The 136,197-nt window shown below is 46.0% G+C and overlaps 1 protein-coding gene across 1 annotated transcript; it reads right to left on the bottom strand.

The window, feature by feature from the left end:
- Positions 1–16,197: 16,197 nt before the first annotated feature.
- On the bottom strand, positions 16,198–84,049 carry LOC142564737 (neuropeptides capa receptor-like). The gene is made up of 6 exons (XM_075675878.1): positions 83,713–84,049; positions 43,223–45,339; positions 22,529–22,749; positions 20,347–20,635; positions 18,726–18,857; positions 16,198–18,322 (listed from the first exon to the last, which is right to left on the bottom strand). Exons 2-6 carry the CDS (start codon positions 43,485–43,487, stop codon positions 17,889–17,891), a joined length of 1,341 nt encoding a protein of 446 aa, XP_075531993.1. The 5' UTR covers positions 43,488–45,339; positions 83,713–84,049; the 3' UTR covers positions 16,198–17,888.
- Positions 84,050–136,197: the final 52,148 nt, after the last annotated feature.

The following is a 136,197-nucleotide window of genomic DNA, read 5'->3' as shown; positions in this document are numbered from 1 at the left end:
GGTAATCTCTCAAAACTGCAGCTTTTGAGACTTGTTCTGTGGCACTTGTCACTGGCTTCATGGGACTAGTCACAAGTACTTTCATGTTTTGACCTAACACTTTAATTACCTGCGTTGAGATTTCATCCAGTCCAGCTGCTGTGCTATTAGGGTATTTGTGCTTTTCTTCCGCAAAAGTATTGCACAGTAAATTTTAATTTCTGAGGCTTCTCTGCCGTTGCTGGATCTGTTTCTGTCTGAACAACGCTTCCTTTCGGGCAGAAGTTATCTCCAATAACGTCTTCGAAGGGGCGCATCGTCTTCTTCAAAAATGTTAACATCCTCATCGCTTATAGCCGTTTGTGACCTTTTAGTTGGAGCTCCGAGTGCTGTTAGGTGGTTCCGGAATCCTTTCGGTACGCCTTTGTCTCTCTTGCGAAATCTCATGCACCCAACGTTCACTTGTACATTTAGTTTTCTTTTGCTCGCGAGCCCGCTCGCCAGCCTTGTCGTTTCTCGGTAATTGTTCCATCGAAGGAGGACCTCTTCTTCCTGTAGTCCCAACTTCTTGGCTTCTCGATGATCCCTAGACGCATGCTTAACGCTCTTTGGTAGCCTGCTTTATTTACCTGTTCCGCTACTTACCTGGTTTGTTCTTTCCAATCTAAAAATTCTTTTGGTCGTGTTTGGCTGAATAACGTCTACGAGCTCTTTATATTCCCAGCTCTGCTTACTTCTCTGTTGGTTTGGCAATCTCCTCTATTTTCCATTAATTTAAAGCATTCTGCTGTTATTGGTGCCTGTCCTGCGTCGATATTTCTCCCAAGTTCTAAGGCCTCATATTTACAATCGCTAGCCAGGATATATGTTCCCCGCTCATCTGTCGACATTTAGCCTAATCGTTCGAAAACCATTTCTGAGACTAAGGCACAGTTAAAGCTTGACTGCCCATTTCCGCAGTGCCGGGTTAGCTCTCAGTGGCACTTATTGTCCCTATTGACTACTGTAGGGTTCTCTGCATCGCACAGATCCAGCACTGGAGAACCGTTCTGATCAGTGTATCCGTGTTTGGAAATCAGGTGGCGTTGATTTGCCCCGCGCAAATCCCGAAGCGAGATCCGGAAGCCTTAGAACACCCACCCATAAAGCGAAATATATGAAGGAAGAAGAAGCACGTGCTTGCTGCGGTAAAGCTAGGGAAACGATGGAGCATGTTTTATTAGAATGTGAAGACGTCTGCCCAGCAGTCGATTTAGGCACCACTGGCCTCCTTGAAGCCCTTGGATTCAGCGCGAGCAGTAGGAAAGTAAACATGTCCTCAATAGGGATTAGTAAGAGGCGGTTGGAGCATTGGTGGAAGAAATGTAGGGAAACGACAAAAGACGCGGAGACGTACAAAAACGAAGTTCGCAATAGGGGATCAGAAAATGTGGGAGTTAATAGCGTTTTTTTTCTTTTTTTCTTCTTTAATCTGGGTAGGACATCAGGCAGTATAATAGCAATAGCTTGGTGGCGCAACCCACCGCCCCGTTTCAAAGGGGACGCTCATACCATCCATCCATCCATCCATCCATCCATCCATCCATCCATCCATCCATCCATCCATCCATCCATCCATCCATCCATCCATCCATCCATCCATCCATCCATCCATCCATCCATCCATCCATCCATCCATCCATCCATCCATCCATCCATCCTCCTCCTCCGTATTTTCCCCTGGCTTTACATTTCGTGGTTTCACGCTACTCGCCGACGGCCTTCGTACTCCTTGTCATTTACGCTTGCGCGTAAAACTGCAGATACAGCCTTCTGTTGCTCAATACGTCATCGTCATCTGTGGCCTCGTGCTCGGGAATATCGCAAAGCGATTCATTGTTCACGTTGTCCTAAGCTCATCTCCGAAACTCTATTCATAAATGCCTATTCTCAGCTATAGGAATCCCTATGCACTGAGTTGGCGCGTGCCCTTTTATCGGGGCCAGCGCCGCGGTGCGTCCACTGCAGGAGTGACTTGAAACGCTCTCATGATGTTAGGCGGGAGTTTCATGACGTGGATAAATGCGTTGAAAGGTTGTAGCAGTCAGTGAATCTCTTCATAAATGTTGTCATGCATGTTTTGTCCTGGAGCCACAGATTTTAAAGCAACGCAGAATAACCGCCACTTCTTTTTTATTGTGACAAGGAAAATACGGCTCGCGCCTCGAACGTCCGTATTTTGTAGCGTTTGTCTGCAATGACGTCGAAGTGAAGTTGACGATTCGTCCACGCTCCACTTCCGCCCGCGCTCAGTCCACGCTCCACAGGCAGCGTTCCGCCTTGCGGAAGCTGGTGGCATGACCGTCGTGCGCGACGCGTACTATAAGCACTCTATAGCATTCCTTGCTGAGCTACTGTGTATGTGCACCGGTGTGAGCGGAACAGGGCACTAAATGGGAATTTAACGCTATCTGGCATTTCACTAGGCGCGGACTAGCGCTCCGGCGGTTTTCCGTCAGCTCTTATCTCGTACGGCATCGAGGTGCGACTATCGCACCTCCGCTGCCGGCGCTCTTCATCAGGGCTAATTCATCAGGGTTAATTTAGTTAAAACACGTTGACGGGCTAGTTGGTCTGAATCTACGATAGAATGTGTAAGCGCGACTGAACAAGGACGTTGAAAGAAGCAGACGCACAAAGACATCGCTGTCTCTGTGTGTCTGTTTCTTTCTGCACCCTCGTTGACGCGCGCTTGCTCATTCTATCATTGTTAATTTAGTTAGTAAGCGAATGTACACAAGTCTATACGGCCGGTAAGACTACCATCTTTACTTTGTACAACTATCTACTAATTTGCTATCGCAATCGGTGCATCACTTTTCCGGCGGAACTGCGATTTTTTTTTTAATCTTTTATCATCGACGGAGCACGGGACCCTGCCACCTGCCATAGCTTCAGGACAGCTTTTGAATAAATTACGTCACGCTGTTTGTGACCCTCCGCAATTGGCACGTAAAAATAACACATCTGGGTTGGAGGAAATTCCTTGGAAATACTGCCCCCGCTATATTGATATCTGCAGCTTTCGGAGATACACATTCACAAGAGTGATGAAGCTCACCGGCATAACTAAGCGGGTTTGAAGAAGTAGTGTATAGGCCTCAAAGTTATGCACCATGTCGCTGACATAAGAGTTGGTTTCACTGTGTCATAAGTTTCAAAAATGTTGAGGTAGCGCAAGTTCAAACGGCTCAGCGCAGGTGTGCCATTACAGCGACCTAGTTGTGTTGCTGTTTCGAAATATTTCGCGCCTTACAGGGTCCATGTGCGACACGTCATTGTACATCCTTTATCAATGTTATTTACTGTGTAGTTCTATGGTTACGTTATTTTTGTGGAACTATAGTGCATCGGAGTAGCATCTTGCAGATCATCTATATAGTCTACAGCGCATTGTACTATTACTAGATAGCCAACAGGGCTTAGTCTCCCTGCTGTCTATTTCTCATTTGCTCTCTCTCTCTTTCTAACTCGTCACTGCAGGAATGAACTCTTTCTGAACACAATAATTTTGGTGGAGAAATTCAAACTGTTGGTTCACGTAACTGAGTGTTCTGTTTTCGTTATAGCAAAACATTTCGACCTTTCTAACCTTTACACAGTGTTTATTAACCGTATCGGAAGCTGAATGTCATTGTATTTGATAAGACTGCCGATTGTGCTGCGCTGTTCAGGTACTGCTTCAATTACTGGGCTGCTCAAGGTGACAGCGGATCAATGCATGGTTTTAAACTAGGATATTTTGATAACACATGAAACATTGTTTTCCTGTGGAAACGTTGCGTGATAAGTTCTGGCGCTTGTGTGAAAAGACTATTTGATATGTAACCTTGAACCCTGTACGATGTATGACGGAACCACTCAAGAGATGAGGAGTAGCCGGCGCCTTAAATTGTGCGCCAACATCTCCTTATATCATATCAATAAAAAAAACGATGTTTTTATACCTTTCCGCTTTATGGATTACTTACCAATTATCTTCTCATTGGCACGAATAATGGCGGATATGTATACATGAAGTGCATTATTGTGAAGGTAAGAGAAACACGTTATTCGGTGAAAGAAACGCAACAATACTCAAAGCACCAAACGTCTCTGTGGAGAACGAAACACAGCTTAGGATTTCACAATCGCTAAACCTGCTTAATTGTTTTGTAGGGGATACGTGGCTTAACATCGCTCATTAATGCGATCGATCTTCATCATTGTCCGCTTCCGCGTAGGCGACGGTGTAGGCTCAAATTGCGGCTTAAGTTTCGTGGTTCTGCTGCACACCAGTGCCATCGGCGAGCAGTACACGCTTCATTAGCGACTAATCGCCCAGAGTCATTAGGGCATGTTTTTGCCATTTGTGCACTGCACAGGTCCTTTAGTCAACGCACGTGGTTCATGACTCACCCGCAGGGCAATCGCTATGCGTCGATCAATGCAGTCGGCCCGCCCGCATGCTACATCAGTTCGTGCTCCAAAACTCCGTGATTATAGTCGCGGACAACTTTCTTCGGCAATAAGGGAATTAAAGCTAATGGGGCGGAGCTTCCACACGTGTGTTACTGCGCCAAGTAGTTCGGCGCAGTTTGCAGCGCCATTGGTGTCTTGAAACAGATACTGAATCACCTTAGCTTGCACTTGATGTGGTTTCGCATTTGCCCAAACGCGGAACAGAAAAGCTCTAAAGTAAGTCAGCTTTAATCCGCAGTGGCGTACTTCAGCTTATGCATATTGCTGTTCTAAAAAAAATATGTTTTAGAACGTTAGGTTTTCTTAGCTGATTCCTCAGTTTCCTGCCGTTCGCAGCGCATTTGTTGACGAAAGCGCGCGTGATGCCGCAATGCGCTTCAGCCAATGAGACAGGAGAGTTCAGTCACGTGAGGCAAAATTTGTTTCTCTGCAGCACGACCAGACGGCGCTGCCCTCCACGCATCACCAGTGTGCCCCGATAGTACCTACACACCACTCTTTTCTATCCCTTCCCCCTGTGCAGCCCGGTTGAGGTGTCCTCATCTGAGAGACAGTTACCGCGCTGCACTTTACCCCAATTCTTCCTTCCATAAATAAGAATCTCTCTCTCTCTCTCTCTCTACGCATCCCCTGTGGCGGAATCCACCTATTGCGCCCGACCCAGTACCGGGGAAGTTTTGCCGCGCCCAGGTCACGCCTCGCATTTCCCTTCGCGAGTCGGTAGTAGGGAGGCCGCTCGCCGCCAGGTCGCGTCAGCATCGCGGCATGTTCATCTTCGGGCGTGTTTATCATCAGCCGGGCGCGCTGATGTGCGCCCGACTGCGCCAGTGTAGGCCCAGAAATCCGGCGTGCACTCGAGCATCGGAAAGGAGCGTAGTAGCACCTCCTTCGGCCAGGCTCCTCCGGTAACTATTCTATGTTTTTGCCTCTGTGCGATCCTTTCGGCGCGCCTCTCACCAACCTATGGGACGGCTTATGCCCGTGTTCGTCGGCACGATCCGATGTCTGAATGCGCGCTCGGAACAGCCAACTGCCAGAACTGACCTGGCTTCCGACGAAGATACAGTAAACCTTGGTCGTCTGTTGCTGTCGATGCACGGCGACGGTATGTGAGGTTCTGGATACTTAAGAGCCCTGTATCCCAGACCGCAGCCAAAAATACAAGAAAAATCAGTGCAATAGGAAGAAATGTCAATTGAAAAAGGATAGAAATAAGAATGCACAGTCTGCCTATCATCGTGCGGACTTTCTTGACAGCCACGGCTGTATCCGGGAACCCACGACATCACATCCCTTGCACTTAGTTCTGGAAGTATTTTCAGATCTCAGTTTTAAGAAGCTGAAAGCTTTGTTTGCTGCTGCTTAACCTCATTTCCTTATGTCCCGAGCCACCTCTTTATTCTCAACTTCACATTCTAAGAATGACAAAACTTACGATTGCCTTTCGCATCGCACTTTGCGTACACCTGTCCATGTCGTTCTTTCCTCAATTCATCAAACACCGCCTTGCACTTTCCATCTACAGTTTCCATCTGCAGTTTCCATTTGGGCATAGATTGTGAACAATGTAATGCGCAAACACGAACACTGCATGATTATAAAGCTGGGACCTGTGCGCTGCACAAAAGTTTGACCAGATTACACGTTGCACGTGGTAGTAACAATGAAAACAATTCTAAGCATCGCATTTTATTATTATAGTGGTCAGGTAACCGCTTTAAGAAGGCTTTGCTTCACGTACGGATTGCAACAACTGTGTTTGATCTCATTTCGTATTTTCCACTTTCGCAGACAAACAAAACAAAACGGAGATATCACCCCTGATCATTCGCGGAAAATTCAAAGCCGTTGTCACACGTACCACCTCCTCTTATCAGCGCTCCCCTTGAGTGCGCGTGCATCAAAGCAAGATGCTGTCTTTTTTTTTTCCAGCCTCTCCATCTGGAAACCTTGCGTGACGGCTCCTCAGATCTCGTGTCATACCCAACCAAATTTGCCTGTCTATTAAAGATGAAGCGCGCCCCTTAAGGAGAATCTCTCTCGTGTAAGAACTGTCAAAGTGAGCTATATAACCAAAAAAAGAAGAGGTAGCATCCAACGTAACCTGTATAGCGGCAGTCTTCTATCGGCGCTTCAGGCGCGTCGAAGGCGCCCGCTATTCCTCGCTGCCGATAATCAGTTCGCAGTTTGCGTCTTTGCGACAACGTCGTTCGAACAAACAACGGTACCAGCGAATGCAACACCACGTATATAAACAACAACAACAACAACAACAACAACAACAACAAAAACTGCTCCTAGTTTGCATTATCTATTGATGGCACGCTGCCTCGGGTTTTTTATGATTAGGGGGCAACGACAATAGGACAAAAGAAAGAAGCGCCGTTGTCGTGCAATCGTAGCTGGTTCTGGCGTGCTCGTTAGTATCCTCGTGTGTTAGTATCCTCGAACGTTCGATGTTTACTCGTTTATTTTAGCGCAAGGGAAAGCCTGGCGCACGCGAATGACGAAAAGCGTGGCAGATATCGTCTCGTGGATGCGCCGTTCTGCGCGCGCGTTTTCCTTCACGTTCCGATAACGCAGGTCCGTTAGCCGAAGTCTCGGACGTGAAATCGCGAATACTGATGTGTACACAATGGAAATGCATTTCTTGTGCGCCTCTTCTGCCCTGCGTAACTTCGACGTGAAGGAAAACGAGCTTTTCTGCGTTCCATTAGATCTCTTTGCTTCTTTCGCTTCTTTGATTACTCCTTTCCTCCTTCGTTTCGGTGCACATTTTCAGTTTCTTGCATGCGCATGTTCCCATTGCTTCCGATACAATATTTTCTTCCTGTTCCTGTTGTTTAGGACGTTATTGTTCTTTAAGCAGTCTGTCTTTCTAGCGTCATAGATGATGATGATGGCGGCGATGCTGGTCATCATTATTATTGTAAATTAATTTTCTTGCTGCCGCAGTTGTGTTCGCCTCCATTTTATACAGTCCTCATTTGTTACTTCACTCACGTCCTCGGGACTCCCTACGTTCCTTTGTGCTTGCCACTTGCTTCTTCTTTGTTTGCTACGTTAACTTATTCATTCCTGTCTTCCTTATTCTCATACTCTCTCTTTCTTTTCTGGATTGATTTATTTCGTCATCCTTTCCTTCATTTTTCGTTTCCGCGATGCAGCACTAATTTATTTAGCCCCGGTCACCAACAGCAATACTCGTTGGACAAATAAAGTTTATTCCTACACTATCATATATTTCGTTCTTATCTATCCATCCCTAAGTGTTCCTTATGTCTGCCTCATCTCTTTTTCCTATCCAACCTTAATTTGATCTTTTCCTATTTATTTTCTTTAACACGTTCTGAGTTCATGCCTATTTCCTACTTTTTGTATTTATTTATACCCATACAATCTTAATTTCTTTCTTGTTTCCATCTATCACTTTCTTCAGTCAACAATTCTCTCCCCTTTAATTCCTTCCCTTTCTCTTGCTTGCAACACCCCGCTTTCCTTTATTCCTTAATTCCTTCATTACCCCCTACCTTGCTTCACTCATACCCTTCTTGCATCTATTCCTCAATCACTGCATCGCCATTTACCTCCTTGACCCGTCCATTCACTTTATATTAATTCATTTTTACAATATTTCCCTTGTTTCTTTTTCTTCTCTAAGCTATTTGATCTATCTCCCATTTCCTTCTTTCGCTTTCTAACTTACTTGTCTTATAACCGCGTCGCATGTTTTCTTTTCCTTGTGAGACGTTTTAAATGGAGCAATGCAGCGTGCGGGCAAACGTCTGCTATCGTATTACGACTGCAGCACTGAAATGGAGGCACTGCGAAACAACGTATGCATACGCAGCGGACCCACACGGGGTCGTAAAGCTCGCTGAAGCACTGCGAGACACACACACACAAAGCGTAAATTTTTCTTAATGTCCGGCATTTGCGCAGCGTATCTGCTCATTTTTCGCGAGTGCAGATCTGTGCTCTTGCATGTGAACTGTCCCGGGAAGCAGTGTCCCATCGCGGCAATAAAGCGCCGGCGCCGCTTCGTACGACTCGCCGTAAAGCCTTCTAGGGACAAAAGCCGACTGCAAAGTGCTTTGAAAGCACGTCGCGAGTCTCTGGGTTAGAGCTTCGTTGCAAAGATGGGACCATTTACACGCTTGCTCGGTGCTCTTAAAGCCAGAAGGAAAAATAATGTATAAGAAGGGCAAAAGAGACCGGTGGTCAGTATCTGAAATGTAAACACTGTTTCCATAAGCCATGAGAAAGGGAAACAGAGTACTGCACAGCAGAAGTAGATGGCTTTGAGAAATAACAGCTAGAAGTATGCCGACAGAACGAAATTCACGCCGCATGTTGTGGCGCATTGTTGTCGTCGATGCAGAAGGTCCTTGTTGTCGCTAACTATTGTATCATTAGCGTGGAACGTGACGTCCTTTATGCGCCTCGACAAGGTCATTTTATGGCAGCAACAGCCATCTTTGTCGTAATTAAGCCTGACGTCCTGCAGCTGCGACAAGACTATAGCCCTGACGCTGCGTCAGAAAGCACGCTGCATTCGCTATAGGAGACGTCGAGTTCGAAACACGAATTCTTGTCTCCCTTTCTGGATTCGCTTGTGACGTTCTTCAGCAGGTGGCGCTCTATGCGAGGTTTTATCAGGCGCACGAGGACTCAAACCACACTTCAGTGGCGTTTCCCTCCCTCCACCCTCCTCCTCCCCAGCAGTGCTGCGTTGTACAAAGGAACACCAGATAATCACAAAGCCTCATTGACGCGGGAAGCGAGGCGTGTGCGTGCGCGCGCGCGCGCGCGCGCGCGCGCGCGTGTGTGTGTGTGTGTGTGTGTGTGTGTGTGTGTGTGCGTGCGTGCGTGCACACACACACACACACACACACACACACACACACACGCACACGCACACGCACACACACACGCACACGCACACACAGGCACACGCACACACGAAGGCGCGGGTTCGTAACCCTTAAAACAGCTTGATGCACAAAGGTAAAAGAAAAAAGACACAGGCGACATAAACATGTACGATCACAATCAAGATACTTTGTCTTAAGTACGCTATACGTGCTGGTGCGTTTCTTCTTCGCAGCTGTCTCTGGAAGACAAGGCAGCACTCGGCCCTAAAAGCAAGTGATGCAAGATTTATAAATGCGTTCACCGAGCCAGCCACGTGCATGTCAACATTTCGTCCAAGGCGCGTCGCCGAGAAGCAATTCAGAACTTGTCAAGGAAGCGCCCTGTCAGTTCTGCTCATGTTTTCATGTTCACTTACGTTCTTTTTTCTTTTTCGATCGGCATTTGTCCTGCATCTTCTCCTCGCTTCATTTTTTTTCTTTCTGTCAAACGTATTCATCCATCCTTCTACTTGGCACGCTACGCTGCGCCCTATATGATATGAGAGCTTTTTTTTCTGCCTCACGGATAGGAAACGAAGACCAAAGCAGCGTCCTACAGTTTAATGACCCCTTCCTCGTTTCCGAGACTTAGAGAGGTTTCGCGCAATCCGCTCGACATGTTTTGTGAGCAGCGAAGGGAGCAAGTTTAATGGTAGCACTTCGCCATTCCTTGCCCCGGTTGTCTCCCACACGTACTCAGTACTTACTCTCTCCCTTTCTTCCTCTTTCTATTACCCTTTCCCCCACCCCCAGTGTAGGGTAGCAAACCGGATGCTGTTCTGGCTGACCTCCCTGCCTTTGCTACCCTTGTTTTCTCTGTCTCTCTCTTCGCCATTCCTTGCCCCGGTTGTCTCCCACACGTACTCAGTACTTCCTCTCTCCCTTTCTTCCTCTTTCTATTTCCCTTTCCCCCACCCCCAGTGTAGGGTAGCAAACCGGATGCTGTTCTGGCTGACCTCCCTGCCTTTCCTACCCTTGTTTTCTCTGTCTCTCTCTTCGCCATTCCTTGCCCCGGGAGATTTTGGTCGGCTCGCATCCGCAAACCCGCTGCCTTGGCTCTCGGGCTATGGTGCTGCGCTGCAGGGCACGATGTCGGAGGTTCGAGTTCCGTCCTTATTTTGGCGTTTGCGCCATGCGGAAACGCCTGCGTACCGGGCTTTCAGCGTGCGCGAGAGAACCCCAGGTGGTCAAGCTTAACCTGTAGCCCACGCCTATGGCTATCCTCGTAACTCACTGCGTAGTTTGGGCGTGGTAAACCCAGTATTTTACTTTATTTTATTCTTTATAAAGTTTTTTGTGACTACGAACGTATCAGAATTAGTGTGTAGCTTCCCAAAAAATTCTATTGTACAATCTCTTATACGTCATCTTCACAATCCTACCTTATGGCCACTGCAGGACGAAGTATTCGAGTGTTGCTGATCAGTGAGTGTTTTGTTTGTTGTAATTAATGTCCAACAACCATTTCTTGTACTCTACTGACACCACTTCTGTGTGATTGTATTCTTCTTGTGTCCGATTTTATTGGTTGACTTATTGCATTTATTCTAAATATTGAATTTGCTGCTGGTAAAGCGCACATCTTGTTTACGGTGTTCCCCCTGGCTTCTGCTATTGGCCCAACGACTGTGCGCAGAAAGCTATGCGCAAGCTTTGCAAGAAGTAAAATGTTCCAATTGGTTTAAACAGTTTAGCCGTTTTCTGCCAGTAATCACCGGTAGCCTTGTCTTGCGTCAATTGACCTCATATTCCTAAAAGTTTCGCAATGTCGTATCACCATTACTTCTAAGGAGTTCTCGATTGCAGTTGCCTTCAGTTGGCACCCCATTCTGTGACATTATGTTGCGTGCCTAGCGGGGCGACAGCGTCTTCACCTATTGTCCGCGTCTTTTAAGCGCATTTTTCATCATCATTTATGTTGTACCCTCTACTAGCAACGTCACCTTTGCAACTCTGTTTATTCTCGCTAACATTACCTATAACAGACGCCACGCCTGTTGGATTCCTAGTCAATGCCGCCTTGTTACCGTCTGTTAACGTTACTCCTATCAATTTTACATTTTATCGCTCGTTGCGTGGCACCCTTTTTCAGGTTTCTTAGTCGTCCTTCAAATGTTCGCCTCGCAGACTTGTTCTGTTCAAATATAAGTCAGAGATGCTACACCTAATGTTATGGGTTATTGACGGTGCCGAAGCTGCAGAGATGGCAGGATTGATGAATGGGGAGTTTCGGACTGCTCATTGGCTGAAATTGTGGCCAAGAAGACTGGGGGAGCATCACTTTTTTTTTAAAATCGACTGAGGCGACAGTGGTGCCCGAGAGTAAAGGAACAGAACGCCATGTCAGCTGCCATGAAGAGTAGCTGAAAAGTGAAGAAGACACAGATGGAGACGTAAACCACCTTTATTACACTTTTTTACATAAATACAAGCACCTTTTCGTGTTGAGGAACTGAGAACAGAATGACAATTTAAAGCGAGTCAGGTATAACGTGCGAGATAACGCACTGAGCATCTTTAACGTTCCACAACATTGAGAGCGTGCTTCTTCAACTTTAGCGTCCTTTTTGCCAGGAATGACTTTTCGTTAGTGCCCTTTGCCGTTAAAACGCTTAAATTGTCACACCAGGACAGAATGAACGCAGCCTGGAACGAGCGTTTTTTTTTTGCCCTCATAATTGCTTTGACGACATGTTTCTTTTCCATAAAAACTGCCCCGTAAGCACAGATGTACTCGGCTAGATTTTGAGCACTTCCGTATACTACTACCACTATACAGTAATCAATACTTTTGAAGAGTGGGATGATTTGTACAAAAGCACCCACGCCTTCCTCCATTTCTTTATAGAAGTATTGGGCTTCTACTATCTTTTTCTTGGAACATATCGCACGTGGATTTTCAGCGCGCTCATTGATTGACACCCAGTGTGAAGTGCTAAGTCAGGCACTGCTTCTCAAAAGAAAAATGCCCGCCTTTAAGTTATGTGGCTACCATCTAAATACGATTGTTAATTTTCCACTGCAATATTCATATACAATAGTTCGTCGTAAAAGTTAGAATATACCCGAAGAGAAACGTACGTTTTAGTGAATGGCCTCTTGAGAACATGTGTCATTATGATTACCTGAGTAAGATAGGCGCAATATTCTGCACACTGAAGTTAGCATCCTCAAAATTAAGCAGGTATCATGCACATTATGACACCATAAAACTCCCTACTTGCAGACTCTGATTCTTCAGCCTATACCCATGTGGAGTGTTGCTAATGCGTTGTGACTATTACTGTCATCGGTGTCAAGGATCAAAATGCTCTCATCGTTTCATTGTCATTCTAACTTATGGGGCGAACAATCATGCACTAGATGGTTCAGAAACGAATGACAGATTTAAAAGCATAGTTGTTGTTGGCCAAGGCTTGCAATCTTCAACAAGCTCAGGTGCTTGAAACTGCGTATGGTTCAAATGGCAGTATTCCATTTTAACCATGCTCATGACACTTCAAAATGAAAAAAAAGACAGGCGGTGCTGTGACACACGTTCCTTATGGCATGTTTATCGGTGGACAATCACGGAGCTCTCACACACACACTTTCCGAAACATTCCTGTCATGGAGACATAAACCGTGCAGTAAAGATTAGAGATGCAAGAGAAGCGAACAACAAACACCGCCGCTCTAACAATTAGGGAGCCACGTACCGTGAGTGTCACGCTTAGATAAAATAATTGATGTCTATAAAAGCAAAATTATATATCACATTACAGCTCTTTCAATCGGATAGACGTGGTTGCCTAGCTTGTTACGAGAAAATAAAAACACCTACGGATTTCATAATTAATTTTCACATAGCATTATAATATGAATGTCACACAGAGGCTACCTCTAAGCGTGACACGCAGTGTACATTATTGGGTACAGCAAGGGCAAGCTCATAAGGCAACTGGCGTTACGACGAAAGCGTAAATGCACTGAACTGATGTCACAGGCTCGCGCACTGTACACGATGTTGTTACAGCTTATGTACAAACATCTGAGCCGTTATACACAAAATTTATCTCAGGTATGTGAGGTACGCGATTGGCCACTCCAGAAGAGATCGTCCTGTTATCGCACTGATGATTACGAGCAGTGAATGACACCCAAACAACGGCAGGCGACCAAGCATTGTTTCGTAAGGGTGGTTTTATGAACACGAAATGAGGAATGGAGTCGGAAGCAGGTTAAATGATGTAATAAATAAGTAAATAAGCGAGGGGCATTAGCACACCGGTTCTATGGAGGTCACATTCTTGGATTGTGAAACTGGTCTGCCACTTTGTGCACACTGAAAAACGAGACAATGGAGTTTGCGATTTGGTATAAAACAAAAAGGATGAACTTGAGCGTGCTGATTGTTTTTGTGCTAGATGTATTAGTTGTCTGGGAAACAGAGGAAGCTATATTAAGCATCAAAAATGTTTTTTTTTGTACGTGTGGAGAGGGTTCACAACGGATGGTTGGTTCTTTAGTCAAGGAAGTTCTCAACTCAAGCATGAAAAGCCATCGGACAATTTTTGAGTGTGCGAGTAGGTAATATTTAAAAATTTGATGGTGCTAAATTGAACCGGCAACAACACAGCTTTCTTTAGGCATTTGGTCTATGATATTAAAGTATTGAAGTGTGATAACAAAGCATTAGTATAGTCTTCACTTCTATCCTTTTTGTCTAGCCAGAAGGTGTCGTCCTCTTAAGAAAAGGGCCTGTCTCTGACAGCTCAAAACGCTCCAATTTGCCTAAAGGAGTGCTTGAGTCCAAATCGGGAAAAATCTGTTACGAAGCTCAAAACTAGAAAAGACTTGAAGTTTTATGCAAACATCGTGAATAGGAACATACGAGGACACAGTAAGATAGACAGGGCTGCCGTGCGGTTAAGGGGTATAGGTTCTTCCGCATTTGTTCGCTTCTCTATTCTATACAGGACCCTAGATTAAACACGAAAAAAAAGTAAGAGCGATTTCATCAATGTTCGTTTACACGGCTTATGAAAAACAAGTATTTGTAATCTAGGGCTCTGGCGCCGAGTTTGTTTCGACGATCTGTGTGTGTTATGAGTGTGTGTGTGTGTGTGCGTAAGATAGTTTCGCGCAATTAGAATCTGGCAGCCGGCTTGGGTTACTTGCATCTTTTGCTGGTCTTTTCCATTAGAGCGAAATTAACCAAGCAGACACAAAAGCAACAAACAGCAATATAAGCCAAGACTGCTGTCTCAAGTAGACAGTGCTTGTTTTCGCTCTACGATATCGTCGTCCGATCAGATTTCCTGGAAGTTACGAGTAGTTAGAAAACTAATCTGAGTAGAAGCGATTAAAAACGAGTTGTCGTCCTGGACATGAACGTTGTAAAATGAAGTAAAATCTATGAATCTATGAACTACAACGCTGGTTTTGTTGAGATATATTAAATATATAAAGCTATCCTCCGTTCTGAAAAGGCTAAATAAGAGTTCGTGCACATTATGAATTACGTTGTTCACTTTATAACCAGATGAAAAGATTTGGAAACAGTAGTTGATGGAGGTCACGGTGCGACGACTAACATATCAGGGGGCTTAACTGCCTAAGAATAACAAAGTTTAAAAAATATTGTGCAAGCCGTCACACTGACATAAGCATACGGCAGAGGTACGCGGTTATGATCCCAGTCAGGCCTATGTGGCGGCTTATTGACCACGGCCTTCAGCATCCCGGATGTACAAATAAAATTTGATTCGATACAAATTATGCACGTGTAGCTAACAAATTGCGCAATGACAAGGCACTAGTAGATACATTGTTTGTATTTGCTTTCAATAAGACAAAGTGGCCAAGAAAACTATCAAAACTTGGCATTAACTTTCACGTGATAAGATATCAATGCTCTGATTGGTCTTAGCTGGAACTACATGTACGCACATTTTGCTGTACGTTAAGTGTGCATTATAGAAGAAAAATAAGCATTTTGCTGTGGGCGTAAAATGAACGTCACGTGACAGCAAAGCTAAGGCTTTTATCGCCTCGATGCTGATAGCAAAGCAGTAAAAGATGCAAGCGACCCAGACGTGACTTTAGGCATCGTTATGCGCACGTAAAGGACTGGAGCAGCCGCTCGCTATACACTAATGTACAATATGTTATGTTAGTAAAGAGAGTCTGCAGATATGGCTGGTCTATAGGGAATGTGTTCGTGAGCAGTGGGACACGATCGCCACAAATTTTCTTTCGCGTCGAGTTTTAAGTCTACGTCGTGCCGCGTTTCAACATTTGGCAGTGCGCACATTTAGCAGTCCTTATCGGCTGCCGACGTCTTTCGAGCAATATAGACTTTTTTCTGGAATTATGTACATTGACGCAATGCTTGACGCCGACCCTGAGCGTGCGTGATTAGCGCCACTGGTGTGGTGGTACAGATGTGTGAAGTCTGAACACAAAAAATAAGCTCGACATCTCCTTTGACAGTTAGCCATTAGGTGACGTAACACAATTAGCAAGACGTATCTGGCTTAAACGTTCACGCCCATAGCACGCACAGAGTACACAGTAGCCACGCCCAACAAGGGCCGAACCTCTTCCGCCAAGCATATAAACGTCACCATGGATGTCACCACCATCAACAATCGTCACTATCCAACCGCACACACTTCAAACAGGGTTAACATTTTTTTCAGATTAAACATAGAACAAACAATGTTCTGAAATACACACGCCTTAATTCAGTGCAGAGAGAAGGACACAGTCTTTCGGGTCAATGTAACCACAAGCGTCACTAAGGTCACGTTGAGGAGCGGTTGCCGCTGCGTAACGACATCCTTTTCGGTATATTTAAGCGATGCCATTGTAGCGCTTTCAGTGCAGTCTTGACTAACGCACTCGCAGTGCACATACACCAACTATACCAATCAATGCATGTGGCCCTCATTGTTCGAACTCATCCACCGAATGTTCGGTAGCATCAACATCACGAGGCCGAAATAATCTCGATCAATATGGTTCACACATGTTGACATTCCGCAAACTTTGACAGTCACAGGGTTTCCTCTTGAAGTTACCTAGTGATTCGAGGCCAGTGGGTCCTGCATACGCAGAGAGTACCATTTAAACTTCCTTGACTCTGTGCTTTCACCAGGGCAAAGGGTAAGGTGATTATGTCACTCGAGTCGCTCACGGATACAAGCCATTGAACAGTTCACACAGCATGAATCCTGTCGATGTTCATCAAGGACGCACTTGGTCACATTTTCACTGCCGCGCTATACTGAAGGTTTTGGCACTGTGAAGTCCGCTTCGACTTCGCTTTCAAGACGCTGTGAGCGTCTTAACTGAAAGCGAAGTTTTGAGCATTGAACTGAGCATTGAAAAGTTGTCCACAAGCTACAGCTCTCACGTGCCCTTTTTCGTAGTGGCTCGGTAGTGGGCAAGCTGTGCTGGGTTCGGGATGCCCAGCAGCATAGCGCACATTGGGCCGTAGCACGGTTTCTAGATAGATTGAGTAATAGTTGCTCAGCCAAGATTTGGTACAAGGTCGCTGGCGTTCGTCGGTGGCATGCTTTGTTTCTGACCAGAGTGCCGCAGCTAAGCTTTCAAAATACACAAAATGGGTTGTCAGATTTGTTCGATCTCGTGAGATTTCTGGTCGGTGGCTGCTTTTGTTTTCAATAAGGGAGTATCTAGCAGCAATGATAGCTGAGTTATCATTCGTAGACGCGGATTGTAGAAGATGAGTCTGTTGCCAAGCAATGCTAAACACTCTCGGAGCACGCAACCAACCATGGAAGTCACATGACAACTTCGCCACACACAGTGGGCCTGAAGGAGCACCTTCGTAGAAGCACTGTCTTCACGCCTGCTGAATCGATTGCTGCACCACAGACAAGAGAGTCAATGTGAAGCTGCTCACTTTGCTGCGACTGCTTGGACATGGCTGAAGATCTCTGCTGGTGCCACAACCCTCTTTCGAGAAGTCAGCGACTTCTCAGAGATTTACTTTACTGCTGCATGCGGCTCCATGATGCTACAGAGATGGCGCGCTAGGTGATTTGCGCTTGGCAGGGAGGAGGTCAGTCTGCCTTTGGTCCCAATCAGCCTGAACATATTTGCTGCATTCTGTTCCGCATCTCCCATAGCTGATTCTGAGTCTGAGGATGTGTATTTTACAAAGCGTTAGCACCTGCTGAAAGTTAAAGTTCTGTGAGGGCCTTTCATGAGAAAGTGGAAATTTCAGGATCGTCACTACAGCAGAAAGTCTGGTTAGAAACCACCGTGAATACACTTGGATTTCCTCTAGCAGACTCGGAAATCATCGTAATGTGCAATCACTACACTCCAGAGTGTGCAATTGTGGATCTCGGTTCCCCAATTGTGAACACATTTGGTCGTCATGGACGGTGGAAAAACTAACACCATTTGCTGAGCTAAAGTACATGAACATCGTCCTCGACGATGTCTAGGTTTTCTCACCCCTGAGGATGACCCACGCGAAATTCAGACCACCGTCTCTGACGGCTCGGGGCTTTTTTCACTGGAGCCGATGTCCTTGGTGGGAGTCTCGTCCTTGTCGCCTGCTTTACTCTTCGTTGGTGTCAACGGCGGTTCCTGGTTAGGCCTAACGCGGAGCACCGCCTGTATGATGAGCGCCCGCATAGCGATGTCCGCGCCGTCGTCCACGTTGGCCTCGTCGGTGTCGACACGCTGGACGATGGAGTACGGCTTCAGAGTGCTCAGTCTTGTGTTGTCCAGGATGGAGTGGCCGGCGCCAACGATGACGACTGTTGCTCCCGCTTCAAACTCGCCAGCCGAGAGCCGCTGCTTGTTCTTGGAGAGGGTGCAGAGGGCGTCCCGAAATGCCTCTCTGTACTTGACGGACATCAGTGAGTAGAGTATCGGGTTGATGGTGGCACTGAAGTAGTAGAGGCACCCTGAAAGTGAGGAACACAACATTGCTGATCAGAGTAGGGAACAATTTTGCTTCCAGGCGTTCTATCAACCACGAGATAATACGCGGGTCTGCAAATTACTAGATTCTGTCAGTGTAGTTGAATCCCCAGTTTTCAGAGTTGTTAGCGAGCCGAAAATGTGTTCGGAAAACCGAGAAATTCGCAAAGCCGAGAAACACAAAAATTTGCCATGGAGGAAAAAAGATATCCCTCATTATGAAGTGCGCTATTTTTTTTTATCCGTGAGTGCTGCTTGTTCATAGTGATATTACGCACTTTTTTCCACTGCATCAGAGCGCACACTCAGTGGTTCTCTTTTCTTTTTCGGCAGCAAATGCATCACGACGCCTGAAAGCTCTTGACAGTACGGTACTGGAGTACCTACCCGCGGTGTAGTAGAGCACCTCGTTGAGTGTGCGTAGACCCGTGGTCCACTGGCTAGGGCTGACATACACCACCAGAAGGCGCTGGGTGTGGAACGGCGCCCAACATACGAAGAAGGCGATCACCACCGCCACTGCGCGAAACGGAGGTGAGCACGCCGATGTGAGTAACCACGCAATGAGTCATTCCAATTGGGGATGCCAAGCGTACATTACTAATTTACACCGTCGTCCTAATTTATATTCACTTCAGGGTCTTTATACGGTGTTATATGTGTTCATGTATGTGTGAGGTTCTTGTAAGAACACCTCTGCCCACAGCACCACCTGTTTGCACTACGGTGTGTTTGCACGTATAGGGGTGGTTTGAAATGTAATGTGGATTGGCCCGAAGGGACGCTGCACAAAAATAACCCCTTTTTTTGCGCTGTGTGCTTAGAAGAGTGGTGGGATATAAGGCTGTTTACACGATTTCCACCTTTTCAACTGTAAGAACTGAACTAAAGAATTGTAGTGGCTTAACGTCGCTACCCCATACCATGGCCATAGCGCCGCATTGTTTTGCACAGGTAGACTTCTGTTGTAGGTCTGACGTCTTCTCGTAAAGGCATACTATTTGGTCGTTGTTCTTTTTGCTTATACTCTTGTTACTGTGCGGTAAACGACATAAGCCTGCGCAAATAGACCGGTGGACCACTGGCTAAGACAAAAACACAAAAACGAAACCCCAGCGACTAAGAAATCTGAAACAAGCACTTCGCCTCATATCAATCAAGAATGGAGACAAACACTTCGATCTATTTTTTTTCTACAAGTCTTTGTGAAGTAGACAATGTCATCACCTAAACAAGAGGAAGGACCACAGCTAAGAACATAAGACTTTGTGTCAACAGTGGTAAAAGAAATGTCTCTGGAGCCAGCGTATCGCCAAGGGGACTTGCCTTTGTCAGGACGCGGACAAATTATTGCTCTGACGAAGTCAAGTTGTTGACCTAATGAGGACAACTCCCCGTGTCGAAACGTTCGCTCCACAGATGTGTTTTCTTCGACCGCTGATGACCAGGTTGGCATCACGAGGGTGACGAAGGCTGCTCGTTTTCATTCAGTCATGCGAGAGACGGCAAACATATAGACCCGCTCAAAAAAAAGCTATTTAATGGAGGACAAGAATAAGAAGTCCGAGTTTGTCGATGTTTCATGATCATGCAGCACTTCATAAATGGTGGTGGTTATGCATTTAGCGCAGTTAACAGAAAGTTTGCGAAAGCGCACGTTCTACTGTGCAAAGCGTTTACAATATATTTAAGCCTAATATTGGGGCACGTATCCTCCGCAACTTCCGATTGGCTAAGGCACTGCAAAGGAATATAGCTTTTTTTTTGGCTGTGAGGCAGCGAAACATATTTAGTCTCACAGTCGTCTCGCAGTTTAGGCATGGCGGGAAAAGAGCTCAAATATACGCGGACGAAGAAGGGATGGACAAGACACAGGCAGTGTTCTTTCTCGGTTCGTGCAAAGTGGCGCCGCTTTCTTTTTTTTTGCCACGGATCTACACCTATTCGGCCAAATGCCACCTGTCGCAAACGTCACAGTGCGCGTTCTGTCGTCGGTGGTGATCCTCACCGAGCATCCTGTGCACGGGTCTCCGCTGCTGCCTCCCTTGCTGGCCGGGTCCCGGCTGGCTCCGTAGTCGCATGCCTATCTTGAGGTACAGCACTGCTATCAGTGTCATGGGAAGGCAGAAGAAGGCGAACGTCGAGCACTGGAGCAGGGGAAGGCTGACCGCCGTCGTGTCCATCGGCAGGGCGCAGAAGGCCGACTCCGGTACCACGCGTCCCGAGCCCAGCGGAAAGTCGACGAAGTTGATTCGGGTGTAGACGGCGAACGGTACGGCGCTCACCAGCGACACCACCTGGTTCATTTGTGCAAAAAGCGTGTATGACAATCCATATCCTCCTGAGATCTGTGCGGCGATGGATCTATCTATCTATCTATCTATCTATCTATCTATCTATCTATCTATCTATCTATCTATCTATCTATCTATCTATCTATCTATCTATCTATCTATCTATCTATCTATCTATCTATCTATCTATCTATCTATCTGTATGTATGTATGTATGTATGTATGTATGTATGTATGTATGTATGTATGTATGTATGTATGTATGTATGTATGTATGTATGTATGTATGTATGTATGTATGTATGTATGTATGTATGTATGTATGTATGTATGTATGTATGTATGTATGTCTGTCTGTCTGTCTGTCTGTCTGTCTGTCTGTCTGTCTGTCTGTCTGTCTGTCTGTCTGTCTGTCTGTCTGTCTGTCTGTATGTATGTATGTATGTATGTATGTATGTATGTATGTATGTATGTATGTATGTATGTATGTATGTATGTATGTATGTATGTATGTATGTATGTATGTATGTATGTATGTATGTATGTATGTATGTATGTATGTATGTATGTATGTATGTATGTATGTATGTATGTATGTATGTATGTATGTATGTATGTATGTATGTATGTGTACGCTTTGGAAGTTGGTTCGTATTACCGACTGGCAAGTTTGAGAACTGAAAAACCACCTTTTTCTTTAAATTCCACGGTTACTTGCCAGAAGTGGCCCCTCCACACACACGTGGACAGAGTAAGCATCTCCCCACGTCTGACATGCTGAAAACTGATTTTATTTGCGTGAACACAGCGATGAATATGCAAGATCGTATGGTGGTTTGCCCTTTTGACTCAGTAGCCTCGGTTTTGATGTTATTTCCCCATGTTCGAAGAGCGCTTCGTAGTTGCTTTTTGTCGTTTCAGGCTGCCCAACAGTATATATTTCAATTAGTGTCCATTTTCTCTAAAACTGGGCGCAAAAATATGAGTTAACAACTTTGATATTGTCCGACATGCATTTGGCGCCATATCAAGTTTGACTATGTTATGCAATCTTCAATATATCGTCATCTGCAGCGAGAAGAGAGCTGTTGCACGAGAGAAAATTACAGTAATCGAAAATCGAAGTGCTACCAGCTATTGTGGACCATGATACTTCCCATATGACATCAGCGCTGGCTGAATGACAGAAAGCGGCAGAGAAGGAGGTCACATGGCATTACGTCAACCACGCAGTTGTGGCGCAGGCAGTTAAAATTTAGAAACATTAGCGGGACCTTTGACGGTAATTGTCTACATACCAAAGTCATACAGTGGCACGCATAAAATGATTATAGTAGATATTTCAGACGAATAATCTGTCGATATAAGTTGCGTAATTTTTTTTTCCTTTAGCGTCCCTTTAAATGGGCACCTTTGCAGATATTCAGTATAGCAACTGATGTGCTGTGTTTTGTGCTACTTTGCTTCAACAGGTCGAGTAAATCAGCCTGGTGCTGCCATCTGCTAAACACCTGGTTAGCGTAGAGAAGGGAGTGAGTGACCGCTCAGGAAGAATATTGGTTGCAGCTATTATCCCTAGGCAATAAAGGACTATTTTTTTCACACTGTAGAGATTCCTTCTGAGAAACGTGTTTGTAGCTTTGTGCAGCTCTAGGATGGACGACAATCTTTCTCAAAGACTTAGGATGTTGTCTCGGTTTTCTGTGCGGATGCTCGCAAACTAGCTGTGGTCACCGCCCATGCCTGCTCTTAAGTGGCCTCCAGTTGAACGGGTAGTTGAAGGGGGTAAGTTGGACTTGTGATCTCGTACGTACTTGTACTACTCATAATCAGCTATAAGCAACCCGGAACCAAGATTGAAGACGCGGGGGCTGCAAGCAACAACACGTGACTCACCCAGATGATGGCGATGATGCGCACGGCACGCGTCAAACTTGAGGTGGTCTGCAGGAATAGCGGGTGATAGATGGCCACGTAACGCTCTGCAGTGAACGCCACGATGGTCAGAACGGAGGCGTAGGAAGTAGCCTCGGCCACCAGGGCCCGGAAACGGCACAGGGCTTCGCCCAAGCGCCATGGGTACTGCTGCCAGTACAGCTTCAGGTCGTTGGGCAGCCCTGCGCGAGGGATAGAGTGGACACAGAGGCGTCATTTCTCACACGTGACCTGAAAAGTAATTGCCGCGCTATTTATTAATCGCGACAAATATTACTTGCGATTGCAAGTTACAACTAGCGTTCGCACTGATTCGTAAGGTCTCTTGTCTGAAGCTTCTAGTGTGTCATATGTGCCTCTGATATGTGTGATCACACATGGCCTTTCTTGGGACAGCGAGTTTTACTTGGCGTTAGCGTCGAATCGCGCCACCGCATTCAAAGCATCACGTGCCGCTACCAGTAGGAGCCGCAGCAACAGACATGGCTCCGAGGTGAATGAAACAGTCGAGGCAATACTCGGATGACATGCGCCGATTTCCTTGCCTGATTGCGATTAGTAGTAATGCTGTGGTCGTGCCCAAACGAGCTTGTGATCGTTAATAATATCTGCAGTTTATTTGTTCTGGTAGGTGCACCTAAATGTATTTGCCCGAGCGTATTCGCACTGGAAAACAGCCGTTCCTGCGTTCGAAAACAGCTTTACGCCTTTGCAAGATATTAGCAAGAGAGAAAGCTTCGATCAACGAGCTAATTAGGTTAGGAGAGCAGACAGTTGGGTTAGTTGGTTGAAATGCACACTGAAATGGTTCGCGCGGAGACACGAGGACAAGTCGAGAAAGAACGACGACGAACGCTATAGTTTTCATTTTCATTTTCATTTTATTACCTTAAAGACCCCTTGCGGGGTATTACATAAGGGGTGGGTGGTACAAAAATACAGTTTTTCAGTATGCATTTCAATAGCGCTCGCCCTTGTTTCTGTCTCGGCTTGCCCTCGTGTCTCCGCGAAAACTTTTGCAATATGTAATTAGTTTTGACAGGTGGTACAGAAGCCGGTTGCGAGCTGTGCCACGATATTGTCGAACAGCAACAAGCTTGCTCCGAGAGAATATTTAGCGCCACAGGCATGGAAGACGGAAAATGGCTACCATGAAACGTTGGGTCAGAACAGGCGACAGGGCGTCTCGCTGCACCTGGATGGCTCTAACGTGATAGCATTATCAGGACCGGGCCACCCGTGCCTTTATGACACCACTTCCAGGTCCGACACGTGTTTTGAAATGAATTAGATAACTTTCGCGAGCACCGACAAAAGAGGAAAAGAAAAGTTAACCATGGTCGTACCTGGTTGGCCACCCTGCACGTTGGAAAGGGGGACGAAAAATAAAGGAAGGAAGGAAGGGAGGAAGGTGTGCACGCACCAATGAAGGTCAAAGCTCGCTTCACAAATTACCAGAGGGAACTCTCTGGCACAACCGTCGTACCGCGACCATGAGAATTCTGGGTAGTACATGGTTTTGTGTAATCTTCGTGTTCAGTTTCAAACATTCTTGAGGAGTTATTTATAACGCCTGTTTTTTCTAAATTTCCCATATACTGAAAAAAACAGGACTGCACTAACCATTACTAACATGCACAGTAATTGTGCATTGTTGCGTTTATACCCCAATGCCTCGTTGAAAACGACCAAGTTGCAAAGTTTCACGGCCGTTTTAAGCCATACGGATGAAGTTTGGGAAAATAATTGTTCTGTCCTTCCATGTTGAACTCCCGTAGACCCTATCGCTCGAGTCCTTTGTAGCAAATTTTTGAATAAAAGTGAATGTCTGCGAGGGCGTGTGGTGAGTGCTGTTGTCAGTATCGTCTCAACCACGCCTTTTATTACGCTGTCCTCGGGACAGGCCCACTTTCTTTCACGCCCATACCTACAACAAGAGCCGCTGAGTGTTCAGAGTATTGCTAGTGACAATTGCTATACAATGTTATAAAATTACAAGACACGTGCTAGGCAATAATGCTAGATAATGAAACCAGAAAAAGCGCACGGGAAGTTAATTGTTCTGCTCAATTGAAAGGCAGAAGTGCTCCCGCGAAGCAATATGCAAGTGGACAAAAAAGAGGACCTGCCACAGCTGAGCACCAGCTGCCATATCACATTATAACGCGCCACGGGTACAACGTGATGGCGGCATTCACACCGGCGACTGACGAAGATCACGTGTCCGGCCGAGCCGCTACACACGGCAATCGATGTTCACACCGGCGTGGACGACCGGCCAGTCGTCATGCCGGAACGTGTCGCCATTGCTGCTACTGCGGCGGTTGACTCGTCTGCTCGAGCAACCGTGGCCACGTAAAATAGACATCACCGTATTCCGACGTCCTACTCCAGCCCCGCTGATAGGTCCAGGAGCTTTGAGACTCCAGCCACGGAGCTGAAGAATCAGTCAGCAAGCGACTTCACGAAATCGACCATCGGCGACTAACTCGGTCGCGCGACCTCCGTCAGTCGCCGGTGTGAATGCCGCCATAGCCCCTAAGCGTGTAGAGATGTCGCGGACAGTCACGACTGCTGCTTGCAGTAATCGAGTTAGGCGATATCAAATATTTACTAGATGTTGTAGTTCTATTTTTTTTTTCGCAGCAGCTTAATTTTTCTCTCTGTGTTTATCTGCGATACCAGTACTATAGGTTACAAGACGCGCGCTGATGCCGAAATGGTTTTCAAATTACTACACTTTCCCGCGGTAGGATGGATTGGTGCACAAGTACCTATTAAAAAGTGCCAAGTGTTGCCAGAGCTTCAAAAAGCTTACTGTGCACTTCATTCACGTGACATTCACATTCACGTGACATTCAAAGTATGTGCTGTTATACGTAGGAACGTTCTTGTGATTTAAGTAGAAGTATGCCTATTATTTTATGGTCATGGAACGTAGAAATGTTTGAATAACTAGCCAAGTGGACTTACACCAAGAACGCGTTTATTACGATTGAGGTTTGTCGTTCCTAAACGTAAAAAAAAATTATGCGTGGATATGCTATCGCAAACACCAGAGACCACCGGAGCGGGGGGAAGTTAAGGCTTCACAAAAATCCATGCCGTCTTCCTCTGTAGAGGGTCTCGATTGGAACGGCGCGCCATTTGAGGCGCCCGCCGCAACAGAAGTGATTTATTAAGACGCCATTATGCATCGGTGTCGTGTGCCAGACGCTGCACCGACGCGACGCGGTGGCAACCGCCGCGCCTTAGCTTTGATACATACTAGCTCTGACGTCGTGTAGCTGGTAGCTTCTTGAAATCCGTCGAAGTGAGCGCGCGGGTTTTTATTCGAGAGCAATGACGTCACACCAACTGTGTCCCCGCCGCTCCTTCTCCTCCGCTAGGCTCCATCCACCCTCACCGCGTCGCTATGCTGCGCTATGCTATTCTTATACTCTGCTTTCACTCTCTCTCAGCTCTCCCCCCAGATCGGAGAAGCTGCGGACGTCAAGAGAAATCCAACGAGGTTCTAACAGCTCCCATGTAAAACGAACAAACTCACCAATAGAAATCAAACGTACACAATACATGATATTGTTGATATTTATATTTAATTTGAAATTGTCAGAACTATAAATTTGATCAATATTGGACTATCTCTACGAGTTAACCTCAAGGCGAAAGAAATAATAGCGTCTAGTATTGAGCAGTGAAGTCATCACTGCCATCCGTAATCTAATGCTCGTACAGTAAAAAAAAAAAACACAGACCAACGTATTTTCGCGGGTACTAACAAGCAATAGCAATAGCCGCGGCTTTTCACTATTCGTAAGGTGTCTTAAGCATAGCGGACGTTTCGCATACCCACGAATTTGCCGGTTCCTACATTGAACTAACGCTCCTTTCACGAAGTGTCAGAGCGCGCGACAACGTGGCCACGTATGCTTTAAATGACTGTAACATAAACGCATATACAGGGCTCACTGGAAGCTTACAAAGCGCTACTCGAAAACCCACCTTAATTTATAGAATTATATTGACATTTCTCCTCCTTTACCTTTGGCAAAGCTGCGCACAGTTATCAAAGCTAAAAGCTTTCCTTGCGAACCGAACGCGTTTCTCAGTATCTGGACGAACGCGCAGCCTGGAATTCCCATTTGTGCACGGCGGTCTGGCCGCGTGTAGCTTCCAGTTGGGCTTGCGAGGAGGCGTCGCTCGCTCACAGAGTTTTAAAGCGCAAGCTTTAAGGCTCATTGACACCGGCAACTTGAAGAGGTCGCGCGACCATTTGCGATTCGCGACCAAAAAGCTACCCAAGGTGACTGATGTTCACACCGGCAAACCCGGCTGAGCGCGACCCGCAAGTCGCAATCCCAGAGATTATCGTTCTCAGCGAGAACTCTCGGAATATATGGTGGCGCGGACTTTGTATTTGCCGCGATGCGGAAGGAGGCCGCATGTAGACACATGAAAGATCACTTACGGTGCGCCGCTGATTGGGTTATCACTTTTGCGACCACGGCCGCCCTACTGAAAAATCGAGCAGCGAGCGACTGGCCCAAAATGGGTCGCTTTTCGAGAAAAGCGACCGTTTGCGACTGGTCGCTTTGCGACCAACTTGGTCGCGCGACCACTGTAAGTAAGTCGCCGGTGTGAAGGAGCCTTTACTGGCCGCGAACTTGCAATTTCGCCGTGGCCGGGCTCAGAGGAGGCACATGACGTCACGCCGCGTTCCTCGTCACACCGCGTTCCTACGCCGCGTTCCTACGCCGCGTTCCTCGTCGTTGCCCTCGCCTCCGCTCGCTTCGCCAGCTGCGTCGCATGCCTGATAACATGTCGGAAGATTGAAAAGGAGAGCTCGCGTGCGCCGCAACCACAATTGAGGCGGCAGTATGGACGGCGACAATTTTGATAAGCAGGAGGAGGCCTGGAATCGACATCGGAACAAGGTGAGGAGGAAACGAATCGCCCAGGAAACAGACTAACAGCGCGCCGAACGACTGGCAAAACGCCGCAACATGGCTAGACAACCAGACTAACCTGGACTTGCCGTCAAGATTAACCAAGGCTAACCATGCCTTGGTTAACTTGACTAATTGCCTTGGCTAACTATGCCTTAGCTTTTTCTCCACTTGGTGCGTGCGCGTCGGATGGTTCGTAACCGGCTGACGAAAACTGCAGCGTTCCCTTTCGCGTCCGGTCTGCAACGTTGTCAGTGTTCGCCCCACATCGGGTATACAGAGCGGTGATGGGTCGTTTTCGCATTGGGCGAAAAAAAAGAGAGAGAGAGAAGGGTGCACCAGCAGTTGAAGTTCGTGCATTTTGAGAACGTATGAAGAAGAATAAAAAAATTCTAGATAAAGAAAGTGTGACTTCTTTGGTAGACCTGCTAAATATTCTTGTTTTTATCCGTCCAAAAGCATTACACTGCGCTAGTTCACGCTTCAATGGTCAAAACATCATTAAAGTCTCAAGAATGCTATATTATAATCTGTCTTGCTCGTGCGATGCATTTCTATGATACGCAAAGTGTCGCTGATAATTTAGTGGCGTGAGAAGGCTATTCACTTACTAAGGTAATCAGCTTCGATCGTTACAGCATAACTTCTTGAAATCTTCAGTACAATGCACCGAAGTTGCTGCGGACACAGTCGCTGTTTTGGCGTGAAATATAGAAAGCGTCTCGTATTTTCCTAGCTGGCTCTTCCCCGTGTTTGTGCAACAACGTATGCCCAGTCGTCAATTAACGTTTTTTCTGGGAAAACACGTTTAAACGCAAAATTATTTGCAAAATTAGCAAAATTATAAACAGGTGGAAATTCGTGAACTTTACAACGATGCGGTAAAGTTGGTAGGCATTGTTTTCATGTTTGTTTAGTATGTTTAGTATTTCCCTAGCTGGCTCTTCCCCGTGTTTGTGCAACAACGTATGCCCTGTCGTCAATTAACGTTTTTCTGGGAAAACACGTTTAAACGCGAAATTATTTGCAAAATTGGCAAAATTATGAACAGGTGGAAGTTCCTGAACTAACAACGATTCGGTAAAGCTGGTAGGTATTGTCTTCATGCTTGTTTATGTATGTTTACATTAGGAACAATAATTATTATTACCCATTCATGGACTCAACTTCAAAGCTCTCGGACCAATCCCTTTCAACAGGACAGCGCCTCAGTGAGCAGCGAATATCAACATCCAGTTCTGCACATTTGCCACTAAACCATTTAAAAACGTGGCACAAACTGGTCGTAACCGAATGAAAACGTGGAAATCCCCATAACCTTTGAAAAAAAAAACTCCTTCTGAGGTGGCGCAAACGCGAGAGGTGAAAAGTACCAGTTGGCGACTCGTTTGAGATGCCTTTGCGCCCGCTGCTATACGCTGATCGCTTTCCGTATTGCGTTGGCCAGTCTTTCTCCTCTCCTAATCAGGCACGGGACCTGGGCTATCGTTTCGAGGCCCATTCCTCTGGGGAACCATTAGCTTGGACTGTTGGCAGCCCTATCTTGGGACGAAGAGAGCGAGGCCCTGCTAGGCGATAGCGGTGATTGAGTGGGAGTGCCAGCCCGATTCCCAAGGAAGCCTCGTCCGAGTCTTCGGTTCCGCTCTGAGGGAAGGCAAAATGTACTGGGATTTTTTTTGGGTGCTTTGTGTGGAACAGGTAGCGGTATTATTTTACACTTGCTCACGGAATCTGGTTGTTGCTATTCGGGCATCTTTTCGGGCGTCAGAGTAATGGGATTGCGAAGAAAGTTTCGCTACACTGTTTCCAAACAATCAGTTCGTCCACAAACGTAGGCTTTTTTTTTCTTCCTCCGTAACTTTCTTTGTGGCCACATGTAATTAAGAACTGGAAGCATTTGTGTATACGTTGTTGTGAAAGTCTTGCCTTACATTTAAAGCTCCGTTTCGTGGTTTGCCTTTTGGGACGTCGTTGTTTTAAAGGAAGGCTTGGAAATGGGCTAGTTAGCATTCAAGAATTACTATGTGCTTGAACGTCGAGAATAATATAGGGACTTGAGGTCAGACACACATGAGCGCTGACTTGTACCGGCGTTCGAGAAGCGTCCACACGAACAGTAAAATATCGTGCAGTCGCCCTAATGCGTTGCAGAGCGATTGTCTTTGTAAATAGAATCGAAGACAGCGTCAGAAAAAGTTTACGTTCTCTTTTTCTGCACATATTTTTGGGAACATCGCAAACAAACAAACAAACAAGCAAACAAACAAAGAAACAAACAAAGAAACAAAAACAAACACACACACAAACAAGTCAAGCACATGTAGCATTGTCAGGCATCACAGTTTAACACTGCAAATCATAGCAGCAAGTTGTTCAGTGCTGCCAATCAATTAGCACTTTCCGGCTGAGCGTTTCTGCAGGGTCCGGCAACGTGATCTTTCGCTATACCACTAACGCCTGTCACTTAAATTTTGTTTTCTACTGCCGCGCGGTTTCCTGCGGACGGAGAGCGGGCACCACCTCAACAAATGCACCGCTTAATGTACCCATAAGAGCTAGCGATCGAAAGCAGCGAGTCCAAAAAGTGTCGGCTTTGTTCTCACAGGTCTACGACACGAGTTTCAACGACGCAAACTGCGTGCTTTATTAGGTTTCACTCCTGAGCAAAATCGAGTGCTTCTGCCGGGGATCTTCGTTTGCCGTATTTGCTGGTAGGTAACTGGCGGCAGCTATGGTCCCCGACATGTAAACTGATTTGGCTGAGGCTACTAGTTCCAGGAAGGTCGTTCGTGACATCCTACTTAGCTCCGATCTTACGGGGGGCGCATGTCGTCAGTGTGAAGCATAAGTATGGTAGCAACCTGTCTGCATGGCAGGTCATGCGGGTGCAGGTCAGAACTTGAAGAAATTGCCATCATCGACATGCATGCATGCCGACAAGCGGTCATGCGAGATAGTGGAGGCTTTAACAATTATCAAGCATTGGCCCTTCGTGGCAACTTGGCGTCCATTCAACTATCTGACAGAGATATCGCGTATCCACATGATCACCCCACCCGCTTCTCGCCTTCACTCAGGGCACGTATTCCGGGACTATCACTTTCGGCGATACTGTCGCCTCGGCCATTAGACGCGCGATGATTGGCTGGTTGAGCAAAACAAGATGAGCTGATTGGCTGGTTGAGCACTAGGACACGCGAAGGCGATAGTGTCGCCGAAAGTGATAGCCCGAGAATACGTCCCCAGGTTTCCCTAGTCACTGATTCAATAATGTTTAGGTCAGGTTTCTTTCTCGATAATGGGCCGTTTTCTACCTGTCTACCAATACATTTTGACACCGCACAATAACCTTTATTGTAAAACTCAGCGTCCGAGTGGTCTCTTCCCTTAACCTTTTGTCACAATTTCGCGCTGTTTCTCGTATTATGTCGTCAAACAAGCAAGTTAAGTTCACGACCAGCTTGCGGTACTCCAAGTAAATAACCAATTAATGTGCAAAAGAAAAGTAAATAGATATTGAGCACTTACTGTGACAGGTTAAAAAAATAACGTTTACGTTAGTTAACGCTTACAGCAACCGGGGCACCAACTTGGCCTTATCAGCGGCCCGATACACTGAATCTGGAACGTTTGTAGTGCAGATGACGCGTCACAATAGATTAAAAATTATTCAAGTGAAAACATTGATGAGGGAACTGTTCAGTGGGCATTTGTTGGTTCCCGTGAGTTCAGCTATTAGCAAATATAAGGTTTACCATGTGCTATTACAGTAATCTTAGTTATTTGCTGCTGTTTGATTATTTCCGCGTTTTCTTGCTTATTTCTTTATTTTTGTGTTGTCGTTTCGCTAATAATCTGACAGTCCTCTTATTGGACCCCCACACAAATACGCATTTGAACCCTTAACGTGGTAACAAATAAAATGAACTAAAGCTGTCACACATTAACACTGGAACGGAGGCTACGTGAACGATAACTACTATCGATATCGATTCATGGAGCTAACCTTGACATTCATTCACTCCCAAAACTTTATTAGTGTCCTGAAGCCCGGTATTTTCAGACCGAGGCGGGCCGCGTCCACGTCGGCGCCGCCAGGCCGAGCCTTATGGCGTCATCGTGGACCGTCTGGACAGCCCGTAGTTGATCTTGATAAGAAGAGCTTGATATCATCTTGTGCCAGTAAAGCCATCTGCAAGCAATCAGATCGAAGTTCTCCGGAAAGCGTGCGCCAAACGCGGTGAAAGCAAACGAGATGTTGCGTGATAGTCAGACAGCCGTAACTGCGCTGCGGCGCTTACGTTGTCCATAAACTTTCATCAACGTTGCGCGAAGCTTCCGGTACGTCGTGGCGAACTCTCTGCGAGCACGCGACACAGTTAGTAGTACGCATGAATATAGTCAGTGCCATTGGCCAAGGTGCTTTATGTGGCACGTCAAGGACATGGGAGAAAATGGGTTGAGTGGTCCATGGATGCACGCTCTGTTAACCATTTTACGTTTGTAGAAAACTATACGTTGAGCGCCCTGCTTTCTGCTCGGCTATGCCCTGCGTACTATAACCCTGCGGCTGTACGGCATGCTAGTGCTTCCCTGCGCACAATGATTCGATGACTGACAGCTTCAGCGCACTTTGTTTGTCGTGGTAGAAAAAAAGTAAAGGAAGTGGGGTTTTTTGGTGTTTTAGCAGCCCCGATTCCTTGTGTGCTTTGTCTAGCCAACTTGGCGAAAGTTCGCAGGAAGATGCAGCCTTAAAGGGATCAACAGTTTTAAAGCAAGGAATGTCACCCGAGGGACTGTTTCGACAAAGAAAAAAAAAAGAAAAGTTGCTGAGGAAAGCAGTTACCCTGAAGAAGGCAAGTCCCTGTGCCGAAAGCTTGGCTCCGGTGACATTACTCCTTCAACCATTAGCGATCATCAAGAAAAAAAGTTGCCGAGGAAAGCAGTTACCCTGAAGAAGGCAAGTCCCTGTGCCGAAAGCTTGGCTCCGGTGACATTACTCCTTCAACCATTAGCGATCATCAAGAAAAAAAGTTGCTGAGGAAAGCAGTTACCCTGAAGAAGGCAAGTCCCTGTGCCGAAAGCTTGGCTCCGGTGACATTACTCCTTCAATCATTAGCGATCATCTAGAAAAAAAGTTGCTGAGGAAAGCAGTTACCCTGAAGAAGGCAAGTCCCTGTGCCGAAAGCTTGGCTCCGGTGACATTACTCCTTCAACCATTAGCGATCATCTAGAAAAAAAGTTGCTGAGGAAAGCAGTTACCCTGAAGAAGGCAAGTCCCTGTGCCGAAAGCTTGGCTCCGGAGACATTACTCCTTCAACCATTAGCGATCATCTAGAAAAAAAGTTGCTGAGGAAAGCAGTTACCCTGAAGAAGGCAAGTCCCTGGGCCGAAAGCTTGGCTCCGGTGACATTACTCCTTCAACCATTAGCGATCATCTAGAAAAAAAGTTGCTGAGGAAAGCAGTTACCCTGAAGAAGGCAAGTCCCTGTGCCGAAAGCTTGGCTCCGGAGACATTACTCCTTCAACCATTAGCGATCATCTAGAAAAAAAGTTGCTGAGGAAAGCAGTTACCCTGAAGAAGGCAAGTCCCTGTGCCGAAAGCTTGGCTCCGGTGACATTACTCCTTCAACCATTAGCGATCATCTAGAAAAAAAGTTGCTGAGGAATGCAGTTACCCTGAAGAAGGCAAGTCCCTGTTCCGAAAGGTTGGCTCCGGTGACATTACACCTTCAACCATTAGCGATCATCTAGAGAAAAAGTTGCTGAGGAAAGCAGTTACCCTGAAGAAGGCAAGTCCCTGTGCCGAAAGGTTGGCTCCGGTGACATTACACCTTCAACCATTAGCGATCATCTAGAAAAAAAGTTGCTGAGGAAAGCAGTTACCCTGAAGAAGGCAAGTCCCTGTGCCGAAAGCTTGGCTCCGGTGACATTACACCTTCAACCATTAGCGATCATCTAGGAAAAAGTTGCTGAGGAAAGCAGTTACCCTGAAGAAGGCAAGTCCCTGTGCAGAAAGGTTGGCTCCGGTGACATTACACCTTCAACCATTAGCGATCATCTAGAAAAAAAGTTGCTGAGCAAAGCAGTTACCCTGAAGAAGGCAAGTCCCTGTGCCGAAAGCTTGGCTCCGGTGACATTACACCTTCAACCATTAGCGATCATCTAGGAAAAAGTTGCTGAGGAAACAGTTACCCTGAAGAAGGCAAGTCCCTGTGCCAAAAGCTTGGCTCCGGTGACATTACTCCTTCAACCATTAGCGATCATCTAGCAGAGAGGGTTGCTTTGCGCGTGCGTGCGTGGGTGGGTGCGAGTGTTTTAGCAATGGCGGTTCCAACGCTGATGAAGAATTCCAATGTTCGTATAAGCAGGTCCCCCTGTAGAAAGCCCACTGAGAACTGTGATGCTACAGAGCATAAAAAGCAGGTAACAAGTAAACCAGCAGCCTCTCTACACTGATACACCGACTAGTGTAGTGACAATGACGTCCCCCCAAGCTAATTTCTCGAATCACACTTCTGTGCGCGGCCCTTGGAGATGATATTAGGGTGCTCAAAAAGATCTGGCAGTCGTTTTTTTCCGAGTTGTACGAACTTTATTTTCGCACAAGTCACGCTCGAATAGACCGAATAGTGTTTACTTCTGGTCATGGCCAGCTTTCTTAACTGTTTCCCGCTTTCTTTTAGTCCATCTCGTGTTTCTAAAAAAAAGAAATTTAGACGCAGATGCACTGACTCAGCAAACATTAATTGGCTTATCTTTCAGCGGTTGCGTTCTGTGCGCGGCCCTTGGTGATGATATTGGGGTGCTCAGAAGGATCTGGCAGTCGTTTTTTTTTCGAGTTGTACGAACTTTATTTTCGCACAACTCACACTCGAATAGACCGAATAGTGTTTACTTCTGGTCATGGCTATCTTTCTTAACTGTTTCTCGCTTTCATTTAGTCCCACCTCGTGTTTCTAAAAAAAAAAATTAGACGCAGATGCACTGACTCAGAAAACATTAATTGGCTTATCTTTCAGCGGTTGCGTTTTCTCCCATCTTTTTATTTTGCTGAACCGCGTCTTGCTCTGCTATGTTTGCTATGCCACGCTTCCTTTCCAGACTCCTAAAAGCTCGCACTTCTTGTTAAAGCCGCGAGAGGGTGCTTTGAAATTGAGACTTTGTCGAACGCTGAAAGTGCCCGGTACCGGTTTCAATCGAGAACTTCCGCTCTTCCTGGACAGTTCCGTTTGCTCGAAGGAATCCGGGGCTTTTGTGCGAGAAAATCACTCCGGCGACTTCACTTCTGTTTACAAATAGGCTTGGCCGATCGAAACAGGTTTCTCCAGTTTGCCGAAGAAGCGAGTCAAAAATTGGTTGACAGTTTATCTGGATACCGGCGCGCCTTCACATAGCCTGGCCACTTTCTTGCAGCCTTGGAAGTTACTGCCACAGGGCACTTCGTCGGCGGCCGGCAAAGCAATTTGTAACGTGCAGCTTCTTGTAATTGCTTCACTCGGCACTGTGTGCAACAATTCACGATGTGATGAGGAAGTACACACGTGTCGGATTATAGTTCAACTGTGCTTCTGGGTGCTGGTGACTTCTTATTTGATCCAAAGAACTTTCATAATATTGTCTTTCTTTCTGTTTGTTTTTAGTCCCCTGGCGTGAGGGTACTCTATAGATTCAATCTATGTCGCCCTGGTTTAGTGGCATGTAAGCATTTTTATTTTGTTTCGAATGTTATTTTAAACATTGTGAGGGTGCAGGACGATCATTAGGGTATAAGGTGAAATTTAACGCTGTAGTCACAACTGACCTTTTATTATATGCAACTTCTCGCTTGTAGATTGACCAGTCGCATGTTATCTTTGTTAGTGTGAGAAACACTCAAGTCAAATCATTAACATGCGGTCTCTAAACACCGGCAACAACTTAACAACTTCTCCTATTGCTATCTATCGTATCTGGCCATTAATTATTTATAACTCACTTCGTTATTGTTACGATCATCGTATACACTTCTGAGTGACGTGCAGTGCAAACCCTTTTCCAGAGATATCCAATCGTTCTGTCCTGAATCGAGCTGTTATCGACTGTCGAACGTCAATACTGCATCAAAGGATGCCGCTAGTGGTGGTCCTGAGCAGACTGAAGGTAACTCCTACTGCAATAACATAGTATTTTAATTTTTGTTTCGTTAAAGACTATCGCAGTCAAACGGTAAGAAGGTGAAGGACGAAAGTTTATGTGATAAGAATTGTCCCATTTTTGTTCCCTCAACAACTAAAAAAAAATGGCAATGCGGTTAGCATTCACACACCGCTCAAGGTTACCTTGAACGTAAGTATAGAGGGAAAGCTTTGAAGACAACCGCCATCGAGCGGTGGGGTCCAGACGTGCGCATGTACTTTGCACCTGGGGATATTGGTCAATTCACGCTAGGCCTACACACAGAGACGGAATAGGTGGCTCCTTTATTGTGCTTCGTCGGACCACGTGGCGAAAGTTCTCAGATTAAGCGCTTGAACTGACCTGCAGAGCCTTCAATGGCGTGCTGGATTATTCAGTGGTGGGATAAGAGACCTCACCGTGTACAACGTTCTGTTTCCATTTTCTAATGTCTGGTAATACTTTCAATTTACATGCTTGGTTTATTAAATTTTATGGCTTGGAATATTTGCAGAGCGCTGTGTGATTCAGGAAGCTCTTCCATGCCTGTTTTCGAGAGATGGGAGCCAACTGTATAATGCTGATCTGTATCACATACTTTTTCGCTATTAATAAGGTGTTCCGTGTAGTTCCTCACTTCATATAAGGGACTAAAGAGAATGGAACGCTGCATCTCTCATTCATGAAGCCGATGTGAACCTCTTGGGAAACTCTCGCACAACTTTTCTGACGACTAATATCATTCAAGGCGGGTTCAGGGGATGTGTCGGAAACACATGCAGGATAGAATAATTACTCGTTGATCGTTCGCTAAAACAGTATGAAAGAGGCTGGCGAATGCGTTAGGCGTCGATATAAAAGAAGTACACTAATGAGCAATATGAAAGCGAACAGCGAAACGCCGAATACAAAGAAACAGCTCCCTCCCTCCGAAGCCCCCCTTTTTTAGCCAATCGAAATCCACGCAAAGTATATTTCACTTTGTCTAGAAATGAGAAAATGTACGATGTTCGATTCGGCATTGGAAGGTCATTTTTGTCAAATATTTGTTTTCGATTAGGATCGGATATAGGAATCGGAAATTGGAGATTGGATTGGAATCGGAGATTTCACTGTTGAAACACTCCTGCTAATAGGTTTACACGTAACAAGAAACTTTCCCGTTCAACAAGTAGTCACGTTTAGTCTCATTTAGTCTCTGGGACATTGTTTTCAGCCAGTATGACCATTCGATAGCAATTTAAGCGTTATCTTTCATATAACTCGTGAGCGTACTTATATGTTAATAACTTTCACATTACATGTAGCATAAAACCATAAAAGGCAGTAAAAGATGTTTCAATTTTTTTACGACCTTTTACGATGCACTGAACGGGAGAATTCTACCCCACCATATTCATTTCCGCAACCTTTTCAGAGCAGGTGAAAGTGTATCCATAAGAAACTTCCTTTTGTTAAAAACAAATGAACCGCTTCACCACCGTCTGCAATTTAACGAACTACTGGGTTGTCACGAACAGATTCAGAGCTATACATGTGACTAAACATTTTCTCCCTCGCTTCGACTACAGTTTTCGTAGTTAAAGCATGTTAATGCTCTAATTTCTAGAACTTTTCATTCGTTTTTAGTGCTTTATCGTTTTATCAACTTCATAGGTTGTTCAGGCTCGCCAATGTCCCACTGTACGTCTCCGTCAAGTCGTAGTTCTGCGTACAGCCTGGTGGCAGCGGAGAATGGGAGGAAGTTACGAACAAGCCGGCTTATTTTGACGACGTTGTCTTCCGAGCGTTCAATACACTCTAGCAAGAGTGCGACGCTTTGAGAAGAATATCGCAGACATTCTTGACAGAACATGAATATAGAAAAAGAAGAGCTTGCGGTGTGCTGTACTCCATATAATCAAATGAATAAATATAACCCAAACAACCTAAAGTTAAACAGGACTGCCGGGGGCAACTCATAACGGCGCGATCGATGCTCAAGTGCCCTCGGTAAAGCGGCCTTAGGCAACGAACCTACACGCGATAGTTATGGGAATTCTGCAGGGCTCATTTAAAAAGGGCGAACACCTCGCGGGTCTAACGACAAAGAACAAGGTCGAGGCTAACAAAGGCTGGTTGTGGCAGTTCACCACTTTTGAATCGTTGGAGCAGACCCTGAGGGACACGAACCACGGTACTCAAAAACTACGCTTGTTAGAAAGCGAGTTCTTGCTGCGCTGTAAATGTACTCATTTGCAACGAGTTAAAGCTTTTTGCTTGCTCTCACATGCTTTTGGGCTGGTTTTTCAAAGCGCAGTGCCCGAGTGGCTGGCCACCTGTGCATGCAAAATTAGAAGCGTGGCGCAATTTGATGACTAGAGAGAATGTTCAATGGCCGCCGGCGATGTCGTGCGCGATGGTCATAAAAAATAACGGTTCCTTGGCTGAAATGGTGGCGAAGACCTTATTATCCAAACAGGAAAAAATTAAGCCACAGAACGCGCCAGGGTAGCTCACTGGCACCATGGCTGTGGCTTTGCGCTGCTGAGCTCGAAGTCGCGGGTTCGATCCCAACCGCGGCGGTCGTGTTTCAGTTGGGGCGAAATGCAAAAAGTAAAGGTCGTGCACTTAGAGAAAGCAGCACGTTAAAGATATAGGTAGTTAAAATTATTTTCGAGTGCCTCACTAGGGAGTGCTTCATGTATAGAGTGCAGATTTTGCGCGTAAAATCCAAGAAGTTTGTTTTAAGATTTAAGCCAGCAGAACAAATTAAAAAAGCACTCATCCTCAAAGCACGGCTCCCTAGAGCAAGCTAGAACGAGAGAAATTTTGAGAGAAAGCTAAAAAATCAGTGAGGGCTGTGATCCGAGGTATCATGCATAGCTAGTTATTTGCAATGTGGCAACTGTTTTCTTGCTTTACAGTGCGCTATAACAACGAATAAGTGCTGGCAACTTCTTTTAAGCAGTGGTACTCCCCAAATGAGTGTTTAACTTACTTATGCATATTCACAGCGAACGAGTTGATGTGCACTCTTAAACGAAATTGGACCATTTGGGTCGTATCTTGCCACACAACACTAATCATCATGTGTCTTGTCCGCCTTTCCATTCTTTAACGCTGCGAGCCCGGTACTTTCACGTCACGAACGGCATGCGCGTTATCAGCATGACAGAGCATCCTCGACAGGAAAGTAGCGAGCACAGCGTTTTCAAAAAAGGAAATGTAAGCAAGACAGAACGATTATTGTTGCATGGCAAATATACACCCCAAAGGGTGTATATTTGTCAAGGAGTGTAGAGAAGGGTGGGCGGAAAGGTCAGAAGGGTGTTTGATACATCTCGAAAATAGAGTCAAATTGGGGACAACACCTTTTCAAGGGAGTTCATTTAAATGTACTCCCTAGGGTGCCGCAACCCTCTAAAGCAGAGTTCAATATTACATAAGAATTTAAAACATCATACAGGTCAGTCCTTGCACTCCACTGTTTTCAGAGAAGTGCCTCAAGCCAGTTTAGGACAGCACAGGGCTCGAACAGCTGTCTCCGGGGAAAAAAAAGGAAGTACCGGTAAACCTGACGCAACTTGATCACCGCCATGAAGAGCGAGACTTCTTTGTTGAAGCGATCGAACCAATTGCCAAGTGTGTAGCTGTCTGCAGGAGCGAAATCCCATTCGATTCACGGTTGGATAAAGCGATGTTGATGATAGTGATAATGGCGTAAGTCGGCCGTACAAGCTTACGGACGCAGAGGGGATTACGTGCCCAGCCAGATTCATTCAGGCATTAAAAGAACATTAAAAATAGACCTAATCTCTTTGTGTGCGCGTGTGCCATTCGTCTTTCTAATCGGCTGAGCTACTAAAAAAAAAAGAAGACAGGACAACTGCAACAGTATCTGCTTATATTTTGTTCAGTAACAAGTGACAGTCGCAAGGGAGGGAAGGACTCATAGTTTAGTGACCTGTACGAAACGCCCACGCGGATTATATAGTACATCATTCAACGAATAAGGTAGGTCAAAACAAGGAAAAAAAAGAAAACCAGGCTGCTCACTGTCGTAAATCTCGTTGCGCGCTTACGAGCACGAGCTGGGGAATGAAAACCACCCATGATCCCGGCGAATGGAGAGCTACGGCGATCGCATATGTAAACTTCTTTTTTTTTTCGCTCTCTTGCAGATCATTTCGGGGACGACTACTTCTAGTCGCATTACGTTGCATTGCGCAAATTTAGCTCTGCGCTTGCGCAATACTGCCGGGGATTCACGTTGAGATCGGCCTGCAGCTTTATGATGCCGAACGCTATAGATGGTAAAAGAACAGAGAATGATAAAGAAACAGGCCGTCGCCATAGGACGGATGAACAGCGGTGCTAATATTCGCGATCACGTCACTCGTTTTCTCTTTATATCGGAACTGGAGTGCCTGAAGGCATTAGTGGAAAAGCGTGGGAGTTGCAGGGAGAATCACGGCCGGCGAAGTACGCACATCCACAAAACACTTACGGGCATGGCTGTGTTTGCAGATTAAAAAATAACGATGTGCTTTGCGGATGGGAACTAGAACTGATGCAACATCGTCACAGAGACGTGCGCGAAGAAATTACCTATATTGCCGATAAGAGCAATGCGCTCCCCACGGTGCTTAGATGCTCTTCAGATGGCGTCATAAAATATGAAAAAAAAAAGAAAGAGACGTGTCATAAAGCTTGTTGTACTTGTGGGAGTATTAATCAGCTTTAGCCTTGCTTCCTTTCAAAACTTTCCAAAACTTTTGCTATGACGTTAGGAGACAGATGTGCAAAACGAGAAAGGAATAATCTTTATGGCCTCAAACAGCTTCGAAAGAAAAAGCAGCCGCGTATTTTTCAACAAACAATAAAACTGAGTTGCTCATGTCATTATTCACAGTGACTTGTTAAATAAGCCTTCGACAGTACGAAATGCCTTGATGTGAATGTTTGCTAGCCGAACATGCATTTAACCAAACCGTAATTACAAAGATTAATTCGTCGCCATTTATTCAGGTGCCCCCTCTCTTTCCGCTCCCTCACCTGCGCTGTCTTCTGCGCTCTCCTCCTTTTTACTCTTGTTACCCTCTACAAGGAAGTCGTTTCTAAAGTAGCCTTCTTTTCGAGTACCTTCATTTCATTGTTTGCTCGTTACACACAGGAGTGGCTACTCCTAGTAGTAGTATAGTAGTAGTAATACAAACGAAAAAGCTATTCGCAGGTAGATGTAGTCCTCAAGAGATCAGTAGTACTCGAGCAAAGGGATGCCTTTATAGCCAACGTTTCTACAAGGGCACTTATCCTCGCCAGATTATTATTCTCGTCCGATCGGACGAAAGCAAATCCCCTCGTCGAAATATTGCTTACGCAGACGTTCATTGTTTAGGCGACTGCCGTTGCTCTTAGTAATAGTAGGTAGCCATTGGTCAAATGGGAGCACGAAAAGAGTATACCGTCTAATGGCAACTATGCTACTGACAGTTATTCTGTGGCCACAGGCGCACACCAGTATTATGACATTGTGTTCTTTTATATTGTTGTAGCAGGGGATGTCGTGATCCTTCCTGCTGGACGAAGCTCAAAATAAAAAAAAAGTATTTCACTATTTGGATGGGACTGCGTGTAGAACAACGTACATCCCAATACATACCGTTGGAGCAAGTCCTGTTAGAAGATTTGGAACTTAGCGCATTTCTTTTCCCTGTCAGTTTTTCTATGTATAGTAGCTGCTCTTTACGCCAGCAACCCGGAAGTTGGGACAGACGCCCATGGGTGTGATAGCAGCCGGAAGTTGGCTGTAATACGGGCCGCTTGCAAACAGTGGTTAGGAAGGCAATTTGAGCGCTGCGAAAATGGAAGTGTCATCGTGTTTCCTCGAGCATCCGTTCTTCCAGGTCAGCGAAAAGCCCGACAGAGGATATTTACGGGCAACGTGTCATTAAGCGTCGCGCGGCAGAGATTGCAAAAAAAAGAAAGGAAGATGCCAGTTTCCGACATAGGGGGCACACCCTTCCACCCTGCCTCTGTTTCCCTGTCTGTGTTGCTTCTCCCGCTATCTTGACACCGTTCATTATCTGCGGCCTCGGCTACAACCTCTTCGCGCTCTCAACGCTCCACTTGGCGTTACGCCCGTCGTCTTCGCGTCGTCGACCCGACGGCGCCTTTACGACGGCTGAGTGCGCGACTAACGGCTAAGAATGCGTGGCTTCTGGAAAAATAAAAGAGAGCAACATGTCGCTTCAGCGTGTCATGTGTCAGGTATACAGGGACGGGACAAAGACCATCACTTAAGTGGCAAACGTTTCGCTAGTCCGGGCAGTACGAAAGCGTGAAACACTTGTTTTGTTTGCTAAGGAAAAATAAACACCGAAAGGCTGATGGTGGTTAAAGGTTTCCTTTTTTTTCGCGAGACAACAAACTGCGAGCAACTTTTGCGAGAACCTCCACGCCCCCGATGGCTCTGACGTCACATGTAGCGTCACCTTAAGAACGTGAATTTGCATTCGACCATTTCAATCGGACCACGTTCCAGGGAGTGCACAAGGGCCCTTTGTTTTCCACCGTTTCTTTTAGCCCCCCTTCCCCCTCCATGTGCCAACCATACTCTCCCTGCCCCCCCCTCCCCCGTGCACCCTCCTCCTACACAACTTTCTGGTGTGTTGGTTCGAAAGTTCAACGCTGCCCTCTTTGTGACAGGATTAGCAAGCACCCGAAGCTTAGACACGAGTCCTTGACACAGCCCCAACTCAATTCAAAGACCCGCGGTTCTCCTTCGAGGTCACTTAAATCGCGTGTCGCTGCAATAGGTTTAGATGCTAGCTTTTGGAGTACACCTTTGAGCTCTTTCTCGGAAGCCGGAAAGTGTCAGGGAAGTAATCATGACGAAGAGCTTTCCCGCAAAAATTCACATGGTTTCGTTTTCTTCCTTTACTTGTTCGGTACCTTCCTTCAAGAATCGGCACGTATTCCAATGAAGACTTTATATCATTTCCATATGAATAATACGGAACACATAAACATACTAGCGAGACAAATATACCTTAAAGTATGTTTCATACGCACGACTGGTAGTAAAGATCTATATATATTATAACTTCCTGTAGGCCTGCTTGGTGCGTGCTTGACACATTTCTAAAGCGCACGAAAGGCACGGCACAAAAGGAAGGTCAAACACAGAACAGCTGCCTGTCCTGGGTTTGGACTTCCTTTTCTGTAATGTCTCTCTCGCGCTTTCAAAAAACTTGTCCATCTATCTCTCTCTCTACTGACCCCACGCGTACGTAGTGCGCTACTTCCGATGACAACGGTGATGCACCGAATGTCCCACTCGTACATATTACACACGCACACATGATCCGCAAAACAAATCCCTATTTCAAACAACTAGATTGTCTGGTTCGAAGCGGCGTCCCCGTCCCAGCACCAAGAGTGCGGATGGCGTTATCGGACACCGTACGGAGCACATTTAGTAGGAAACACGCAAAGAAAGCCACTCTTTAAAAAAAAGAAAATATGCCGAACGAAACAGCATCCAGACACAGTCTTGACTCGCACTCACCGAAGACGAGTATGAGCAGGTCCGAGATGGCGAGGGAGAAGAGGTAGTAGTTGGTGGGAGTCTGGAAGTGCGAGTTTCGCGCGATCACCAAGCACACTGTGACGTTGCCGACGACGCCGCTCACGAACACCACAACGTACAGAACCGTGAGCGGGATCACGATGGGCAGCAGGATGTGCTGGGGGCCCAGCCGAAGTTCCAGGTACTCCCGTATGGTGGCGTTGTCCTCCAGCGAGCTCACGGCCGCCACGGCGACGTTCTCCATCGCAGTGGCCTCGACGAAGCACGTGGTTCGCAGCGCTCACGGGCAGGTCGTTCGCAGAGGCTTTTCTTTTTTTGTATTTCGTGTTTTTTTTTTTCGGGTTTCTTCGATTCGAGGTGCCCCAGTATGTGAGCGAGCCTACAACGTCGACTTGTCGCTCTTCGCTGGGCGGACCGTCCGGATGCTTTTGGTACCCTATCCGCACAGCGTTAGGTCTTCGAAGTAGGCAGCTCGTACAGGAAATGTGAGGCCTTAATCTCCTCTCAATCACAGTTACCCATGAGCACAAGACGCTTCCTAGAACGCTGCCTGGCTTGACGTCACATGCGGGAGAGTGTCGCAATTCATTTTTCCAAAATTGTTTTTCCTTTCGTGTCACTAACCGCGAAAGCGTAACTTAGGTGGCAGCTAGCTACCAAAGCCCGGCCGTCAGACTCACACTTACTTTGTACCTGTACGCCGACCTGGCGACTGTGCCAGTCAAATTTGGGATCAGCTCCAGGTAGTCTGCTTAGTTTGCAATGTTAACTATTAGAGTCCGCGCGTGTGCCACTGCAATGTCAGTGTTACCATGGTTACAGCGTGTCTACCGCAGTATGTTGAACAGTTCTCTCATGACGTTTACAAGATGAAAAAGTTTCCACTGTTTTAACGCTTCACCGTAGCGCCTAAACACGCGCGCCCTTTGAGCAGCTTTTTCGTCACAGCGCGCAACCGACGGCTTTAGATTAAATATTTCGCAACTCGCGAACCCGCTCTCCCTCTCAACCAGCGGCAGCTCCCGGTAATAAAAAGAACGCCAGACGATTTTCGCGGCTGTTTATTGATTCACCCAGTGGACAGGTCTTGACGTTCCCTCCGAGGTGTCAGGCAAAGGTATAACGCGGCGCAATCGCTTTTTCGTGTCATTTTCTCAGGAACGAACTTCTTTGCCAATAATATTGAAGTCCTTGCAAGCGCTTCTAAGGCACCGCTACTTCGCTATCTGGCAGAAAAAATAAATAAAAGATGGCGTTATGTATGTGGACTAGCTTTTGCTTCCTATAAACTCCAACAAAATGGGTTACAGCTAGTAGGAACCTAAAATAGGCCGGTGTTTATAACTACTCTGAAATTCCACTTAGTGGTGCTTTCTAATCAGGACTTGATTTAGCAAGTTGACTCTGACGTACTTTTTCAATTTAACCAGTGAACGTTTTGAGCGTTCAACATGTTTTTGAATGGACGGGCTGGCGAAATGCGTTCAACCTTGAGCGTTCAGTCCGAGCGTTCAGACCTTGAATTGTCATTGAAGGCTGTCAGGGCTTCTGATGCTAACCCAACTGCCGCACTTTCTTCACCTTTTCAACGAACGTTTCGTTATCACTTGTGCGCTCAGTCGGATGTTGCGGTCGTTCAACACTGGGCGTTCAGTCCGGGCTTTGAAACCTTGAATAGTCGCTAAACCGTGTCGAGGCCTCCGATGCGGATCCAGCTGCCGTGCTTTCCTTCCCTTATCGATGAAACCCTTGTTACAGTTACGCGTTCGATCGAATGGCACTTGGCGTTCAACAGTGAGCGTTTAATACAAGTGTTCGCTCCGGAATTGGCGGCGCAGGTGGTCTACACTTTGTCCACAGCTTCAAGTCATTGTAATGTTCCCACGAAATACCACTGTCGCTTAGTGAAGGGCGTCCTGCTGTGTTCAAGAACCACTAACGCTTAAAACGAGGAGGAAGGAGGGCGCGTAGGTTATCCAGCGTACAAGCAGTCATCAGTCTGTGGTCCTTATCTCCCGCCGTGAAGCCAGCAACCATGGTGACGTCTCCAGTACTTTCTCAGTTCTCCAATTGCAGAGGCAAGGGAGAAGAAAACCCTGCAGAAAAAAAAAAAGACATTGAACAAAATATGAGTTGAACCCAAACCTGTTCAACGGATACGAGCTTGCCATTGTCTATTTCAAATATATCAAGATGAAACCTTCGTTATTTTAATACTGCTACAGAAACAGAGACAACCAAATGTTTGTCTTATTTTGCTAAGGATGCATCTTCAAAGGATCAAGCGAGTAGATGTACATTATTTTTTTTTTACATCAGCTCATCATTTGCGAAAACACATTTGAAAGCTTATCAACATGTATTATCCGTTTCGCATTAGAGATAAAGGCCTATACGTACGTTACTGCTACCCAAACTTCGTCGTGTTTTCAATGCGGAATGAAAGCGCTTACATACCTACAAGGCTTTGTACGAGCATTTCTTATCCCACCAAGGGGCAACTGTTAGCCGATTTAAAGCGTCCACTCAAGCCCAAAAGTGTCTTTATTTTTCCTTCTGTATTCCTTTGCCACTTTTAACATGTCTAGCTTGAGGTTTCGCCTCATAAAACATTTATGGTTCAGCGCCAGCCTTTACGACCATTTCACGTCTCACGCTACATGCAATTTTACGGCGTCTTGGAGACTGTTTCTACTGCTACAGCTAGGTTGGCACATTCGATAGACTGTGCTCTCCGACCCCCGCCAGCAAAGAAATGCGCGGCAGAATAGCCACACCTAACACGCCCATTGCAATGAGGATAAAGTGCTGTGGGTACGCTATAAATAAATAAATAAATAAATAAATAAATAAATAAATAAATAAATAAGATTCCAGGCACCGTATCTTCTAACGACGCAGTTAAATTTGCATCCTCCTCGCCCTTCCTCAATGGCTTAGACGCCGCTGCGCTTCCGCAATGGCGGGGATGTGTACATGAATATGTTTCTGTACTTTACCCATCAGTGCACAACGTACATGAATGATTGCAGTCAATCTGAATGCATCATGCGTGTTTCGGCATTCACGTGCTGTAACCGTTCTATTGTAAAAGGGTACGCCGTTCCCGCTAAGCCAACAACGCTTTTTTGGCTCTGTGCCCAATATCTTGTACCTGTATTGGACCATCACGACCACCCCCCTCGCCACCATATATATCGTTTTAATTCGTTGGTCCTGCAGATTTCTAATAAAAGAGCAGAGTTATCATTCTGGTTTCTCGACCCGGTCATCAACAATACCGTAGTGAATGTAACGGCATTTTTTCTGTCGCAAATTTCAGAGACGAGCCTTAAACGCAGAATGAAGTGGTTTCGCCACGAAAGCTTTATCGCTGCCTACCTCTATAATGATGTGATAACAAAACACGTATTGCAGGATATCGCAGCAACCTTTCTAGCCAGGGTCTGCCACTGGGGGTGATGGGCGATTGTAAAACACCAGTAATAGGAAACGTAACGGATCTCTACAAATTACTTTCCTCAGGTTTCCTTTAGTGTGTCGGCCATCCTCATTTTGCCTGCCTCATAAAGTTTGTGACCTCAAGGGCCTGCCTTTCAAGCGTGTACTATGTCTGGCGTCAGCCGCACCCTCCATATATAAACACAGCCTTTGCTCTGACAGCGTCAATAAGTAAAACTATGCGCGGCGTTGGAACGTCTATGACCAAGTTCGCAGAATTCCTTGCAATACATGACGGAAAGAAAAAAAAAACTCGACATCAGGAATCCAGAGCAGTTGCGAAACCTCTATGACGTTTTATTATTTTTTTAACGGAAAAGCTGCGTCAAGCAGTGCTGAGATGACGTGCACGTTTAACCTTCCGCTTCTTTTATGAAAGTACGCGGGTTCGTGTCACCCTCAATTTATTTTCCCGTCCACTGCCCGTGCTTAAGGTCGTTCCTCCGTGTTCATTTTTTCCGCAGATTACCCCAATTTTCTGCCGAACGCTCAATATCCCTGTTTTATTTTCTTTCGTCTTTCTTCATTTCGGCACCTGTCAGCAACCGTCGTGAGAAAGATGAAGGAGACAGCTATAGGGCAGAAAGAAAAGAAACAAATAAAATCTATAATACAGCCGCATGAAGTCAATCACAGCAATATACGGCCGAACTTGTAAATTATTAATAACGTAACTTCTAGGCTAGGAAGCGAAATATAAATTTGTAAATTTGTTACACTGATCGTTTTTTATTTTTTGTGTCTGATTACTGGGGCAAGTTTCTCAAGGCTTCCGGCTTGTTCTAACAAGCTTCCCATATGTGTTATTTACTTCCTGCAAGGGCTAGATGAAGGTGGTCGGGGCGTTTACTTTCCTTTTTTCCCCCCTAGCGACTTGTTGCTTTTGTTTTGTTTCCTTTCGTTATTAAAAATCTCTTCACCCTTAAACCTGTCCCTGACCTTTCAAAGCCAGCGACCTTACCTGCCTGCCAGAAAAGAGCTATTTCCTCCGCTCTTGAGGCCGGGATGCTTGCATCCCTCCCAAGGCGGCCTGACAGAACTGTGCGAGGCATAAATCATTGGACGGTGTATACGGTTCCCCTCTCCTTCGTCACCCCATTCCCTTACCCTCACAGTGCTCGCTTTTCTTTCTCTGTTGCAAGGTTCTTCTAAGCATAACGGGCATCCGTCCTCGACGCAGTTGGGCTTTTCTGCATTGCACTGCATTCTCCGTGTTCAGTCACCCTGTTTCACTTTGCACCGGCGGCAAAGCTCCAGCAATATGTGAGCGGACTTGGCAACAAAAAGCAGGGATGGTTTTTAAACGTCGCTATATTCACGGGCGCAGTCGTTTGGGTAAAAAAGCCGATCATTTCTCGTTGTGAATCCTATCGGCCTGGCTTGTGAATGGCTGAAACTCTGCACATGGAGCTCGAGAATTCGGTGGCAGTGACGTCACTCGCAGGGAGAAAATGACCCAATTCGACACGATAACGAGAGTGCGAACAACTAGGGTTAATGTTCGCGCAAGAAACAAGGGAGGAGGAAGAGACGCTGAGGGTAAAATCTAGCGTAGCAATCACAGCGATCGAGACACTTCGTACGGGTTTCCACAGAGCCATGCACATTCTCTCTCTCTCTCTCTCTCTCACACACACACACACACGCACACAAGAGGGCCAATTTCGAATTCGAAGCGGAGGCTGACCCACGACGTATTGCGAAACGTTCGCACGTTGCACTTGGCGGGTTTTGGCTGGCATCTCCTCGCGCTTCGCACCACACTGCCATTGTGCTTCAAGGCGATGTTTTTCTGACCTCTTCTGGCTACATAATTCTGCTGGCAGCTATACTTTAGTCTTCGCTACACTGCACAAAACTGAATGTGCCATAACATACAGCCTCCGTTGCGCAGTTCTTTTTCTGTTTGCTCGTGCTTTATTATCGGATTTAGGCCAAACAAATTTGCACCTTGCACTACCGCGAGACGACGTTTTCAGAGTTTATGCGAACAGAAATCTAGACGGCTTCGTCGCACTTCGGTAGGATACTTTCTTTTACCTCTCCTATACTTCGTGGGGCGCCATGATTGTCCCGCGCATTATGCTCGTGTTTATACGGTACTCGGAATCTTGGATGAGGATGTGGAGGCAGGGCGCGCTTTGGCGTGCGGGGCCAGTGGGATATTTTCGACCCTGCGGGCGGCTTGAAAGCGCCAGGGCATGTTCCGAGACGCGGAGGCGCATTTTCCACGCTCAGTGGGGGGAGGACATCGCGAAAGAGCACGCGCGTTAAACGAGCGACGTCAGAGGACGTTGTCGCGCAAAACAGGACAACTCTCTCCTTCACACCCCTTGAAACTTTTATTGCACTCTTTGCCATGTTTTCTGCTCTGTATTACTTTTTTTGCCGCGAATAAAACACGCCGAAGGCCATGAGGTCGTCCGGGCACTCCAACGCGCCTCGAGCAAGAGTAAGAAGTGTGTGTGTGTGTCTTTTTTTTTCTACAGTTAAACTTCCGTACAAGAAGGGAAGCAGGAAAGTATGCTTTCGAAATAACTTTTCAAGAGTTTTTAGAGCCGGGCTGAAGAATGCGAGGCGCATCTAGTAACACGGTGTTAAATTGGTTGGCGAAATGTCTTCGAATGTATGTTGCATTGAAAGTCAAAACAAGCGGTTTGCGGGAAACACGATGGAAACACGAAGTGATCCACTATGGTCGAACATGGGATGGCTTATAGTTCGGAGCCAACATTTCCACAGCGGTAATCTTATTCATTAACAGAACGTGTTCCTGCGCTAGTTAGTTCGTACTTCCAGGTTTAACGAGAGCAGAGCTTAGACTACACAATCAAGTCTCGAACAGCGCTAGTCTTGCGTATGCTTCGCTGTCTCATCTCGGGTTAACGACAAACCACAACAAAGACCAATGGAATAGGGGAAGGTTAGCCAGGAAAAAAATTCGGTTTGCTACCCTGCAAGGAGAAAAATGAATACCTGAAGAATGAATCCCGGGAAGGGAGCCCGGAAGCATGGATGAATAGGTGAAAAGAAAGGGCGGAAAAAATAAAACGGAACAAACTTCCAAAGCTAACTCGCGCGGGCATTCTTTTTAGTGAACACTGCACACGAAGCAACAAATTCTGTATTCTCTCTGAAAAGAACAAAAATCACATTTCTTCATTTCTTTTTTCGCAGAGAAAGACATGGGGTGAAACTGAGCACGTGCACTGCCATACCATTCTGAGACATTCTTATATATATATATATATATATATATATATATATATATATATATATATATGAAAAGGGGTTAACCGAGAGGCCCGAAAGGGGGTTAACCGAGGGGCTCGATTTTATTAGTCATATCATAAGAAGCCAACAAACACTGACACCAAGGACAGCATTGGGGAAATCACTTGTGCTTAATAAATGAAATGAAGAAACGACAAATTAATGGAAATTACAGTGGATGAAAAAACAACTAGCCGCAGGTGGGAACCGAACCCACAACCTTCGCAGTTGTTTTTTCATCATATATATATATATATATATATATATATATATATATATATATATATATATATATATATATATATACCGCGGGAGTCGTTGGACATTTTCTCGCGCTTACGTGGACCTTTCCCCCCCTTTATCTCGTTTCTCTTATCTTCCAATCTCTTTACCTCCTTACCCCTTGACAGTGTAGCCAGAGGGACATTACAGTGACTATCATACTTCCATCTACCTGTTATTTTTTTCCCCTCCTTCTCGAGCAAAGCATCAAGTGTCCCTTTTTACAGCTATCGTGGCAGGCTGCCCGAACGTGTCTCTTGCAGCTTTCACTTGTTATTCTTGTTTTCTCCAAAACGCACGTGCGAGGCAGCGACCGTAGTTTTCTTTCTTTGTGGCTTGTGGCTAACGTTGCCAACTCTCTTTTGCAGAAGGACGGAAAGCGGGGTGGGAGAAGTAGGAGAAGGAAACTGAGCGGAGAGGGAGCGATGCAAGTTGCTATTTTCTGTCTGTACTACTGTACTGCGCGATCCTTGCTAATGATCACGGAAATTGTCACCGCGCCATAACCTGTTACACGCAGATTTTGACTGGGTTGTGTTCTGACAAGATGTTCGTTGTTTCGAACACTCTCTTTCCTGCAGTGCTGTTTTAAATCGGACAGGAATAACAGTAACTGGAAACATAACGGGCCCTTGCTAGTTCCAAATCGCAGTTCAGGGCAAGAGACTTGTATAAATGATGACAGTATTGTCGAGCACTAACGTCTGTTGCTTGCTACGATCCTGTGTTCATACCCGGTGTGTCTCACTCTCTGTGTCCATATTTCCTTTCTACCTCTCTCTCATTTTCTCTCTCCCGTCTCGCAGCGTAGGGCAGCAAACAGGATTTTTCTACCCTTTCCTTACTTACATTTTTTCGCCGTAATTGAACCGCATGCGCACTTGTGTAAATAGAAACCGCATGTCAAGTTCTTGAAACCGCACAACAGCGTGCCTTCTTCATTTTCTAAATAAAACGTTCGCGAAACGTACACGTGTTCGCCGACGTCAGCGTACCACGACGGTACGCATATGGGAGCTGTGAGATTGTCCTCGAGCACGCCCCGCATTCCTCTTGCTCCACGTTACTCACCGCCTTCAACTCCGCACCTTCATCGCATCCATCTCGCAGGAGCGCGCTGTCACCAAGGGCACGTTTAAATAAAGTATCCCTCGCTTTCTTGGAAGCGAGCTCCGCGTCGTTATTGCTCCGCATTTAGCTGCCGCCCGTGTCACTGACTCACACTGCCGTTGTTATTAAAGCACTTAGCTTTCTCTGGGAAGTAACCGGCGGTTACTTGGTAGTGTCTAACCGTTTCCGTGCGCCGATCGCGAAGATAGTGCAGCCTAAGACAGGTGGTAAAGGTTGTAAGAAGGTACTGTACGAGCGTGTGGTGGTACCGATGGTGCGATCATTACTGCTAGTGCAGTACTGATGGCTACCGTGCGCAGTACCGTGCGCAGTACGCTACCGTGTGGCACCGCATGGGGGTAGGGGAATTCTTTCCTCGTGGCAGCTAGCGTTTTGAGACGCTGTCGTTGAGACGTAGCACTCCTGGTCGCAGACGCTGCACGGGGTTCCGAATTGGCCGTTGGAGTCCCAACCAGTACTTTCACTGGCGCTCGAAGCATCGGTTCGTTCTTGTGTACGGGCAAAGCACGGTGGTAAGGGGGGCGTCCCAACCCTAACACGCATGTCAACATAATAGCATAAACACTTCCCAAAGCCTGCTAACCGAATTTATAAATAGCAGCTAATGATGGTTCTTTACAAGTTTTTTTTATAAATGCTAATAGCAGCCTTCGTCAGCTGAAGGGTTGAAATCTGGGCCAGTTGGTACATACTTGAACGAAAAAACCAGTCAAAAACACAAAGGACAAGATGAGAGGTTCACACCACAACGACTGGACTATCAACTGAAGTTTATTAGTATCGGTGTAGTCCCAGCAAGGCCAGCAGAGCATGCGCAACTGCATCATCGCTAATCACATAGCATGAAAAGACAGAAAACGCTTCTATCGTGACCGACTTAGAAATTCAAATTCTTTTTCAAGTAAGCGCACCGAGGTTGTACTAACGCAGTCATCACCTAATAAACTGATGTAGTACGCTTCCAAGATTTCTCGCTCTTCTTTGCCCTTGCCCCTACCAAGAATCGTCACATTGCTAAACAAAGGATAACAACCACACTCATTGCAATGGCGAGGCAAGTTTGCACTGTTATCTGACCCCAGGGAGGAGTGGTGCTCACGCAGGCGGTCATTAATACATCGACCGGTTTGGCCTATGTAAAATCTTTCGCACGTAAGAGGGAACTTATAGACAACTCCTGCAGCACATGCCGTAAAACGGTTTTGATGCTGCGTTGTGCAAACGTGGTTCCTTGCCCTGCCTCGAGAAATGCGCGAGCACAGACCCGAAAGCTTACAAGGGGCAGAAAACACAACACTTACTCCCTGCTTGGCGGCAACCTTCTTGATATTGTGGCTCACTTTATGCACATACGGCATGACTTCAAGTTTCCTACGTTCAGTTGCCCCACCATCTACCAGCTTCGTACGTTCCTTCTTTAGCCTCTGAAGCAGCGATTCAGCCACCGCTTTCAGAAGAGGCGGAGGGAACCCAGCGGCCTCTAAACGTTGGGATTGTGCGTCAAAGCTACTTTTAATGGCATGGTGGCAGCTTCTTTCAAGTGCATTGCGGAAACAATTGATTACAATCCCTCTTTTTACAATCTTCGAATGTGCAGATCCAAATGGTAAAAGAGCTTTCTTGCCCCTAGGTAAAAACATCCAGCAGAAATGCCCGTCATCAAGGAATGTTAGTTGCAGTTCTAGGAACCTGATGGAATGATTGCTAGGAAGTTCATGAGTGAAATTAAGAGTGCGTGAAGCAGCTTTAAAAGCAGTCAATACATCGTCTATTGCTGCGGGCAGAGTGTCATTTGGTAAAAGCTCTAAAAGTACTAAAAAATCGTCCACATACCTAAAAACTTTGCATACATGCTTGTTTAGAAGGAAGCCTTGAAGTTTCCTGTCAAATTTTGCTAAAAATATCTGGGAAAGCACTGGGGCAACACTAGAGCCAATACATATTCCTTTTTTCTGAAGGAACAAGGAACCTTTGAACTCAACAACAGTGGATGACAGATAAAAGGATAGGAGCTCTAGAAAGGCATCCACCGACATACCACATGCATTCTGGAAGTTTACTGCACTGCAGTGATCAATAAGTTCACGCACAGCTACAAAGAGTTCATCATGGGGAATGCTGTAGAAGAGGTCTTCAATGTCAACTGAAAAGGCCATGTTGGCACCATTTCGATGAGGGCGAAATACAGAAACGCGTGGGTGTTGGGTGCACTATAAAGAAACCCCAGGTGGTCAAAATTATTCCGGAGTCCTCCTACCTCATAATGAGATCGTGATTTTGGCGCGTAAAACCCATATATATGAGTTTTATGTTAAGGGATCGATTCAATAAATTTCCCCATTTGACCAGCTCCATACACTTCGGCATAATGAGTGAGCGTTCGCACTTGAGCTGTATTCACGCAACGGAGCAAATCGCGATTTGAACGTACGGATAGCGCATCACGTGATCACACGTCCCACTTTCCTACTGCGCACACTCGGTCCCCGTAAAGGGATTCACGGTACGGCTGAGATCCAAGTGATTGTTGAGATTTCTAGCTTCAAATAAAAAAGGTATCTGGCTAAACACCCTATTGTGGCCATACTCGCGTTCACCCCGCCCAGTGCAAGGCACTCGTTTAATTAGAACCTCCATAAGAAAGGCGTAGCTGGTGCTATGATCTTGAGGGCCGTTAGCAAGGGGGCACACAGGAGCACACGGGTGCAGTTGTTAGGCTTAATGTGCGGTCGCAGGTCGGATTTCCGGCCCCAGCGGCGCTTTTGAGATTTGTTGGAAACGCAAAAAAAAAGAACGCCTTAAAACACTTACAAGAAAGAAAAAAAAAAGAAACACGCAATTTTACAGTTTAGGACAGTTGCGGATTTGACAGAACGCCGTACCAGCCTGCCCAAGTCGGAGCTCTCCTAAACCGCACAGAAGCATTTTTCTTTATTGTCGTCTTAGTATTCTGCAATTTGAACAGATCCAGAAACTGCCACCACGGCAGGCAGTTGAACCTACGACCTCGTGCTAAGTATAACAACTGCCACGTGGGTTCCTGTGTCGCTGTTTTCCGTGCTAACTGCTCGCCACAACCTCGACTCCCCCCCCCCCTCTCCTCCTCTAAATAAAAGATAAAATTATATGGCCATTAAAATGATGACACGCTCGTAATTTGCCAGCACTGGCCTAACACCACTCGAACAGGGTGTCTCTACTCACCAGCACATGTATCCGCGGAGGTCATGTGGAAAGTTACGAAAGTTGACCCCCCGCTGACTCCGACCCCAAACCGTCTGCTTGCCTTGTTAGCGTTAATGTTTTCCTCGTGGTTGTGCTTTCTCAAACAACACCCATAGGAATCCGTTCTCACCCCTCGCCAAAAAAAAAAACAAAAAGAACGAAAGAAAAACCGTGACTCGGGGCACGTCTGCATGGCCATCTTCAACTGCACCCCTGGGGTCACGTGAGCTCGACGTGGCCCTCCGCATAGTTGCGAAGGCACAGATTCTCGCAACAGCTGACGCGTTACTCATTCAGAAGCGTCGACTGTTGCGCCACTTGGTGCATCACGCACAGTGTGTACAGTGTTGACCGGAAGAAGGGCGGCAAGAAACGATGTGTGCAGGACGTGTTAAGTGAGCGTCTGTCCTGTCCACGTCGTTTCTTCCCGTCCTAATCCCGCTCAACCACACTACGTGTTAGTCACTGCTCCTAATGAGAACGTCATTGCGCAAGAAAAAGAAAACTTGTCAAAGCGCAAATAAAGCGGAATAACACTTTGACGAATACACGTCTGCGTTGCCCGTCTTCGAGACGACGAGGCGTAGCATTGTGGGTAAGACCACTCGTTGCACAGCTGCATAAATGTACAGCTGCATAAATTTGCAACATTGCAATGTTTCATTTTGTGTCCTCCCCACCTATACTGGTACCTGCCCCCTCCTCTCATTTTTAGGAGGGGGGAGGAGAGGGGGGCTTTTTAAGCTGCTTGTAAGGTAACTCTTGCAATAATTTCTTGACGCCTCCGAAGATTTCCAGCCACATAGCGCGTAAGACTGATTGATTCTCTGCAAGCAAGCTATGAGGCACGCTGTATCAGATTGCTCTGGACAAATGTTCACTGACTCGAGTCCTTTTATTGCGTTCCTCGGCCTAAAAACACGACTATAATATTTTTATTTTGCCAGCGTCGAAATGCAACAGCTTCGCCCCGGAGTCGAAGCCACGTATTCGGCAGCACAACACCACAGCTACTACGCCACCACGGCGGCTGGCAGCAGCAATGCCATAGTTTTCAGGCCATCCAAGCCTTACTAAAGTTTTCCAAGACTACGGGCCCGGACACTAATATAAAGGAGTACACTTGTTCGTTTTGTGTTTTGCCTCATCCCTCTGTCATCATCCTCACCCATCTTCTTCCTCTCGCTCTTTCCTTCTTTTCCCAAGCACACTGTAGCTGCATAGAGGAAGGTACCTCAGACCGACATCCCTGCATATGTTCTCACTATTACTTAGCTTAACTTTTTGTTGAACTCGAAGTTTCTTTCTTTCTTTCTTTCTTTCTTTCTTTCTTTCTTTCTTTCTTTCTTTCTTTCTTTCTTTCTTTCTTTCTTTCTTTCTTTCTTTCTTTCTTTCTCTCTTTCTTTCTTTCTTTCTCGCTCGTAATTAAGGTTAGGGATAACAAGGTATAAGCTTTCAGAGTTTCCCGATTGATGCTAAACGTTTATGAAAGTAAAGCATACACATTGGAGGGTAATTAGTGTGCTTTGCTACCAGAAACATTACTCAAAGACGAGTAAGAAATTGAAAGCTGGAGCTCCTCAAGTTAACTTCTCGTACTTTACCCGAATACCTGAGCTAGAGAGGCGCTCGTACGTACTTCCAATGAACTCATGTCTGCTTTACTTTCGTTTTATTTTCTTGCCACTTTGGGTCGATTCTTGAAGTTAACGAAACGAGAAGTACAATAACGGGGGGGGGGGAGGGGGGTGTTAGGATCATTATTGAAAACGTCGCATTTATGAAGATGCGTTCTCTCAGATCAGGCGCCCAGGTTATTTATAAGCAGATTCCTGGTTCATTCGGAATCTCTTAGTCTGCGCGACGTCATTTTATTTTTCACGTAGCTTGTATCCGGTTTTGCTAGCCGAGACCATGCTAGGTCGGTTCGAGCCGAGCAAATCGTTAAAGGGGACTTCGTCTCTCTCGTCGCGTTTTTTTTTCTTTCCTTGAATAGCTCATTAGTGCTGCAACACCTTGAGTAATGAGGTGCTCAGAATCGATGCCGTCCCGCGCCTTGAGACAGCAATAGTTTGAGCCATGGTGCCTTTACTAGAAGCTGACGCAGCATTTCGAAGTCATACCTGCTCAGCATCGCTGCATATCAACCCGAAGACACCGCAGCCTCAGCACAACTCAAATTATATATATATATATATATATATATATATATATATATATATATATATATATATATATATATATATATATAGAGAGAGAGAGAGAGAGAGAGAGAGAGAGAGAGAGAGAGTCTGCCGGCATCCGGTATTTGAACAGGCACTTGTAGCATGAGGACGAACGTGAGCCAAAACGATGCTTTATTAAACGCAGGAAATGAATCGTTTTTTTTTCTATATATATATATATATATATATATATATATATATATATATATAGAAAAAAAAACGATTCATTTCCTGCGTTTAATAAAGCATCGTTTTGGCTCACGTTCGTCCTCATGCTACAAGTGCCTGTTCAAATACCGGATGCCGGCAGACTCTCTCTCTCTCTCTCTCTCTCTCTCTCTCTCTCTCTCTCTCTCTCTCTCTCTATATATATATATATATATATATATATATATATATATATATATATATATATATATATATATATATATATAATGTGTGTGTGTGTGTGGGCGGGGGGAGAGAGAGAGAGAGAGAGAGAGTCTGCCGGCATCCGGTATTTGAACAGGCACTTGTAGCATGAGGACGAACGTGAGCCAAAACGATGCTTTATTAAACGCAGGAAATGAATCGTTTTTTTTTCTCGTACGTGCGTCCTCAATCTACAATTGCTCACATACATACATACATACGTACATACATGCATGCATGCATGCATACATACATACATACATACACATATATATATATATATATATATATATATATATATATATATATATATATATATATATATATAGACGTTTTCTTGAGTTTATCGTTAACGGAATTTAAAGAACTATATAAATCAACCGTGTTATGTAGCGGAAGGCTACATGTAGCGCAACGGCAGAAGTAGGCAGATAATTCTGTTCGAGTTAAATTGTAGGCGGAATTACAGTGCAATTACTTCGAAACTGGTGCGTTTCAAGATTTCTTTCGACTGGATGTGTGTTGCGAAACCCACTGCCTTCAGTTAGTGTTTTTCAATATGTGCGCCGAAGTAATTAATTGGAAAGTTAATTAGCGCTATTTCTCTAATTATTAAGTTATGTGTATTGATTTCTAGTGTAATTAACGTATGTCATCTATCCGCGTGGCTCCAGCTCAATCAGAAGATTTGTGCTAAATGCGCCAGACGCGCTTTTTTTTTTAAATTCCGCTGAGGTTAAACTAAAGCACCCGGCATATAAATACTGCTGACTTCACGAAGCTGGTGACGACGGAACTAGTTCTGACAAAAGGTTTCCACGTGCCTGGCTCTGATGGTTAGCACAGTTCACTGTCCTAAGGTCATTGGTCCTGTCGTGCTTGCCTCGCGATTTCATTATTCTATGTATCGCATCCCTCGAGGCTTAAGGAGTTCACCTGTAAGGAGTTCACCTGCGTTTTTTTTTCCTTTCCATCGTTTTAGTGAAAAGGATTTGGGACACGTGGCCGTTGCTGTAAGGATTCCGCGTGCCCTGAGTGGCCATGGCACAATTATATTTGAGTTTGTGCCCGACCCGGTGTGTGTGTAATCGCCTTACAACGGCGCAGACCACTTGATAACAGACGTGGTCTCGCACTGCGACGAATACAGTCGCCCACCCTCTCCTTTATTTTTTTTATTGAGGAAGGGTTTGTCTCTATCAACCCTTTCAAGCTTGAAATACTTCTGCGCGACTTGGTTTCTCGGTTTCCCAAAGGAAAGCCGCCGCTCTGAGAAAAGCCACCGTGAATCCGGCCAAAATCCAAATCAAAGCCTACGTTTCGAGGTTGGCGAATCCGAGGAAACGTTGCCATACGACGTGAATAATCTAAACAACGTTGCGGTGTGTTTCTCATTCGCGACCGTTTATTCGTAGGCTGTCGATCGCCTAACGTGTTCGTCTTGTTCGAAATGAACACGGATAGTAAATTATGTGCAGCGGAAAACGTACGTTACGCCAAATGTTCCCGCGGAACGATCATTTGAGATGTCGGTTGAAAATTAGCAGGTACACGTTGTTGGTTGCTATTGTGGCGTTAAAACTATGGCAGGGATCTTACTTCTTTTTTTCATGTCGTTACGCCGAAGAGGAAACAAGAACCGCAGAATCTAGCAGTGTCTGTGACTATGAACTCACTTACAACGACAATAGTGCAAGCTCTCTGATTTGACATAGCCATCTGATGATGATGCTGCTGCTGCTGCTGATGATGATGAGGATGAACTCTAACCATCCGAACGAAGTCGTTAGTTTCAAGTCCTGTGAGCGCCTTTGATAGTTATTTTTGCTTTCTGTTGAGCAGGTCATTTAGCTATGCTTCAGTCATTCCGCATAGGTCAAAAGATTCCCGCCCATCTTGCTTTAAATAAGTGGGGACAAAATGTGCAAGCGCTACAACCTTCTTCCGGGTTGTCCATGTTTGTTAGCAACTGTGTTTTTTAATGTCTACTGCCTTGAAAACTTGAAGGTAAGATGTTTGTGAAGGTAGTTTTCTATTTCCAGCAAGGTGTACACTTGTAATTGTCTCTGTGCTATGCGAAAGGTTAAGAAAAGAAACCTATACAATCACGGCTTCGCGAAAACTACGCCTTGTAAGTTGTCCCGTCTAAGAGAGAGCCGTCAGTACTGTTTCATCGCACCGCTTTGCATCACAGATCACGGTGCGCGATTGTACGTCGTTCAAGGAAGCCTGTGGACAAAATGTACACTACACAACGGCCTAGCGCGACACAATAGGCTAGTGGGATAAGCGATTATTGTATGATATATATGTGTTTTATGCTTGCTCTTCATTTTTTGATATGTTTGCGAAATGTACCGGGGTGGGCAGCATACGAAATGAAGTGAGGCGTGGTGGAAGGTTGTATTGCAGTACGGATGATTTCCTAGAAGCGTAGGTGTCTGAAGACAGCTATATGGAAAAAGAACAGACAGGCGAGCACTGCAAACAAGGTCTTGGCGTTCAAATGCGACAGCGGCAAGGCTGGTTCACTAACTATTTTAATTTAAAGAAAAGGAACAACGTCCCACGATTAATTTGTTCCACTGCGAAGTGAAGCTTTACTGAAGTGAGGCAGCTTTGTGCGACTTTGTGCGATGCACATAACTCTGTTTGCTTTCCTCCGGTGTAATGCGTAACCTCGCGCAATCTTACCGTTCTTGATCTACACCATTCGCAAACAATGCCCTGTCGAGTGTCCCAGTTCCTCCTTATTCACAACTCTCCAGAGAGAGAGAGAGAGAGAGAGAGAGAGAGACAGAAAACAAGGGTAGGAAAGGCAGGGAGGTCAACCAGGACAGCATCCGGTTTGCTACCCCACACTGGGGTTGGGGGAAAGGGGAATAGAAAGAGGAAGAAAGGGAGAGAGTAAGCACTGAGTACGTGTAGGAGGCACACCATGCACAAGGACACTATAAACGGTCTCTTAAGCCGGTGCACTTCAAGTACTGCACTAATGCACGAATCGCTTTTCGTGCCAGTGACGGGTGTGGCCACGGCTCTCCAGCTGGCATGTACCATGCTGGGAGTTTGGAGTAAGTCTGAACGTTTGCACCTTCTATACACGAAACGTATGTTATTGATGCCTTTTAGAAGTTTACTCGGTCGGACAACTGTTCATTTTTAGCGTAACTATAGACATTTACTGTTCTCCGAAGCGTGAATGTGACGTTATCAGATCGTTCTAGGGAAAAACGGTCGGAAAGTGTCTGCAAGTGTCGGCAAGTGTCTCCCCATTCTGAGAGGAGGGTCAGCGACACTGCGTTGGCAGGGAACCGCAAAATTGCAACGCGCCGTAACAAACGCGGAGCTGGCATGCGTCCGCTTACGCGTGGTCCGGCATTTCGAAAATTCCTTATCGCGTCGCCTATGCGTCTTTCAGCATGTGGCTTCAACGCTTTAGAGAGTCTGAGGAGCGTTAATCAAAAGAAGGAAAGCATTGGCTTTGCCCGGCGCAGGGCAGATCGCGCTAAGGTCGATTTTATCGATCGCCGATCGGCGGCAAAACACCCGAGGAGTCATTCATCCCGACCCGTACCGGAGAAGGGTGAGAGCAACATTTGCATTCAGAGTGTCCGGGCCACAACGTCCCGGAACTGCGCAACACCACGAGAGAGAGAGAGAGAGAGAGAGAGAGAGAGCTTGTGTCTGTATTTGAATGCTTGAAAGTGGCCGACGAAAGGGGTTCGTAGAGGGATCCAGAGACGCTCGCAGAAGAGGTGTGGGCCTAGAGAATTACAGTGGTTGGCGGTTTCATTCCCTCGCACTGATGAGTTGAGGAGGGGGCTGGAGTTTAGCTTTGAACGTGATTGAGGTCCACGATATTCAACGGACCTGCAGCTGGAGGCTGAGCCAAGCTAAAGAGGAGAGGTACTGGGAACCAGTCTCGCGTAATGCAGTGCCCACTTGTGTGTCTCGGCTGCCTGCATGCCTGACTTGTGATCCCATGCCACGTCGTCTATCGGGAATAGGGAAGCAATGGTGTGACGCCGACGAGGCGTTTCTAACGAAGTACGCGTTAGAGGGAGCATTCACCTGGTCGGTCACTCGAAGTAGACGTTCCACAGAGTAGGCATTGTCCATCAGGTGAAAACTTAAACGTGTTGCCAGTGATTCTAGCCTATAGATGGCTTGAATGCAAGCGATGCTTCACTTAAGCTCACTGAAAGGATGCGTACACGGGAGACGGTTCATTGACCTTGTACTATATGGTTGCACAATGACGCAAGTGAATGCTTCACCCTTAGGTCTACATAGGGGTCGTTGAGCTTTGCAGCGTGGCCAACTGCTCAGCCTTAAAGGGCTCACACTTTGCACATGCCCTCTCGTGAAATCTGAGAAGGAACCTGCGAGGATAATTGAGATAACTGAGGGGCTCGATTTTCGTTAGCCAAGGCCATAAAAGGAAAGAGGCAGGCGGGACATGAAAATCATGGGGGATATTAGCTGTTAGTATTGGTTGAAATTTTTAAATGGTGAGGACAGGGGAAATAAAAGTGGGAGCGAAAGTGTCTGCTTCACATGATAAGGAACATGTATCATAGCGACAGAAGGGTAACATTAAGAAAACTGCACAAAAAGGACGCGTATCACACCTCAGTACTTATTTAGTGTATCCATTACGAGTGTCCGAAAAGGGAAGTCTGACACTACAGCCAAAGTTTCGGCACTGCAGCCAGCAGACTTGCCCTGATGAACACAGTCGTTATGCCTCACATTGCCCGCTGCAAATATAACTTAATTTTTTTATTCGTTTGTTTTTTCGTTTGCTCTCATTATTGTGTAAAGTCTCTTTCTGACTTACCGGCGGCTGCGTTAAGTGCTCCTGGCATCCGAAAATTCCTTGAAAACAGAAAAAGGCTCAATTACAAAGCCTATTTTTCATGGACATATGACGGAGCTGAACAAAACAAGGAACACTTTTGAAGATACACTGTCATTCTTTTTCTTATCGCTGGAAAATATTCGGAGCTTGTCTGTATAGTTCTGAAATCTGTGCCGCATAAATTCACGAACTGATTTCGCCTTGAATGCCACATATAGCACCATGACCTTTCAATAGTTCTTGCACATTTCTAGAGGATGTTAGCATATTTAGGCGGTGTTAATAATAATAATAATAATAATAATAATAATAATAATAATAATAATATGCCTACAACACATCAGTACGCGTTGATCCTGTCCAATGGGGAACGGACACCCACAATATACACAATCCTCTTCAACAGGAGGTTGCACGATGCTTTCTGCGGATGAAGCAAGATGTTATTGGCACCAAATTTGGTAGTCAGGACCTTCGTTTTATTGTGTATGTGAAATAAAAGTCGCAAAATTGTTTAGGATAAAAAAAAAAGCTACTGCTCGGAAAAGAATCGAGGCTAATCTACAAGACGAATGAATTGAAGCAACAAATGGCGAAACAAAGCACAGCAAAATCGACCATCACGAGGACCCCAAATATTCTTTTTTTTTTCGAGTGAGAAACCTAGAAGTGTAATTGCGCCAGAACAAATATCCTTCTCCACGGGCATCCACGATAAACGCACTGCTCACAGATGTAGCGCGGATTTGTTTCGGTGGGCTGTGGCGACTTTGTCGTTGGTGCTTCTTTCGCTTCCGCACATTGGCACGCCATTTCCTTCCCAACTGTGCGCTTCGACTCGAGTTAATTTCATGACCAACCAACGTAACGTCGTTGCGTGTATCGATCCGCGTAGTTAATCATTAGAAGTGTGTATCGCAACGCCCACAGTGCCTCCGCCTCGCCCTTCCAATTATAGCGGGTTATCAACGCTGGCTTCGCGAATTGAGATATTGTATATGCCACATTTCGGACAGTTCAGAGTGGGACACCGAATTCTGTCAAAATTCTGTCCGGTACGTGTGCCTGTCGAAGACCATCGACCCCGTAAGCCCCTTTCCGCCCTTCTCTCGAATCGCATCATCGGCGCGAATTCGACCGATTGCCAAGGTCGTAAAACTCTTTCGTAAAAACCCAAAGCTCTCTCTCTCTCTCTCTCTCTCTCTCTCTCGTTCTTTTTTTACGACCCGCACCAGACTTTTGCATTGAGCAAACTTCGTCCTTCATCCAAGACTTATTGCCAAAATTCTCTCAACACCCTTTTATTTTTCCTTTTTCAACATGGCCTCTTTGTCTCTTTTGATCCCAGTTTCGCACATTAGTCAAAGCTGTCAGCGTGGAGTGCCCGGACGACACCATTAGCAGATCTGTGCCCATTAAAGGATTGCGCCAGCGTAACACGGAGCTACGCGACTACACGCAGGGGCCTCACCCGAGGATCGCCCGTAATTATGTGCTGTTCCGAACCGCCCCTGGACATAATTCGTAGTCGTAGTCCATCCCTTGTCTTCCTCTCTGTCTCCGTTTCCTTTTCACTCGTTGCGTGCACTGAGTTTATCAGACTTCACTCAGATTCGTTAAAAGCGTGCAGTGTGCGCCGAACTGTAGTACCGACGACGACTAACCACGGAAAAGGCTATAGCTGCGACCAAGCACGTTTTATGTGCGATTGCGCATCTTCCATTAGGAGAGAGAGAGAGAGAGAGAGAGAGAGAGAGAGAGAGAGGATTACAGGAAGGCAGGGATGTTAACCAGTCAATAGTCTGGTTGGCTACCCTATGCTGGGGGTTGAGAGAAGGGGAAGAGAGCAATCACAAGGAGGCCGATAGCTTGAAGAAACGATTAACGGTGTAACGTATGAATGTCGTCATGAATTCGAAACCCCACGGTCAGTCGACAGGAGATCGACGGCTTCAACTGAAACGAATAATTCGGTGCAGATGCGAAAATTACGCGGCTCTGGCGCACGGAGTAGCGGCTGACATCGTTCCTCTGGACGATGACCTGTGTATCTACAGTTTGATGTCAGCAACCTGTACTTCATTTACTTATATCAATGACGAGCATTGCTAAAGCTGTTGGCGTTGTTTACGTTAACGAGCTAGTCATGGCGCGTCTAGCACTCTAAACCCGCTGTCTTCCATAAAGTGCCCCTTCGTTTCTTTCCCATTTTTATGGGTAATAGGCGCTCGCTATCGTAAACACCAATAGCTTCATGGACTAGGAGGATTTGGTTATCTATCGTTACGTCTGAAGGTGGCATCGACGTCACTAAAATTTGCTGTGTAAATCTGCGAACAACTTCCGTGTCGGGAATGACGTGATGCATTCGGTTACATGTCAGCTGGCGTTGAATCGGCAAACTCTTGGCTCCTGTGAATTTTCGAAACTTCAGGTGTAAACTTCAGCCCTCAGATTACGTAAGGCCTCGTGCTACCGTTATTCAGGGTACATTACTAATACTAGGGGCAAAAGGTGGTGCCTAATTACCTCCGCAATTGTAAAAGATGTGCCCATTTATACCGCTACGCCTTGTTTAGGCTGCAAAGAGCATCAGTGTTTTTTGTTGTAACTGCATTGTTTCGCAATCCGCCAGAGGAGGGAAAAAAATTAGCGAGCAGAATTAGAGCCGAGGTTCAACCTCCCCCCCCCCCCGCACCCCCTCGCCAGGAGAGAATTTCATGACGTCAGATCCGCTTTAATCTTCCAGGCTTCCGTTACTACGTGCACTGCGCTTTTGTTGACTACAACGGTACGGTTCATTTGCTGACTTTTTATTCAGTTTTTACTAACTAATACCATTGGCGGCAGATAAAAGAAGTTTCGGAAATAGTTTTACGCAGAACAACGCTCTTGCTACCAGATAAGAGAGTTGCCATGATCTCTGTTCTTATAACACTACTACTACTACTACTACTGCTACTACTGCTACTACTACTACTACTACTACTACTACTACTACTACTACTACTACCATCACCACCACCACCACCACCAACTATTATTATTACTACTACTACTACTACTACTAATAATAATAATAATAATTATAGGCCAAGTGTATTGCATAATGATGAGATAGCGAAACAGCAGGACTGGTTTTCCACCGCAAACTACAGGGGCATGTGAAGATTGCTTAGTGTGGCAACTGGAACTGTTGCGCAGTTCGTTCTCGCCCTCGTACGTTAAAATGCTGAGCAGACGTGTTTTTCGCATTCTTGTGCACGGAAGAGCCCATTTATGGAGATTTATACAAGATTTCGTAGTTGTAACCGACTCCCAACCCAATACCTCGAGAATTCTCCCTAACTGCCGGCTTCTCCACTGAGACTATGTTACCGGGAAGAAGCCGACTTCTGCAGTTGCCAGAACTTAGAGGCGAAAATAACATTAGAGTGTGAAAAGAACAGACTTTACCACATATAAGGGAGCACGTTCAAAGACAACCGCAGCGAAAACAGCTAATAAAAAACATATAAGCAAAGCACATCAGTGATAATCGCACCCGTATACTTTAAAACGATATTACGCTCCCCATAAGTATAGGTTGAAGTCGACGTCCACACCACATAAGTGCTGGGAGATTGCTGGGAGAGGCCTTCGGTCCTGCATTTGATATAAATATTCGTTGGTGATGATGATCAATGTTTCACGACATGCTGTGAGGTTCGCGCCGCGCATGTTGGGTGCTGACGACGACCGTAGGTTTTACTGTTTTAACGACATTGACTTAAAAAAAAAAGAAGAAAAAAAAAGAACAGGAGGTGTAGAATCTATCGACCTGTAGCGGCGTTGCGTGACGAAATTCGGCGGTGATCACACATGCTGTCGTAATAAAGCGTAGGAACTTAGACGTGTCGAAAGCAGTCGATAGGTTATTTAAAACTTGGTCGGAAGGTCGGTAGCACGGTAAAGCATACTCAAGGCACTCGAAGGCTGTTCGGCTCGGCGAGCGCCCGTTCGTGCTTTGTCCCGGTAGGTCGCAACGGTTAGAAAGCGCAAAGCTAACCTGAAATGTTTCAGAGACTCGCTTTAGGCGACGCGTTTCCGAGACTGCGCGTGCGAGAAGTTGAACCTGACATTCTTGCTTTTTTTCCTCTAGAAAGAGAAACCATGCCCCTGGAGATTTTGAGCGCTTCTCTTATGAAACAAAATAATGATAGATGGGTAACTCAAGCTTCCTTAACACTGTTATATTTAAGAATAAACATTACAGGGGTTAGGCTTGAGCACGATGAGATGCTGGGAATCGCCGTGGTGCATGCGTAACACGCCGGCTCGTACTTATATAATCGGAGTCTAATTAAATAAAACAATCAATTGTCCGGCAGCGCTCGTATCTTTGTCTTTGTTTGCTTGCACTGTTTCTCTACGTTTATTCGCGATGTGTTAGGGAAACTGACGTGTTCGGCAGGGACCAAGGGAAGAATTTGATTTGTTATGGCTTCACTGTGTCTTTTTTTTAAAGAAAGGCTGGATTGTCTTAAGCATTACATGGTTGTGTGGGTAGACCCTATCGGGGACCTCGGTTGTTCGTGTTTCGTGGGTGGTCCCCACGAGAGATGATGGCCTGGTCCGTGGTCATCGAATTCGACAGATTCGCCCATAGAAGGGAAACATCTTTTTGACTTATAGCGGCGAGGTAGAATCCAATCATTCAGTGCGGCTGGTTGGATTTCTCGGGGTGTTCCGTCCGTGATGCATGATGAGTCCGTGAGCAAGGGAAGCAGCAGCGTTGGCAGCGAACTTGAGAAGGGTAGAAATTGGGCCGCTGTTGCGCATATGCTGTGCGCTTCGTCTGTCACTGTCTTTCTTTTTTTTTTGAGCTTACCCTGCAGTTGGTAACCAACGGTTCGACGAGAGGAACGTCTTCGCCATGGTGGAGGCAAGTCAACCGCTACGGTTTCTCAGTGGCTGTGGCATTACGTTGTTGGACACGAGGTCGTTGGTTCGATTGCCGGCCGCGGCGAGCTGACTTCTGGAAAGGCGAAATCCAGAAGAAAGAAAGGAACTCTGAAGCAATTAAGGTTGAGGCGCACGATCAAAAGCTCCTGGTGGTCTAAACTAATCCGGAGTCCCCGATTACGGCGTTAGGTCATATTCATATCACGGTTCCGGCGCGTAAAATGTCAGAAACCTTTTTTACCAAGACAAGTCCGGGTGAGAATGAACCACGTCCTTCAGACTCTCTGCAAGAATACGTTGACACCGCTAGGCCGAGACTTTTCTTCTTCAGCAACTTTTGATATCCTTTGCCGAGTTCTGTTTGTTCCTTCCGGTACATTTCCGCTTTGCCGCCGGCCGTTGTGACCGGGTGCGTCGAACTCACGGGTGTGTATACGCAAGTGGTAGGTGTTTAGCGGACAGAACACGGTCGATCGGACTCGCGTGTACTGTAGGAGCTTGCTGGCTGATTAACTTGTCGGTTTATGGCTCCCCTGAGCGTGAGTGTCTACGACAGCCGATCCCCAAGGGGTTTCCCGGCTAGCGGAGAGGATTTTCCTCGCCGGCGGGCGCTCAGTGTTCGTCCAAGCTGATCCTTGCCCGAGACTGGGCGCAGACATCCTCTTAACGATGTCGATAAGCTGTCTCGACGGAAGTGCCAGCCGTAGCTTGCTGCATGCTGTCGTCGTCTGGTCAGCTGACGTTGCTTCCTGTGTTGTTCACGTGACGTCCGCTTAACCAAGTCGATACGCTGTCTCGACGAAAACGTCAGCCATAGTTTGCTGCATGCTGTCGTCGTCTGGTCAGCTGACGTTGCTTCCAATATTGTGCCGTCTGTTGCGAGCTGTCTTTTGTGTGTTTGTGTCGCTCGAACTCAAGCCTTTTTCGTTCGTGTGCCTCTATTTTGTTCATTGCAAGCTTGACACTTAAATTGTAGCGTATACTTATTTTGTGTGAACGGAAGTAGCCGATACCACCTGAAGGCGTACCAACGTTTCCTAAATACCGTGTGATGTATGCAACCTAAAATGAAGTGCCAATATAGCAACATCTTGCTGCGAGCAGTGTGGGGGCTGCGCATGAAATCTGTTGTTCATAGTTCTTCCCCTGACTGCGCCATTAAATGCTGTTGAACAACGAATCAATCATCGTTCCACATATTTAATCATCTTTCCACTTACAGGTGTTTTGCAGAATGTTCCAGATGACGGTGGCTATTTAAGTGGAACGGTAGTTGCTAATGTTTATTGCTATGTAAATTTCAAAAGTAAGAAAACTTGAAATATGCGGAACACGGTTGCTTATATTTTGTAATTTCACCCGGAACGCCGTTCCATTTAGGTAAGTCGAGAATATTCGTTCAAAAAATTTTGCACTCTTAGCTGGGACCGTAGGGCAACGAGCTAAAGAGTAACTCTAGAAAGTTCGAGTCTGTTGCGTAATGCCTGACCGTCATACATCGGGAACCTCGTCAGTGCAGCCTGCTGCGTAACGGCGTTAACGAACGGCGGTGTCAGGTGACGCGCAGTCGGCTCGTCGATCCGAAGCAACCCGACCCGCAATCGCCTTGTCCCGCTCCGCGAGCCTAATTGTTGACCCGGCTCGACGCCTCATTGGCTACACGGACGCGATTGCGTCGCGCGATAATTTGCGAAGCCGAGCTGCACTGAATCTCGAACGAGCAGAGACGCAGGCGACCTACCGGCTTACGCAACAGTGACGCGCTTCTGTCTCTTGATTGGGGCAGGTGTACGCCGAGGACACAAGAAAACGAAACAAATCGTGTGTGACGTCACTCTCGTTTCTCTTTCGCCACGAGCGCTGGTTTAATTGCGGATCTTATAAAGGCGTTAAAAAGGCAAAAGCCAAGCGAATCCAGACCGCTACCACAAATCCTTATAGTGTGATAGCTGTGGCAGCTTGGAGACAGTGGAGTGCATATTACTCGAGTGCATTGACTGCCGTGGCGAGATATAGTATTGTGAGCGCCAAATGGGACGCGATTTGTCACGGTCCGTTAAAGTTACCTAGCATCTTAGGGGCAGTGCCTGACTCTTAAGTATAGCGGTGGTCTTCACATTTAACGTTCGAATCAAGGTCTATCAGAAGTTGGCCTTCTCAGAAACCTTTTAAGAAAGATGACTATATGATATAGTAAAAACCGGAGTTCACTCAGCGTCACACCTGTAAATGTCATTCTATAGTTCACTCGCAAATCACACATTTATCGTTATTCTCCCTTTTTTTCTACTCTCCTCCGGATTCGTTTGAGCCCTTTCCCCATCATTGTGTAAAGAAGCACGTCGACGGTTGCATACACGATGGCAAAAATATCTGCCTCTTAATACAGAGCTTATCTCTCTCTCTCTGGAAACATATCAGTGCTTTTTTTTCATGATTATAATGATCACTTGCTAACAGCGAAAGAACTGTAACAATTGTAGCCATGCAAGACTGACAAAGATGTTACAGCAACAACCATTATAGGATAATGCGTTGTTGGGCAAGTTGGTTCATTGTAATAGGAAACGTTGGTTATAGCCTGTCCTGTCTCCCTTCCTTGTGATTGTCTAAAAAGCGCAACCAACGTTTCCAATAACCATTATAGGATTGTATTTAGTCAACGCTGCTTACAGTTGCTGTCATTACCAAACTAGCGTAACTCGAACCTTTTTTAGACAATGTTGCTCAAAATGAACTAGCGGCCTATATTCATGACGAAATAATCTTGACTTATATTTCTGAAAAAGGCTAGCAAAAGTACCGAGCTAAGGGATTTCCCCCGTCGCACCCGCCGCATATAGACAGCCTGGAGATTATCCACACTGGTTTTAAGAAATACGTATCCAACGCACTCGTCGGCATCTATGACGGCGTTATTTAGAGTGCCGAGGATACCTGTGAAACATCCGACGAGTTAATTCCTATGGTAATTCCGGTGGTAATTCCGGTGTAATTCGGACAAGGTAATTCCTGTGGTAATTTCGCGGTAATTCTCCGGAAATTCCTAGGAGGATGCAGCTTGTGGCATCGAGTAGCGATACTCAACCGCAGCGCTTACAGTAAATGAAGGTGTGCTATGCTCAAAGTTTCGTGTTTCTGAAAAGATATGGCTTAACCTACACTGGAATTCTTTGATTTCTCGGCGAGTTCAGTATGTAGGGTTCTACCTATATTCTTGTCACTACCTCCCTGCGGCGCTTTTTAACGACCTCTGAGATCTGCAACCGCCTTTATTCTTTCCCGTATTCTTTGCATATTCGTCCCCGACTGTAGGGTAGCAAACCAGGTGCAACCCGGCTAAGCTCCTTGCCTTTCAAGCACCCTCTGTTTCTCGCCCTTTCAAGTATGGTGCTGAAATGGAATAGCGCAGAAAAGACGTAGTGCAGGTTTGTTCACTAGTTCGAGTAACCGCGATCGAAGTTCCTCAACCACGGAGAAACTTTCCCGACGTCGAAGCCGCTCTGGCACGCCACAGACGCATCGAGCTCGCGATGTGCAAGACGATGTCTATGGGGCTGCTCGATTGGAACCGACATCTACGGCACACCTCTCCCCCCCCCCCCCCCCGCCCCTATCGACTCGTACAAACGCGCGCACGTTGCCTAGTCGGTGAGGGTTAATTCGGGAAACTGACGCCCAACAATCGCGCGAGTGATCTGCACGATTCGAGCTCGAAGAAAGAAAGAAAGAAAGAAAGAAAGGCACTACGGCCGCTCGACTGGAATCGAGATTGGTGCGACGTGACTGGCGACCGCGACACTCGGGGCAGCGCTCCGAGCGCCATCTGGCAGCGAGCTCCATCCGCTCGGAGTGATTTACCGTCCGCCGTGCCAGTTAGGGCCCCGGGAAACAAGAAAGCGAAACGCGTTCTTTTACTCGGCCACGGTATCTGGGCGTCACTCCGGTGCGGGATCTGTCGGCCTCCATTCAGTAGGGCAATGGCTCGGAAGCTCTAAGCACGTCTTGAGCGCGTCTCGCTTGCTTTTGGAAATCGGTAGGGTGAGCGACCCCTGTAGAGATGTAAGACAGTGGACAGGACACAGCGTCTGCCCAGCCAAAGACGTCGGCATGACTACTCACGCCTGAACACGTCTGCACGTGAAGATGAACTCGCAGTTAACAGGAACACGTTGTCGACACTACTCACGCCTGAACATGTCTGCACATGAAGATGAACTCGCAGATAACAGGAACACGTTGTCGACAGGCTTCGGTTGGCGAAAGTGCACTCTGACGGCAAAAGGAAAGTGCTGCCGACTGTACTGTTCTTGGAAGTCTGGCTATACCGATATACGTAAATATTTTTTAGAGGTCTCCAATAGGCCGATGGAAAGCCTTCTCCACAGGTTTTGAGCAGTGATAGTTAACGTATCCCAGGATAACGTCGCCAGTGCGCCCTGCATGCAACGTAAGGGAAGACATAGCCCACTAAGTCGGATCTCGCAGCGCGTTCACTTTAAACAGAAGTGACTGAATGCTCGCACTCAATATTCACAAGGTACTGGCAGAACAACTCTGGCCTTTGCTTCGAGTTGTTGACCAATTCGATTTCGCCCTGCCATCTGCAAGCCGCCCAGTTAGCTCAGATGGTAGAGCGGCTGCCCCGGAAAGGTGGTGGTCCCGGGTTCGAGTCCCGGAACAGAAAGAATTTTTCTTCAACTGCGAAGCTTCTCTTTTGAAGAAACCCTATGGGTTTCCTTTGTGGCAATTGCTATGGTTATTAATTACTCACAAGGTACTATCATGCAGAGCACGTATACTTGGCCCATGAACTAGCGCTGTCTGTCCGTCTCCCGTAACGAAGACACTTTGAAGTCTTTCCGAGAGGCGCTGGTGTCGACGGGATCCGTAGATCCTGCATGTTGTGTGTTGCAGTATATTTTGTGTGGGTCGTTTGTCTGTGATGGCAGCAGTGCGAATCGTTTCATTGTCACCACACCCATATGAAGTAGCACGCTAGGAGTACTGCCAGAGAAGACGATTCGGCATTCATTAAAGCTAGACTTCTCATACTCCAAAATGAAAGAGAGAGAGAGAGAGAACTCTCGCAAGTTGAGTTTAGAACGACAGAAAGCTGAGCTAGCTGGTAAGGATTCATAATGCAAAGAAGGGTAAGGCGTGCATACACGGACACAAGAAAAGACAGGTGGACAACAGGAACGCCGACTATCAAATGTAGGAAGCACTGCGGCGAAAAAAGAATGAAGACACAAAACTCATCTGCGCATGCTCTGGAATGGTAGCACCACGTGTCAATCGGGAACACGTGGCGGCCTACGTGAGAGGTAACTGTTAAGGCATTTGATCTCTTCCTTATGCCAGGTAATCGAAGGCTGACTCACGCACGCACTTCCGCCATTTATGAGTTTGAGTTTGATCGTGGGCAAACAATTATTCCTCCAAAGGGGAAATCGAAGGCATTTCCTTTGTTCAGGAGGTGCACGGTCCATGGCCCCAACACATGATGCGATGTTCGCTCGAAGCTTGCCGCACGTCGATTTCAGACGTTGTCGTGGGTGGCACTCGTTGTAGTTGACGTTTGCGGTGGGACCACGCGATGTTCTGGCTACGTCTACAGCGCGCTGTGCGTACTGTTGAGTCAGTTCTCTTTATCGCACTGACGGGAAGGCGTATTCGTGGACTTCTCCGATGAGCTCAAGTCACGCCGAGACACGCTGGCACGAGCTATCTCACGAAATGGGCTCCAGCGACGAAAGGGTTTGCTGCCTTTTTTCGCGAATAGCGCAAAGCCTGTGACTTCTAAAAGATGAGTAAAAGAGAGTGACATACTAGTCCTCACATCATAACGGCTTGGGGATGAAGTTTCGGTCCCCGGAAGCTAGCTTGTAGGGGTTAGTGTCCCCATAGTTACTGCTATAGAATGAAGCTGTTTGCTTTATTTCATAATAAAGTTAAACATTGGTTTCATGAGTTCAATGAAGCCTGAAATTGATTTCAATGCATGGAGAGCTTCGTTGCACACACAGGCGCACAAGCACACACGCGCACACATATATTTACTGCACTCATTTTAGTCAGTGAGCCCGTTAATCACGTGTTGCGTTCCTTCTTAACGCGTCAACCGATGCTCTCTCGTCAACTGAACCACGCCATGTCCATATTTTACCAAACGTTCCCCCTAAATCTTCGTTAAATTGGGCGAGTTGCTGAGCGTAGTTCATTGTTTCGAGGTCTTCAAGGCTCAACGAATATGTGTCGGGGAATCGGAAGCGTGTTGCGAATGCGAAAATTTCATAAAATTGGGTTTTGGTAAACTGAGATTTTACTGCATTCCCTGACTATCACTTTTGTTCACCCACGTATCATAATGATTTTTTTTATTTCTTGCCGTAGAACACGTAGAAATGAATTAGCCGATATGATTTTTGTTGCAATCTCTCTGGATCAATGCCTTTATAAGAAGACAGAACAGATGACAGACAGACAGAAGCAATGAACTTTGTCTCTTTTCTCCTGGCTGCTACATTTCCTGCAGTGTTTATGAATTTCTGCGATAGTGTCCACCATGTATGTTGTATATGTATCAAGCAAGTTCATGTCTTCTTCATAATGACTGTAAGTATTTACAATTGTTAGAATTTGTGAAATCCACTGCCTGTTGCTCTCTGTAGGCCCCCAGGTCCCGTCAAGCTCTCTGCAACAACTTTTTGCCACGGGGCCACCAACTAGTGTGTTCGAAATAAAGTGGATTTTGATAGCTGGGAGAAGAATTCGACATTTAAAGGCGGCAGCTCGTGCATTGTTTTCACAATAAACCTTAAGTAGAATGTGTGCCATACCAACAGGAATCATGGGCGCCTAAATGTGCTGCGGTTCGCCGTTGCTTATGACAACGTGGTTCCCATCAGGCAAGGCACGCGATTTCTCACAGCTTTTCTAGATGGATATTTTGCACGGACTCTGTTGACGCTTTCGATGTAGAACGCCATTGATCATCATCTCGGTGTACTTCCTCGCTGCAGATATATCAACAGTAGCAGCAGCAGCAAAAAAAAAAAAAAAATGAGGAAAAGTACGTCCTCGCTCCAGATATATCAACAGTAGCAGCAGCAGCAGCAGCAAAAAAAAAAAAAAACATGAAAAAAATGCAAGAAAGGGAGAGATAGACATTTTAGCAGTAATAATGCAAGCTCATTAGTGGCCACAGCGGCTCGCATAATTGACAACTGCCTGATGATTCCGTTGAAGTTCAAAAACACAGTTACTATCTATCCGCTGACTCGGGCGAATTCATCGAGCGACAACACGCAGCGGAAAGACGGGAACTTGGGCGAGCCACTGCTAATGGGGCCGTTCAGACCGAGGTGTTGGCGCATTTTAACACGTCCTAAATTACTGACCGTCCCACTCAGAATCGACCTTCTTTCGATCACTAAAGAGACGCGCGTGGGTTCAAAGTTTGGAATTTTTTCGATAGGGTGCTTACAAGAGAAACAGTACGAAATGATTGCGCTTAAGGTGGACCGGGAAACAACGGGGCATCGGAGGAAACGTCGCTTCGTACTGGACTTTGTGGGTTATAGAAAACATCCTTTCTTGGTCGAAGAGGAGAGTACTTTCATTTAACCAATTTAGAAGCACTGTGCAATAGGCGGTGTTATATTAGTCAGCAGACTAAACATGAAAATGTATAAGCGGTAAATTTTATTCCCTTTTTGTGCAATGAAGGGCACATTTCAATATTATCATTTGTATCCATTTCGTTATGTTACATGATGTACATTTCCGTTCTAGGTGTACAAAGCTTGATAGATAGCTGTAGCTATTTGGGCATTTAGCGTAAACCATACGTCACGTGAAATGTTCTCTTGGTTTACCCAAGGATGATGTTGCGGTCCTTTTGTATTTCAGCTCGCCAAGTGTGAGGGTTCAGTTATGAAGCTGTCTACTCACCGTGACACCGGAGGTGATTTTCTTTTGCGGGCTAACTATAAAAGAAGAGCTGTCAGGCTTCGGCGGTTCCTTCGTTACCTTAAGCCAATTACTGAGATCAATAGTTATACGAAGAAGGCATAGGATGTGGCTCCCCACCATCCGCTTTCATTGGAAACGTATTCTTTTAGCCGTGGCCTCCTAGTGCGCTTATGCATTTTTCATGTAGCTCCTCTTGTGTCCCAGCTAGAAGCGAAATAAAATTTTTCGAAAATTTGCGTTTATCTAAATGAGGTGCCATCATACGTAAAATCGCAAACTATAAGAAACGGCATAGTGCTAATAGTGGTGTTCCTGTGTTTTTTTTTTCACTTTGAAAATTTGCATACCAATAAAGTGTTGCGGGCTTCATCTCCACTTATTTCAACATGCATGGTTCCAGTTACAGCTGGGTGGAAGGAAGGACGTTTCTGACAATAGGTACAGGTACGTGGAACACCATTTGGAACGACCCTGTCAATATCACTGGAACGAAGTTCCACATACTAATTGTTGTGGGATTTTAATTATTAGTAAGTTTAAGTATATGACAACGCCATTCCAGATATTTTCTGATTTCGCGTGAAACGACGTTCAATGTAAGTGGACAATATTTGTACGCGTCTTTCTACCTATAACTGGACCTTAAGTTCAACGACATTAAAAGTGTCGCTGAAACCTAAGTAGAACAGCATTAGGAGTAGTATAGGATAAGCCGGGGGGGGGGGGGGCGCTAAGCTTTTCGTTTGTTGTTTTTCTTTTTAACAAATCGCTGACCTCACAGCTACAATGCTCAGGCCCTTTTTCTTCCTACTGCGCATGGCTTTGCGTGGGGGAACTCACTGCCTAGATTACAGTAGTTTATCGCATTAAAAATGTGCGCCTGAGCAAGCGACGCACGCCTGAGCCTTAGAAACAGCTCGTTTATAAGGCAACACCGCGTTTACTAGAGGCGCTTTTGTACCGCTTTGAAGCATCGAACTCGTGGCTCAGTGGTAACGTCTCCGTCTCACACTCCGGAGACCCTGGTTCGATTCCCACCCAGCCCATCTTGCAAGTTGTTTTTTATTCATGAAGTGCCTGCTGGGATTTATCGCGCACGGCCAACGCCGCAGACACCGACGCCGACGACACCGGCTTTTCTGCGACACGAGCTCCTTAACGCTGTCGCGTTAAAAGTCGGGCGTGTAGTAGCAGTTATCGTGCACAGCTCGAAGACCCACTGAATGTGCTGGTTCGATTCGCCCTAGCACTGCTGAGGACACGCAAGCTGGATCCTGGCTCCGGCGGCCGCATTTCGACGGAATGTGGGAGTTCAATAAAGCTCGTCTGTCGTGCATTGGGTGCACGTTAAAGAGCCCCCAAGAGGTCAAAATTGAATTGATTTATGTGGGCCGAAGAACAGCACACAATAATGCATTTCAGTTTGATTGGAAATGAAGAAAAAGACAAAAATGGCAAAATAAGAAAAAAAGCCGTCAGCTCTTTCGCTACTGCGTCCCTCACAACACACAGTGCACTTTCTGAACGTTAAGCGCCAGAAAGTAGTGATAATCTATATACATTTAATACCCACACCACTGCGTAATATGTTGTCTTATGAGAGTCATTCAAAATAATTATTACCAGACAAACACGTTCCAAACTTTTGTTGGCTCATAACTACTAATAACAGTAGTAGGAGAATACTTGAAGAATGGAGGAAAAAATTGAAAGCAATGAATGAAGAAAAACATGATAGATGGCGCATTCAATGCTCAGACTTCGGGAACGAATTGTTGCTGAAATGATTTCTTGCCGAGGGGCACAAAATATTTGAACTTCTGTGGGCTAAAGCGAAAGTTAACAGAATAAACACCACCCGACATAGCAGGCGAGCGCAGCTCTAATGTACCACGGCCGCTGAAGTATATAGCGATATTTCAACGTAATAATACAAACAAGACACAAGAACTAAAAAATAAATACCCGTCAGGTGCAGCCAAACGTTTCCTGTGTATTCGCTTCTCGTTTTCTTTGGGCTGCTATCACAATGCGGTGTCCCAGTTAACGTTAGCTGAGCTGGCATATCAAAGAAAAAGATATTTAATATACATAATGCAAGGTACCAAGTTAAAACTCGCGGTGTTCGGTTGTGACACCTCTAAGACCGTACACCATAGGTCTCAGAATTGCACGTGTGTGTTCTTTTGTAAATATCTTTTTTTTCTGTCTTTGAAAAGCTTGGCTAACGTTATCCTGGGACACACTGTGTATCACATATCGGCTTGGCAGATCCGCGCTGGAGAAGAAGACCACAAGAGCGCTGCCGCAATTCCCCTGTGCAGCCGGATCGAGCGACCGTTTGTTAGACCGGGCTGGAAGCTGTCGTTGTATCAGCGAGTCCATTGTGCTCATAAACTCCTGGCTTTCTCTTCTTCTCCTTAAACCTTCTTTTCTTCACGTTTTCCGTTCATGCCGTGCAGCCAGCCGCGCTTGGTCCTGGTTTGTATACCTGCCTTTCGTCCGTGTTCTCCTCTCTCAATGTATTCAGCTGCTGTGCGGCCATGCAGCTGTTGAGCGAGGGCGTTAACCTCGAGAGTGTATGCGTTGCCAAAGGACAGCCACAGCGATCCTCTTAAAATGAAGCGCACTTATGAAGGCGTAGCCCGTGAGGAGCTTACACGTGTCTTTAAAAGCATGTTCTCTTTTTCTGCCAGCGTTCCTCTGCCCAGAGCTGCAGGGTCAGAGGGCGTATTACTTTGACGAAGGAAGACTTGTGCAACAAAGAGGAACGGCGAATTCAATGAAACATTCTTTTCATCTTTAAATGTTTCGTAACCTCTCAATAAGATGGAAGGCTCATTGAAATGTGTATTTCGCCGGAACCTTTGATGTTCCTCCCTGACAGTTACTAATAGCGAGTGGCTCGAGAAAAGGGCAACGCAAACGGAGTGCACGATATGTCGATAGATAAAGTGATATAGAAAACACAGACACGCACACACACACACACGCACACACTCAAACACACGCACGAACACACAAGCACACACGTTATATGTAGCGGGTGCTTCTTTTTAGATCGAACAAATCTTCGGAATATTACATCGAGCGTGTTGCACGATTTCGCCTGTTCAAGTAGATTACCCAAAGAGGCGGTAGATACCTGTGTGATAACTGTGTGGGAACCCTTCTTCTGTGTGAGAAACCGCAATGTTCATGTGTGCATTCGAACAGGTCCCCTAGCTATCAACCTAATTACTTACTTTGGGGCCCATGTTGCTACTGCAAACTTGAGGAAGACCAGTATTGAAGCCGCGTCTGCTTGACAGAAACCCCCAGGCTAGCATCAATCTTGAGATAGTGATCTCCAAGACCTTCTAAAATATATGTTGCTTTGTCAGTTGATGTCATGTCCAACTGCTAGAGATTCACTCTTCGGAAATTGTTAACTTAAACGTAGCGCATGTTAAAAGAAGAAATATTTATAACTTAGCAAATCTACTAATCAAACTTGACTTCACAAATGCTAGGATTCAATTTCGAAATTGGAATACCGAGTAATAAGAAGGCTTTTTAGGAAACTGGTCTCATTATATGCCGGTACACCGCAATTTGTCATGCAGGTAATATTCACGTCTTCCAAAAGTCCACCATAAAGTATGCAACCGCTATCCATCACAGGCAAACTTAAAAAAATATATATTGTTCGATCTGAAAAACGAAGAATACGGTCTGTGAATAAGCAAAAAAATAAAGTTATGGGCACTTCAGCGTCTACTCTTGTGTAGGTAATTTACGAATTGTTTAACTTACGTTGGTAAATTAAATAAGCAACATCGGCACCCCCAAACATCTTCGCAGCTTGTTTTTTTTGCGTGTGTCTTTTTGTTGTTGTTGTCGACTCAAACGTGGTGTACGTTTTCCCACAGCTATTCTGCAAAGCTTAGAGAGGACTTAAGAAAGAGGTGAAGCTCGCATAATACCCTCGATTTCAACGCAACCGAAACACGCATTTTACTTTACGAAAACAAAAATAAAGGCAGCCCTACGTGTACGCAATGGTTCTTCATTCCACACGGCAAACCCTCTCGTTCTTCCGTGCTTCATTTGTTGACACGTACCTTGTTTCACTCTAGAAACGCGTGAAGTTGCACAGCTCTCAATTTATCATGAAATTAGCGCTATTTCTTTATCGCACTCCTTTGTATTGGGGAGATAAGCACGAGAGCTTTAAATCCCCTTTTTAACGGTTAACTGTGAGTAATCAATCTTCTGGGCCCCTGGTGGTGAAGCCTAACCAATCGGGAACGGAGAAGCAAATCTGTAACTCGGGGAGAAGGCGCAAAATTTAAGCGGGGCCAAACAAATGAGCAGGCAAAACACGGCTCCGAAGAGCGGCATCACGTTGTCCTTGGCAACGGCTTAGCGTGGTATTTTCAAATCTTCCTTTAAGCTTCACTCTCGCATTATGCATGGTGGAATGCAAAAAAGTAATCACTGTCGATCCTTGGGCAATTTAGTCGCGAAATTCTAAGCAATATCCCAGTGAGACAGAGGCGGACGGTGGGGGGAGGGCAGGTTGGAAGGGGGCGATGTTGTATTTGATAGCGTGTTCTCCAGGGAAAAGAAGTGAGAGAATGTTGAAAACCCGCTTAGTGGGTGGCAGTTAACCGTCGCTTTTCCTCTCGTGGAGTATTATTTCTTTATTTCCCAAACTTATTTAAGGTTTTCTCGCGCTGGGGGAAGAGCAATTTCGCCGCGACGCCCGTTTCAGCGACGCCATTGTTTCGCTTTGTGCATCTCAAATGAGATATCGCATTGCAGCGAGCTGCTTTGATATTTGCGTATTTCGTCGAGGAAGAACAAAGAAGCACCCGAACTTCCTTCAAGAAGCCGTAATGACCGAAGCCACATGCTCCTCACAATACACTCTTAAGCAAAATTACACCCTTTTGCCATACCACAATAATCGTCATCTGTCTTGTCCGCATTTCCTTTCTTTAACGCGGCGAGCCCGGTACTTTCCAGTAACGAACGGCATGCGCGTTATCAACATGACATAGCATTCCCGACAAGAAAGTAGCGGGCGCGGCGTTTTCAAGAAAGGAAACGCAAGCAAGGCAGATGACGATTATTGTTGTGTGGCAGAGATACACCCCAAAGGGTGTAACTCTGCCTAAGAGTGTAGTAACGCAGTTTAGCGCCGGCAGACGGAGACAAGAGGGAGACACTATAGTTAGCAAAGTGCGCTGTCAGTGTTTTTCTAGTAATATGTATACGTTTACCTACATGCTAAATACGCAGCTGTACCTCACTATGGTGTTCAGTGTGATTAAATGGTCAACGAGACAGGCACCTTTAACATAATAACGGGCCCCATTATGATCTGCACACTGCGAGCAATCGTTGCCTTCTCAAATAACTCGCAAATGTACGCACTACTGCGAATGCCTTAGAATGAAGCAAACTAACAGGATGCTTACTGCGTCTGCGCAGTACGACTCCGTTTTGCTCCTTCGAGCGTTTAGGTGAGCAGCTCTGTGGGAATCGAGTAGATCGACTAAGAGCAGAGAGAGAGAGAGAGAGAGAGAGAGAGAGAGGAATATAGGAAGTCAGGGATGTTAACCAGTCATGGATCTGGTTGGCTACCACACGCTAGGGGGAAGGGGAAGAGGGAGAAGAGCGAGAGGAGATGTAGAGACATGTACGGACTGTACTTTAGTTAAAGCCGCTCACGCAAACCAGACGTCCTTAGAAAGCACAAAAGTGCCTTCACTGCCTTCTGAGCCGTTGATCGGTGGGGACGGTGCTCTAGTACTGTCTCTTCACTCATAGGACGATCACATAATTTAATCAGTGGGTTACACTGAGATTGTCTACTACGTGCAGGGTATACTCGACAAAAGTCGCTGGCAGGCGCCTGCAATTTCTCCGCGAAATATAACTCACTCGAAGGGAAAAAGAAAATGTTGATTACACCTGCTGATTGGATGCAAGCTTACGAACTCCTCATTCTCTGAGCAAAGGTTTTCCTATTTAAGCAGCCAGACCCGATCTTGTAGGCTTCGTGGGCTGTGTTTAACGTACCGGCGAGTGTTTGCCAACGATCTTGCCGCAGTGACGGGCATACGACGTTTTCACGGTCAACGGCAAACACCGACTACGAACCTGCATTGGGGTTAAGGTAAATTTGCATACCGCGTACTTCCGGGAGCCAGTGTTTGAGCACGGTGATGTTGCGAAAGAAGCTGTGGGCTGCGCAAACGTGCCCACAGCTTCGGCACGTTTGCGATGCGGCTCGTAAACCAAATTAAGAGTAATTTTATTACGCCAAAATTAATTGATTGTGTCGAACACTCGCGTGGATCAACATAATTGTGAATGAGGAGAGCATGCCGAATTGGGATACGTTAGAAGAAGTAACAGATCGGCGATGTGGTATGTTTAAGCGGACTCCAAATAACTTGTACTCGATATTGATCGCGTGTGTATTCTAGGTTCTCAATAGGAAAACCCCCAATAAGGGCGTTGTGTGTTATTTGTAGAGTGACGAGCGCGTCAAGGTATAAGAAACCTTGTTAAATAACTACTCGTAAATTTGCCCATCAGGATATCTCGTGGTACCGGCATAAAGCTGAAAAGAACATCAGATTAAGATACACCATGAAAAGTCTTAACTTCCAGATATGGAGTGGCGAGCTCGCTTAATTTATCCCTAAACTACAACCTTCGTTCATAATGTAACGTTACTAATAGTACTCCATTTCACTACTTTCATTTATTTTTGGTGTTTTCGTGATTACTATACGTATTGCGGCGCATCATTAGACATACCTGATTCTTAGAAGCGTTCTGCTCTTGTCCTAATATTTTCGCTTTTTCCGTTTAGCTCCTAATATTTCTTTCGTTGATCCTAGTGCTTGATGAAAAAGAAAACTCTTTTTTCACCTGAAACAACTACTCAACAGTTTTTCTTACGCCACGTAACCTTCATCGCGTGCAATTTTTAATAAATTTTATGTGTGCTGTTGTTCTCCGACACCTTTTGCCATTGAAAACGCTAATTGACGGGATCAAACTACATATAATATAATATAGTTGTCTCACCCTGAATTACACTATAATCGAGATAACTAATACTTCCGGCGAACACAACTTAGTCGAATTCGTTCGCATACTTTGTCCCATGCAGACGTCCCAAGCGGATCCATCGGCTACAATTCGTGAATTGAAATATTTGCTTTAAAATATTGAGGCGTAATGTTAATTATCAAAACTCGTTAAGGAGTTAATTGTGCATTGAAATTTGTCGGGCAAATATTTTGTCCCTTCGTGTAATTCGAATCAATGAATTCACTTGCACTATTTGTGAAAGGGTGGATATATATATATATATATATATATATATATATATATATATATATATATATATATATATATATATATAAGCTCATAAAAAAGAAAAATACAAGAGAAGCGCCTATAAAACTTAATGTATGGCGCGAACGATTTTAGAGATAACGTCGGCCGGAATTTCAACATTTTTGGGGCGACTAATTTTGAAGCTAGTGGTACTGACAGCTCAGTCGCGGATCTTTCAGGAACACAGAATTGTAGTGATTCTGGTCCCCGCATTGATTCCCATATGTCCGAGATATAGCATTCCGACTACACTAGTAGATCAACAAGTATGTAATACGCATATCAATGACATAAACTAATCTTGGAGCTTATTTTCGAATACAACCATTGGTTTCTTATCTTAATATAGAAATAAATAATATACCTGCACATCTTTAGTATGCGACAGAAAACCGCCGTGGTGGCTTAGCGGCAACGGTGTTGCGTTGCTAAGCACGTGGTCGCGGGATCGAATCCCGGCCCCGGCGGCCGCATTTCTATGCTATAGGGGCGAAATGCAGGAACACCCATGGGGTCCTCGGCATTGTGAGCACGTTGAAGGTCCCTGGTGGTCAAAATTTATCGGATTCTCCACTACGGCGTGCCTCATAATCAAATCGGTGTTTTGGCCCGTAAAACCCTAGAATTAAATTCAAGTATACGGAAGAAAGACTGCGGGCATTAACCATTCAACAATCTGCGTAAGCTATTTATGGAAACCACGGAGAAGTGCGAAAAGAAGGTTCGAGAATTGGTCGGAGAATGCCTCAGAATAGGCACTGCTCCTCCTGCGTCAAACTGTCCCATAAACTTGAATGGAAGTTCATGATTAAGGCAATATTATTTGGCCCTCGTGCAAAATTTTCTGCCATTTTCTAGTAAAAGGTAAATTTCTTTGCCTGTGCCTGATATTTTTTTCTTGTCATCACGGCGAGGAAGAGATGTTTTTCAGCATTGCACCACATCGGCAGAAAACAGTGTTTTGAGTAGTTATGTCCTAGAATATCTTAAATGTTGGACACTCAAACCATTGTCGACTTCCAGGCAGAAACCTCTCGTTAACTTTTTTTTTTTTGTATGCAAGCCTTCAACAAGTCAACTTCGCAACTTAAGACCACAAAGCGAGGAAAGACAGACAGAACAGAAGGAAGATTTGAGACACTACGCGTTTTGTTTTCCGAGCCGCAGCAGGCACTAAAGCAGCTACGAACAAGCAAGCAAACAAGCTTCAGTGCTTGGCAGGTCTAACTTACCAGAAGAAAAAAAGAACCAGCGATGACAACGCGCGTTCTCTTCCGTCGTTTCGTCCACGCACAACTCCGGCCACAAAGTGACGCCGAAAATCACACGTATGCGTGGGTGTCGGAGAGAGGGCCCGCACAAGAACACACAACAGCCACCACGCTCTGCGCAGGTATCCACCACACGAAGTCCCACGGACGAAAACAGAGCGGCGGAGGACGCGAAAAACAGGGAGGCTCAACGTCAACGCCAAGCTCGGGCGAACAAGCGCCCCGGTCGCACGCGGCCCGTGTGCCCCGCTTTTTTCTTTCTTCCCGGCACCGGGGGCGTAAAAGTTGGGCAATCCTCTTCCGGGCACTTCCCGAGCGACTCTGACCGCGCGCCGAGGGCGACGCGAGGTTTGCGCGTTTTTTTCGCCCTCTCCCCTCGAATGACCCTCTGCTTCCTCGCTCCTGCTCCTCCTCCCCTTCTATCTTTCCCTCTCGGCGTTCGAACGCCGGGTTCTCGCGCCCGGTTCGCGCTCTCGACCGAGTTGTGGACTCCGTCCGTCCCGAGATTTCGTCGGGGGGAAGGGAGGGATGAAATAAGATGCGCGAGTAGAGATTGAGTGAGTGAGTGAGTGAGTGAGTGAATGAGTGAGCGGCTTGTGAGTCAGCCACCCAGCCAGTAAACCAGTCAGTCAGTCAGCCAGTGCATATATGGGTCAATTAGTGGACGAATGAGGGCGTATAAGTGAACAAATGTTGTAGCTCTGGCGAAAGTGAGTGAGTTAGTGAGTGAGTCATTCATTTTGTTAGTGTATGTACTATAGGCGAATGAGTGAACAATTGAGTGAAAATGCTTGAGTGCGGACGTAATGAGGGTGTAAACCAGCCAGTCACTGGGCGAGTTAGTGAGTCAGCCAGTGTGCTAGGAATAAGTGCGCGAATATGTAAGCGAACGAATGCCTCCGTGATATAGATTCAGTGACCCAGTCTGTGTGTGTCTGCGTGCGTGAATGCGTGAAGAAATTAGTGAGGAAAAAAATGTGTGACTGTGCAAGCGAATTATGAACCAGTGAATGACGACAGCGTGTCTACGACGGCGCGACAACGAAATCTCGACAGTGTGTCGACAGCGGCATGATGGCGGAGGCACTCGTACAACGGAATTACAGCAGCGTGACGATGATGGAACGACTGCGGATTGGCGCCTTCACATTCTTTCTCTGCTCGTTTTTGCTTCTGAGAGGCCGCATACTACTACGACAATTCGCTGTAATAGGCCGTTCCGATGCACTGTGGCAGTCGACGTGAGCTAATCTGTGGTGAACCGGCTAGACGAAATAGCGGATTTCGGCCAGAGAAGCGCAACTACGGCCGCGAACGCGCCTTGAATCCCTTACTGTTTTGGAAAGGTAAACAGCGTGGCAAGACGAGCACTGACAAGTTGTAGACACCACAGGCACTGACTAAGAACGTTGCCTTTGTTGCAACAGGGCAATACATAAAGCGAGCAACAGCCTCCCCTCTCCCGCCCCCCCACCTGCATGTGCTTACCCATCGTCAATGACAAAAAATATCAGCACGATGAATAGAAATCGCAGAAAAAGGCGACTCATCAATATTAAAAAAAAGAAAGGTGGTGTCCCCTACAGAAGGGAATATAGGGGATATTTGCCAAGAATTCAATTTCTTTTTTGGTAAAGCCATCCGAGGCGTTCTAACACATGCAGCGCCACCTCTACGTACGTACGTACGTACGTAAGTACATACATACATACATACATACATACATACATACATACATACATACATACATACATACATACATACATACATACATACATACATACATACATACATACATACATACATACATACATAGGTTAAATATTAAATCAAATTCTGCGGTTTTGCGTGCAAAAACTACATGGTTATGCGCCGCGCCATAGTTGGGACTGCGGATGAATTTTGACTTCTTGGGGTTCTCTAAGGCCCGTCCTAAAACATCCCGTGTCAGGTCAACAGCTCTAGGCCGTCAAACATTCTGGAAAAGGGCGGCGATGTATCGATCAATCTTTCTCGTATACGTGAGATGAGTGAAGGCGGCAGCGTTTATCAGCATTTTGTTTGTCACCAACCTTACCATTTACCGAAAAAAGTCAGGTCATATTTGTTTCTAGACGGGAACCGTCGCTTCAGTGACTGCCACTATGTTTGTTTACGCAAATTTTGCGGCATCCGTGAGGCATCCTTGCGCTGTTTGCTAGGGTTCAGCACAGCTTTGGGTGCCCTTTTTCTAATGCTCATCATCATCATCATCATGATCATCATCATCATCATCATCATCAGCCTGGTTACGCCCACTGCAGGGCAAAGGCCTCTCCCATACTTCTTCAACTACCCCGGTCATGTACTAATTGTGGCCATGCCATCCCTGCAAACTTCTTTATCTCATCCGCCCACCTAACTTTCTGCCGCCCCCTGCTACGCTTCCCTTCCCTTGGGATCCGCTCCGTAACCCTTAATGACCATCGGTTATCTTCCCTCCTCATTACATGTCCTGCCCATGCCCATTTCTTTTTCTTGATTTCAACTAAGATGTCATTAACTCGCGTTTGTTCCCTCACCCAATCTGCTCTTTTCTTATCCCTTAACGTTACACCTATCATTCTTCTTTCCATAGCTCGTTGCGTCGTCCTCAATTTGAGTAGAACCCTTTTCGTAAGCGTCCAGGTTCCTGCCCCGTAGGTGAGTACTGGTAAGACACAGCTATTATACACTTTTCTCTTGAGGGATAATGGCAACCTGCTGTTCATGATCTGAGAATGCCTGCCAAACGTACCCCAGCCCATTCTTATTCTTCTGATTATTTCCGTCTCATGATCCGGATCCGCCGCCACTACCTGCCCTAAGTAGATGTATTCCCTTACGACTTCCAGTGCCTCGCTGCCTATCGTAAATTGCTGTTCTCTTCCGAGACTGTTCAACATTACTTTAGTTTTCTGCAGATTCATTTTTAGACCCACTCTTCTGCTTTGCCTCTCCAGGTCAGTGAGCATTTATTGCAATTGATCCCCTGAGTTACTAAGCAAGGCAATATCATCAGCGAATTGAAAGTTACTAAGGTATTCTCCATTAACTTTTATCCCCAATTCTTCCCAATCCAGATATCTGAATACCTCCTGTAAACACGCTGTGAATAGCATTGGAGAGATCGTATCTCCCTGCCTGACGCCTTTCTTTATTGGGATTTTGTTGCTTTCTTTATGGAGGGCTACGGTGGCTGTGGAGCCGCTATAGATATCTTTCAGTATTGTTACATACGGCTCGTTTACACCCTGATTCCGTAATGCCTCCATGACTGCTGAGGTTTCGACAGAATCAAACGCTTTCTCGTAATCAATGAAAGCTATATATATAAGGGTTGGTTATATTCCGCACATTTCTCTATCACCTGATTGATAGTGTGAATATAATCTATTGTTGAGTAGCCTTTACGGAATCCTGCCTGGTCCTTTGCTTGACAAAAGTCTAAGGTGTTCCTGATTCTATTTGCGATTACCTTAGTAAATAGTTTGTAGGCAACGGACAGTAAGCTGATCGGTCTATAATTTTTCAAGTCTTTGACGTCCCCTTTCTTATGGATTAGGATTATGTTAGCGTTCTTCCAAGATTCCGGTACGCTCGAGGTCATGAGGCATTGCGTATACAGGGTGGCCAGTTTCTCTAGAGCAATCTGCCCACCATCCTTCAACAAATCTGCTGTTACCTGATCCTCGCCAGCTGCCTTCCCCCTTTGCATATCTCCCAAGGCTTTCTTTACTTCTTCCGGCGTTACCTTTGGGATTTCGAATTCCTCTAGACTATTTTCTCTTCCATTAACGTCGTGGGTGCCACTGGTACTGTATGAATCTCTATAGAACTCCTCAGCCACTTGAACTATCTCCTCCATATTAGTAATGATATTGCCGGCTTTGTCTCTTGACGCACACATCTGATTCTTGCCTATTCCTAGTTTCTTCTTCACTATTTTTAGGCTTCCTCCGTTCCTGAGAGCATGTTCAATTCTATCCATATTATACTTCCTTATGTCAGCTGTCTTACGCTTGCTGATTAATTTCGAAAGTTCCGCCAGTTCTATTCTAGCTGTAGGGTTAGAAGCTTTCCTACATTGGCGTTTCTTGACCAGATCTTTCGTCTCCTGCGATAGTTTACTGGTATCCTGCCTAACGGAGTTACCACCGACTTCCATTGCACACTCCTTAATGATGCCCACAAGATTGTCGTTCATTGCTTCAACACTAAGGGCCTCTTCCTGAGTTAAAGCCGAATACTTGTTCTGTAGCTTGATCTGGAATTCCTCTATTTTCCCTCTTACCGCTAACTCATTGATCGCCTTCTTATGTACCAGTTTCTTCCGTTCCCTCCTCAGGTCTAGGCTAATTCGAGTTCTTACCATCCTGTGGTCACTGCAGCGCACCATGCCGAGCACGTCCACATCTTGTATGATGCCAGGGTTAGCGCAGAGTATGAAGTCTATTTCATTTCTAGTCTCGCCGTTCGGGCTCCTCCACGTCCACTTTCGGCTATCCCTCTTGCGGAAGAAGGTATTTATTATCCGCATATTATTCTGTTTCGCAAACTCTACTAATAACTCTCCCCTGCTATTCCTAGTGCCTATGCCATATACCACCACTGCCTTGTCTCCAGCCTGCTTCTTGCCTACCTTGGCATTAAAGTCGCCGATTAGTATAGCGTATTTAGTTTTCACTCTACCCATCGCCGATTCCACGTCTTCATAGAAGCGTTCGACTTCCTGGTCGTCATGACTGGATGTAGGGGCGTAGACCTGTACAATCTTCATTTTGTACCTCTTCTTTAGTTTCACAACAAGAACTGCCACCCTCTCGTTAATGCTATAGAATTCCTGTATGTTACCAGCTATATCCTTATTCATCAGGAATCCGACTCCTAGTTCTCGTCTCTCCGCTAAGCCCCGGTAGCACAGGACGTGCCCGCTTTTTAGGACTGTATATGCTTCTCTTGGCCTCCTAACTTCACTGAGCCCTATTATATCCCATTCACTGCCCTCTAATACCTCCAATAGCACTGCTAGACTCGCCACACTAGATAACGTTCTAGCGTTAAACGTTGCCAGGTTCATATTCCAATGGCGGCCTGTCCGGCCTTTGGAGTATGAACCTGGCAACGTTTAACGCTAGAACGTTATCTGCAGCGTTAGTGCAGCGGTGGCGTAGAGGTAGAACACCCGCCTCGCGTGAAAGAGGTCTGTGGTTCGAATCCCTCGGTGCCAGGAATTTTCCACTGGATTAAAAGAAAAAAAAAATCCGCGTGTTGATAAAATTGCACAAACAGGCCTGGAGTGTGGCCTGTTCCCGGTGACCAGAACCGGTAACGCACTCCCTCACCAGAGCAGGATTGGCCACCCTGGTGCAGTACTGGCCACAACTTCCTATATGAACACAAGAATCTAAAGCTACAGGCAGTTTTAGAATAGCGTTCGCAACCAAACATAAACGCATTAAGTACGTAAAAATATAGCCATGTCCTCACTGCGCATGCTGCGAACATTATTGGGTTTCAGTGGCTTACGTGTGCTGCGATAACGTCTGTTATTTGAGTAAGTTTAATGCTCGTATTGTTCACCCACGCTAAGAAATGGCGTTGTCGAACATGGCGGCACCCAGGGCTCCCGCTTCAGGGTGGACTCTCGTGATGGCTGCTACGCTCACGCTGTCGTCACGATCGCCAGTAACTACTAGATTGAGCGTTCGCTTCCTCTAAACTAACCTGAGACATTAATTATGAGCGCATAACTTGTCCAATTTCTTAGTTGTTTTGGCGAAACCAGACTGAGTAGGCCTAACGAGAGGCGTCCGCCTAAAGAAAAGAGAAACAGAATGGTTACTGGTGCATTGTCTCAGCTTAGATACGGTTGAGGCGAGGCACCAGATGGTGCCCTGTATTCTAACTTCCTCCTTGCACTTGTGTCCCGTACGTTTAACTATAGTTTTGACTGAAAATCTTGAGGTGACGCGCACCGTAACGTCCTACAGAGGGGCTTGTGTTTAACGTGCCTAACGTGGCAAACGCCATACTAAAGCTGTCTACTTCCCGATAACATGGACAAGCACATTGCCAGCAGATTATTTTATTTGAACGTAAAGTGAATGAAAATACGGCGGTATTTGAGGATCTTATCACCTTTCCGCAGCCCGATTCGTCTGCGCCAATTGGGAGCCTCCCCTACAACGTGGAGCACCTCAGAATAAGGAGCACAAAATCCCACCTTGCGTCTTTTAATGGTTTGAACTAGGTGTTTTAGTTAAATATTGTATACTGCAACAAAAATGCATAGGTACTACTTTGATTACGTCTGTGATAGTTCGTGTACAAGAAGATATACTTGCGGATACCATGTGGTGTAGCCAGAATAGCCGTGGAGGTTTTGCAGAATGGGATTCGTCTGGCGCTGGAATGTTCTGCATTGAGTCTAACGTCTACAACGAAGATTAGCAGCAGCGTTTAGCGAAAGACTACGTGGTCTAGAGCGACTTAAACACACCTTGACGCATGTGGTGTGTACGTCGTATGTTCCATAGAATTAACACGTACGCGGAACCTGCTATACATCTTGAACATGAGATTTCTGTGTGAACTTGCACATCCTTTGGGTAAAAGCTGTCTGCGGTAAGCTGTCTGGCAGTACAGGTGTAACGAGTAAACTTCCTTGTTCGACAGACATGACTGCACAGCGCAAAAGACGAGGACAGAAGAAAGGAGACAGCACAAACGCTCACTTCAGCTAAGCTTTACTTGCGAAACCACCAGAAATATATGCCTTAGACATTAGCAAAAAAAAGAAAGAGAAAGCTTTTGCGTGAGGTTACACTTTTCATGATCCTCTGCCAAATCAGGGCCAGAGGCTTAATTTCGTTTTGATGAGGGCAATAGGTGGCGTGCTGATGCAAAAGCCACTCATCCGCTGTATCTCGCCAGCCTCCATAATCTCACGGGTAAGCTGTTCTCGTTGTTTGCAAATTGCGACACAACTATCGAATTCAGGCACACAACCGCAGTCTCTGCAGTGAACACCAAGAAGACATTGAACGGCTGTGTGAGCATTGTAAAACGTTTCTTTCAATCGCCCGTTTAAATATCAGCCCGTTCGGCCAAGTTACTTCTTTCCGCAGGTCAGGGGAATCGTATAAACCACACCCAGTGCACATGCTCCAGGCCGCCTTCTGGGGCTAGTAGTGCAAATATATTTTGTCGTGTGACATGAGCATTGACACGCCTGCATATAAATGATAATTTCTCCGCACAAGAAAAAAAGACAACTTTAGCATTTAACTTTTCATCAGCATGCCATCTATTGCCCTCACCAAAAACGAAATTAAACGCCTGACTGTGTGCGATATGGCATTATGAAAAGTGCTACGTCATGCAAAAGTTATATTTTTTTTTCATTTTTTGATCCAGTATTGAAACTCCAACTCTCCCGACCTTCCACTTTGTCGCATCATTCGGCTCGTTCCCACCGCGCTCCAACTCCGTTTGTAGCCGGAGAAAGATTGTCCCAGCCGAACGTACCGGAGCAGGTGGAGTAGTCACGTGATGGAGTTTCTGTCGGATCCCAGTCGCGCCTAACTCCCCGCCTCCAAAGTTTGAAGATGCTTCCGAGCGTTGTGAGCTGGAACACTGCTCTCCGAATGAACCAGGTGAATGCGATCCAAGTGTTCGACTTATGCCAGCCGAATGTAAAGCCCACCGCGAAAACTCTCAAAAGCGCTCGAACGCGACAACTCAAATGTACCACGAGTGTCACTTTGATGTAGCGCAATTAACCACTAGCATCATCCCTGCAGCCGGCCATACGGAGAGAGACACTGTAGGGTGTAGAACCCGCTTCGCCTGTTGTCAAAAAACAAGACTCCGTCCGATATCAGTGCTCCAAAAATATGCAATAAAAATTGAGCATATCCAACGCACAGTACGTAATATGTAGCTGAAATGAAGCTGCATTCCAGCGGTCTCTAATAAAATATATGGACAAGCTTCATGCGTATAAACTAGAAACCTATGGGGTCGAGAGGGCGCAGGTGAATCATCAGCACAAAAAAAAAATGAAGCATTTTGTTATTTCTCGTCGAGCTACTTCAGTTGTGTTGGCATTAAGCTGCGCCGTAGGCAGGCTTCCCTTAGGACGATAAAAGAGGCAGCACCAATAGAACTACAAACATCTGCCTGAACCCGAAGGTTATCGGTAGGCAACGGTGTGACCTCGTGGCCGGTCAACCATGCAATGGTTATGCTTGTCCTCCACAAAGGTCACAGCCTAATTGTTATGTAATTCAATGTTTATGCCTGGCGATTAGAAGTGTATTGGGATTAAAAAGAGAAATGGGCTAGTGATTAGAAGGAGAGAGAATGGCAAACGGCGGTACTTTTTTGTTATTCTTCTAACAAGTTGACGCTACGACTATTGCGCAGACGCGCATATGTTTTGTAATGTGGAAAGTTGGGCTAGTTGGTGATTAGTCATCATACGTTGCTGGTGAAGCAGCGCGCTGACACGGGCACAGTGAAGACGCACAAGAGTGTCGCAGCGAGTGTCCTCTTTTCTTGTGTGTCTTCACTGTTTCCCTGTGAGTGCGCTGCTTCACCAGCAAGGTAGGCGCATATGTTTCGTTTGGCATGACACCTCCATGCGAATTTAAAAAGCGTCCCGGAGAAAAAGTAGGTTTCTAGCAAACTTTGATGAATTATTATTATCATTATTATTATTATTATCATTATTATTATTATTATTATTATTATTATTATTATTATTATTATTATTATTATTATTATTATTATTATTATTATTATTATTATTATTATTATTATTATTATTGTCTATTTCCTTTACGAAATAGACCTCCGAACCTAACCAAAATGTTTCAGCCGTCGCACAAACCGAACCGATGTGTGTCGGGCGATAAGTTAGAGGCCCTAATGTGAACGGGTAAGCGCGCGTAAACACTGTTAATGGTTCTGAAGGGCTGCAAAATGAAGCGCATAGCTACCGCAAGGAATCACGCAAAGCTCAAAGGGGGGGCCCGTTGGAGCGCGTAACAGAAAGAGAAAAGAAAAAAAGGCATCATCTAATGAAAGTTTGTACCCGAACGTCATCTGGCGTCACAAGGACCAAACTAACATCTCAAGGCGGGCGGGCGTCTCGAAACACTCAAGGCAAGTCTCAAGTACGAAGCTTCGCGACACGCTTTAGCCATTTACGAATCCATTTGCGCATCAAACATCATTGCGATCATTGACCTTCCTGAGCGAACACTGTTGAGGACCTTTGCGAAGTGCCTTGGAGCTGTGCCGAAGGAAACGACAAAAAATAACAAAAAAAAAAAACAAGAAAGAAAGAAACTCAAACGGGGTACACGTAAGCGCTTCTACAAGTTTATCTCCTTCGACCACCCACCAAACCTCTGCGTATACTTTTTTATTTTTTTTTTACTAATCTTCTAGGGTGCACTTCCCAGTCGGCTCGTTTTCGTTAAATGGGATTATAAACAGAGATTTATCGCGTTTTCTTTCTGTACGCCGAGGGAAAGAAGCGTCTTTGGCGTCCTTGTTCCAATTTGTATGCCTGCTAACTTTTATCACTATAACGCTCAACACCACAGAGATGAGTCACTCTATTCGTTGTTTTCTTTCTTTCCTTCTTTCTTTGCTTCAACTCGGAATCAATCCACGTCACGGAGGCTTACATTAATCCCGATTTCTCTCGTCCCTTTTTTTCCCTTTAATCCAGGGCCTAGGGATAAACGAACTGAAATTGTGTTCCCCGTCCGGTCTCGTGGGAGGCAAACAGTTCAAAACGAGGGGCGAACGTAAAAGCCACGCGAACCGAGACGCTTCCTCCTCGCCCACTCTGGAGCGTGCCACTGCTTATTGACGTCGCAATCTTTCACATCGTGGGCGCGTCTCGCAACGCTGCGCGATTGTTTTGATGCCCTGGGCTGCATGGTTGTGGCGGCGTTCTTCCAGCGCGAAACGCCAGACGGGCGCGTAGGGTGAGAACAGAGGAACAATGGCTTCCCACTGATGGAGGCTGTATTCTTTTTTTCTTTTTTTTTGCTTACTTTCGCAACATTCCTTCGAAAGTTGGCACGTGCCAAAAGTGGGAAGAGATGGGGCCACTGCGTGAAAAAAAAAAAAAACGACAACGCCTTGAACCTTCTTTCGGGCAGAAAACAATTGCAGTGTTCTCTTCTTGGTTGCTTTCTTTTTCTTTTTTTTAATTTTTGGACTGATCTTTAGCTTAGACATTGTGAATACGTGTGCCCTTCATTTCTCTTGCTTAATTCTGGCTTTATACGGAAACACCGGCGGTGATTTGTTTTTCGGAGCCTCCGTTGCAAATCGGGCGCAATTCAATTTCGCGGCTTTTGTTGCCAAGTCGGCGTAGCTTAAATAGAAGTGCGACAAGAACCAGCACGATGGGCCGTCGTTATAAACAAATTTTGGCTGAGACGTCAGAAGTGGGAAAAACACGATTTCGATAATGAAATCGTGACGTGATGCTCGATTGCGTAATTATGTTTAACGCCCCGAATTGTAGCTGGGCTATACGGACACTGTAGTGGGAGCGCGCTGCAAATAACTTTCACAAGCAAAGCATTCTTGCTTTTATTCACCTTGCATCTGAATAAGCACACCGCAGATGCAGGTCATGTCTTATACCATGTTAACCATTAACGTTTCTTCCATGTTAACGATTTGTGGAGACTGCTGTAATTTGTGTTTTATTATGTTTACCTTGTAAAGAATGTTGGAGACTGCTCGTCTTGTAAAGGAGGTCCCATTGCAGTCTTTGACTTCGTGGCCTCCTTCTGAGTATTAACATCTTGTAATCTTTCTAATCATCTCAATAAAACGGATTCTTGTTCTGATTCTGATATAGTTTGACTCATGAGAGAAATTGCCAAATTTGTTTGAAAAAGTGTAACGGTTTTTCGTTGGTGGCCCTCCCGACGTTTGTCGCTCTTGCTTGCCAAAAATGTTTTGTACTTTTCTGGGCAAAAGAAAACGTATCCTTTTTTTTTTAGTGTATTCGGGAGAGAGATGCGACATTTCTACCACGCGGGCGTGCTCTGCAGCTAACGCCGCAGCACAGACGCCAGATGAAGTCCTGCGTAGGTCGCGACAAGAACATCTGGGGAAATTCCATGGTGCCTGAAAAAGAAAAGAGAAACTTAACGAAATCGCCTTGCTAGCGAATGCTGACGTCATCAAAAAGCTGAAAGAGAGAAGGAGATGCCCTCGTTGCCTCAAGGTTCAGTGGAGGACTGTGAAAAAAAAATATTTTTTGAGCCGGAAATAAGATGGTAGCAACTCATCTTGTAAACACGGGAGGAAGAGAATGCACGGGTTTGCTTCGGGATATTATTGCACGCTCGCCCACTTTGGGGGAAAACGGGAAGTTGGGAAAACGAGGGAGTGAAAGTATGTCAGGCATATTGAATGACCGGTCGTTGAGTGGAGTCGAACTCAAACGCCGCTGGCAGCTTGTGGAATATCGACTCCTCGGCGACATGTCAATATACGGTCTTCGAAGGCCTCGACAAGGCCAAAACGGAGGAAAGAGTAAACAAGGAAGAACGACGTCACATGCCCTTTGCCGTCCACGCGTGAGAACGAGCAAAGTGCGAACACGCAAACAACCCTGCGAAAACACAGGGGTCAGTTGAGAAAACGCCGGATACTCGGGAATCTCTAATAGACCCTGAAAGTTTGCAGTTGCAGCGGCCGAGTTAAATAAGTTGTAATCGAAATACCGAAGGCGAAAAGCGAAGACAAAAGTTCACGTCATGCGCAGCTGCGTCTCGAGAAAGTTCAACGAAATAAAGGAATGGTAGAATCCGGCCAGCAGAAGTATGGCAGAAGCTTTGCAACGAAATAAAGCTTGAAAATGCAGCGTTGAACGTGTCTACTCAGAAGGTCTACAATAACATGCAGAAGACAAGGGCAGTACTTCCAAAGTAAAGCCACATAGAACGCGTACATAAAGTTGCAGCGCAACGGTTTTATAGCACCTCACTATGGCTGCGGAAATAGTGTGTCGCGGGGCTAGAGTCCTCCTCTGAGCGCAGCGAAGCACTCTCGGGTGCTCCAACATCTAAAAGTGGCGACAAGCTATCCGAATTAGACTCCGGGAGTTTTCAAAGAAAGCAATCTGCTGACGGGAAAGAGGGAGACTGAGAAAAAAAAGGGGTCGCAATAGCCAGGGATGAAGGTCACAGGATCACTGACCCAGTTTCCAGTGGTGGCGCGCCACTGGTAAGTGTACGCGGGTCAGAGAATGCGGGAAAATGGGAGCGAAGAAGACAGCGCGCTGGGGAAAACAAGGATGGTGGCACCGTGTATGCACCGCCAATGGTTGTATGGAGAGCGAGGAGTGGCAGGAGTTGGGGATTCGAGGGAAAATGTGAGACAAATGATGCCGTTCCCAAACAGTAATATAGAGCAGGAAAACAAGGGGATATGCTATAGGGAAGAAAGGTTGGGACAACGCAAGGAAAGCGGGCATCGTGCATATGCCAGGTTTTGTGCAACGAAGTTCAAAAAATACAGGAATAAATGACTAATCTTGAAGAATAGCTAATGGGAGGCAATTAAGAAGTCTACTGTGAGTTTGGTAAAAGAAGTGGGAACATAGGGATCAATTCCGATATATGGAAGGCGAAGATCAAATGAAAATAGATGTTAAAAAATCAGAAAATCGGGAAGGAATGGGGCAAATAAGGAAAAAAAGAAAGTAATACACGGTGATATGGGGCCAAGAAAGATAAACCGATAAGAGGAGGCTCGAGCTAGGGAAGGAATGCAGCCACTAAGGAAAAGGTATTGGGATAGAATTAATGGCGATGTGGAGTGTAACAAACGATTATGTGAAAAAAAGGGGTTTAGAAAAAAGGAAAGCGTTTGCAGCGAATAAGGAAAATGATTACGAGCCCTTCCTTCCCCTTGTATAGCAATCTCTCCACTTAGGGAAGGAGAAAAAGGAGACAGGTTTACCACGTTCAGGGGGGGGGGAAGCAGGAACAGAGAAAACGGTAGAAGAAAAGGTACGAGCAAAGATCCATTCCCCAAGACAGGAGAAGGCGAAGCGCGAGAAATGGGTGCGATAGAAACTACTCCACGCCCGCTTTTGTTTACCTTTGTGTGGGCGACGGATGTTGCTATCCTTTTTCTCGCCCCCATCTAAGCTGTCCAGAATAGAGTCACATTTCTTCGGTCACGCGATTGCTGTGGGACGCGGGACTATATATAGAGTTCCCGATCTCGCCAGCAGCTGTTGCCTGAGTCACGAGATATATCGTGATGAATGCGCAAACGAGTGGCACTGTTTCGCCAACGGGTAGCTTGGGCTTAAGGACGGAATACGGAACCTTGACATGACACAAGAATATAGGGCGAGAACACGCCTCGCCGCTAGAAGTTTTCGTTTTCAGAGCTAAGAAAGATAAAATTTCAATTCTCGCTTTCCGTCCTCTTTTCGTTGTTCTTTAGAAGGTTCTGCAGATCACTTTGTTGACTACGGGAAATCTATCTATCTATCTATCTATCTATCTATCTATCTATCTATCTATCTATCTATCTATCTATCTCTGTATATATATATATATATATATATATATATATATATATATATATATATATATATATATATATATATATATCATATGATGTCGTCTCCAAAGACGAAGCGCCCACGCTAATAGCAAATAGGCTTAGGCGAAAGCACGTCCACGCGATCAACACGGTCCAGTTGTTCCAGATGCCTCAGTTAGGCTGTTGTGCTCGCATTGTCCGTGCACTTAATAAATCGTCGGCTGCCGCCAGCGGCTGTGCGGACGCAACCGCTGGCGAACATGAAGGCTCAAGACTCACCGGCTAGCAGACATTTCTCCGAATAGAGGGACTAGCAGCATGCAAGGAACCCGGATGGTGACGTCTTAGTTCAACGGCACCAGCCCTTCCTCGAAATTTTGGTGTGAGATTCATGGTAAGGGTTGTAACAGCGCACCCGAGAAAACGACAATAGAAGGAAAAAAAAACGACGACACAGCGCTGTGTCGTCGTTTTATTCCTTCTATTGACCTTGTCTTGGGTGCGCTGTTACAACCCTTACCATGAATCCCCACCAACTGGCCCAACTTGCCGTTCTGATTTGGTATGAGAGGTGACAATTCTTTGAAGCTGACGACATCACGGCTGCGCCAAGGAACTGTGCGCATCCGCTAATGCTGTGGGGAGTGCAGAGGACGCAGTATGCGACACCTTTCAACACAATCAGCCCGGTAAAGAAACTTGCGATGACATCATCGAACATCTCGAGACTCACTTTGATTCGCCATCTTCTGAAGTCTCATGCAGGGCTCGCTTTCACAGTCATGACCAATCGCACACCGAAGCAGTCACTGAGTGTGCAAAAGCACTTACGAAACTAGCAGCGGATTTCATTTTAGAATCAATGGAGACGCGCCTGTGAATACAACAATGGTACCCCTTGACGTGAATCTGCGTGGAAGTGTCGTCTATATATATACGGTGTTCGGAACGAACTGATTCAGCAGCGTCTGCTCGCATTAGAGGACAAAATGCGACTCGGCAGGAACAGCGTCCCGGCAAGTACGAGGCGTCTTAAAACGCTGGAGCGAGGACGAATGCTGGCAGCCGCGTTACAGGCGTGGCACCTTGATGGTTAAGGAAAGACAGACAGAAAGTAATCGCCGTTAGTCAGTGCCTAATGAAAGGATTACAGAATAGTAAGCTGTAGGGAGAGTTGGTTGGACTAGCTGGAACGTTATTGCGCATGCACAATAACGTTTCTGGTGGTTTGTTTCTGAATTCAGCGCATGCGCAATAACGCTCCTGGTGGTTTGGTTCTGAAAATAAACTTAATTGGAAGTGAGCGTCTTTCCTGTCCAGGTCTCCTTTTCCCGCATCGCTTCTGGAGTCCCCTTTGCAAGATCAAATAAAAGTATTGCAGATTTAGCTTGACGTTTTCTGTCCACTGGGCTCGGATCAGTGCATGCGCCACGGTGGGATATGCACACTATGGGTCAACAAAGGGAGGGGAGGCATTGTTTTGTATATATCAGCACAGTGGACACGTCCATTTCGGCTCCTGCTGCAATGTTGATTGGTTGGGCTGGGGTACCAGCGAGAAAGAAGCAGGCGACTCCAGCCAGTTTCCTTCTCGCTTGTTCAACTTCCTGCAATACGCACCGCAGCACCAGCTGAAATCGACATGGCCATTAAGGTTGATGTTTATAGAACAAGCCACCTTCCCCTCCCTCCTGTTCACGAACAGCGCGCTTACCACACCGTGTTCCTTCTGACTGGTTCAGCAACAGCCAATCAGCGGCGGTCCAAATAAACAATCCACTGTGTTGACGTTTACAAGATAACCCCCTTTCCTCCCCCATCCCACCCCCTGCTAACGCTAAATGTGTCTGGACAACGCTCACGCCAGCAGCGGAAGGCAGAACGCTACCTTAACTCCAACGCAGGGCTGATTCAGCTGAGCCTGACGGTACGTCCGTTTGGCTTCGCCGGGTTGCAGCTAGACGCCACCAGACGTCTCTGGAAACCTTTCAAACCTCCACGAGTGTGCGCTCATGCGCCGTCGATACCATGAAAGCACACTGACGGCGGCTGCGGCGGTGACGTGCCCCTAGTGCTTGCCATCGACTTCGTCTGAAAGCGACGTTCACCTGCACCGTTTTGGACTGACCATCGACTCTTATTGTGACAAATTGGGGTGCGTTAGAAAGGGTGGAACTGTTTTTTAACCTGAGGAGAGGACTCGTTCTTTCAGTAGAATGCAACTCCGCTTCCCCAAAACGCCTACGTCTAGGAAGAATGACTAGTTTTGCCTGCCTTCTCCTTGAAAGCAGCGTCGCGATATCCCTCGAAGACATCGATTTCAGTGAAAAGCTCTAGCCTCTTTCAACGAGCAATATCAGCACCATCATCTTTGTCTCGCCTGTGCATACCGTGATCATAAATTTTCTGGACATTTCTTTTTTAGTTTTTCCCGCCTTCATCTCCCTAGGGCCTTTTTGTCCTCGTACCCTCTCCCTATGCAGAGTAGCATGCGGTCGCCTACATATACGCCGACAGATTTGTCTGCACTTCAATAAAGAGCTTTCTGTGTCTCTGCTCTCGCAACACAATGAAAGATTGCGGACAAAGGAGACGAACGGAAACAAACTGCGTTTGGAGATAACCGGCGTTTGCGTTGCTTCGCTCCTCTCCTATTTCCTTGCTCTCTACGTCAGTCTTTTTTTAATAATGACAATGATCGTTAAATGCAGTGGCTAACTTTTGAAGGTTACCGTCTCGCTCGCTTTCGTAACCGGCAGCCTCATAACAGGAGACGGCATGGCACAACAGTGGAGTGATAAATTTGAACCTCCAGCAATCAAGGAAACAATGCAAGCCGGAAGAGGGAAAAGCGCTGTGTGTGCCAAAAAAATAAGCGTGATGCAGTGGTCGTTAGGCAGCAGTGCTGTCTAAGGACGACTCTCCAGTGTGCCTTGAATAGTCTGGATGACAGGCCATTTACGGAAGCGAAGATCTTGGGAGCCTGGCCTCACAGCTCATTGGCCCAGAAAGCGGTTCGAGCGCTTTGTCGCTACCTGAGCGCAACAGACTTGAGAGCCCGACTATAAACATCCTACACCTAAGTTCTCTCTCTCTCTCCCTCTTTCACTCCCCATTACCCTCCCCACGTGTAGGGTAGCAAACTGGACTCAGTCTGGTTAACCTCCCTGCCTTTCCGTCTTCCCTTCTCTCTCTCTCTCTCTCTCTGCGTCGAAAACAGGCAAAAAGAAGACTACTAAAAAAAAGTACGGTAAAGTCCAGCGTAACATTTCCATCTCGATTTTCAAATTTTATTTTCGTACATCTGAAAAATAAACTTTACAAAACACGTAAATCTGGTAGGAAGCCACAAAGTTAAAATGGTCATTGCGAGACCGGCTGTTTAATGCGCTCACTAAGACGGTAACTATGCGATGAACAGCATCTGATTATTCGGAAGCGGGTAATATGGTACAAACCACCTTAGGCGTTAGAGTCAACGAATTAAATACAGTATTATAACATTCGACAGCCCTCTGCGGATAGCATAAATAATATAAAAGAAATACTTAAATTTTATAATTCCTGAAACCTGATAACATCATCGCAGAGATAAAAAATTGCGGTGAATGTGTCATAACTATTTGTGAGCTTAGCTAAAAGATAAATATTTAATGCGGCAAAGCCATTGCAGGAAAGGCGGAAACTGACCGTGATGTAGCAGGCGAATCGGTAGCTTTCCAATGACGTAGTTGTACATCAAAATGCCGAAAAAAATTTAACTTTTTTGCACAGATATAATGTTAAAATTAACGTTACTGTAGTAAACAACGTGGCTTTTCAATAAAGTTTTGTATGCCCTTAAGTTCTTTTTCTCTCAGTTTGTATCTTATCCAGTCTCACAAGTGCACGACATATACTTGCGTTTAAACCCAAATATTGCACGACGTAAAATATTTGCTGCGCGAAGTAACCATATCCCGGAGCCTCCGCTAAGGCGACCCGAGGTCACACAGTGACTCACGAGATGACCTTAGCATGTTTATTGAAGGCGGGCTCTCGTTCTTCAGTGGACTTCTTGCACAATGCTTTATTTATCTATTGCTTCTTATGTATGTACAATACTATGCCTTGAGGTAATAAGTTTAAAAATAGGTAAAACATTAAATAATACAACACTACAACGTTTTGTGTGTATAGTCATGTACGACGCACAAGAAGTGAAACCGTAAGAAGTTGACGCTCTCTATTATAAAACAAGACAAAACTTTCGTGCCACAACCATGCAAATGAAATTCAGATATATATAATATCACGTGAGCTACCTCAACCACCACCCCGTGTCCGGCTTCCCACAAAAAATTCTTTTTTTTGCCCTTTCACACCCCTAATGCTAATGAAATATTCAAGAAAGCACTTGGAACCAAACGTTGCATTTCACGGTACGAGGACTTAACGTGCCTTTGTTTAACGATACTGCTCCCTGCGGGTCTGCGCTGCATGAAATGTGCCGTAGCGTAGCGCAATCTACCGCGTGTGCCACGGCAACCAAAGTGCGAACGTGTCTGAGATTTTGAGTGGTTCGCCGCAACCGCGATGCTAGCGTTGTAAATGCTTATGAGCTGCCCGCTGACGTAACGAGAAAGCGCACTTGGTGAACGAAAGCGCAAAATCACTAACTGCCCCGAGTTCGTGCTGATAACCGTGCGCACAAAAGAAAGGTAAAGAAAAGGTTCTCGCCGTCGGTTTGCTGCTGTAGTGCCTGCTTCACCTGCAATCAGAACAAATGAAGCCATAGGGACGTCCGGGAGCTTGCCGTCATTTGATTTTTCCCCTGTTCGCCATTCCACTTCCGTCAGTCGCAGTGGACGGAGTAAAATATGCAGGAGCGCCGACTCGGGCCTAGCTCGCCATGCATTTGGCGCGGCCAAGTAATGTCCCAGCGATAACCGGCGGCCGGTATTCCGCCGTGCTCTCGGCCTCTGCTCACCTCCTTTCTTTTCCATAACTTTCCGGTGTACTCTCTTCGCTTTCTTCCTTTATAGCTGCTGGCTTCAAATAATATCGCCGCACGTGGTCAATTCAAGAAATGGAAAGTGTCGAGAAACCTTTCAGGCTTCAGCCATCAAAATTTCGAATGGCCGGATGGCGCACTTTGGCTGTTGTCGCTCCTTGAAGTTAGGATACGAGTTCGGATTCGATCAGCGGATTTCCAGAGGTGAAAAGCGGTTGACTGTATTACCCATCGCTGTTACACTAGCGGTGATAAAGGCGATAGCATCAAGATGTTTGAGCGTAGCGGTAGCGGAATAATGGCTTCTAGTGGGGCTTGCGGGCACTAAGCTAGTCTACAGTGTAGCTAGTCTACGTCGAAAACAACATGAAATGCCTTGTGCCCGCTGTCTGTGCCAGTCTGGTGCTACGTTCGCGACCATCATTTGAATTACATTGCATTTGTTTTAAACACAGTTCCAGCATCAAACAGGATTGCGCTGATGTTCCCGAGGGCGCTGAAATTCGGGGCTTTACTATTCTAAGCGCACTGCTTCCATCAATCACCAAATAAGGCGATGTAGTGTTCAGTAAACCCAACTGAAGGCTTTTATTGAGACTGGGGATAACGGCCTGGAGGCAAGAATCTAATGACATGTAGCACGCCGACAGGAGCCATGTCACGACACGGGACGAAGCATGCCGTAAATTGCACTTCATGAATTCGCAGACAGGATGCTGAAATGCGCTCAAGTAAGCAAAGCTGTAGATCAGATTCCCTCTCTATAGGATGTACTGAATGCACACACACGGGAGGCAGTTTACCTCTTTTCTTCTCAGTATTTCATTAGCAAATGGAACTCAGTAGAAACCTACCGAGGTACAAGATCGGGTTGTTTAACTACTGGTGTCGTGGCACTGGTACTTACAGCGGTAAATCATTACTCATAGAAAAGCAGCCAAATATCCCGAAAACATCGGCAAGGCGAAAGCGGTACTCGCTAGCGCGCGCCCGCACGCAGTTCCAACCGGGCAACATCGGAAATGCGCCCATAGTTCTACTACAAATGAATTAGTCAACAACAACAAAAAACGTCCACTATGTCTCCCTACACGCCACGATCTGCTTGAACCACTGCAGGCGACGCAGCTGTGAGGCCCTGCACCGTAAAAAATATTCCAATCTGTTTTCAATCCAATCTCCCGGAGTTTAGATTTGCGTGACCGCTGACGCAAGCATCGGGGTTGACTCGAAGCTTAGTTTGAACAGGCCAGTCAAACGCTCTCCTCGTTTATAGAAGGTTACCTTTGTTTGCTTTCACAGCGAATAGCATTGCATACCTTGACAGGCTTTTCATATCTGCCTGGCAAGAAGAGAGGAAATCGCAGAAGTGGAGAGCGTCGCCGTGGAGACGCGCTTGGTGCCGGCGTCTGAGATTGATCCGCTTCCCCTTGCTTAGTTTGCGGTGGTTGGTCGAAAATCGCGGCACCTTTAAGATGCCGTTAGAACAGATCCTGCGCAAAGAAGAGGTGGCCGAGTGACGTTGTGTACGTGTGTGTACAAGGGCAGTATTATCATCATCACGTCATCATCGTCAGCCTATTCTTACGTCCACTGCAGGACGAACACCTCCACATTGATCTCCAGTTCCCTCTGTCCAGCCGATTAGGAAGTTCCACCTGCAAATTTCCTAATTTCAAAACCCCACCTAATTTTCTTCTGCCGTTCTCTACTGAACTTCCCTTGGCACCCATTCTGTAACTCTAATGATTCGCCGGTTGCATTACATAGCCTCCCCAGATACATCTTTTTTTCTTTTAGTGTCACCTAGAGCATAGGCTATCCCCGTTTGCTCGCTGATCAACACCGCTCTCTTCCTGTCTCTTAAAGTTGTGCCTAAGATTTTTCGTTCCATCGCTCTTTGGGTGGTCCTTAACATTTTCGGGAGCATCTTTGTTAACCTGCAAGTTTCTGCCCAATGTGTTAGCACTGGCAGAAACCCACGATTGCACAGTTTTCTTTTCAACGACAGTGGTACGCTCCCACTCAGGATTTGGTAATGCCTGCCTTATACACTCCAGCTCATTCTTACTCTCCTGGAAATTTTCTTCTCGTGATCAGGGTCTATTGCGAGTAATTGACCTAGATAAACGTAATCCTGCAGAGACTCTTGAGGCTGACTGGCGATCATGAATTCTTGTTCCCTTGTCAGTCTATTAAACGCTACCTCTGACTTCTACATAAATATCTTCAATCCTGCTCTTACACTTTCTCGGTTAAAGTCCTCAATCATTCGTTGTAATCCATCCCCAGTGCTGCTGAACAGGACAGTGTCATCTGTAACTCGAAGGTTGTGGAGCTATTCGCCCTCGATTCTTGCTCCTAAGCCTTCCAACCAGTCTAATAGCTTGAATACTTCTTTTAAGCTTCCACTGGATAGCATTGGAAAGATTGTGTCTCCTTGCCTAACCGCTCTCTTGAAAGGTCATTTTTTTTTCTTGTGGCGAAGCAAAGTAGCTCTGGAATCTGTATACATTTGTCAAGAAATTCACGTATGCCTTCTGTAATCCTTGATTACGTAATGCCTGCGTGGCTGCTTCTATCTCTATCGAATCACATGTGTTTTCAAGTTATATGACGTACTCCACTGCAGCTGCGTCCTTGATACAGCGTACGAGCTTTTTTTTTGCTTTTTTTTATTGTTTTCTAAAAGAGAGTATAAGGATGGTGTTATCTACAGGGGTATCAAGCATCGCGAAATTATGCCCAATGTTGCAGCGCCCGCACGTCTCTTATCACCTTGCGTCGGGGTAAACGTGTCAAGAGCGATAATTAAGGAATCCGACTAGATGAAGCGAATATTGTATGCCGGCGCTCCGTTATAGTCCAGTCCAGCAAAACTGCAGAAGCTTTCTGTTGCATTAAGCAACTGGTGGAGAACAGCAAGTACTGCATACCGCACCCGCCGCAGTCACTTAGTGGCTATGGTGTTAGGCTACTAAGCACGAGGTCGCGGGATCGAATCCCGGCCGTGGCGGCCGCATTTTGGTGGGGGCGAAATGCGAAAACACCCGTGTACTTGGATTTTAGGGCACGTTAAAGAACCCCAGGTGGTCAATATTTCCGGAGTCTTCCACTACGGCCTGCCTCATATTCAGATCGTGGCTTCGGCACGTAAAACCTCATTTTTTTTACTGCATACCACCACAACACAATGTGGAGAGTGGTGTCACTAGGAAACTTCCGTACAGGAGGCAAATAACCCACGTCCTGAAAATGCAAAATCTCTGCAGCAAGACTAACTCCTCTATAGATAAAGCGTGGCGAGATGATAATGTTCATGTAAAAAAGTTTGAAACCTGAAAGCTCGTGTTAGTAAATCAAGGCAGCCAATTCACGAGAACAAACAGAACGAGCATTTAAATGCGACATCGTTAATTTAGTTCCTAGCAGTTGTTTTCGTCTCTCTGCTTCCGATTAACACTGGCTTTAATTCCAATTGAGCGCGTACAGTGGTGGGAGGCGTAAGAGCAGGTGCCGTAGCTGTCATATCACTTCTGTTGAAGTAAACTTTTTTTTCTAAGCACGCACGGCTGCGAAGGCGGTCAGACAAATCACAGCGCTCTAACGAAATAATTTCCTACAAAGATCTGGATCCGAGCTATAGTCGGTAACGTAATGCGTGTGAGCATGTACATTTACCGCGCATCTGTGCCGTATTTCGTGCGGTTCCATTCAAATATCTCTGCCCAGAATAAACTGATTGAGAGTGCAGAACACCATGTTCCCGACCGAAACAAAGTGGCAACAGATACTTCCACGACCAAGCCTGAAGATATTACTCGCTCTCGATTTTCTGTCGATGGTCGTCTGACAAACTTCTCCGCATATGAGACGGCAATAATCGATTTCTAACAAACGTTCAAGATGAACGACGGAGCCTACTTTCGGTTTCACATTTACCAAAGGAAGCCAAGCCAAGCTCGGACTGCGACAAGAGGATGATTCGCGCGCCCATTATTAGCGCTCGTCAGAGCGAGGCCTCTCGAAAAATGCTCGGTGCGAAAGCTCGTAGTTAACGAGGCTACTTACTCATTCCCGTTTGCGCACCGACATTATGGTTTCTCGCGCCATTTCACTGCGATAACTCGGGGAAAAAAATATTTTTTTTTCTCCTGACTCTCGTAATCACTTCGGAGCCGCTCTCGCAGATTATTGACGATGCTCCCAACCTTGAAACTTTCGCAAGATCTCCAAGATGCCAGTGCGCTTTGCATCGAGACAAGCCAAGCTGCTTTCTTTGTCAAAGCCATATCTCATTTGCCATACGCTGGCTCTGCTTTGGCGCCGCTGGCGTTCAACCAGCCCCTTTTGCTTTACTCGTGAACCAAATGACTTGTCTGCATCTCGGTGAGCGGCAAAGGGGGGCCGTAGATGGAATTTTCTTCTCCTTTTTTTTGCTCCGAGATGTTTTGTTGCGTTCTGCTTGCGACGATGAGCGCGCCTTCTTTCTCAGTCGATGAACAGAAACTTTATTATTGGATTAGGACATTAACATACATATACATTTATACCGACAGCCTAAGCTCCCAGAAACCGATCCGACGAAAACAGTATCTAGTAGCACAGGCATAAGCTGCTGCTGGTGTTACAATACAAAGAATTAGTTTTACTATAAATATTTCTAATTAATAAAGAAACGCACAATACAGGCAACAAAATGATAATAAATTACTTAGGAAGTGTAATTCGTAAAGTATGCAGTTAACGCAATAAAGTATAGCAGCAATCAATTACGTGAATGCTTGTAGAGAGCAGCTGGTAGGTGCTTATTAATTAATTCAGCGGTTGATTAATTCATTCAATCAGAGTTTAAAATTTATTATAGACGCTTAGTTCATTGTCATTGCTGACACCTGGGCATACGGCCAAAATATCGTCCACTCGTAACATTCGTCGTCGCGGTCGGTACGGTGACGTGCCCATGGCTGGTTGCACTAAGTGTAATGCGTCCCACAATGCTGCATGTAAATGATGGGATTCCGACGACTGAAGCTGCAATTCAAAGCGTCGGAGTGCCAGAAAGTAAGACGCTACGATAGACGCTTGGAGTGCGAAGCACGGACGGAGTTCGCAAACGATCCCATCCGCGGAAAATGCCAAGGTCGTGAACTTTCCGGCCGAGCTTTGGCAGTGAAAGAGCTCGAACGGACCGGTCCGCAAGGCGAGAAAAGACGTGGGCTTGATCGTCAAGGATGAAGGCACGAAAAAGCTTTCTTTTTTTTTTTTTTGGGGGGGGGAGGCTATGAAATATGGAAATAAACTAGAAAAATTTAGAGAATGGTAAACTTGGCAAGTTTACCGTTCTCCGAGCTTTATTTCGCAAAAAAAAAAAGAAATAGTGCAGAGGAAAAAACACAACGGATAGAGACCATGATCAGACCAGCGACTGTCGGTAATCTACGTTTAATAAACGTCTGCTGCTCATCAGAGCTTATTGATATGTCACATGGACGTCAGCTTCCAGTCAACGCTTGGTGTTATCGTAGCTGCCTCTTTATTTCTTCGTTGTTTGTAGGGCTGCTGTAATGATAAAGTATACTAAAACAATGCCGAGAGGGAAAGAGAAGGAAGCGAGGAAAGGCAAGGAGGTTAGCAAGACTTGTCAAGTCTGCCAACCTACACCTGAAGAGAAGGATGGGGAGTGAAAGAGGGGAGAGAGAGAGAGAGAAAACGCACCAGTCTAGCTCATTCACACGCACGAAGCAAGGCACCGCGTATCAATCACTTGGATGAGCCGCGAGGCCAGGCTCCCAAGGCCGTCAATTCGGTAAAAGGTAAAAGGTAAAATCGACCATTCTCAAAGTGCACTCAGTCTGCCGTTGTTAGCCTACGCGGGAAGAATATACGTTGCCCAGAAGGAGGAGGAGGAAGAAAGGAAAGGAAGGAAAGTTAGGGAAGTCAACAAGACGAATGTCCGATTTGCCACCCTAGACGAGAGAAGGGCTTCAAGGGAAGAAAAAGGAGAGGGAGGAAAGAAGGTGCTATCAGGGTGAATACTTGCGGTTGTCCATAACTTCACGCCGGAAGGATGATAATGCCATCAGGCAGGCGAAGGATCGGGGTCCGTATATTAAATAAAATGTGCTTGAACTAGGATAACGCGCGTTATGGCTGGTTCCGTCCACTCGTGATGTTGCACATTATCAGCGAAGGCGGAAGGCTAATTGTAAACAGCTTTCACGGATGAAAACCTTTGGGAGCGCGACATGCGAAGCATTCATAAAAGAGAGCGGAAGGTATTGAAAAAGACGGTTCCAAGTGAAAATGTTAAATAGCTAACGCAGGAATACACCCCTTCCACTTAACACATGAGTACAGCCCCTTTTCCAACTCTTCGCACTTTGGAGTGCCAGCAAACATGCGGTCATCTACAAAGCACGTACACGCAGACTATCACTATCAAGGGCCAAATGGCGCCACATACGTTTGGCATTGCAAACAAGCAAGCAAGCATGCAGTCAAGAAACAAACGAACAAACAAACAGACGGACGGACGGACGGACGGACGGACGGACAGACGGACAGACAGACAGACAGACAGACAGACAGACAGACAGACAGACAGACAGACAGACAGACGGACGGACGGACGGACGGACGGACAGACAGACGGACGGACGGACGGACGGACGGACAAAACAAACTCAATGCTTAGATGATGTGCTGACTATCCTATCTGAACATTATTGCGCTTGCGTACACCACCCTCGCCCCAAAACCGTTATTTATTCAAACCAAATCCTGCGCGCCATCGCTATCAGAGCAGCCTGCCTCACCACCAGCAAAGACGACGTCGCAGCTGACGCCTACCACGTCGCATGTCCCGCCCGCTGCCAGTAGGAATAAAGATGAAAAGACAGTGAGGCAGGGCTCCTGACGTAAGCGTGACGTCAAAATTCGGCTCCTCTGTGATGGAAGATAGAGGAAGTATGTCCCTTGCGAACGTTTTTCAGGTTTGTTTGTTTTTTTATTTGCTTTTCATTTCATACTGCCGGAACGAGGTCCAAGTAGAGTAGGAATAAATATTACAAAACATAAGAAAGAGTAAATGAAAAGTGAGAAATGCAAACAAAGCGACATGCTATATTGCACATTCTAGACAATTCGAATCATCAATAGCACGTAGAAGAAAATAAAACGGTATTTGAATTAGCCAGTTTTAACGAAATCCGGATTTCAGGTATGCTGACCGGGGTGTTAAAAGTTAAATTTTGTGTGTTTTACGTGCCCAAACCACGATTTCATTATAAGGCAAGCTTTATTGGGGGACTTCCTGATCGAATCTGAGACTTTTGGGTTCCTCAACATGCACCCAATGCAGGCGGTGGAGTCGATCATGCTTGGTTATAAGGACAGTCACCTACAGCAAAGATTCGAGGGTTAGCCTTTCGTTAACCTAATTAGTCAGTGGAGAAATTCAAAGCACAACTCCTGTTTCTCATTGCTTCAATCGAGGTGATGTTATAACGGTTGTTTAGTTCTGGCAGTGAGTCAGATGTAGAGAAATTCATTGTGCACACACCAGACATGTCCTCTTCGAAGGTTATTGAGACGGAGGGTCTTTTCTGCGGGGAGAGGGGGCCTTTCCATGCGCAAAGATTAGTTAAGCCGGTATGGATAACGGCACCCCACTTTCATCTTGACCGAGGTGCACTGAAGAAGATTAAAAGAAAAAAATATGTGACCACACGAGTCAATTATTTTTTGTCTGTATCCAGGGGTTGGCGTACGATCACATTACTAGACGACCGAGGTAAAGTTCGTTAAGTTACTAAACATGCTTCAGCCTTATGAGATCTTCAACTGAGGCCTTACGCAATCCTTCAGTGAGCTTTATGGTAAAGCCGGATAGAAGAACAACTGCCTAAATCAAAGTTCAAGGTCTCGCGTCGCATGATGAACAAAGTTTATGCGAGGCAAGCACATTAGTCCTTACAGTATGAGACGCTTAAATCAGTGTGAGCACTGTGAATACGCCTTTAACTGACTTCTAATTAAATTTTGTTTTTGTTTTTTATCAATGCAAAAGTGAAATTTCTGACCTGAATTTGACACACACACGTACACACACAGAGAGACACAAATAAGTCTATTTGTCTTGTTCACACGCGGTGCTGATTCTTAATTTGCATCCCCCCTCCTCAAACTTCTACCACTTGCGACGAGTAAAGTTTTCACATATATTTTTAGTTTATTTTCTGTTGACTGTTATGCGCTTTCCCGTTTCACCTTTCTGATCCTGCCACTGCGCAGTTAGATCCAGATGCCTGTCCCAGTTTCCACCGTAATTCCTCTTTACGAGACTGCGCTTCTTGTGAGATCGCTCTCTGATTTGTCAATTTACTTCGGCTCTGCGTTAGCGTCAATTACAGTTTGTCATTCGCCCTTGCATCCAGATGTCTGTCCCAGTTTTCGCAGCAGCTAGTGTGTATGTATGTACGGGAAGTGAACACAAAAACTATTCGAGGCACACATAAAACACAGCCTCCTGCGTAGCCATAGGTGGGGCCTGGTGACGTGCGTTTCAGAGCAACGACTTTAACCGTCGGCGTCGAACGTCGGCTTCCTAAGTATACACAAACGCACACAGACGATGAACTGCTGTACCCGCACCACACTTCCAAACCATTGCAATTCGCTGCATGCAATTCGTCCTCAACCGTTTTCCTCGGTCAGCGATTGCCGGTCGTGACCTGACCCCGACTTGGACATGCGGGCATGCCTATAACTCACTGTATGCAGGCAGATGGAGGAGAATGCCCGTGTAGTTTTTTTGTTTTTTGTTTTTGGCCGGCACATTTCCGCTTCCAACTTTGGGGCGCGAACACGACCGAACTAAGAACGACTGACGAGAAAGTGCGGGAACTGGATTGGGACATCCTAAGACGTACTAGAGGGCCACGAACGAATGTTGTGTGGGTTTTTTTTTGCCCTTTGTGCCATATGGCGTAGCCCATAGAGGTCAATGCGATGCGCATACGACTTTAATGTAAAGAAACCAGCCGCCTGTCTCACTATAAATTTGTGCAGCCACTGACCACGTGTTTCATTCTCGCCTCGAGCTCCACCGTCGTATTCGGGTTTGAGCGCATTGCAAAAGCATCAGGGCGCTGTCATTTCGGGGCACGTTAATAATACACTATTTTATCCTTTGGCTATCACGTTACTGCTACCATTTCCGCGACTTACTCTATCCTACTGCTGATGCACGAAACTTTCGGGAATGCGCTGTTGTCAGGAGGCGGCATCGGTAACAGTAACAGCTGAACGTTAACGATAAGCTAAAGTATTTGAGTAACGCACGATCAAAGCTAGGCATGGTCATCCCGATGTGGCCTTTGTTAAGTACAAGCTGCAGCTTGAAGACATCCAAAGTTATCACCCATTACCCCAAAGAATAGTAAAACAACATTTAGATAACAGGAAAGTTACTAGTATCCTTATAAGCGTGTACACTATCGATCCAGCTTTCTTGCTGTGTTCGAGATTTCAATTGTCGGTGTATGAAATTACTCTTCTTGGATGACGACACACTTATAAGTAGCTTTGTTGTAGTTACTTGCTCCCTATTCTTTTTTGTAACGCAACTTCACATTTGCGCACTGTCTACTGAAGTTAGTGTTTCATTGTCAGAACTCTTCAATCTGTATTCACAATACGCATTTCACAGGTAGCACCTGTGACAATGAACGTCAAGCTATTGAGAAAGAAGTGAGCAGTGACAGCTTACGACGCGCGTGGTCGACTTTGAGCTCCGATAACATGCCATGCACCGAATCTTAATAGGCTGCTGGCCCTAAGATAGGTAATATTTGCGCATTTTCCCACTGGTCCACACCATATACGAGAACGTTTTTAAGTAGCTTGGAGATTTCTGCGTGCAACACGCATACGCGGGAAACGGACTTGCAATTTATTGAGACTTGTTTTAATTGGGGGCCTAATTATGGAAGCGATTCCATTCTTTGGAGCCTGTCACAGCCCGTTTATGCTGTTTATGCTGTAACAAAACATTGCACATCTCTGCTACATAACTTGCGTGTGTTCTCGCACCTGTCTTTTCTTAAATGTGTTTGTACATGCTGCAACGTCGGGGCACATGTTGGTCTCGACAAGCAGAACTATGTAATCGGGGTTTCCCGCAGACCTAATTTGCCCTAACCAATATGGCCGCGATTCCCGCTAACATCACTGTTAAAGCTGAGACGACCGACGTTACGCTCAGCCGCTTAGACGACAACACGGTTCACGGAAGCTAAGGTCGTGGGACCTCGGGCGCTTACCTGTGGTAGGCGCAAGGCCACCAAAGCCCCGATGCGCTTCTTGAAGACAACACGACTAGATAAGCGCTTGTGACTGTACTGCGTGTCCCAGCTAATGTGAGCCAAGCTGTTCACCGAAGATTAAAAAGACACGGTGCGAGATACAATTATGAGAGACGCGGTGATCAGTCGTCGTAGCTTTGACTACCTAACACCATAAGTGATAAAACTTTATCCTGCAGCGTCTTTTTAAATGCATTTTTTTTTCTTTTTCGTTAAACAGCTTGGCTAACGCTGGTTGGGACACCCTATATCCCTGAGTGAACGTTATTCTCCGGATGCTCTCACAACGTCTCTCGTTGTTCGTCTTTCTTTCCTCTTTCCTTCGTGTAGGGTAGCCAACAGGGCGTGACCTCGGTTACACCCCCCCCCCCCCCCCCGCCTATTCCTACGTTGCGCAAGTGTCAATGCGTACGCGTAGGCTCAAGTGCGCGTACAAACAATAACAAGTAGGCACACATACGAACTTCCCTGTGGAACTGGGGGGCCCGATTCTCAAGAGCTCTTAATTCGTAAGAGCTGTTTTCCTTTGGCCAGCCGCCTTCCCTAATTATACGTCCAACATCGCGATATGTCGGCATCTTTCGATACGAAACGTTCTAGTCAAAGTACTTTTTTTTGTGAATACAGGCCCGGTTACTTATCCAAGTAAAAAAAAAAAGATGTGCACCTGAAAGCAATCTGCCGCAGACCTGTCGAGATATACTTCACCAGCGACACCGAAACGGTCGGCGACAAACACGCAAGCACCGTATACACTTGCGAATACGTGGGCACGCGCACGTGTTTCCCCCCTCAAGGTGAACACAAAACACGAAGCGTCAACCCAAGTGAGTCGCCTTACTTTGAAGCCCCACCCACAGCGCGGCACTTAAAAGAATCTCACGAAACTCGATGGCCATCCTCGGGGGTATCTCCGAGGTGGGCACGAGAGGGCGCGCTTTCCCTGCACTTAAAGAGTTCTCCCCACGATGGCATGGACCATTAGCCTGGTAATAAAACGGGAGCGTTTCGGAGGGGAACAGAATTCCTTACACACTATATGGCTACCTGCGCGGGAACTCCGTCTAAGGCAGCTAAGTGACCGACCATCAGGAACTCCACCTGCTTTTCTCTTTTAATCGGTGCGCAAACCGCGCTCTCGGAGTTGGGAACGCGTACACCCCGGCACGCGTTTGTATCCGCTACGTTTCCATCGCTAACGCTGCGCATAGCGAGCTGCCTGCTTGTACGCATGTGAGTGTCCTCACCCAACCGGAGGCGGCTCCCATGCCGCGCGAGAGTGGCCAAGAGTGTGCGAGAGTGGGCTAGAGTAGGCGAGAGTGGGCCTCCCCTCAATAATATGCCCCTGCGCTCCTCTCCCCCCTCTCCCCCCCCCTTACACGACGCCACCCACCTTCCAACATAGCATGCCATGCCACGGAGTGCACTGATGAGCCCCCAACAAAAATACAAAGTAAATAAGGGATAAAGAAAATAGTACTTTAAATTATAAATATAGAACGGATAATAATAGCGCAAAAAGCAATACTTCTTACCGGCTCTTGTAATTGACAGTGGTTGCATATGCAGGAGAAGATTGTCGGCTAGGTGCAGGTTGCGGAAAATGAAACCTTCTTGACGAGTCGTAATTCGACGCTTCCTACTAAGCCCGTAGCTCTTTGTTAATCACTGTGCAGGTGCCCGAAAGAAGTTTACCCGTGTCTTATACCCAGCTTCTCCCTAGCGGCATGCACTGCGTCAGACGAGCTTAATAACCTCTGGAATCAATAGCATCAGCAACGTAAACAAGTGTACATTTCTGTGATTAAACGAGAAATTAACTAAACAATAGCGACAAACCCTTAAAAATGGTTTAATGGGCAATTATCTTCGAGTAAACTCACAAGAGCATCGTGGGTTCAGATTACGGGGCTCCACTGATGACCTGTGAAAAAAAATCAATATCTGCAGAAAAGGTAATTACTGGAGAGGTATTCGAAAACCTGTTTCAAGTTTCTCGGTAACCCAGCCGTGTTGAGTTACTCACTGAATCTATGCCTTGAGAACGTCTGTCCCATCACCCAGGGAAATCCTTCAATCTAAACGGTGACGAGGCAAAATAAAGGTGTACTTTGTAGTCTGCTTGAACAGTTTTAATGCGAGAGCAGTAGAAATAAATCACCTGCTGGAGAACATAGTATGTATCTTGTGAAACAAAGGGCAGGTTGATGAAATCAGCTCGTGGGGTCACAACACCGCCGCGGACGTCTTTACCTCGAGATAATGAACTTGGCGACACAGCGGGCTCACATTGCAGCATGCTTTCGTTTCACGGTATATAAACGCTGTTTTGAAACTCGGAGAGAACAGAAATCACCAACGGAGCAGAACTTCAATGCAACTACTTCGGAATTTCACGGTGCAAGAACTGGGAAAAGCAGAGATTGAAACAAGGATTCCGTTTCTTAATCCAGTGCCATCGCAATTTTCACAAGCAAAGCCATTACATTCACTCAGTCTTTTTCTTGATTTTAGAATTTCTTAGTTGCTTAACTTTGGTTTTCCTTCTTCGAAATCCTGTAATTTGATGCGTTAACCCGAGTGAGTAAAAGGTCGACGTCTTATAAGTGATAAAAAGTGGGGGGAGGTATATTTCTCATTACACAATTCATGAGATGGGTGTTTCTACTTTTTTATCAAGGCGAAAATTGCGAGAACTAATGTTGTAACTATAATAATAACCTATCAGGTGCACCCTGCGCTCGCTTCTTTTCATAAATGTACTCACGTATTTAAAGTACTCACGTATTATATATATTTACAGTATTTAAAAGTACTGTGGGAACTTATAAGCTATATAAGCGTCACAGTACCTAATATCGAAAAAGAAATAGGAGATTCGCCCGAAAGGCGAAGCAATGACAGCGATGGCAAAAGGTTTAGCATTGCACTTATATACTCCTGGGACGGCGCTCTGTACTACGCGCGGATGCAACATGTCAGCGCGACGCAGCACTCAAGGCAGCTCCTCCTATGCAGAAGGAACATCCCCCGGCATCCACCAGGTGTCTCAGAATGCTGGCGCGATGAGCGCCGTCGGTGGTGTCATATAGACAGTCGCACTTCAGTGGTGCACGGGAGGAGACGGACGGAAAACTGTCGGCGTTGGTCGGTGATTCAGTGAAACGTTAGATTACCTTAACTTGACCTTTACTGCTCCGACCTAAAACATTACAGACTGCAGCGCAGTAGGAATTCACTGTTTGTATCTATGTCTTTGGTTCATTTATCCGTGGCTCGTGCGCAAGGTTCAATAAGGTTGTTGACGAGCCCTCTTAGAAACTGCACATCAGAAAGAAAGCTCTCGAGTCTAAATGAATTCATTCGGGCTTCGGCATTACCTCGACGACTCACGATGCTCTGTGCTGCGGTGTTTTCCTTTGAAGTTTCTGAACGGGGCCAGAAAAGTAAGTACGAGGTGTCGGTGCAAAAGAGCACGGTAACTAGAGAGTCCTCCGGGCAGTGCAGTTACAGATTACTCAAGGTGTGCTCTTTGGTCTCGCGACTCCTCTAAGGAAGCCGTCTAGCGAAACGCTGCACCGGTAATGAAGCCTTGCAAGTTTTGATGGCGATCTTTGAACCAAGCATTGGTTCTCAGGGACGCACAAGAAGTGGTCTTTGAAAAAAAAAAGAAGGTGTACGTTTTCAAAAGCGGCACACAAACGCATGGCGATGTCTGATCGCTGCGGGTCCGACTGCCTGAGGCATCTGAGGCAACTATTTTTCTTGCACATACATATCGGGCTACCACATTTCAGTTAAGGCAAAATATTTGCTTGTTTAGCTTAGGATAAGACTATATCTGTTCAACGCACTTTCAGACTACTGGAGACCACTCACAAAGCAACACTGTATCAGCGTAAGAAAAATATTGTGCAATTAAAGAAAGAAAACGCAGGAAGTCGGGAACATTTTATGCGCTTTGTCCCCCTTTTCATTTCTTTCTTTCTTTCAGTCATTTTTTTGTGTGCTCCAGCTGCTTATTCGGTCAAGTACATGCAAACCTAACTTCTCAGTTTTATTGGTTTAGTTTTAAATGTGTATGACGTGCTTATGAAAAAAAACCTATTGAAGACGGTGATCTAAGGAAAAGTATTCACCTGTTTTTTTTTTTACGTGAGTGCACTAATTATCATCGCTGGGTGAACCTCGCCCGCGAAGTATGTTCGTTGTACCTCTGGCAGGCGCAAAAATTGAAAGATTACGTTGACGCGACTAACATGCAAGGGCGAGTTATGTCGTGGTGAAAGTAAGAAACTTTACTTAAAAGTTGCTTTGCGAATGTCAGCAATGCCGCGCAAGACTACGTAACTTTGTTTTGGCCGCCATAACTTTGCTCGCCCATATACGGGACTTTCCAGAACGCATTTTTGTCGCAATGCCGCTATAAAGCAGTGAATTATAGCATCAGCGCACTGCAGCGACCACCTTATTTCCTGAAAATGTCGTCAAACTTTGTTTCGCGCTATGCTTAGCGCGCGGAGCAGCGACAAAATTGGAATGTCTAGGATCAACGGGGAGCGGGTGACTGACCACGCAGCAGACGCTCGACAGACAAAAAGGGTTATTAAACAACAGACACAGCGAATGAAGGCCAGATACTGCAATTCGTCGTCAAAACAGGGCCTACAATTCATTCTGAGTGCGCCACGGCGATGAAACAGCAATGACAAAAAAGAACCAACGCCATACTCGCACGTCTGCACACTGATGACTAGCAGACGACGCTAGGAGGAATCCACACTAATCGTGGGCATGACGATGACTGCGCTCTACTTCGCAGGGTATATAGTGCCCTGGAACATTCCGTATATACAGGTTGTCACCGCTAACTTTAGCCAGAGGTTAAAAATTATGCAAATGCCACGTAGCCGGACAGAACGAAGGTGAGGTTCTTTGCCGTTGCTTGGAGATGAACAAACTATTCGTTTTTCCTTCCGCCTAATTAGATAATTAGTCTTTATTAATTAGTCTACTTGTCATATATTATAACTAAGGAAGTTGTATAACTAGGAAATTGTAGAGCGACACAAAGAAACCCCCGACACGGCTTTCTGTTGCTGAATACGTGCTACACAAACGTGTTTTTCCGAGCGTGAAAGAAGCCCGCAAATGCACGCAATATTGCAGCGCGACTGGCCGCTCGAGGAATTTTGCGTGTCTTCGCTGGATTCTTTCACGCTCAGAAAAACACGTTTATGCAGCACGTATTTAGCAACAGAAAGCCGTGTCGGGAGTTTCTTTGTGTCGCTCTACAATTTCCTAGTTATACAAGTTCCTTAGTTATAATATATGACAAGTTGACTAATTAATAAAGACTAATTGTCTAATTAAGCGGGAGGAAAAACAAATAGTTTGTTCATCTCCAAGCAACGGCAAACAACATTACCTTGGTTCTGTCCGGCTACGTGGCATTCGCATAATTTTTAAACTCTGGCTAAGGTTAGCTGGGACGCCCTGTATACTGTTACGCGGACTGCAGACTCACATTTCAATAACTCGAGCAGGCAGGTCGGCTGTCAGCGAGAAGTTGCCTTCACGTAGCGAGTGATCGCGCAGCCTAGCAGCTGATTCCCCCCCCCCCTCCCCCCGGCTGACGTCTCACGTGAGAAGAGGCCGCCCTTCAAAGATCTCGGAGGGACAATTGCTCTGGCAGTGAATACACGACGTAAATTATCTGTGTTCGCTACTCTTGACCAACCTCCTGGGCTTTGACCAAGGACACGAAACGTAATTTTTCATTTCATTTCCCATCTCGCCACCAGCTGACACCAGCTGCTTGCGCTTCGTGTCACTCAGGCAATGTTATTGAAAAAAAAAGTACAATAATTGCAGAATAAATAGATGGGATGGGAAATAGATGAAATTAGATAGGAGGAAAAGAACGTTCGCGTTCGGCGCATTTGGTGCATGTTAAAAAAATAGAACAAGGTGGTGAAAATAAATCCACGCCTCCCGTTACCGCATGCTTCACATAAAGACTGCGCCTTTGGCTCGTAAAACCTCGGAATTATTTTCTTCAGGATAAGAGACTTACGCTCGAGAAGAACATATAGAGCAAATATACCGTTGCATGGTAGCTTAAAATATCGACGGCAAAATACATATGCCTGAAATTGCCATAGAAACCGAAATACTGATGTGGTTATTGGTGAGTGGACGTAAACTGCTTGCGTGGTATCGTCAATTCGTGAAATATCCTTTGACACAATTTATTTCTGTAGTTATTCCCAGTGCTCTATAGTGCGAATGCAATGTGCAACTGTATGTTTTACCTATAAGTATTACTATGCATGGTTTTCCAAATTAAGTGACGGTCACCTGTGCTGTTGTTACAGTACTCCTGTCCATGCATAGCAGCCAACGCCGTGGAGGCTGTAGAGAGCCCTTTTGCGGAGGCTTCGTTCGCACTTGGGTATAGTTCGATGATCTTCGACCCAATAGCGCGCAGCTGTTTTTTTAAACAGGCTCAGTATTGAATGGTACAAGTTTTAACGCTTAGAAACGAACGCACTGTGCTGTAAGGCTGCTAATGCGTTGTTTTAGATCATTTTTGCTTTTCTTGTTCTTTTCGGGTTTTTTTATTAGCGACCCGTCGCAAGCAGCACACGCGCATGCTCGCGCGAGCGGACGCTATTGGCACGCAGCGAAGCATGGACGGAACGCCGAGCGATAACTTTTCTTGATCGAACTTTTTGCGTAGCTTCCGCACCATTGACCGCTTTGCATGGAACGGAGTGCACTGCACCAATAAACTGCACTTAGTAGCAATAAAGGCTTCTCTATACGACTGTAATAATACTGTGGCGGGGCCCATGGTACACACATGCGTTCAAGTGCTATGGAAACGAACCTCTCGCAAACAACTTCCTGTGGCAAATAAGGGACAGCTACGGGGGCGGAGCTTCCGCACGTGTGCGATAGCACCAAGTAATCCGGCAGCGACTGACCACGCTTTTGGTGTTTAGAAACATACACGGAGGGGAAATCAGCGTCGCTTCTACGAGCCATGGTTTCGGATTAGCCGAAACGCGAAAGAGAGCAGCCGCAAAATCAGTCAAACACACCGTTCAATGGCGCGCTTCGTTTTCTTTCTTTTTTCTTTTTGGTTCGTTGTAATTAAGATGTCTATGCATTCTTCTCTTCCCAGCTTAGTACCCCCACACTCACTTGTGTTTGTCTATCTTCAGGGGCGCTCTTACATGTTCGCGCTTTGCCTAGCGAGAGAAAGAAAGAGAGAGAGAGCTAAAATAACAATTATCGGTCCCAAAGGAACTAAGGCCTCAGTCTGCAAGCCGGCGTACCTCTGCACCGGTTACACTGATGAGAGAGGCGGAGCGGGTGAGGCACGGACGTGCAGACACACGTTGTGGACGTGCTGCACCAGAGGCGGTCGCCGTAGTTTTTCAAACTTTCGTTAGGATGGTGTGGGGATTACGGAGTTTTCCACGAGACCGCAGGTACACACGTCTGTCGTGCGAACAACAAGCAAGCTTTTTCAGTCGATTGGCCGCTTGCGTCACGTGGCCCGGTACGTGCTCGCGAAAGCGCGTTCACGCTAATGTACACGTGTGAGCGCCACTGTTTATTCGGCCTGAGACGCTGGAATGCAAGCGGCGAATAATAGTCAGCCACACCACTACCTCTCTCGTCGTAATTCTCTCTGGATGCACCTCTCTCTCCTCGACATTCTCAACGTGACATACCTCCTACATCGCCTTGGTCCACTTGACATCACTCCGTCAACGTCTCACGGTGAGCATTTGCATTAGCTGCTGCTAACGTGTCGGCATAGCTCGTGAGCTGAACGGTGTAGGCCATAAACCTAAACTTCGCTTGACGCTAAAGTTGTAACCCGTGCGGCAGTTAGATAGGAAGGAGGTTTCTCGCCTTCTTTTAAATTACCTGCAGGACACGGACTTGGCCTCCACATGGTGACCTTAGGAGTGACTATGTGTAGTTGTGAGGTCTGTGTCTGATTTATATGATTTATGTATTTTAGGTGTTGCTACGGTGGAGCAATTGCCGGCAGCTACTGCAAGGCTAATCCCACCAGTAGCCTACAACCACTCAACTGAACTCAACTCACCGAAACATTGCACAATTAGGACGACATAACGACAGTTGTACGCATCGCATTTTCATATCATTTATTTAACTGCTTAAAGAAAAAGACACCATTTCAGGTTCTTTCCAAAATGCGCGTTGGATCTGCATACTATTTATTTAGCGGCCATTGTTCGCCGCGCGAACACGTTCCAAGCGAACGACGTGTGGAGCAGCGGGTGTTTCAGCAGGCAGCACGATGCCTCCTTGCCGTCTTCAGCCTAGCGTCAACTTTATTTCTTTTTCCTCTGTAGGCGGGGCCATCTCAGCCGCCCACGTGACGAGCTTCTTGCGAGGCACCCTGGCCCGTGACGCAGCGTCAACAGATGTATCAAGTTTTAGTCTGTAAGCCGGTGTACCTCTGCACCGATTACATCGACGGGAGGCGCGGAGCCGATTTGGCACGCACGTGCAGACACACAAACGCACGTATTCGCTCACGCGCACATACACGCAGACATACACTCGCACGCGCACACACACTTCGGAGCAACGCATTGTCTTTTGAAGCCCCGGTGTAGCATTCGCATGTGAGACCTCCACATATCTCTCAGTCAACATACCATACCTCTTCATCGCGCGCGCACACAGGCACACACGCATACACACACCAAAGTAGCCCCCAACCTACCTAAACACCTCTCCTAGGTAATTTCGCTTCTTCTTTTGCTGGCGTTCAGGTGCCCATAACGCTTCATAACAATAGCTCGGGGCCTTATCCATGACCATAGACAATCGCGGATGTCACTTACGTAGGAAGACGTGTAATGAATATACGCCGGGATACATACATAACATCCTCAAAGGAATTGAGAATTCTCTCTGCAACACACGAATGAAGATGTATACAAAGCTTACACCAATGAATACGCGTGAAAAGAGGCCATCATCTGACTAATGAATCACCTCAACCGTGTCTAATACCGGCACGACCGTTTAGGTGCCACTATCGAGGAGCCGAGCTGCCACCGGAAATAACATGGTGATGACGCTTGAATTTCGCTCTTTTTTCAACTACTCCATTCTCCCTATGCTCGGTCTCCAAGGGACCTCTGCCGACTGACACAGTGAATAGCTGGCTTCTCTTTTTCGTACAAGAATTGCATCCATTGTCAACCTAGACTGGAAGGAAGGAACGCATGACGTGATCTATGACACCACTCGGATTCCTCGAATAAAGGAAGAAGCTATGCGTAAGAACAGCGCTTTCGGATCGTCTATGTCACCTATACGCGAGGGAGCACTGAGCGGTCAGTCTTTGGGTTTGGCACTTCTCGCAGCACGTTCCTCTTTTGTTCTTTCTTAGTTTTTGTTCAGGCTCAAACAAATGGCTCTCATGTAGAAAGGCTCCCATTGCCTTGGCCATAAAGTTTCCTAGGGAATAACGCAATATAAGCATGTACTTTTACAAAGACGCAACTTTGCTTTCCCCAAGCAGTTGGAGAATATGGATGTGTTTTGTATCTAAACATTTCAATTGTTTCTGTGCGCTGCAAGCCGTACTGTAAAACAGCTTGTCAGTGAGTTTGAGGCAGAAAATTGCAGATTGTCTTGTCCACCCATCTTCCATGCATGGGAAAGAAATAACGTCTTATTCAATTATTACTTGACAAAAACAACAAGTGAGAACAAAACAGACGCTGAAAAACAAATTGTGAAAGTGCACTAGTCATTTCAGCCAAAGGAGACCTGCTACATCGCAGGTAACAGCAGCGGACGTAGGCTTTGTTTTCTAACCAAATAATTTAGTGATTGTTTTGGCCCTTACACGGAAAAGGACCTGCACTATTTTGGGAGAAGTGGCAATAAACAGAGAACAAATTGATAGAGCTGGAGCCATCTCAAGGGTAGAGCTGGAGGGTTGAATGACCAAAAGTATAAAAAAAAATATTAGCGACGTTTCACTCCGTGAACGCGGATAACGCGCAAGCGTATGGGTGTTACTTCCTTTTTGTGCATTGCGTGTAGAATGTCTCCATTGTGACAAGCCGCCTAGCACGTTCCTCGGGAGTCTCCTGGGCACGCAGAGCCCATGCTTTTTGCAGGACTTGTTCAGCCCGTGCTGGGTGCTTGGTGACGACTTATGCCCCAACCACTGGCACGCGCCGAAAGCTTCGGCGCGCGCTGGCAAGCGAACGCGTCGCTTCGCTTCGGCTGGAGAGAAAGGGCGCGCAACCACTGGAGACAAGCTCCGACGCGCGCCGAAGCTCGCTCCTCGGCTGCGGCGCACTGTTGCTGGGCTATTCCGTCTTCATCCGTCAAAGTCCGGCCTAAAACAGCCTGCTGTAAACTAAGCTTGAAACAATAAGTTAGTGATCTGTATGTGCTTTTGGATATAAAAGACACGTTTGAATAATGAATATACACCTGTCGCAACATTTTTTTTTTATTTTTGAAGTAACAATAGTGTACAAAATATCGACATCAGCGCTCGCGCGTCGTCTGTCTGCAAGATCGCTTTGCGAACACCCGCACGACGATGCCATATATCAAAAACTGTTGCACCATTTCATTTTTTGGTAGCTTATTGCACAGCCAACTATGTAAGAATTAGGCGTGCAATGTGTAACTGAAAAAAATCTGTGTAGGAAATATTGCCACGTAGTAGTGACGGTAAATAAAAGTGCCGGCTCAATCGCAACGATAGCGGCGAGCAATGTCGGCAATCGTAGAAAATCTCATCTGCGGGTCAAGCGCGTCGGTTTGCATACGGCAGTCGTCGAACGTTACAGCCTATTCGCTGGTGCCCGCGCGCCTTCCAGAAACTACAACACAATTCGTGTCGCGTATGCAATCAGATCAGCAAGGTTCGTCGACAACAGACAGAACCATCGATAACATTCGCGAAACTTCCGATACGTTCAGGCGCATCCTGCACCGAGCGATAACGTTTAACATTTTTTAGCCGGTGAAATACGGTAACCGGATACAGATAAAGCATCCGTGTCAATATAATTATGCTTGTTGGTGCATGAGAGAAACGTGAAAAAGTGGGTTCTGAGAAAATCAGCAAAACAGAATTGAAACACCTGTAGCACTCACAAAAAAAAAAGAATAGCTAAAATGTATGTAATTCGTATCTTCTCTCCCCCCAATTCTTGATTCTGCCAAATCTAGCCAATGGAGCACCTCTATTATTCTAGATTGTTTTGATGCATCAACACCGCATCCGGAGGCCTCCACATTGAGTGTATTGCTACAAAACATTTTCACAGTGTGAGGGCCATGTTCTATTGTAACTGGTTTCCACATATCAAGTTTGCCTTTCTTTACATTAATGAAATGACATACCGTCAGATAATACAAGCTTGAGAATTAGAGGGTTTTAATAGGAGTCTTTCGTTGCCCTTTGCCAAGTCGTACTATTGAAGCACTTATTCGAATGCATGGGAGCAGCTCATTTGCATAGTATAAGAAATATATAAACAGGTTATTTTCACAATTTACACACTTCGTCACCACAAAAAGAAAAATTGCAGTTTATTGTTTTCAGCCTGCTATGATGTTTTGACTGAGAAAGATATATTCAATTTGTTCTGCGAGGCACGCAATAATTGCTGTGGCATATTATTTTATTGCACAACACTGCATACAGTAGCCAGCCATTATTAAAACTCAGAAGAAATTAATAGCACAATGCATATGATCAGGCACATAGCATAATATTGCACTTTCTTAATTCATGCCAGAACGACGACCACAGGCGTCCTTCTCCAACAAGGTCAGCATCCATCGTGCCTCCTTACCATCGGGCTTCACACCCTCAGCACGTTCAACCTCAGCTTTGTGGTGTTTAAAACAACCTCAAGTGTGTCTTACGGTTCCAGGGATAACAAAGAAGACCGTCCTGCCTACCTTGGCCTTGAAGCAAGCAGCTCTGGATTGTTTGCACACTTTCTACTTTGGTCGAGTCCACATATATACGGATGGTTCTTCCACTCAGACCAGCATCACCAGCGCAGTGGTTATACCATCACGATCACTAAGCATCCAATACAAGATTTCTCACTTGACAACATCGACCGGTTCGGAGCTTGTTGCCCTCCGAGGTGCCGTTGATTATATTAATAACAATGTCTCCTGTCATCTCTTCATCGCGGGTCATGTGAACAACTCGTGTCGGAGATGCGAGAAATGCACCATCACATGATCATGAAAGGACACGACGTCGTGTTTCAGTGGCTGCCTGGTCATTGCGGTATCTCCGGCAACGACCTCGCTGACGAAGCTGCTAGGAAAGCCCACGAAGGAGCAACCCTAGTTTCTGTACCTTTATCGCGGACCGACGCAGCCCAACACTTAGGCAAGCTAGCGCACTCTTTTGACATTGGAAAAGTGGCACACACCTGAATTCACTCAACATCGATTGCATTCCCTCGATCCCTCTATGCAACTGCGGCTGTTACCAGGTCTTCTGCGAAATGAGGAAACAGTGCTGTGCCGCTTACGTTTGGGCGTCGCATTCACCAGTGCATATGCATTTTTCATTGGAATGGCTGATAGCGCCGAGTGCAATGCCTGCGGTGTCGAGGAAACCATAGAACACCTAATGTGCTACTGCCCATCTTTTGAAGATGAAAGGCAAGACCTCTGCAGAGCTCTCAATCAGCTAGATGGAAAGCCGTTCATCTTGAACAAGATCTTGGGACCATGGCCTTGCATATCGCAGCTACAAAAGGCCACAAAAGCGCTGCTGCGATATTTGAAAGATACCGGATTGAGTCAGCGTCTGTGATCCAGACTGAGTGACCGACTGATATCCCCAGTGGACTTTCTCTTCTTTTAATCTTTTCGTCCCCCTTTCCCCAATGTAGGGTAGCCAACCGGGCTCAGTCCTGGTTAACCTCCCTACCTTTCATTTATCATTTTCTCTCTCTTTTCTTAATTCATGCCCTTTTTTTAATTGCACGAAAGCTACTGCACTAAGATAGTATACTAGTACATACTTAAAAAGCACAATTTTATACTACGATAATAATCAATCATTCAAATTTTTATTGTAGTGCCCAGGAACAGCTAGAGAGCCTTTGTACTGGTGCACTTAACGAGCACTATGTGAGACAAGATGTAGAGAAAACATGAATGTAGTAGACAAAAAAATGGAAGATAAACAAATAGGGAAAAAAGGAAACGCGGAAAAGTAAAAGGGAGTTAATCCTACGTGATTATCTACAGATACACAAAACACAGGAAATGAACTCTGAAGTATGTTTTGGAGTCGAGTCTTATTAGCACAATCTTGTAACAAGCCCAGGCAACGAATGTGGAATGCTACCTGGTATACTGTTGCGGCACAAACAAATGCATATGATCAAGAAGCTTTAAGGAATGTATAATGTCATGGACCACCTTATACAGGAACAAAAGGTGCGATTAATTAAGACTTGAATCTAGAGATGCGAGTTGAAGTATAATTGAGAAGGCTGAATTGTGGTCGCCAGACTGGCAAAAGTGGTGCTTGAAGATAGACATCAATTTATTCTGGATGCGTTCAATGAGGTCAGTATTAGATTTGCTCATTGCACCCCCCTCCTACAGAGGCATACTCTAGTAGTTGGAGGCACACAGCAGAATTTCAGAAACACAACAGGTGAGTGGAAATCGTGCAATATACGGCATGCAATTCCAAGAGCGTGAAGGGCATCTTGTGTAATTATCTATAGAAGAAAAGCTTAGCATTTTGTCGAAGTACACACCTAGATCTTTCATTTCATCCATCCTAAAGAGTGGAGCATCATGTAGAGTGTATCAAAATTTCACATGGTGCGTTTTGTGCATATAACTTAATGCCATAGTGTTGGAAGCATTTAAGAGTACTTATTGTTTCTGCACCAGTTTGAGAGAGAAAAAATGTATTTTTGGAAGTCGATGCAGTGGTGAACACTGTTGACAGTCTGAAATAGTTTTAAGTTGTCGGCACACAAAGTCATGCTGTTCATTTATTAAAATGCTCTTAGCACTAACAGAAAACGAGGAATCAAATATCGATTCAAACACCTGACGCACTGAAGAGGATAGATATAGGTCGGCAGTTAGTAACTGCACATCTAGCACCTGATTTGTTGGGCAATGTTCATGCTACCTTCCGAGTACTAGAAAAGGTACTAGACTTTAGGGAACTATTGAAGATGCTTGTGAGAACGAGGAACAAGTATGCTTCCATACGTCTTAAACCCTTTCAGACACCACTTTATCCCGTTGACTGAAAAGTTGCTTTCACCACATCTCTTGCATCCTCAGAATCGTAGAAAGTGTACAGCTGCAGCAAATATTAAGAATTTTCAATTGTTTAGCGAGTTTTGTCAAGTTTACAAAATTTTGACTCCATGCGAAAACTCACTACAGGAACACAAAATATGAAAACATGTACTATTTCGTGTTTTGAAAAGCTTGAAAAGCACTTATCCAGCCACTTGACAATTATGCCTGGTGCACGACATTGTAAAAAACAATGAAAGAAGTGAACCCGCTACATACAACATACTGACACAGAGTAACAACACCCAGCCGTCTACCTTCCCACTCATTTTGTTCAAACATTCTGCACATTATTCAAAATTGCAGCACAGTTCCAATAATAAGTGTTTCAAGATGTATGAAACACATTTTAAATACCATTACTTTCATCAGTGCTTTTGCTATTGATGCACGCTCCTGCTGTGCCCAATTGTGTAGACAGCGTCTCAAAGGGTTAAGCTCTGTGGAGGAAATACCATCAACACCACAAGAAAGGGAAAGTTTAAGGCAAAGTTTAAGGCATTTCGTATACTTGGAAACGAGGTTTTCATTGACTGTTAGCATACACTACGCCAGACTGAGAAGGAAGGTTACTTGAAGCATATTTCACACCATATAGCAAACAGAAATGTTCTGCAAAGGCATCAGCAGTGTTCGAGACAACACCACTATTTTCATGAAGAAGACGTACATCTTTGGCACTCCTTTTAGAAGAAAGAGCCCACAAAGCTCCAGAAATATTTTGAATTATGTGTCACGCTGGCTTCAACACAATCAATGTGGTCAAAGTGATGATTCTAATAATAATAATAATAATAATAATAATAATAATAATAATAATAATAATAATCTTAGTGGTAACTTGGCACACTAGACTAAAGAGAAGGCTGATGCCTGTATGTTAGAGCATCTGATAACCAGCCATCTAAAGCAGGAATTTGCAGGATGCAGAAGACACTTCCTTCCCCTCCACGTGCACACACACTTGCTCAATAACACAGCACGGCACACACGCACACATTCGACAGGTGCATAACACACAGGAGTGCCAATGAAGTCTGGTTCCAAGGAAGGAGAATCCAAATCGCCAGGGGGGTGGAGAGAAAGCTCTGCATGCCAGATATAATCATGGAGTTGTGGTGTCGGGCCATAGAGGCGTGATTAGGGCTCAGGATGTGCTGACCACTTGTTCAGACGAACTGAAGAAAGATTAGTGCTGTCCAGAGAGACGTCAAACACCCTGCAGTGTAGACTAGTGCAATGTTGTGTTGGTATTGCAGGGTGTGCTACTTGAGGGGTTTGAGGCAATCCTCGAAGACTGGCATGAGCTTGTGACAACCGAAAAGACAGGAGTAAAGGGTGCGTATTGTCCGGCGCTGAACAAGCTTAAGTTTGTTAGCGTCGCGAGTTTGGTACGGGAACTATACTGATGAGCAGTACTCAAGTCGTGACAGAATGATAGAAGTGTAGAGTACTCGGAAAACCTTACGTCATCAGGGAAGGGAGACACGGGACACAAACCCAAGAAAGGGCCGGTGCTTACATACAGTACTGGTGACATATGCGGAAAAGTTGAGAGAACAGCTAATGCTACACCCAGAATGGGAAGGGCCCGAACAGTCTTTACAGAAGTGCCTCCAAGGAAGAAGGTTGGACGTGCAGCAGTTTCGTTGTGGCTGATACGCATGGCAGCACTTTTTACGGTGCTACTACGAAGTTTGATATTGTAGGCCCAGTCGTTCACCTTTACGGAATGTATTTATTGTAAGCACATATGCTGTGCATCGGCATATTGTTGTTGTGGAAGCGTTAACTTGTTAATCAAACACATTCTGCGCAGATGCATTAGTAACTTGGTTTTGAGTAGATCTTTGTCCTGACTACAATTTATAGTATCGCAGCAAGAAACATTTTAGTAGGGGCTGAAGGCATACTGACTGCACAAAACAGTGATGACACCTTTTCACCTTCCCCACAATGCACTCACACCATCTACACTTTCCATAAGCAAAAAGTGAGATAAAAAATCAATTACAGTTTCATTGACTCAGTATTTGCTGCTTCTGAAGCGGGCATCGAAGCAATCGTGACATACGCTGCTACATGCATAGGTCTTGCATGATACAGGTCCTGCTATGTACTGCACACAGGGCACACGTTGCAAACAGATTTCTTTTTGCAGTGCTCAACTATAACGACACACTGACTCAAACATGACTGCGTTGTCACGTATGCTTCAGTGCGTCAGTGTTCTTGATTGCTACACGAGCGACTTATGCCCAACTAGCCCAAAAGACGGACGCACTAGAAAGAAGTGAGTGAATGAGTACAGTGAACTTGTACTGAACTGGATTCACATGCCGAATAGAAGAGCGCAGTGTCAGCTGAAACAGGCGGCACGGCTGATTATGTAAGTACTTCCAACAGTTCGGCTACTAGTGTATTTCGCTTTCGGAAGTTATCTTTACCACTGGAAACAGCGCAGAGCTTGCCCGTTAAACTTGCGTCAACCGACACCACACGAAACACGCCGCGGTTGACCAACCCAACTTCCACACGGTTCATTCACCACATCACAGGTCACACGAAGTCAAGAGTGCCATATTTTAAATCACTGCAGCACCAAACGGACCTGAAAATTCATTTCCTTCGACAGAGTTTCTCAGGTGAGTTCGTTCACTCGCCAGTTACGAACTCGATGGACGCGCTAGGCCTACGCGTAACGTAAACAACATCGGCGATAGGCGAGTGTTGATTATCCAGACTTCGGAGCTCGTAAACATGTTTTGAGCACAACAAAATACACACACAACAAGCACGGACGTTGCGGTAATCGTGATTCGGTTGGCTGTTTTAGCAGACGATCGCACTGAGCCCGGCGGAACCCAGTGGGCAGGTTGGATTAGTCGGCGTCGTTCGAAGTCGCTTCGGATCCACGTCGCACTGCCACAACCCACGGTCGTCGGTCGGGTGATCGTGTCGTTGTCGGCCTACTTTTACAACACTGTCTTTCAGGAACACTGCCGCGCGCGTCGTGCGTCCAAAACACTCGGACGATCGTTGGTGCCGTCGTCTCCGCACGGTCGGCCATTACAGGCCTAGCAGCCGGAGGCTCCGCAGCCTCCGATTGGTTGACGCCTGCGAGGCGTCGCAGCCTCCCATTGGTGCACGCCGGCGCAGCTTCGCCGCGCGCCGGCAAACTTCTAGCATCGGCAGTAGACATAATCGCTGCGCGACGTTCCGCTTCAGCGAGTTCCCGACCGACGCTTTGACGCATTTGACCCTTCGGCGCGCGCCGAAGCTTTCCAGCGCGTGCCAGTGGTTGGGGCATTAGGGGCCGGTCCAGTCGCCCTCGGCCTGCCACCGCTTGCGTCGCTGCTCCGTCCTTCTCGCTCGCGCTTGGCCTTTCGATCGCGAGGCGAACCGGGTACGTCCGTAGCACTCACAAAACCACGGGAGGTCAACCCAGCGCGCCTCCTCTTACCCTCCTCCTCCGTGGCGCTTCGCCCTTCTCCTTCCACACTTCGCTCAACGCCACCTATACATTCCGCTTGGTGGCAATGCTTCGCCGAGAGCATATTGCTACACATGCAAAGAAGAGACGCTGCGGAAGTGCACCGCGAACATCCGCGGTGTCGAAGCACAAACGGAAAAAGCGCCCAGTACCCCCGGTGCGCGATTCTCTTCACCTCCAGGCGTCTTCCTCCTTCGGCGCTCGCTTCCCTCCCGGGGATGAACATAATATCACCGATTTCACAGACAGCGCATGTTCTCGTGCCCGTAAAAATAGAGGTCGAGATCAGATAGGGAACATGATAAATGGTGATAAATGTAATAAAATATGATTAGATCAAGCAGGCTAGGGAACTATCTGTCACCACCCCGTTTCAAAGGGGATACAAACAAGCATCATCCTCATCATCATTATCATCGTCGTCGTCGTGGTCTATTGCTAGATTAAAAGCAATCTTTATCGAGTGTATATTGCTGAAACGTGAAAGCGAATAACGTTCTCCAGTGTGAAAGTTTCTTACTGTCTCTTTTAGGTGCTCAAGCGCTTCTATCTCAAACAAGTTTCTTGTTTCTCGTTCCACAAAGCATGTTTGGTGAAACGTGCTTGGAACGAGGTTGAGAGTGTAGACGGCGGCCGAACCAGAGGCGCTTCAGCTCTGAATTCGTCGTCTGCTAAAGTCGGGATCCTAGCCACTTTCCCTGTCTTGTTTCTTATTTTTTAAGCCGAAAGCCTCAGACATCTATGTTTCAAGGTCGCGTTGTGAGGTACAGAAAATAGAAACGCTCGTGCCACTGCTCGCGCGTTCGTCGTCGTCTTCTTCAACATCGCTCCCAAATCGATGCCGCTAATCATGCCAAAAAAGCCATAATTCATTGATATAAAGTCAATTAAGGCACTCGAACCCAGGACCTTTGGTGGTAATCAGGGCGAAGTCCATTAAAGCACAGTTAATTACGGTAACATTACTGAAGGCACACGAATCCCCGTCCTTTAGTACGAGAAAATAAGTAATAAGTAACAACGCATTAGAATGAGAATGTCAAGTAATTTAAAGGATGCCTCTTGAGCGCGCAGGCTTTCGCCTTCATCCTCCTTGGAGTATGCTAAAATGACTGTCATTTTGAGTGAGTGTGTGTGTGTGTGTGTGTGTGTGTGTGTGTGTGTGTGTGTGTGTGTGTGCGTGCGTGCGTGCGTGCGTGTGTGTGTGTGTGTGTGTGTGTGTGTGTGTGTGTGTGTGTGTGTGTGTGTGTGTGTGTGTGTGTGTGTGTGTGTGTGTGTGTGTGCGGAAACAAGTTCACCACCAATAGGGTGTTCTTAAACCAAATAGCTTTGCTTGGCTCCTTCGCTATCTTTCGTGGTTTTAGATTAATGGGGTCGATTCGTTGCCGAACGCCAGCTTATTGAGATGCGCGTGCTGTTGCGAGAGAGTTTTAGGGACTCTGACGGTTTAGATAACTTGGTGCAGCGCTTTCGAATGGCAACCGTCGTCTTGTCTCACTGTCTTTAGCCCTTGTGACGGCTCCGGAGAGGGGTTCCAGCGGTGCACCAAGTTGAAAACTAATCATTGTTTCGATTAGCGTTCTTCGGGAACGTTTCCCACTTTCCGGCTTGACCTTTGTATCTATACCTATTTTACCCACTGACCCAAGTTGTCTACTAGCTTGAGCCACATGCATATGTGCTGGCTGCTTGCTCTACTGTCAAGCACCCAACGCGGTTTTATGGGTATGAGGCCGAATCTACAACTTACTGCTGTCTGGCAGCTGCCGGCAACTTGGGTGACTGGGCGTGTGCCCGAACAGACAACTTCGGCACGGCGTATGCGATATTGGTACGTGCTCCATTCCTGGTGAATCCCGCATAACGGATGTTCCAAGGTGACACAAGGGGTACGCATCCTTAAATATATCGATACGACACTACACTATCCGCAATAGACAGTTTCGCATTGAGCGCGGCTGGTTCTCGGAGGGTCATCACAACGAAGTCGAAGCCAGGATGATAGAGATTGTTAAGGGGGGGGGGGTACTAAGGAGCTCCAGCCGGGATTCAGTGATGAGAACAAGATATAAGGCGTCGTGGTATCATGCGACGTTGTGGTTTTGTCATTATCACGCCATCCGGTCTTTCTGTCAGTGGAGTCTCCGGCACCTTGTTACAAAGGTGCAGAACTCTTGACATTGCATTGACCTTGACCGTCATGCATAGATGCTGACCTTCATTTGCACCAAGACCATGCACGCAAAAGCAGTGCTCTGATATTACGCAAACCAACTCTGTCGAAAAGCATCAACTATATTCTTTCTTACGCACTACGCCTGTTGGTGCTGGCGGTTGTGTCTAATTCTGCGTATTTTATTTGCGCGCAGTAAGTGCTAAGGCCTTTCCCGCCAGCATATTCCAAGCAGCATAGGAGCCGCGCAAACAAATCTCTCCCATGACATAGTTCCAGAAGCAAAAAAAAAAACCTTTTTCAGTAATACTTTCATAAATCTTAGCCTTAATAACGAACAAACGTTCAAAAACACGGTTGCAGTGTTTATTCTCAAAAAGTACTTTATATCTAATCGTGAAAGATGTCTGGAAGCACGTTTGAATTTCATACGGCTGTATCTTCTTATTTATATTTTTTTATGCGTAAACTATGGTGCAGGTAGAAAGAGAATCGAGAACGCAGCTAAATGACCGATGCAGTGGAAAAAATGGTGTCACAGGGTTCGAACCAGCTAACTCATTATCCCGATATCAGTGACTTCAATCTATGATCATTCAAAACGGTCGGATATGACTCTGCTGCACGGCTGACAGCACAGTTAGGTTCATACAGGGTGTATTTTTTTTCAGTTGCACCAAATTGTTGAAATATTTCCAATGGTAGATAGCACAGTTCTAACTCTTTATCTAAATCACTCGATGTGGCGGCTGTTGCTTCTACGAGAAATCAAAACGGTCAATTGAATAATTAACGTAACTACGCTAATTAACTATTTTAATTATTTACTTTATGCCACATATTTCGATCTACGAATTGTAGCCGCTGAGGTCGGCACTTGGAACGAATTCTTTGTACAGCACCAGTTCCGAGATATAAATGTTTAGTGTCCGTCGAAATGCATCGGTTAGTCTTGTGCTGCAATGCATAAAACAGCGGTTTCTTAAAAAAAAGAACTGCAACTGCGAATGCATTTAGTCGCACACTTTTAAAATTAGTATCTTGGAACTGGTGCTTTCCAGAGATTCCGTTCCAAGTGGATATATACGCTGTTGGAACTCAGCGGCTACGATTCGCAGATTGAAATATGTGGCGTAAATAGGCCACATATTTACGTCACATATTCCCATTAATTACGGACATGAATATGTATGTATTTAGCGTAATTACGTTATTATTTACCTGAAAATTCTGATTTCTCGTATAATTAATGGCCACCATCAGATCACGGGCCAGAATTGTGCTATCGGCCGTAAGCAATATATGAAAGTTTGGTGCACCTAAAATAAAACACCCTGGGAATCCACCACGCTGAATTCCGCGACCTTGTTATGATAACTGCGATTTTGACATTACTTTTTTTGCCATTTAAGAAGCTGCTGCCGCATCCAGCTGCAAGTTAAGTCATTCAAGTCTACGGATCCTCGGAAATATAGCAATAAACGCTGTAGTTTCATCGCAAATCGTTTTTTTTTGCTGGCCAAGAAGGGCTCCGAAATTCGAGCGTTTCCACAGACTCTCATACTTGGAACTTCGCACGCGATTTCGAAGGGTTTTTTTTTTTTGTCCCTAAATAACTGTAACGCGTGCAGGAAATGTCGGGCTGGGCACGTAGAACTCATTACTTCGCGACATCTTTTGAAACGCTGCCGTTATGATTAGTTGTTCGCAAAAAACGACGCCCTCCCGTAGAAGACGCCCATGTTTGCAGGGGCGGATGCTACACGCGCTGTTTGCCCATGTCTTTAATTTGTGGGCTCCAGTTGACACAATCGTCCTTCCGAAGTTTTTCATCACGTTCGTGTTGATTCGAGAATGTACTAGGGGGGGGGGGGAGCATTCGCCGCGCGAGCCTGCCGTCTGATTAGACGGGGCTCATCCTTTTACGTGTGGCGAGCGAAAATCTTTCACACACCGTATGTAAAAATTATATATCTATATAACGAGACACTTCAACATGTTAATTGTGTGTGGTATCACTGCTTCAAGCACTGCGAGAGCTTGTGCTCGGCGAAGTCGGAGCACGTGCAATATATAGTTAACTAGTACTCAGCGAAAGTGGCTACTCCGAGCAATTATTTATGTGTAACTTCAATAGCAACAGGAGGCAGCACTGAATTAAGTTCTGCATGATGAAACCAATTGCAAAGGAGATGACGCTATAGAGAGGTTTTACGGTCGCAAAAGGCGAGACCTTCGCGCGTTTCTCCGCTTTAGTGAATTCAAGATGATCCATAAGGACCCGATAGTTATTTTATTACGATTAACGATCTTGGTGGACTTCACGCATTTAGCCGGGGCGATAACTGCGTATCTATCTACCTACATCTATCTCTATGCCTCTAGCCGTTATTCCCCCTAAACTTTGTAGCTGGGTTGTCCATGGTCGAACGGTGAGAGCATCAGGCTGCCGTGTTGAGGGAGGAGCAGGGGTTAGAAACCAACCGTCGTACTAACTGGCGTCGGTGGTAATGTGGCACGCCTACCCGTGTGTCGCTCTCCAACGTACCTCTTTCACGCCAACGTGAATCAATGGTGATGCGGAACAGGGTAGGTGCTGCTTTTTAACGAAGCTCTTTGAGGCCTACTTGGGTGACCGGGTGTGTTTGCCACCAGGGTGTGTGCCGGCTCTTCACCAAACCTCACTGACGCCAACTTGCGTAACTACGAAGCACTTAGTAAGTGCCGCTGCAAAACTCCAAAATGTAATTTGAAATTTCTCCGCTGCTTGGGAGGAATCGAACACGCGTCGTGCATATATTCAAGCAAACCTGTCAGATTTCTCATTCATAAATGCTCCACGTGCCGACTTTGCGGTGGCGTCACCGAATGACGCAGCGTTCCAACAAGTGCATTCGATCGGCGCAACTTTTGTTTTTCTTCAAATGTTGTCCGTAGCTGATGAATGACCAGGGATATATATATATATATATATATATATATATATATATATATATATATATATATATATATATATATATATATATATATATATATATATATATATATATATATAATATAGCTTTTATTATTGCCAGCAATGACGAGGGCGGGCGCAGCCTCCCTCCGCCTAGCAGACGGCCGACATCCCCTGGGTTTCAGTGGCCAGAAGTTCATAAAGTGTTGAGGCAGAGCTTCAGGAGTCGAAATACTTTGGTATTTCGGCTTGACCGAAGCGAGGCGTTCCACGTAGGTCTTCCCGAACAGGAGAAAGAAAAGTTGCCCGGACTATACAAGTCCCGTATGGCGTCTCTCATTGAAAATCTGCTAATACTCCCCGACTTTGCGCTTTAGCCGGCGTTGCACCACAAAGGAGTGATGGCACGCCTGCGTGTAAAAAGCCCGTGTGACG

This window comes from Dermacentor variabilis, chromosome 11 (genome assembly GCF_050947875.1).
Source record: "Dermacentor variabilis isolate Ectoservices chromosome 11, ASM5094787v1, whole genome shotgun sequence".
NCBI classification, from domain to species: domain Eukaryota; kingdom Metazoa; phylum Arthropoda; class Arachnida; order Ixodida; family Ixodidae; genus Dermacentor; species Dermacentor variabilis.
The sequence above is the reverse complement of the archived record's forward strand: the minus strand, read 5'-3'. Positions and strand labels throughout refer to the sequence as shown.

What these genes read in the sequence shown, in the direction of transcription:
- LOC142564737 (XM_075675878.1), bottom strand. Translation starts at nt 43,487, where the DNA reads ATGGAGAACGTCGCCGTGGCGGCCGTGAGCTCGCTGGAGGACAACGCC. An exon ending in CCTGCTCATACTCGTCTTCG is followed by an intron (nt 22,750 to 43,222) that starts GTGAGTGCGAGT and finishes TCCCTCGCGCAG; the next exon opens with GGCTGCCCAACGACCTGAAG. An exon ending in GGTGCTCTACTACACCGCGG is followed by an intron (nt 18,323 to 18,725) that starts GTAGGTACTCCA and finishes CCTCACTTTCAG; the next exon opens with GGTGCCTCTACTACTTCAGT.